Consider the following 144,179-nt stretch of genomic DNA (forward strand, 5'->3'; position numbering starts at 1 on the left):
AATTTCTTTTACTTAACTTAAAAAAAAAAAAAAGGAAAATTAACAGCAGAAACAAGTTAGAAAATTAACAGCAGCTTAACAAGAAAAGGGCAATCTTCTCTCCATAAATTTGGAAAGTGGCAAGCTAAGAGAGAGAGAGTAGACAGAGGGAGGAATCCTTCCAGAATATATCATTCCTTTATGCAGAACCCTCCGATGGCTTCCCATCCTCCTCAAAGTAAAAGTGCAAGTGTCTTCCTGGGCTCCCACCACCTATCTGACCTCACAGCTTACCAGTCACCTTGTCAGGATTGCCATGCCCTCCTTCAGGGGATCTTCCCAACGCAGGGATCGAACCCAGTTCTCTCGTGTTGCAGGAGGATTCTTTACCATCTGAGCCACCAGGGAAGCCCTTGTTCTCCTCACTGTGACTCAGATATGCCAGTCGCCTTCCCAGTCCCCGGCTTTTGCATTTAGACTTTTTCTGCCTGGAGAATTTTTCCGCTCATAGCTACCTGGCTCACTTACTCACTTTCTTCTGGTTCATGCTCTGTCACCATATCAGAGGTTCTTTTTGACCACCCTATCCAAAACAGCAAGACTTATAACTATTATGCTTCATTATATTAAATCACATTTATTACCTGATTTATGTATATTTTGTTATTTATTCATTGTTATCTCATTCCCACCAGAAAGTAATCTTCATGAGGCAGAAACTTTGTCTATTTTTTAAAAAATTACTTATTTTAATTGGAGGATAATTGCTTTTCAATGTTGTGATGGTTTTTGAATCAGCCACAGGTTTACATGTGTCCCCTCATCCTGAACAGCACCTCCCACCTCCTTCCCTCCTTCCTTCAGTTTGATTATGAAATACTGAAAACTCATACCAAAATACCCTATCCCTCTAGATTGTCCCAGAGCACTGGCTTTGTGTGCCCCGTTTCATGCATCAAACTTGCATTGGTTATCTATGGTAATATGCATGTTTCAGTGCCATTATCTCAAATCATCCTACCCTCATCTTCTCCTACTGAGTCCAAAAGTCTGTTCTTTACATCTGTGTCCTTTGCTGCCCTGAATGTAGTATCGTTATCATCTTTCTAAATTCCGTATATATGCGTTAGTATACAATATTTGTCTTTCTCTTTCTGAGTTACTTCACTCGTATAGTAGGCTCCAGTTTCATCCACTTCATTAGGACTGACTCAAATGCATTTCTTTTGTATAACTGAGTAATATTCCATTGTGTATATGTACCACAACTTCCTTATCCACTCATCTGCCGATGGACATCTATGTTGCTTCCATGTCCTAGCTATTGTAAACAGTGCTGCAATGAACATTGGGGTACATGTGTCTCTTTCAATTCTGGTTTCATTGGGGTGTATGCCTGGCAGTGGGATTGCTGAGTTGTATGGCAGTTCTATTCCTAGTTTTTTGAGGAATCTCCACACTGTTCTCCATAGTCGCTGTACCGGTTTGCATTCCCACCAACAGTGGAAGAGGGTTCCCTTTTCTCTACGTCCTCTCCACTATTATTGTTTGTAGACTCTTTGAAGATGGCCATTCTGACCAGCATGAGATGATACATCATTGTGGTTTTGATTTGCATTTCTCTAACAAAGAGTGATGTGGGAGAAAACAATAGCAAACGAAACAACTGACAAAGAATCGTCAAAATATACAAGCAGCCAGTGCAGCTCAATACCAGAAAAATGAACAACCCAATCAAAAAGTGGGCAAAAGAACTAAACAGACATTTCTTCAAAGAAGACATACAGAAGGCTAATAAACAGGTCTATTTTTTTCCCACTGATGTAAACCTAGAATGGTGCTCATCACAGAGTTGACACAGAAAAATATGTGTTGAATATAGCAGTGAATTCTGATGTGGCACTCTGTTTCTATTTGGCAGAAACAACACTGTTAATGTTGTGCATTCCACAACATTATGACATTCTCACCAACATCGTCCATAAGGAGGGAAGTGGATTGAGGAGGCATCCTTGGAAAGTCAGGAGAGAAATACAGGAAACACTTGAGTGCATGAGCTCTCACTGTAGGAACTCAGCAAGGGCAAAAAGTTGTGCATTTCCAGGAATGTGTACTAAGTGGATAGAGCAGGAGAAGGTTGCAGAAGTGAATGTATCCCTGGCTGGGTGCAGGGGTCCTGCTAAAATGTATTTAGTAACAGTGTTTCAGAAGGAAAACCATGTTTGTGACTTCATTTAAGCATTTCTCCCTTGGTAGCTTCAGTATACAGGAAATAGAACAAGAGATTTAAAAATCTCAAAATTCAGATCTTTAAATGTCATACCAAGAGATGAGGAGAGACTATCAAGCAGATGTTACCATACAGTGTCCACAGTCATATTATAAAAGAATGAGATGTAAAAGTGTGATCCATCAATCAATAGTTGGATAATTAGATGAGAAATATGGTATGTGAAAGATAAAATGATGAACTTGGTCTGGAGGAAAATACCAAAGAATGGAAGACAATTTATGTGAGTGCCTTGAGTTTATTTAAAAAACAAAACAAAACAAAACTTAAAATTATGAAATCAAAAATAAATATGTAAGATGGCATTAAAGTAATAAAAAAGTAAGATGACATTAAGAGGGAGATTATTATGCTAAGTAAGCAAACTGGAACACTACTGGAGTAAAATGGCAAAAGCAATATATATAACTGGACATCTTAATTCTTGTACAGTGAAAAACCATATTTTATTTATTTATTTGTTTTAAGCAGCTTCAGTTTGATTATGAAATACTGAAAACTCATGAAACTTGCATTCATTGAAGAAGAATGGTGACACAAACCAAAATCTTATAGTAAAACAAAGGGATATAATGAAGTAGAAAACAAAAGCCAATAGGGAAGATGTGTAATTATTCAAAGATTCTTGAAATTAATATTTATAAAACCCCCATTATGTTCCAGAAATCTCATTAATTGCTCAACATATCATACATTATTTTTGTAACAGATTAATTTCTTTCTTGGAGGAGAAGAGATTTGGACCTGATGGTGGGATCATTGGGACATAATTTTTAATTGTGTTTGTATATGGTGTTTAAAAGTCCCCAACTGACAGAGGGTGCTGTTTTAGTCCAGAGTGAGTTTGTCAGTGAATGTTGAGGTTCGCTCTGTGACTGAAAGGTTTCTTGAAGTCTTCGTGTCGGCACGGTTTCTTCTTTCTGTGGATCTTCAGGTGAGTGTGCAGGGTGGAGTAGTGGGTAAATCCCTTAGTGCAGAGTTCATAATGGTATGGCTTCTTGCCTGCCTGGATTTGCTGGTGAGCTTGGAGATCTGAAGACTGCATGAAAACTTTGGGGCAGATATTGCATTTAAAGAATCTCTCTCCTGTGTGTGTGTTCTGGCAAACTGAGGTTTATAGTGAAAGCTTTTCTTCGCATACTCTACTTTCATTCAGTGTCTGTGACTTCTTTTCCAGTAGGATGACCTACAGTGTTCAGTGAAGGAATTGAATTTGGCCCATGTTGTCCCGAGCAGCTCAGGACAAATATCTGGCTCCTTCTTGAGGTACTTCTTGGGAAATGGAACTGTTGTCCCATTTTTCTTTTGGAACTCCTTTGAGAGCCTCTTTTGTGTCCACTCTGAGTCAAAACTTCCCTTTCACGACCCGGAAATTTAAGTATTCTTCCTTCTGCCCCATCTTCCATCAGGCCCTTCTTCAATTTCTTGTTGAGTCTCAGACCCTCCAGTGTACCCTTTTTTCAGGAATGGTCTCTGACAGGAGAATATTCTGTTCCTTCTGTCATCTGATGTATCTCACTCCTAGAGGGTTTGGGCTTCCTGAATAAGTTTCTCCCATTACGCATGTCACTGACCTCAACTTCTACCATCTGAATGTTCAAATTTGCAGAAGAAATTTTTCTCCTTGTAAGGTGACTGTGGTCTATTTACTGGGTTTCTTTTCATTTCTTAGCACGTCCTTTGGGTCTTTGCAATTTTCCAAACCACTTTCCTTGACTAAGACCTGGGACTCCTGAAATGTGGAGATGCTAAACTGCTCCATCACCAACTTATCTACAATCTTCTTGTTGGTTTGTGAACCTGGCCTCAGCCACAGATGACAGAGCTCAGAGAGTCTTCTCAGATCCTTGAAGGGATTGAATTCCAATAAGGTGGTAAAAGTTCTGAATCTAACATGCCAAGTCTCAAAGTTGTAGTCTTGCTTTTCAATGTGTTCCTTGGGATAGTACAGACACTGGCGACCCTGATCCAGGTCTGTCTTGGGTTTCTCTATGACCCCATGAAAATGTCTGGTCTGTGGCTATATTTACTGGAGAATTTTCCAATATGACTCTGAGCAAAGTCTTCCAGAATTCGTGCCTAATTGAGATCTATCAAAAGGGATTTACCCTGGTTTTCCTTAGTAATAGATTCACTATTTATTCAGGAATCTCCTTCAAAGTCCTCTTGCTTTCAGGCTCCTTGTGTCTGAGGCTGGATCTTAAACTGTGCCTTGAGTTGAAATGTCTTTATTTATATAGAGCTGTTAAAGTTCCTAGTCTCTCTTCCAATGATTGGGCACAACCCTATCAGCCCAGTGGTTTATTTAATGCCATGGAAGGAACCATTTTAGATGATCTGAGTGGATTAAATTTCCCACTGAAACTCCACCAAAAGAAAAAATAATTTGTTAAACAGTATACTTCATTATATTTTTTATTGTAGATTTTTATTGATTGTACTGAGTGGTTACAAGATTGGTTTTTCTGGTCTAGTGAATTTTTTATCATATGTCTGCAGTGTTCAAAGCAGTTAAGGAATATAAACCAAACCAAAAAAGATTTTGTTTAAAACCATCTGACAAGGCAAAGCATGAGAAGAACATATTACTGAGTAGGCATTTAGAAAAATAGAAATTGTGTACCATAAAGAAAAAGAATAACATATAATTTAGAAATTCTTATTTTTCCTAAATGCCTAAGGCAGCATATGTTAATAAGTAAAGAACATGTAAGAAGTTGGTGGGCTGATATCAAATCAATGATTTAATATAGCTGGAACAAAATTTTAATATAGTGATTCTAAGATTTTGAAGAATAAAGTTTAAAACATCATTAAGATTCCTCATGTAACATTAATTGCTTTTCATTTTTCAATAAAATGTGTGTATAAACCACATCTTCTTTATCCACTTATCTATCAATGGACATTTTTATTGTTTTGCTTTTACTAACTTTGTTTGGGTAACTTTTTATTGTTTTATATTTTTTAATTGGGGTATAGATGATTTTTAGTATTAGTTTCAGTACAACATAGTGATTCAAAATTTTTATAGATTATACTTCATTTAAAGTTATTATATTTGCCATATTCCCTGTATTATACAATATATCCTTGCAGCTTATTTATTTTGTACATAATAGTTTGTACCTGTTAATCCCCTGCCCCTATCCTGCCCCTTCCTCCTCCCTTCCCTCTGCCCACTGGTAACCATTAGTTTTTTCTCTAAATGAGTCTCTGTTTTGTAATATTCACTCATTTGTTTTTTAGATTCCATATATAAGTGATAGCGTTCAGTATTTGTCTTTCTCTGTCTGAGCTACTTCATTAAGCATAATATCCTCCAGGCCCATCCATGTTGTTGCAAATGGCAAAATTTCATCCTTCTTTATTTCTGAGCACTGTTTCACTGTATATATATATATGTACCACATCTTTATCCATTCATCTGTTGATGGACACTAATGTTGCCTCCATATCTTGGCTCCTCTATATATGTTGCTGCTATAAACATTGGGATACATGTACATTTTCAAATTAATGTTTTGTTTTCTTTGGATATATATACCCAGGAGTGGAATTGCTGCATCATATTGTAGTTCTGTTTCTAGAGAAACCTCCATTGGTTTCCACAGTGGCTGCACCAATATATATTACCATCAACAATGTACAAGGATTCCCTTTCTCCATATCTTTGTCAGCATTTGTTATCTGTGGTCCTTTTGGTATTAGTCATTCTGACAGGTGTGAAGAAATATCTCCTTGTGGTTTTGATTTGCATTTTTCTGATAATTAATAATGTTGAGCATATTTTCATCTGATTGTTGGCCATCTGTATGTCTTCTTTGGAAAATGTCTGTTTAGGTGTCTTGCCCATTTTTTTAAAATCAAGTAGTTTTTTTTTAATTTGGATATTGAATGGCATGAGCTGTTTATATATTTTGGCTATTAACACCTTATTGGTCATATCATTTGCAAAAATTTTCTCCCATTCAGTAAGCTGTCTAAAAGCTTTTGTGTTTAATGAGGTCCCATTTGTTTGTTTTTGTTTTCTTTGCCTTTGGAGACAGATCAAAAAAAAAAAAATTGCTGTGATTTATGTCAGAATATTCTGTTCTGCCTGCTTTTTTCTAGGAGTTTTGTGCTTTCAGGTTTCACATTTAGGTCTTTAATCCATTTTGAGTTTATTTTTTTTTAACATATAGCTGTCTAGTTCCCAGCACCATGTATTGAGGAGACTGTCTTTTCCCTATTGTATATTCTTGCCATCTTGAATTGACCATAAGTATGTGGGTTTATTTGTGGGCTTCTTATTCTGTGTCTGTTTTTTGAAACAGGACTATACCATTTGGATGACTGTAGCTTTGGAGTATAGTTTAAAGTCAGGGAGCATGATACCTCCAGCTCTGCTCTTTCTCAAAATTGTTTTGGCTATTTGGGATCTTTTGTATTTCCATAAAAATTTAAATGTATTTGTTCTAGTTCTGTGAAAATGCCTTTGGTGTTTTGATAGGAATCACATTGAATCTGTAGATTCCCTTGAGTATTATTGTCATTTTAAGGATCTCAATTCTTCCTACCCATGAACACAGTATATCTTTCTATCTGTTTATGTAGTCTTCAATTTATTTTATCAGTGTTTTGTAGTTTTCTGAATATAGGTCTTCTACCTCCATAGTTAGATTTATCCCTAGATGTTTTATTATTTTTGATGTGATTGTAAATGGGATTGTTTCCTTAATGGTTCTTCCTGATAGTTCATTGTTAGGGTATAGGTTTGCAACAGATTTCTGTATATTAAGTTTGTAGCCTGCAACTTTGCTGAATTCATTGATGAGCTCTAGTAGTTTTTGATGGCATCTTAATTAGCAATTGCTATTTTGGAGCATCCACATGATTCTTTAATTACTGGAATAATGGCCCTAGAAGCAAACTTTAACACATTATATTAATCATTTCATTCTAATTCAGAACTACTTTACTCTCAATTTTTAAGGAACAGAAAGCAAAACTGAGCATCTAAATCCCAGTTTAGCACCAGGGTTCAGTTTTCTATAGCAAACTTGGTTAGGCAGATCTTCAGAGGATAAGATCACCATAGAATTGGCCACAGTGAGAACCGAATCCCTAGCAATAAGGACAGAGGTGGGGGATGGCTCCTCTGTTGTGGGGAGTCTTGCCATTATACAAGGAGAGCCTCAGAGGAAGAGTTCACTGAGGCGTCGAGGTGCTCCAGGATCAAGGACAAGCCAGAACAAAGTTACATTCTATGAGTCATATTGAGTCAGAATTTTCAGCCAGTCAGAAAGCTATGCATAGAATGTTTATGGTATGAGAGAAAGTCTTATTGGATCATCTAATAAAAATCTGTTCATTTTACTGATGAGGAAAATGAAGACCAGACATAAAAAGCTACTCACACGTGGTGCAAACTAGATAAGTGTCCAGGATTCTGGTCTCCAAATCTAATCAGTTGTCACCACCTCATGCCCTAGCTTCCTATTTGCACACAAATGCATCTTCCATTTGCTCCTAGTAGTCAAGGTTTTTTGTTGTCCCCCCCCCCCCCCCGCCCACCTTTTTAAATTGGTTTCTTCATCTGTTGATTCGTTAGTTATGGAATCCTAAACCCCATCCACTGAGAAGTCAACTACATTGAATAAAAATATGGCCATAGGGACTCAGCAGGGGAAGAGGGTGGGAGAAAATGAGAAAGAAGCAATGATACATATACATTACCATATGTAAAACGATACCAAATAGCTGCTACTGCTGCTGCTGCTAAGTCGCTTCAGTCGTGTCCGACTCTGTGTGACCCTAGAGACGGCAGGCCACCAGGCTCCCCCGTCCTTGGGATTCTCCAGGCAAGAACTCTGGAGTGGGTTGCCATTTCCTTCTCCAATGTATGAAAGTGAAAAGTGAAAGTGAAGTCGCTCAGTCGTGTCCCACCCTCAGTGAGCCCATGGACTGCAGCCCACCAGGCTCCTCCGTCCATGGGATTTTCCAGGCAAGAGTACTTGGGAGGTTATTGTATACACTGGGAGCTCAACTTGTTACTCTGTAACAACCCAGAGGGGTGGGATAGGGGGAAGTAAGGGAGGAGATTCAGGAGTGAGGGGATGTATGTGTACTTATGATTGATTTGTGTTGTTGTAAGGCAGAAACCAACACAACATTGTAAAGCAATCATCCTCCAATTAAAAATAAGTTTAAAAAGTGCATTGCACATATATATGTATATATATAGCCATGGACTGCTTGACCAACTCTGCTCTTACCCAAGCTCCCAAGGTGAATGACCTTGCTGGTTTACTCCCACTTTTTTCCAGGGAGAGCAGCATCACCTCAGCTACTTCAAAGCACATCTAACATTCCAGCTCAGGGAATGACTGTTTCTTCTGGGCGTGTTTCTGTGTGGACTGCTTGTTCTTTTCAGCGACCTCCCCCTGAGTTTCTTGAGTATGAAGACAGCTTTCTTCTGAATAAACCACTGGCCTACATATTTCTATTTAAAAGCGGGGGAGGGGCACTGCTGCATCAAACAACATAAAGTCCCAGACAATTTCCTAGTTATCTTTCTCCTGTACTTGATTTTCCTATCTAAAAAGGGTGGTGCAATTTGTGAGCCAGGAAAATAAATTGAAGAAATTAACAAATAAGTACATAAAAGAATAGGCATTAAATTATAAACTCAATGCTTCGGTAATGGGCTCCTTTCTGCCATATAACTTTCTTCAAAAACATTCTTTTTTTTAACTACTTGTACTTCTGCATTTCTAACACTCACACCTCCTCTTAAACACAGTCACACCCTGTTCTTTCTCTCCTTCCCCTCCTTCTCCCCATTGCCCACACTTTCTTCTTTAACCATTCAAATGAAAGAGCAATTTTAATCATTGAATCATACTGGTAGTGGGTTGCTATTAGTTAACAAGCCGTAAGCAACATTTAGGTCTAAATTTTATTTTGACTTTTTGTGTAAATTTACTCATGGTGGTAGATTTTTGCAATATTCAGAGTAAATGTGGAAAATAATGGGTATGTGTATATATTTGTGAGAGAGAGAATCAGAAAAGCACAGGGAGACAGAGAGACATCGACAGAAAGGGGCAGAAACAGAGAGGTTTCAGATGAATGTTATTTTACATTATTTGGCTATATTAAAAACAAAATAAAGCATAAAGGACATTAGCAAGATCAAAGCTGTGAAATACTTACATGGAATTTGAAGAAAATAGCAAAAGATAATGAAAATAAATTTTAAAATCATATAACTGCTCTATATAATAAGGATTTTTGTTTGTACTGACCTTCCTAGTTGCATTTTAATGTGAATAAATAAGTGATTTCTGTAAATTTATTCCTACCCCATACTCAGTTTCTGTTTTGTAAAGTCTTGTTTCCTCATGTGCTAGAAAGAGAGGTAGAAGAGTCAGGATGGTTTCAGAGTGACATGCGCCATTCCCACTCCCACCCATCTGTTATAATTGGTCATGTGGCCCCGCTGGAACTCTAAGAGAGGCTGGGGGATGGAGGAGCTGTCAGCAGCTTCTGCCACCCTTGAGCTAGTTGAAAACTTACGGGTCTTGGAGTCCAGAAAATCTGGATTCCAGTCTACCTCAAAGTCAACAGAGGAGAGAGACTCTTCTTTGATCAAAAGTCATACTCTGCTGCTGCTGCTAAGTCGCTTCAGTCGTGTCCAACTCTGTGTGACCCCATAGACGGCAGCCCACCAGGCTCCTCCATCCATGAGATTTTCCAGGCAAGAGTACTGAAGTGGGGTGCCATTGCCTTCTCCGAAAGCATGTTCTACTTCTCCATATTTCCAATCACATGTATAGTCATGCTGCTACACTGTTGTTTTTTACTTGCTGAGTTGTATCAGACTCTTTGGGGATCCCATGATCTGTAGCCTGCCATGTTCCTCTGTCCATGGGATTGCCCAGACAAGAATACTGGAGTGGATTACCTTTTCCTTCTCCAGGGGATCTTCTCAACTCAGGGATCAGACTGCGTCTCCTGCATTGCCAGGTGGATTCTTTACTAATGAGCCATGAGGGAAGGCTCACCTGGCCTTTAAATAGACACTTGTTACTGAAGAACATATACGTCCTTGGTTTATTGTTTTTCTTTTCATTGAGAGCAATGGCATTATATTCCAATGAATAACATTTCCACCAAAAAATAAGTAAATAGAAATGAGAGTCAGAAATAAAGTTAGGAGAAACATTTATTTTACAGTTTACAATTTGTTGCAGTAAGCACATTGCAGGAGGTTTAACAGCATGTGTAGCCTCTATAGTCAAGGCTATGGTTTTTCCAGTAGTCACTACAGATGTGAATTAGACCATAAAGAAGGCTGAGTGCCAAAGAATTGATGCTTTCGAACTGTGGTGCTGAAGAAGACTCTTGAGAGTCCCTTGGACTGCAAGGAGATCAAACCAGTCCATCCTAAAGGAAATCAGTCCTGAATATTCATTGGAAGGACTGGATGCTAAAGCTGAAGCTCCAATACTTTGGCCACCTAATGTGAAGAACCAACTCATTGGAAAAACCCTGATGCTGTGAAAGACTGAAGGCAAAAGAAGTAGCGGGCAGCAGAGGCTGACATAGTTGGATGGCATCACTGACTCAATGGCCATGAATTTGAGGAAACTTTGGGAGATAGTGGAGGACAGAGGAGCCTGGTATGCCGCAGTCTATCAGGTCACAAAGAGTTGAACATGACTTAGTGACTAAACAACAACAACAATGATGATCAAACCTTTGATAATCGTCATTGATGAGACACTTTTTTTTGCATACATGATAAATTAAAACCATTAAAATATTCAAACTTAAAATTATATTTGAAAATTCTAGCAACCTCTTCCTTGTCTCTCATGACAATTATAACATTGAAATTTCCTTTGTTAATGAGTCCAATAGATTTTTTTTCAGATCATGTGTCTTGAGATAATAGCAAAGCTCTATTTTGGGACAGGTCTTCTTCACATCAAAATAGCTACTGTGCAGCCAGCACATCAACTGAAAACAATTAAAAAAAAAATCAATTTATGGGAAGCCAGAAATGTGGGGCAACTGGTTCAGAGCTTCTTCTTGTTGTTCAGTCACTAAGTCATGTCCTGACCCTTTACCATGTGTACAAAGGCTAACTCCAATCTAACTTGGTGTACAAATGCTAACTCCAATCCAAATGGATCCAATGTGGATCCAATCTAACCCACATTGGATCCAAATGTAGATTCAATACTAACTCCTCCAGTAGCCTTCATGGGCTCCATGGTAGGTTGAATGGTGGCCCACAGAAAGATATATTTGTTTCCTAATTCCTGGAAACTAGAACCTTATTCAGAAAAAGTGATCTTTACAGATGTAGTTTCATTAAGAATCTTGAGATGAAGAGATCATCCTGGAATATCCATATAGTCTACTAAAGCCAATGTCACACATCTCTGTAGGAAATACACAGGGGAGATTTGACAGACAGAAGAGGAGGAGGTGATACGACCACAGAGGCAGATATGGGAGTGATGCAGCCTTAAGGCCACAAGTCAAGGAATGCTAGCAGCAGGGTCAAAGAACAGAAGCGACAAAGGAAAATTTTCCCCTAGAGCTGCCAGAAGAAATGTAAACGCGTCACCTTGATTTCAGACTTCTGGCCTGCAGAACCTCAACAGAATAGTTTTCTGTTGTTTTAAGCCACCACGTTTGTGGTACTATGTACCTCAGCCACAGGAAACTAAAGCAGGGCCCTTGCTCCCTGTAGGCAGTAGGCACTTGGTAGCTGGCTGTTGAAGTGAAGTTCACTGACTGCCATATCCTATCTGTGCTAGTGGCAAGAATACCTGTTGCACTTGCACCCCTGCATGGACCACAGCAAAACTTGAGCTGCCTTCCGAGGTGCTCTAGATGAGCCATGCTAGCCACCCTTGGAGCTGCCCCAGATATCAGGACTCAGGTAGGCAGGATATTGTGGCATGCCCACTCAGCCCTTCTTGACACACTGTCCTAGGGGCTGTCACACCAGGTTGCTAACTCATTTAACTCATCCTCTGGTTATGATGTGGTATCTTCTCACTCAGGTTACTGACTCTCTGCAGTGGAAAAGCAAATTATCTTCTACCAAAAATATTCATAATTTTAGGAGGAAAAAATACGAGGTTATGGTTAACCAGTATCAGGAAAACAACCCATCAGAAAACATTTCCAGTTTTTATTGTGATTTTCATTAAGGCATTCCTTGAGCATGACGCAATGGACACGGACAGACTGGTAGACAGTGGTAGGAATGCTTTGCTGCCTTCTATACTGGGGTTTACAATCATCTTAAGTTCATGTGTTCATCTATTTGCACTTCATTTTTATTAACTCTCAAGGGAAAAATGCTTTGAGAAATTTTCTTTAACTCACTTCAGGTCACAATTTTCTCTTTTTAGTTCCTGTACCTAGACCTTTAGTCTGCCCTTCGCCTCTTCCAATGGCCTTTGTGTTGTCTCTCCTGAACATTGCACTGGGATAAGGATATTTTCCCAGGATAGCCTATAAGTTCAATTTATTGAAGAATTTTATTCTTAAAAAAAAAAAAAGAAAACACCAGAATAGTGTGCTAGATAATTTAAAATTAGTGATTGGTTAGTTTTTGGAATTTTTAAACAGCAGTGATAGGCTGATAGAATTAGACTTCTTGGGGCAGAGAGGTAAAGAGGGAAGTTGGTTTCTCTTCTAGATCAGAGTATAGTAATGTTCAACAAACACAGACAGAGCATGAGCAGTACCCACAGCCACTTCTAGAAGCATCTTCAGATCAGGACAGGAGTGACAGCAGTCACAACAGCAGCACAGAGGGCATTTGTTTCTGGAATTGCCGTCATATAAATAGTGTTGGTGCAGTCCTCATATCCCAAGAAAACTGTCTAAATTGTAGTTGAGAAATACTGAGACTCCCCCCTTTGGACGTAAGTGAGCACCTCTGTAGCTTCTTGATGATGCTAGGGATGAGACCCTAGAGGAAGCTGGCACCTCTATTCATCTAGGTTGGTTTTCGTTTGTTGTTTAGTCCCTAAGTCATGTCCAACTCTTTGTGACCCCTTAGACTGTAGCCTACCAGGCTCCTCTATCCCTGGGATTTCCCACACAAACATATTAGAGTGGGTAGCCATTTTCTTCTCCATGGAACCTTCCCAACCCAGGGATTGAACCCACCTCTCCTGCTCTGCAGATAGATGATTTACCGCTGAGGCACCATGGAAGCCCTTTTCATCTAGGTGTGTATGTGTGTGTGTGTGTTAGTCACTCAGTCATGTCTGACTCTTTGCAACCCCATGGACGGTAGCTTGCCAGGCTCCTCTGTCCATGGAATTCCACAGGCAAGAATACTGGAGTGGGTTGTTATTCCCTTGTCCAGGGGATCTTCCCAGCCTAGGGATCAAACCCAGGTCTCAAGCTTTGCGGGAAGATTCTTTACCATCTGAACCACCAGGAAGCCCATTCATCTAGGTAGGTGGGATTAATTTTACTTTGGCTCATTTAAATGACATATACTATGACCAGGGCTTTGCAGATGGCTCTGGTAAAGAATCCACCTGCTAATGCAGGAGACATAGATTCAACTCCTGGGTTGGGAAAATCCCCTTGAGAAGGAAATGACAACCCAGTCCAGTATTCTAATATAGGAAATTCCATGGATGAGGAACCTGGCAGGAAACAGTCCATGGGGTCGCAAAAGAGTCAGACACAACTCAGCTGCTAAACAACAACAGCAACAATACTGTCACCAAATCTCTAAGTACTGCCATTGCTCCATTTAATAGATGGAAAAACAAGGCACAAAGAGATTCAACATCCTGTTCAAGATGACAGTTAATAGAGGCAAAGACAGAATTAAGCCCAGGCAGTCTGGCTAGATGTTCTGTCTGATATGCTTTAAACAGCACTTACATCTAGTAAAGAGAGTGGAAGGATTACTCTGTTGCTATTCAAATAATTGTTCCAAGAGACAGAAGGAAATATTGCATGAGCTATTTACATGTTTGGGTGAGTTGGTGTCCCAGTGTGACAGGTAGATATTTCTGGCATTTTACAACAGGCAAGAGTCATCAAGGATATCTTGCATTTAGTCCCGGAAAAGTTGAAACTGCCTCATGTATACAAAATTGAGATAACATTTATTTTGGTAAAATACTTTGAGCCTGTTCACTTTTATACCCCGAGGTTTGGAAAAGCTGACATTGTCTTAGCCTGGCCAGTTTAATCTACATTAGCATTAGTTTTCCCAATTTCTAATGAAGTTAGAGGTTTAGGTTAGAAGGAAGTCTTTATTAAAGTAAATGTTTTCACTGTAATGTTTAACTTAACCAAACCAATATCCAAGTTGCTTCTGAAACACAAGATCTGTAGATCATGAAGGTTCAGTTCAGTTCAGTTCAGTTCAGTCCCTCAGTCATGTCCGACTCTTTGTGACCCCATGAATCACAGCACACCAGGCCTCCCTGTCCATCACCAACTCCCGGAGTTCACTCAAACTCATGTCCATCAAGTCGGTGATTCTGTCCAGCCATCTCATCCTCTGTTGTCCCCTTTTCCTCCTGCCCCCAGTCCCTCCCAGCATCAGGGTCTTTTCCAATGAGTCAATTCTTTGCATGAGGTGGCCAAAGTACTGGAGTTTCAGCTTCAGCATCAGTCCTTCCAATGAACACCCAGGACTGATCTTCTTTAGGATGGACTGGTTGGATCTCCTTACAGTCCAAGGGACTCTCAAGAGTCTTCTCCAACACCACAGTTCAAAAGCATCAATTCTTCAGTGCTCAGCTTTCTTCACAGTCCAACTCTCACATCCATACATAACCACTGGAAAAACCATAGCCTTGACTAGTCGGACCTTTGTTGGCAAAGTAATGTCTCTGCTTTTGAATATGCTCTCTAGGTTGGTCAGAACTTTCCTTCTAAGGACTAAGCGTCTTTTAATTTCATGGCTGCAGTCACCATCTGCAGTGATTTTGGAGCCCCCAAAAATAAAGTCTGACACTGTTTCCCCATCTATTTCCCATGAAGTGATGGGACAGGATGCCATGATCTTTGTTTTCTAATGTTGAGCTTTAAGCCAACTTTTTCACTCTCCCCTTTCACTTTCATCAAGAGGCTTTTTAATTCCTCGTCACTTTCTGCCATAAGGGTGGTGTCCTCTGCATATCTGAGGTTATTGAGATTTCTCCTGGCAATCTTGATTCCAGTTTGTGCTTCTTCCAGCCCAGCGTTTCTCATGATGTACTCTGCATAGAAGTTAAATAAGCAGGGTGACAATATACAGCCTTGACGTACTCCTTTTTCTAATTGGAACCAGTCTGTTGTTCCATGTCCAATTCTAACTGTTGCCTCCTAACCTGCATATAGGTTTCTCAAGAGGCAGGTCAGGTGGTCTGGTATTCCTATCTCTTTTAGAATTTTCCACAGTTGTGGAAAATTGTGATCCACACAGTCAAAGGCTTTTTCATAGTCAATAAAGCAGAAACAGATGTTTTTCTGGAACTCTCTTGCTTTTTTGATGATCCAGAGGATGTTGGCAATTTGATCTCTGGTTCCTCTGCCTTTTCTAAAACATTTGGAACATCTGGAAGTTCACAGTTCACGTATTGCTGAAGCCTGGCTTGGAGAATTTTGAGCATTACTTCACTAGTGTGTGATATGAGTGCAATTGTGTGGTAGTTTGAACATTCTTTGGCATTGCCTTTCTTTGAGATTGGAATGAAAATTGACCTTTTCCAGTCCTGTGGCCACTACTGAGTTTTCCAAGTTTGCTGGCATATTGAGTGCAGCACTTTCACAGCATCATCTTTCAGGATTTGAAATAGCTCAACTGGAATTCCATCACCTCCACTAGATTTGTTTGTAGTGATGCTTTCTAAGGCCCACTTGACTTCACATTCCAGGATGTCTGGCTCTAGTTTAGGAAGATTAAAAACACGTGACTGGTATTTTTGAGTCAACTGAACTCAATCTCAACTAATATGTTATTATATTTTCAATCAACTTTTTGAGAACATGAACAAAATCTTAATTGCTGTTAATGTCTAGGAAGCCAGGGTGTGGCTATTGATCCCTAACACCCATTGAGAATCAATTATTTAATATAATATAATTTTAATTATAACCAAGTCATTTATGTCAGTATCTTTTTGGGGAGAGTCTGGCTTATCAAAAAGGTGGTAAAATTTCACATGTCATATTTAGGGACTAAAGATTAAGCCCAAATTAAAGTTGCAAATTTGCTCTGGCTCAACTAAAAGTTGTTTGAATGAAAAGAGAAACTGTCATTTAATTTAAAATATCTGCAGGTGAAGACCATCATATATAATGATGTCTTCAAAATTTTTGACTCATGTGCGCTAATTCCAGAACTTCAGGCACACCTTACCAGCCATGTTTCCCTGGACATGATATTGTCTTTTTAACGAAACATGCCCCAAACAGAACTCCACCTTCCTCTCTCTGTCCTACTCCTCCCTAGCCTGTATGGTCCATTCATCACTGATGCTAGAAACTGCAAAAACGTCATTGACTCATATTTTGCACCTCTTGGCATTGCAAGTGAAATGGCTGAATTACTTTTTTTTTTTTTTTAATGTTTTAGTTTGAAATAGTTTTAAATTTACACACAAGTTTCCAAAAAGAACTAAAAATTTCCAAATGCCCTTCACCTAGATTGGTCACCAGTTTTTTTTAACATTTTTTCATATTCTCTCTCCCTCTCCATATATCTATATGCATGCATATATTCATATAACTTTTTCTGTTCTTTTTGAGAGTGAATTACAGACCTCATGTACCCCACTCCAAATATTTCACTGTTGTTTTCTAAAAATAAGAATATTCTCCTAATAATCACAGTAAAAGTTTTCAGAATCAAAAATTAACTGCTACAATGCTATTATCTGATCCGCAGGACCTACTCAAGTCACTCCAGTTGCCTTTTTAATGTCTTTTATAGCATATTTTTTTGCTGGTCCAGGTTTTAGTCTCCCTTGATTTGATAAGGTTCTTCAGCTTTTCTTTGTCTTTTGTGATATTGACATTTTTAGAGAGATCAGTCCATTGATTTTATGTCTGTCAGCTTGGGTTATCTGATATTTTTCAAGATTAGTTTTAGGGACTTGCCTAGAGGTTCAGTGGTTAAGACTTTTGGATCCCTGGGCAGGGAGCTAAAATGCCTTGTGGCTAAAACACAAAACATAGAACAGAAGCAATATAGTAACAAATTCAATAAAGACTTAAGAAAATTATTTTCAGGTTATATATTATTTGGAATATAGTGTAGATGATACTGTATCCTCCTTAACATATTTTATCAGTAAGAATATGGTGTCAGTCTGTCTCATTATGGATGATGTTACCTTGGACTACTTGGTTAAGTTATTAGTTATTTTTCCCTTCTCATTCGCTTCTTTACTCTCCATGTCCAATTAGTCCTTTGGTGCTGTCAATTCTGAAAATTTCCCCAATTCAGACTTTTCCCTTCTTTTTCATGGCCTTTGCTTAGATTTTTCTCTTAGCTTCCTCACTCATCTTCCAACTCTGCCTCACTCCCAATCCATTTCCCCTAATCTTGCCAAAGTTGCATTTCTGAAATGCAGATTTGGCCACAAAACTCTCTGACCTTTAACAGTTAAGACTTTCAATTCCACTCAACTCTTTATAGTATCATTTCCTAATTACCTTATGTGGAACACTGGTTTTTCAAAGTAACCTGTGCAAAATAAGGTTTTTTGGTCAAATAAATGTGGGAAATTCTCTTTTCTACCCTTTTTTGTATAGCCATATGGATTAGCATACTGAAGACTCTGAGAACTGCAAAAAAGAAATCCAGCATTCCTCAAACTTACTTGAATAAGAAGCTTTCAGTTTACTATAAATAACCCAAGAAACAAGTGGTCTATGAAATTAATAGCTCATAAAACACCTTTTGGAAAATATTGCTGTGTAGTCCATATTCCTTCAGTTCAGTTCAGTCACTCAGTCATCTCTGACTCTTTGTGACCCCATGGACTGCAGCACACCAGGCCTCCCAGTTCATCACCAACTCCCAGATCTTGCCATATTCCTTTGCAACCCTTGCAGTAAGACTCACACCTTGCCTTTCTTCTTTGCCAGCCTGAAGTCTGTCAGTGTCTCCACCAATATTCCCTCTCTTTATAATCAAAAATTACTACAACCTCATTTCATCCCATACTCATGTCTTGTTCCTGCACAATGTCTTTTTAAAAAAAAGTTATTGTAGTACAGTTGATTTGCAACATTGTGTTAATTTCAGGTGAAGAGCAAAGTGAATCAGTTATACATATACATATATTCACTCTTTTTCAGATTCTTTTCCCATATAAGCCATTACAGAGTGGAGTTCCCTGTGCTATACAGTAGGTCCTTCTTAGTTATTATTGTATATATATAATAGTATACATATGTCAATATCAATCTCCCAATTTATCCCTCTCCCCCTTATCTCCTGGTAACCATAAGTTTGTTTTCTACATCTGTAAGTCTATTTATGTTTTATAGGTAAGTTCATTTTTACTATTTTTTAAAATTTAGATTTCACATGTAAGCAATATCATGACATTTGTCTTTCTTTGTCTGACTTCATTCAGTTTGACAGTCTCTAGGTCCACCATGTTGCTGCAAATGGCATTATATGAATTGCCCTTTACTGCTCCATCTCTCTTCTGAAAAAAAAAAAAAGAAAAAAAGACCACATTCCTGTGTGTTCCTTTTCCTGCTCACAGAGAACACTTCAGTGTCCAGATCTGTGTTTCCTTGCAATCACACTGCACTACTTTACTTCTGGCATTTCTGATCACTAAATATGTGGTACTTTTCCCACACCAGACAATTTTGTGACAGCGATTGGGTATTCTACAGTTTAACTTAATTCTGATACTATCTACCTGGAGATGGCATCAGATCCCACAAGTTAAGGGCCCAGACCCACAAAACTGCTTCCCCTTTACTTCAGATGCCGGTCACAAGTCCAGGTTTTTACCTGGGATCTGACCACTGGCTGTAAGTTGGGGGTCCCTAGAGCCTACTCCTTGGGTCAATTAATTTGCTAGGGAGGCTCATAAAACTTGGGAACATAGTTTACTTACAAGAACACCAGTTTATTATAAAAGGTATAACTCAAGAACAGCCAGATGTATGGAAGAATGGTTCCATCTATTGATGGTTTAACATGCAGTATACTAATTACTTGTTGGCATGTCTGCTTCTTCCCCTATGGTGAGCTTCTTGAGGTTATATACCTCTTTCACACCTTGTAAACATCACAAAATTTGGTAAGCCTTGAGAGGTTGATTGTTGAATAATTGAGTTAACACACGCTTGTTATTTTCTACATACTTATGAGATTGCTAACATCAGCCATATCCAGTGACTGTATCAGATGATTGATATGAAGGGAATTTTGCATCAAGTCATGGTATCCAAGAAAGGATTACTTATTATTAATTCCTCTTTTCTCACATTGTTCACCTTTACCAGGAAATACATGTTGCAAGGAATATAAGGAACATAACTTGACTTATTTCTCTGAATATTAATCAAAGATTCATGAACAAAGAAGGTATAATCATTTTATTGCCTAGTAGTCAACATGATTTATCCTCTATAGTTTGAGAGAATATGTGAGCTTGATACAAGCTTTTAGGGCAAATTCTAAGCTTGTAGCCACATATTTCCCAATTTTTCTGTTCATTCAAAATGCCTTTGTTGTTGTTGTTCAGTTGCTAAGCTGTGTCTGACTCTTTGCAACTCCATGGACTACCTCATGCCAGGCCTGCCTGTCCCTCACTATCTCCTGGAGTTGGTTCAAGTTCTTATCCACTGAATCAGTGGTGCTACCCAACCATTTCATCCTCTGCCTCCCTCTTCTCCTTTTGCCTTCAATCTTTCCTAGCATCAGGGTCTTTTCCATTAAGTCGGCTCATCACATCTGGTGGCCAAAGTATTGTAGATTCAGTATCAATCCTTCTGATGAGTATTCAGGGTACTTTTACTAGGTTTTTTTTTTTTTTTTTTTTTCCATTTAAGATATTTGAGTGATTAATACAGTCTAAGAAGAAAAGAAGATTTGGTTCTTACAGTTCTCCAGGCAAGAATACTGGAGTGGGTTGCCATTTCCTTCTCCAGGGGATCTTCCCAACCCAGGGATTGAACCCGGGTTTCCCACATTGGAGGCAGATGCTTTAACCTCTGAGCCACCAGGGAAGCCTTACAGTGTATCTAGTTTCTTTAAAATGAAATTTAGAACTTGATAGCTAGTTGCAATTCATTTTGCCAGATAATGTGCATATTGCTGATAAGTAAATCCATTTTCTTTATGTAATATAAACAGGTGATGACAAGTGGTGGGAAAGTGTTCCCACATCTATTCTGACTTTTATAAACATACCTATCTTACAATATTCTTAGTCTTCTTGCAGTTAATGATGTGAGCCATCAGACTTCACATTTGTTCAATAGGTCTGATGAAAACTATTATTTATGGCAACTCAGTTTTCTCAAATACATGCCTTTCCACTTCAGCACACCAAAGGATGGGATAAAAGCACATTAACTGATGAGGAAAGCTGGGTCATCTAAAAGGGTCAAGAAATAGACTCCTTCCTAATCAGAGCTCAGAGCCCAAAAGTGTGCAACTTAGTTCCTGTCCCTTTGGAGACAATGTTAATGGGAATAAACTTTTCCAAAGCAGTAGAGACACAGTGCTTTTTCCATATTGCACTCCAGTTTTTTTTTTTTTTTTTTGATAGTGTGCTTGAAGTCAGATGTTGAACTAAACTCTAGATTTGTCTTCTATTTCAAATGCATTCCATACAGATTATGGCACAAATGAGGGGTATACCACTCAGTCTCCCCACGCACTATGATTCATAAGGAAACCCCTTTTACTGACTGCCAACAAATCAAGAGCTTGGGAGAGCAGGCTTTGAGAGTGCTCAGATTCAGAGTGAGCTGGGGCTGGGCAGGAACACAGTGTGCATTCCAGGTTGGCAAAAGTGTGCAGTTTACAATTACAAGACAAGGCGGAGCTGCTGGTGCTGAAGAAGTCAAAGAAGCTAATAAAATGAACAGTTCTCTCTCTCTTTATTTCTCTCTCATTTCTTCAATGTTTTCAAAACTGAGACATTAATTATAAATTTTCCAAAGTCCGTTATTCATTGTTAATGGGCAAACCACTGTGTTATACTAAGCAATCTCTGCAGCTACACACTGATCATTCCTTAAAACTACAGCTAAGTTTATAATGCTGAGCAATGTGGTGGTTTGAATCAGTGTTACCATACAAGGCAGCTTTGAATTCCTCATGGTAATCTTTTGTTACTCTTTTCAAGTTTTCCCTAGCACTGCCAAATATCTTGAACTTTGTGGAATGAATATAAACTCTATAAACAAAACCTTTGATTCCACTTTGAAATCTGTTAAAGAATGCCAAAATTATATTAACAATGCACATTTAAAAACCAAAGACCTAGATTATTTTGGTTACTTTAACCCTTGAAAACATCTGTTGTTATCATTGGACAATAGATAACTGGGCATTGCAACAGCTGTTTTCAGAAAGAAGATTATAGAAGCAATGCTTGGGCTGCAAAGCTGGCCTGTTTCTGGGGTTGTTTGCAAATGTCTCAGATATTTAGAAAGCTGTCCCTTTAAAATCTCCAAAACATTTGTTAGAAACAGTTCATAACGTAAGTATGTTTCCCTTGGCACCTCAGCAGGGCAGTTCTTGTTTTCAGCTCAAAATATGAGGGATTTGGTTGAGAAACAGAAAGGATTTTGTCTTTAGCAGGCTGACACAGGGCTGCTGCTGGCTGCATGGCCCATGATCAGTGTGATGTGGAGAAACTCCATGAGGAGAGAAAAACTTCCTCTAAAGGATGAGCTAAATCTTTTGGAAGATGCAGAGGTGCATATAAGAAATCCCTGTGCAAAGGCAAAAAAGTAAAAAAAAAGATTTTTATGTGGTCTTGACATAGTTTATATGAAAGGGAAGTTACATATACTCGCTATGGCAGTATAGTGAGGTGAATAAGATTGCAGACTTTTGGGCCAGATTGCCAGAATATGAATTTCAGTTCTTCCCCTTCCTAGGTCTGAGACTTGGGCCAAATTACATAATTCCACTGTCCTCAGTTTTCTTATCTGTCAAAAGATTTAATAAAAATACCTACCTGAAAGTGTTGTTATAAGGATTGAGTGAGTGTATATGCATGAAACATTTAGAACAGTGACTAATTCAGTTGTTCAAAAGACTCTAAAGGGAATTTTAAAAAGGGGAGAGTGACTAAGAATGAATTTTGTTTAAAGAAAATGTTTCAGTCCAAATTTTCTCTCGTTTAATAATGCTTGTCCCAACACACAAATAAGAAAGATGATTCTAAGGCTGTTAACTCTTCCTTTGGTAAAATCCACATTAAGTACTTTGAAAAAGGCTTTGTGATTATCCCCCAAAGATTTTTTTGGCTGGAGATAAGTCATGGAAATTCATATGTTCATTTTATAAGTGAAGAAGCAAGAAATATTCTCAGCCTTCGATAGGATTGAGGAACTCTCCCTCTGGGATGAAACCCTTTATGTCAACAGCTTTGCCTGTAGTGTTTGCTCTCTCTATATAAAAGCATAAATATATATTTAATATATATATTATATATAAATTTTATATAATTTTTGCCTAAATATAAAATATAAATTTATATAAATATAAAATCCTATATTTATAAAAATAAAATTTTGTAGTATCTGTAGCAAATTTACATATTTTACAGGAATGCTTTATGTATAAAGTATAATGTGTATATATTATAATACATACATATGTGTGTATATATATGTATTATGCATAGTAATGCAGAAGATTCCTGTAAAACACGTATGTAATAATTCTGTTCAATAGGTGTTATAGATATCATGACTGCATAGAAGATTACCCCAAATTTTGTGGCACTAAGTAACCATTCATTATGCTCATGGATTCTATGGTTCCAGAAGTTGGACAGGACACATAGGTTTAGCTTGTCTCTGCCAATCTCAGGGTTTCAGGTTGAAGAGTCATTCACTCACGTTTCTGGCAGTTGATGTTGGTATTGGACTGGGAGCCTTAGTTTCTCTCCACATGGACTAAGTGGGCTATTTTTGTCTTCCTTACAGTATGGTGACTAGGTACAATCCTTGAGGCAGAGATATCACTTGTTATGACCTAGCCTAGGAAGGCATGCCTGTCACATTCTCTTTATCCAGGTAGTTACAAAGTCCTGCTCAGGTTCAAGGCGAGGGAAGACAGACTCCAGATGGTGAGTGGCAAGGTTCTGGAAGAGGATATAGGACCAGAACTATTACCACAGCTATTTTTCAAAATGCAATCTGCCACATAGGGATTGATGTTTGTATTTTATAGATGAGAAACTGAAACACAGAAAGGTTATGGTTGTTCAGAGCTTGCAGTGTATATTGTGGAAGTACCAAAACTGTTAGTATACTTCCCATTTTCTCAAAAAAGAGGAAATAGACTAACCTTGTCTTTAATTATATCCAGGAAATGTAATATGAAAATCATTTCAAGAGTATTTTTGACATATTGTCACATTTCATAAGAAAACTTGGGCCCCTTTTTGTAAGTTAATATGAGATACTAATATAACTTTTATCCATTGGTTTCTTTATCTATATCTGCAGCCAGAGGTTTTTCTTGAGCATCAGATTTCAGGTTCTAAACTCATCTTTCCACTTGCCTCAAACTCAGTGTGTTCCAAAGCAAGCTCATCATTTTTTCTCTCAACATAGCTCCCCCATTAAGCAGCTTTCCCATTTATCTGGATTTCACTGTCATCCTTTCAATTGGCAGGGCTGGGGCTTCAGAGTTGTCCTTGACTCTTTCCTGTCCTTCAGTCCCACTGTGATAGGTCTTTTAAGACTATGTTTTTGCAGTGTTTCTTCTATTTATCCATCCACTCACCTAAGAAAATTAAATATAACCTCTGCTTTTAGAGAAGACATTTCAGTATCACAGTCACCCTGGGATCATTTTCATTGTCTTCTCTAGGGGACAGGTCTTCACTATTTTAATTTCCAATTTACCCGTCTCCTACATGAGACTATGGAGAAGAGAGCAAGAGAAGAATGCAAGAACAGGAGCCTTGCCTTGTTCACCCCCAATTCCCCAGCATCCCAGTATAACACATGACCAAGTCAAGGGATGTTTGCAGAATGAGAAAAAGGTCTGCTTTATTTATCGGTATTAGTTAGGAAAGGTTAATTCCTATGACAAACAAACCTAATCTCAGTGCTTACAACAGTAAAAGTTTGTTTCTGGCTCACATATGTTCCAAAGTGAAACAGTTTATTTCTTGGCTCCACCATCTTCTGGGGGATTCTGATTTTTTTAAGGCCAAGCCTAGAAGGAAACTACTTATTTTTGTTCATATTCTATTGAACAAAATCACAAAGCCCTACACAACTGTAATGGATGCTGGGAAATATAGTCCCACTGGAAACAGGCAGTGTTTATCACACTGTTGGGCTTCCCTCATGGCTCAGTGGTAAAGAATCCGTCTGCCAATGCAGAACGTGTGGGTTCAGTCTCTGGGTCAGGAAGATCCCCTGGAGAAGGAAATGGCAACCCACTCCACTATTCTTACCTGGGAAATCCAGTTGACAGAGGAGCCTGGTACATGGGGTTGCAAAGAATCAGACACAACTTAGTGACTAAACAACAACATCACACTATCATTCTAACTATCTACATGTTTGTAATTACAAGAGTCATCTTGAGGAATATCTGCTCACAATGACTCCCTAAATAGCTGACCCTACCCCCCCCACCCCCCCCCCACCCCCTTATTCTCACTGTTTCTCCCTCAAATTTCATTCAGGCACATTTTTAACTGTTTACTTACATTGCATGAGTCTACCCTCTGGAATTAAACTATTTTGTCCAGTATGAAACAACTAGTATTAATTAGATTTTCTTTGGGGGAAATTTGGAATCAGAACCTAGAGACAGCCCATCAGTCTCTCATTGTGACTGAACCCAGAAATGTTAGGGCAGCCCTCTTTCACTGGACTGAGGACTGGAGAGAATGTGTCTACAGCAAAGAGAAAAATGGAGCAGATGTGCATGGGAGACCTGGAATGAGAGAAAGATGGGAAGAGATCTGATGGCTGCCCAGACTATTTCTGTTCTTTCTTTAGGCCAATGACTTCCTGCCTGTACCTTTATGATGAATAATCTTTTTGGCCATTTGGAAAAGAAACAAAAATAATGCTAACCAAAAAGATATGCTACCTAGTTCCACAAATAATCTGAAGCAGGTCAAAGGGGGAACTCATATAATCATACAGTCTGGAAAAATAATAGCGATATTTGAGTTAAAGTTGCTATGTTAGTGGAGGGTCAGATTTTGTTCAAAATTTCCTGGAAGTAAAATTAAAGGGAAATTACAGTTTTTTTTTCCACTCTCAATTTCAGAAATGTGGAAATGAATGCCTTCTTTTGGAGAGTGAAGCTCTATTAGTACTGACATCTAATAGTAATTTTCTTAGGCCGTGGGGTAAATAATCCATGTGAGAGAGTTCACAGCCTTCCCTCAGTCCACTCAGAGTGTCAAAGAGGTTCCCAATCCTCACTTGTAAAGATAAAGGGCAATGCTTAGACTCATAGAGTAATGTGGACTTCCATTTGTAGCTACTAGGTAGGTCCTTATTCTTTAATATTTTAATGGCTTTGACCTCCATTTGTTATTTGTATATATTCTGATTTTGAATCTTATTTTCCCCAGTTGGCCACATTTCCTTTTTTTGTGTTAGAATTCTTTACTTCTCTCTAGAACATAAAGCACCGTAACAGCAGGGATCTTGTCTCATTTACTACATTGCAAACTGTGGCCATTCCAGACATATAGCAGATGCTCAATTAACATTAATTGAGTGAGTGAGTGAATGGATGAGGCACTGGAGAGAAATGGAAATGGCAGAGGTCAAGAGAGGAGAAGTTGGACAAGATTGGGGTTTGGGGGACTTGTGGACAGAGCAGATGGAGGTCTGAGGAAAACAGGCAGGACAGAAGAGGGAATTTTTAAAATAAGTATTGCTGGAGCAATGTACTTTGATTTTGTAGCAATATATTTTTAAAATATTTAAGTAAACCTTGATTTTTTTTTAGCTTACAGCTCCTGAGCTGTTTCTTCTAATGTTGTATTTTTCAGAAATGACCAAATGAATTCCATCAAACTTAGTAAAATTCTCACTTAATTTTCATGGCTTATAGAGATCTCACTTAATTCATTTTGTTATTTACCATTTTAAGGCACAAATTAGATAGACAGAATGAGATGGTGGTGGTGGTGAGGCAAGCCAAGCAAAATATGGTAATGTCATCCTAAGGATTTCACAGTTTCTCTTGCTCTGCCTCCACATAAGAAAGATGCTCCCAAATGATGCCCCTGTCTCATCTCACAGGCCAACAGAAACCCCAACTTTCATAAACAATTGCCTGGCTAAAAGACTCTGAGTTCTAAATGACTATTCATTTATGTGGTCTTTGCCATTCAACAAATCAATGGTCATTTCTTTTCTTCCTATATCAGAACACTGATTTTGCTCTGGATGGTCATGTGTCCAGTACTCAGAGTATGAATTATGATCAGATAAGTCAACTCTAGCTACTGTTTTTTTCTTCTCATGTGAAGGAGCATGTGAATTAGTTCTAGCTAATGAAATGGAAGGGTAGGTAGGTCTGCTGGGGCCTCTGGGGAAAGATTTTTCTCCTTATTAAGAAAGTAAAATAACCTTTTGCCCTCTCTCTGCTCTGTATCTTGGATGCTATTATGTGAAGGAGGGGTGCTTGAATGGAAGGACAAACCTGAGAATGGAATGCAACACAGAGAGGATAGCAGAGCATAGAGATTACAAACAGCTTGTTTTGAGCCAAATTTGGACTAGCCTATGTCCGGTCTTAAAGTTAATCTTAGTTGTGTTTTTAGTTATTTACAGCCAAAAGCTCATCCTTCACTAGCAATCTAAACTTGGTATGCCCCTCAGTCCTGTTTACCCCAGACATCTAGATTTTTCTGGCCTCATTTGGAAACTTGATATCCATTCTTCTTTGTGAATTTCCTAATTTGGCTCTTTTCCTTCCTACACTCCTTAACTTTACCTCTGGGCTCTCTAAAATCCAGCTTCTATGAACTGCAAACTACCTTGTACTCTCAAGAGCTTCATCTTGCTCCAGCTGATGCCTGGTTATCCCTCAAAGTCTTTCAAGCAGAGGCCAACTACTTTTTCTCCCATATGGGAGTTCTGCAATGCCAGTGGAATAGGTATCCTCCTCATTCCTCATTGTTATTTCTGATGCCAAAAGCTCAGCCTCTCTGTACACCAATGCAAAACTGAATCTCAGAGATAGAGTTTGGGGTAAAGAACAGCTTTATTGTTTGGCCATGCAAAGGGGGACAAGTGAGCTCTTGCCTTCGAAAGCTAGGTTTCACAACCTTGGGGAATCTGATGGAGTTTTATAGCAAAAATGGGGTTTATATGGGGTTGCCAGGAGTTGGGGAGCCTGGTGGGCTGCTGTCTATGGGGTCGCACAGAGTCTGACACGACTGAAGTGACTTAGCAGCAGCAGCTGACAAGATTAGGGTATCTGCAGGGCCTCAGATGGTTGGTCTCCGATCTTTAAGAGCTTCTCTGGTCCCTTTAACATTGCCTCACGTGATTTCTTGGCTGCTTCTCCTCTGATTAGCAACTGTCCGAATCTGCCTTTTGGAATTCAGAGAAGACTGAAGTCTTGCCTACAACAAATGGGGCATAAGAAGACTTCCGTGCCCAGGAGCCCCTCAAGATCCTTCTTGGTTTCATGTCAATTCCTTTTTGTTTCCTCAGTCACAGCTCTTTAAAATGTATCTAGTACATGGCTACAGACTTTACCATCTATTTCTATCCTTAGATGCCATGTTCTATCAAATCCAGCACACTCCTTCATTTTTTAACATGACTTTAGCCTCTGGCTCATTCTTCTCTCTGCTAATTTCCCTACTGTTATTCTCAGTGGTGGTGGTGTTTAGTTGCTAAGGCTTGTCTGACTCTTTGAATCCCATGGACGGCAGCATGCCAGGCTTCCTGTCCTTCACTATTTCCCAGTTTACTCAAACTCATGCCCATTGAGTTGGTGATGCCATCTTCTGTTGCCCCCTTCTCCTCCTGCCCTCAATCTTTCCCAGCAACAGGGTCTTTTCCAGTGAGTCGGCTCTTCACATCTGGCCAAACTACTGGAGTTTCAGCTTCACCATCAGTCCTTCCAATGAATATTCTGGGTTGATTTCCTTTAGGATGGACTGGTTTGATCTCCTTGCAGTCCAAGGGACTCTCAAGAGTCTTCTCCAACACTACAGTTCCAAAGTATCAGTTCTTTGGTTTGCAGCCTTCTCTATGGTCCAACTCTCACATTTGTACATGACTACTGGAAAAACCATGCTAAGTCGCTTCAGTTGTGTCTGACTCTTTGCAACCCTATGGACTGCCAGGCTCCTCTGTCCACGGGATTCTCCAGGCAAGAATACTGGAATGGGTTGCCATTTCCTCCTCCACCATCTTCCCAACCCAGGGACTGAACCTGCATCTCCTGCTACCCTTGCATTGCAGGCAGATTTTTACCACTGAGCCACCAGGGGAAGCCCATACCTTTAAGTATGTGGACCTTTGTCAGCAAAGTGATGGCTCTGCTTTTTACTATGCTCTCTAGGTTTATCATTGCTTTTCTTCCAAGGAGCAAGTGTCTTTTAATTTCATAGCTGCAGCCACCATCCACAGTGACTTTAGAGCCCAAGAAAATAAAACCTGCCACTGTTTCTACTTTTCCCCCATCTATTTGCCATGAAGTGATGGGACCAGATGCCATTCAAATGTTTTTTGAATGTTGTTTTAAGCCAGCTTTTTCACTTTCCTCTTTCACCCTATCAAGAGGCTGTTTAGTTCCTCTTCATTTTCTGCTATTAGGGTGATATCATTTCCATGTCTGAGTTTGTTCTCTCTCCCAGCGATCTTGATTCCAGCTTGTAATTCATCCAGCCTGGCATTTCACATGATGTACTCTGCATGTAAGTTAAAAAAAGAGAGTGACAATATACAGCCTTGACGTACTCCTTTCCCAATTTTGAAGTTGCCATTCTTGGTGACTTCAATATATTTGTAGATGTCCAACCCACACTCAGGCCTGTTATTTCCTAGACTCCTCAAATCCAACAATCTTTCCTCTGTTCTATTCACTGTAACTGTGAGAGAGAGGATCAGTGGGACTTAGCCAGGTCTCTAGACTCCTAACCCCAGCCCTCCTTTGAACTATGCCATGATGCTTTCAAAGTTAGTCACTACTTGGGAATGTCAATTCAAATGTTTCTGCATTCAATGGCTGGCTCTAGTAAAGATACTTGGGTACAAGTTGTTTGTGTTATTGTTTGAAGGTCAAGATATCCTGGGGAAAAGTATCACTGAAGAAAAATCAATAGTCTCCTTTAAAAATGTCAGCATAAAATGGCATTCAAAACAATATGAAAGGTTAATGATGTCTTGAGGGTTTCAAAATACATTATCAGATTAAATAGAAGCTACAGTGACATGTTGTTAGCCCATGAAGAGGCAAAATACTTAGTTAAAGCTATTTAAACATCTAGTAAATATATGAAAAAAAATCTCATTAATCAAGCAAGAATGTGTTTTAGGTTGTTTGCTCAAAACACACCCATGTACCCCAGTGAGTCCTTTCATGTATATGAATATCTAGTTCAATGTTAAGAGTTCTCACTGAGCACTCAAATTGGGAGAAGTCAGGGCAGGGCAGGACATATCTAACAAGAATGTGTGGTAAAGTGCTATTTTATGGAGGCACTGATAGAGTCATAAGTTTTCTGAGGAATTAAGTGAACAGCCAGAAGACAAGTTCAGATGTGCCAGGGCATCTTAAGACAAAGGCTTAATGCTCATCTTGGGCTGTGGTGTCTCTCTGGTAACCATGGTGAAGTTGGATGAGCTTAAACACTGCGTGTTGAAAATTCCTTAAGAATGAGTCAGTAATGAATCTCTTGACTTTGGTGAAATTGGGCTGAAATACTTCAAAGTCAGATTTGGAAATCTGTGCTTGAAGACTTCAGAGTCACAGAAGCTTCAGCTAGAGTTGATTAAAGGAAAAACAACCTTCAGCCCCTCATTAAAAAAAAAAAAAATTAAATAAAAAAGACACTATACTGTAAAGTATGATGACTAGTTTCTTGAGCAACTTGTATTTCTTAAAGGGACTGGATAACAAAAATGCACTGATTTCTTAAAATTACAACTGTATTCAAAAGTTAAGAGCAAAATCCTTCTGTTTAGAGATGAATACATGTGTGCTCAGTCGTGTCCAACCCTTGGAAACAATCTGGACTGCAGCCCGCCAGGCTCCTCTGTCCATGGGATTCTCCAGGCAAGATTATGGGAGTGGGTTGTCATTTCCTACTCCAGGGAATCTTCTCAACCCAGGGATCAAACTTGCATCTCCCGCATTGGTAGGAGGATTCTTTACCACTGAGCCACCTGGGAAGCCCTTAAAAGATGAATAGGATATGCAAATTCTGTGGATGAGTTCATGATTAGTCATTCTAATATGTCTGATTCTTCCAATAAGGATGCTAAATATATTACTTCAATATACTCCACCAACTGATGTGTCAAAATCTTCTTTCGAACTTCATGGGTCTCAGGAAAGAAATATCTCCCTTCTCTTTCTGCATCTAACATTGCTGTTCTCAAGTACTCACTGCTGAACAGGTGAATAAGAGGGGAAAGGCATTTATTTTCTTACTGTCTGTGGTACCTTTATTGTGTGGTTCATATTCCAGTATCCTGTTCCTCCTATCTAGTCCCTCTCAGGCTAAGGGTCTCTCAACTGCTAATTATCAATACACAGACATGTTAGTCAAATGCCTGCTATACTGAGTACAAAAAAGGGATAAGCTATATATTTGAAAAATATAACTTAAATGGGATTTGGATGATAGAAATTTCCATTTATTGACCCCATAGGAAGTTAAGTAGGCCAAAAGGTTATTCTTCATATCTATTTTTGAAGGAAAAAATGTACACATTCAGATAGAAATATTACTTTCTTATCTTTTCCCCATTGCAAGGGAAGGATTTAACGCTGGCACCTGTATCAAGTAAGCCATTATTTAGAATTGAAGTCAATGCAGAATATAAAGTGATGACTATATAAAGTGGGGTGACCATATCCTAAGTGCTAGAGGAAAAGAAAATCTTATAAATCTAGTAACCATCTTACTCTCTTGTTAAGTGCTTAAAGGGCAAAGTATTTGAAAACCCTTTAAAAAAAAAAAAGTGATAAACAATGAAAATGGTGCACATTCTCTTGCATTACATTTCATTACAGTTCATTCTATTGTATTACAAGGCCAAAGTAAAACTAAGTCAGGGTAATGAATCAAAACAAAGATTCTGTATTCCTCAGGCAAAGTAGTTTCTTCTTCCAGGAAATCATGCAATCAGTATCTCAGGTAGCGAGAGATGGATTTAACCAAATTTCTTGAGCTTCTCCATCTCCAAAACAGCCTGCTTCAATCTCAGCTCCAGGAGAGGAGAGGCTGCGCAGGCAGACCTGTGAAGAGTAGTTCTGTTAACAGCAGAGAAACTGTTTCAGTTTATTCTCACTTAGCCATGTTTGGGAAAATTAAGCTGTTAAAGTTCACAGAAAAAATGCAATGGAAATATATCTTTTGCCATTTGAGACAAAGGTAAACTAGAGAAAGCATAAAGTGATACTTATAGACAATGATGGATATCTGTGACATTAGCATTCAAAATTATATGTAGGATTAGCTTACTTCTTGGATAAGGCGACGTGTTCAACTCACTTCTTCATGGCTAAGGAAAGCATAATGCAGAGAGGGAAGAGATGTGGAATGCTGGTATGTTAGTGAGTGTGGAATTGGGATGGGTGGGGGTGTGGGGTATAGAATTTAGGAGAAACACTATTAGCCAAACAAATATGAGCTCAAAAATAATCAAATTATCCTGGGTATGTGTCAGAGAAAAGTGCTACTTCTACTGTGACAAATACTTTAGACTGAGGGGAAAAAAAAACACACCACCTCATAACCTGCTAATATTAGGAAGAACAAAGCTACAACTATTCCACGTTTGCTTCCTTTTTCACAATAGGCTGCTCTGAAAAAATTCATAGAAATCCAGAGTTGCAATTTGAGTATAAGAGTTAATACTTGTTAGACTTACCTGAAAAGAACGTAGCTTTCCCGACTTCAATTAAAATGACACTTTCTTTTTTCTGAAAGAAAAAACTCATGCGTGACTTGAAAACCAACTATTTAAATGCTTTCACTTATTATGAAGTTTCATAAAACTTAGCCCTTCAGCATAATGAAAAGTCTAGTTTCTGTTTTGTTTTGTCAGGAAGTAGCCCTTATTTGTCAGGTTATTTTTTATCCTTGGAAACACTGCCCCCTGCTGTAACAAATACTTAATTGCAGAAGGACTTTTTGGCTCTCAAACGAAAAAGATACAAGAAATAGTTATAATTATTAAAGTGAAAGAGACTTTATTTTGAATAATAATACATATTCATTCCATTTAATTTTCATAGTGCATAGCTTTGTATGGAAGTAGAAAAGGAAAAATAAACATTAGAAATACCTAAGGAAGGAAGTATACAGGCAAAGAAGACATTTGTTATATATTCACAAACAGGCATCATATCATAGGACAGTATCCATTAGAAAAGAATGGAAACCGTGCAAAAAGTCTATTCAAACCACACAGCCAAGTGCAAAGAGTACGAGTTATAGCTTCTTGGATACAAAAAAGTATTCATGTTCTTTGGATTGAAAATATAAATGAGTGGCTTGCCAAAAATCATCTATAGAAGTAAAAAGTGTGGAAGCCACACGTGACAATAAAATATTCAAGGCCACAAATGGAGATCATCAGCTTACAAAGAGAATATTGAGAGGTAGAGCAGATTAAAAAAAAATAGACATATGCAGTAAAGCCATCTCTGCCTAAGTTAGGAAATAGCAAATGCATAGACATTAAAATGATAATGGTTCTTTATACTATGCTGCATTTCTATTTTCTCTGTCAAAAGAATTCACTGTGTATCACTATAAAATTCAGCGAATAAGATGAGGCAATAAACGTACAGCCTTGGCATTAGGGCAAGTTTAATTTCCTTTTCATTTTTATACAAGAAGGGAAAAAGAATATAGAACATGAAATGCTCATCTTTCCATTCAAACACTAACTTTTAAGTGTTTCATATATACTGTGTTTGGCACAAAGAAGGTAGGAATATGAAGACATTAAACTCAAGCTTCCAACTCAAAAGATTTTACATCTGGAAAGCCAAAGAAAGGTAAAACTCTTTACCATTTTAAAAATTAAATGCTTAAAGCAGGTTTTAAAAATTGAGATGCAAAAATTTGGTTAGGAAAAACATCAAAGAAAGATACTGAACAAAATTTCCTGGTTTCCTTTATAGTTTCTTTTTTTTTCCTTTTATTTTTCCAAATTGCATTTTACAGTAGAAATGCAGACCACTCTGGATAGCTAGGGCTCGATATTGCTTGGTGCTCTCCTCTTAAGACATCATCTTCTTACACTCCACCGAGCAGAAAACCATCCCTTCTACGGGCATGAACTTCTGCCCAATGAGACACTTGCTGCAGCAGGAGCACAGAAAGCACTCTGTGGATGCGTGCCAGCTAAAGTTGTTATAGGTCACCCGCTGCACTTCAGGATCAATAGCATTGTGGCATCCTTGACATACCTGTTAAGGCAGTTATACAAAGAAGAGAAGAGGATGAGAGATCAAACTGTGATGGTAACATTTTCACATTAGAACAAACAGTGCATTTCTTTAGACGGCAAAATAAACCAAGAATGACAACCTCAAAGATACACAACTGAGAATGACCTTTTAGTTAACCTCCATAGTTATATGCGGAGCATGTGGGAAATAACAGGTGAAGTCCAAACAGCACTTGATGCTTCTAAGATAAGCCATAGGCGTGCAAGCCAGAAAGTCTTGAAGTTCCAAAGCAGTGTGTTCGGTTCCAGTGTATCTATTAGATTGTATATCAGCAGTTATATTTTTTTTAAGTTTTATGATTTTTCCTATATCACAAATGCTGGCAAGAACAAGAGAAACTCTTACTCACTGCTGGTGGGAATGCAAAATGTTTCAACTCATGGGAAAGACAGTTGGCAGTTTCTTATAATAAAACTAAGCATACTTTAATTATATACTCCAGCAGTCATGTTCTTTGGTATTTATCTAAATGACTTGAAAACTTATGTCCACAAAGAAACCTGCACATGATGCTTTAATTGTAATTGCCAAAATCTGGAAGCAACCAGGATGTCCATCAGTGGGTAAATGGATAAAGAAACTAATATATTCATACTCAAGTGAAGTCGCTCAGTCATGTCCGACTCTTTGCGACCCCATGAACTGTAGCCTGCCAGGCTCCTCTGTCCATGGGATTCTCCAGGCAAGAATACTGGAGTGGGTTGCCATTTCCTTCTCCAGGGGATCTTCCCAACCCAGGGATTGAACCCGGGTCTCCTGCATTGTAGGCAGATGCTTTCACCGTCTGAGCCACCAGGGAAGTCTCCACATTCATACTACTCAGAGCTAAAAAGACATGAGCTATCAAGCCATGGAGGAAACTTAAATGCACATTACTAAGTGAAAGAAGCTAATCTGGAAAAGCTATACGCTGTATGGTTCCTTATATGACATTCTAGCAAAGGCAAAACTGGGGAGAAAAAAAAGATCATTGGTTGCTAGGGGTATGGAGTAGGAGACAGGCAGGATGAAGAGATGAACAGGCAGAGCACAGAGGGCTTATAGGCCAGTAAAAATATTCTGCATGATATTACAATGATGGATATATGCCATTTGTCCAAACCAGAGAATACACAACGTCAAGAGTGAACTCTAAGCTAAACTGTGGACTTTGGGTGATTAGGATATGTCCATGTAGATTCACCCTTGTTTAAAAATGTGGCACTCTAGCGAGTGATGCTGATGATGCACAAGACAATGCATGTGTGGGAGTAGGGACTATACGGGAACATCTCTGTATTTCCCTCTTAACTTTGTTATAAAGCTAACACTGCTCTAAAAAAGTCTTTTTCAAAAAGATTTCTTCCTCATTCACTAAAGCTCTGAAGTGATAATTTTACCAGTCTTACCTATGACACGTGAGGTGATTAACACTACTAAATTCTAGACAGCGGTAAGTTAAAATCTGGAGAAGGCGACTGAAGTGACTTAGCACACACAAGTGAAAACTATGTGCAAAGTAATTCAGGACTCAATCAAAAATACTGATAGTGTTTGAGAATAATTAGTGTGCACTAAAAATATCTCTTCTGTCATGTCATAATTTATGTAAAATCAAATATCATGGAATATTAGCACTTATATTCCATATGCCATTCAGTATATATGTATGTCATATACAGATAAATATGAGATATACCGGAGAAGGCAATGGCACCCCACTCCAGTATTCCTGCCTCGAAAATCCCATGGGCGGAGGAGCCTGGTGGGCTGCAGTCCATGGGGTCGCTGAGGGTCGGACAGGACTGAGCGACTTCACTTTCACTTTTATGCATTGGAGAAGGAAATGGCCACCCACTCCAGTGTTCTTGCCTGGAGAATCCCAGGGACAGGGGAGCCTGGTGGGCTGCCGTCTATGGGGTCGCACAGAGTCGGACACAACTGAAGCGACTTAGCAGTAGCAGCAGCATGAGAGATACACATCCACACCCACAAACACACATAATTTTCTTCTTTAGCTGAACATGTTTAGCAAGAAAATAAATGAATAACTGGCATTATTACAGCAGAAGACAAAACTACCCAACTGAGAGCTGTAAAACATTAGATAGTTCATATGCCTTCTTGTTTATATGTTATGACTGAAACTGCCTAATATTTTTCTTTTAAATATTTTATAACAAATGAAGAAACCAGTAAGATTGTCCAGCATTACATAAAGGTGGCTAATCTTCTGCACTCTTGGTCTCTTACTGTGATTGTCAGGAATTTCTGTGTGATGAAGGTGGATGGGTTGAGGAGGGCCACAGGTGTATGACTGCCACTCACTGGGTGAACTGATTTAGCATGTGGTGTGAGGCCTTGGTATAGATATCCATTTCAGACCTGTAATATAGTAATACTTTCTATATTTTTAGATAACTACAAGGTTTCTAATTACAGAGACTGTAACTCCTTATCTCACAGTTTATGTCAACCCAGTCTTCCCTGAGAAGTAGGGGAGATCTTTGCATGATTGATCCTGACTACAACAAAAATGACTGTTTTGATTACAATGACTCCTAATCTGAAGCTGCACCATACAAGCAATTGCTTTTGTATAAATTCATTTTTATAGCTTTGTAATTCATTTAGAATGTAGCCCTTTGTTGTTTTCACACTCAATTTTTTATTCCTCTGATTTTAGATCATGATCTACCCTCTGTATCTCAGCCCTTTAATAATATTTTTAGATCATTTTATAATCTTTCAAAACTCATGTTTTCACTGCAATTTTTAAAAAGTAATAACTACTGTTCTATGTACAATTAAGGAAACTGTTTTGGTAAAAAAATTTAACATATAAATAGCAGTAACAGGCAAATTTGGCCTTGGAGTACAGAATGAAACAGGGCAAAGGTTAATAGAGTTCTGCCAAGAGAATGCACTGGTCATAGCAAACACCCTCTTCCAACAACACAAGAGAAGACTCTACACATGGACATCACCAGATGGTCAACACCGAAATCAAATGGATTCTATTCTTTGCAGCCAAAGATGAAGAAGCTCTATGCTGCTGCTGCTCTGCTGCTAAGTCGCTTCAGTTGTGTCTGACTCTGTGCGACCCCAGAGACGGCAGCCCACCAGGCTCCCCAGTCCCTGGGATTCTCCAGGCAAGAACACTGGAGTGGGTTGCCATTTCCTTCTCCAATGCATGAAAGTGAAAAGTGAAAGTGAAGTCGCTCAGTTGTGTCCGACTCCTAGCGACCCCATGGACTGCAGCCTACCAGGCTCCTCTGTCCATGGGATTTTCCAGGCAAGAGTACGGGAGTAGGGTGCCATTGCCTTCTCCAGAAGAAGCTCTATACAGTCAGCAAAAACAAGACTGGGAACTGACTGTGGCTCAGATCATGAACTCCTTATTGCCAAATTCAGACTTAAATTGAATAAAGTGGGGAAAACCACTAGACCATTCAGGTATGACCTAAATTAAATCCCTTATGACTATACAGTGGAAGTGAGAAATAGATTTAACAGACTAGATCTGATAGACAGAGTGCCTGATGAACTATGGACGGAGATTCGTGACACTGTTCAGGAGACAGGAATCAAGACCATCCTCAAGTAAAAGAAGTGCAAAAAAGCAAAATGGCTGTCTGAGGAGGCCGTACAAATAGCTGTGAAAAGAAGAGAAGCAAAAAGCAAAGGCAAAAAGGGAAGATATACCCATTTGAATGCAGAGTTCCAAAGAATAGCAAGGAGAGATAAGAAAGCCTTCCTCAGTGATCAATGCAAAGAAATAGAGGAAAAGAAGAGAATGGGAAAGAATAGAGATCTCTTCAAGAAAATCAGAGATACCAAGGGAACATTTCATGCAAAGTGAAAGTGAAGTAGCTCAGTCATGTCCTACTCTTTGTGACCCCATGGACTACACAGCCTACCACGCTCCTCCGTCCATGGGATTTTCCAGCCAAGAGTACTGGAGTGGGTTGCCATTTCCTTCTCCAGAGGATCTTCCCAACCCAGGGATCAAACCTGGGTCTCCCACATTGTAGGCAGATGCTTTACCATTTGAACCACCAGGGAAGCCTGCAAAGATGGTTTCAATAAAGGACAGAAAAGGTATGGACCTAGCAGAAGCAGAAGATATTAAGAAGAGGTGGCAAAAATACACAGAAGAACTGTACAAAAAAGATCTTATGACCCAGATAATCATGATGGTATGATCACTCACACTCAATTAGAGCCAGATTTCCTGGAATGTGAAGTCAAGTGGGCCTTAGGAAGCATCACTATGAACAAAGCTAGTGGAGGTGATGGAATTTCAGTTGAGCTATTTCAAATTCTAAAAGATGATGCTGTGAAAGTGCTGCACTCAATATGCCAGCAAATTTGGAAAACTCAGCAGTGGCCACAGCACTGGAAAAGGTCAGTTTCCATTCCAATTCCAAAGAAAGGCAATGCCAAAGAATGCTCAAACTACCGCACAACTGCACTCATCTCACACGCTAGTAAAGTAATGCTCAAAATTCTCCAAGCCAGGCTTCAGCAGTACATGAACTGTGAACTTCCAGATGTTCAAGCTGGTTTTAGAAAAGGCAGAGGAACCAGAGATCAAATTGCCAACATCCGCTGGATCATCGAAAAAGCAAGAGAGTTCCAGAGAAACATCTATTTCTGCTTTATTGACTATGCCAAAGCCTTTGACTGTGTGGATCACAATAAACTGTAGAAAATTCTGAAAGAGATGGGAATACCAGACCACCTGACCTGCCTCTTGAGAAACCTATATGCAGGTCAGGAAGCAACAGTTAGAACTGGACATGGAACAACAGACTGGTTCCAACCAGGAAAAGGAGTACATCAAGGCTGTATATTGTCACCCTGCTTATTTAACTTATATGCAGAGTACATCATGAGAAACGCTGGGCTGGAAGAAGCACAAGCTGGAATCAAGATTGCCAGGAGAAATCTCAATAACCTCAGATATGCAGAGGATACCACCCTTATGGCAGAAATTGAAGAGGAACTAAAAAGCTTCTTGATGAAAGTGAAAGAGGAGAGTGAAAGAGCTGGCTTAAAGCTCAACATTCAGAAAACGAAGATCATGGCATCCTGTCCCATCATTTCATGGGAAATAGATGGGGAAACAGTGGAAACAGTGTCTGACTTTATTTTTGGGGGCTCCAAAATCACTGCAGATGGTGATTGCAGCCATGAAATTAAAAGATGCTTACTCCTTGGAAGGAAAGTTATCACCAACCTAGAGAGCATATTCAAAAGCAGATTAGTTGTCAGTTGCTTCATTTGCTATTATTTTCTCCTATTCAGAAGGCTGTCTTTTCACCTTGCTTATATTTTCCTTTTTTGTGCAGAAGCTTTTAATTTTAATTAGATCCCACTTGTTTATTTTTGCTTTTGTTTCCAGTATTCTGGGAGGTGGATCATAGAGGATCCTGCTGTGATTTATGTCGGAGAGTGTTTTGCCTATGTTCTCCTCTAAGAGTTTTATAGTTTCTGGTCTTACATTTAGATCTTTTATCCATTTTGAGTTTATTTTTGTGTGTGGTGTTAGAAAGTGATCTAGTTTCATTCTTTTACAAGTGGTTGACCAGTTTTCCCAGCACCACTTGTTAAAGAGATTGTCTTTACTCCATTGTATATTCTTGCCTCCTTTGTCAAAGATAAGGTGTCCATATGTGTGTGGATTTATCTCTGGGCTTTCTGTTTTGTTCCATTGATCTATATTTCTGTCTTTGTGCCAGTATGGGGTGGGAGGTGGGAGGGGGGTTCATGTTTGGGAACTCATGTACACCCGTGGTGGATTCATGTCAATGTATGGCAAAACCAATACAGTATTGTAAAGTAAAATAAAGTAAAAATAAAAATTAAAAAAACAAAAAACAAACAAAAAAACAATAAGAGAAAAGGAGGCCATTTTGAACATTTAAATTATGATGAAATTTACTAATATTTTACTCTGTGACTCTACTAAATGAAGCTGAAATCTATAAAAAATAAATTAAAAACTTTAGAAAAGTAAAAAAAAAAAAAGCAGAGACATTACTTTGCCAACAAAAGTCCGTCTAGTCAAGGCTATGGTTTTTCCAGTAGTCATGTATGGATGTGAGAGTTGGACTGTGAAGAAAGCTGAATGCCAAAGTACTGATGCTTTTGAACTGTGGTGTTGGAGAAGACTCTTGAGAGTCCCTTGGACTGCAAGGAGATCCAACCAGTCCATCCTAAAGGAGATCAGTCCTGGGTGTTCATTGGAAGGACTGATGTTGAAGTTGAAACTCCAATACGTTGGCCACCTGATGCGAAGAGCTGACTCAATTGAAAAGATCCTGATGCTGGGAAAGATTGAAGGCAGGAGGAGAAGGGGATAATAGAGGATGAGATGGTTGGATGGCATCACTGACTCAATGGACATGAGTTTGAGTGAACTCTGGGAGTTGGTGATGGACAGGGAGGCCTGGCGTGCTGCAGTTCATGGGGTTGCAAAGAGTCGGACATGACTGAGCGACTGAACTGAACTGAAATAGCATAGAATGTAGGGTTTATGGGCTTCAGAAAATTTAGGTTTATTAATAATTTGATTGCCATTCATCCCCAAATCTGACATGTCCCCAGGTAAAACTACTGATCCCTATCCCTGCTGCTGCTGCTAAGTTGCTTCAGTCATGTCCAACTCTCTGTGACCCCACAGACAGCAGCCCACCAGGCTCCCCCATCCCTGGGATTCTCCAGGCAAGAACACTGGAGTGGGTTGCCATTTCCTTCTCCAATGCATGAAGATGAAAAGTGAGAGCAAGTTGCTCAGTGGTGTTCGCCTCTTTGCAACCCCATGGACTGCAGCCTACCAAGCTCCTCCGTCCATGAGATCTTCCAGGCAAGAATACTGGAGTGGGTTGCCATTGCCTTCTCCAGATCCCTATCCCTAATTCTTCATAAATCTGAAAGCTACCCAGGACTCAACTAAGGGTCTGGAGACTCCAGGACCAGTAAGGGAGTTTATGGACTTCATTCACCACTTTATGCTTGATATTTGATTATCCTGAATTCTTAATTAAACTGCTAATAATCTGTTATTATTTCCTTCAATTCCTCCTACTTCTTTTATTTATTTGTATATGCATTATAAAATTAAAAAGTTGATGATGACATTTGCTCTCTAGCAGGAGGGTCCTGTGAAATCTCAGAGATGTGAAATCTTGGGGTAGCCATTTGACACTGGAATTCCAGAGACCATGCAGAGACAAACTAATGTATTTCCCACTTTCCTCCTTCCAGGTTAATTTTTTCTTCAGAAAAGTCCTTTTTTGAGTTGAGGTTTTAGCTTCAGGTCTAAAAATAATTTATATTCTCACTCCTTTTTTTTTTTCTTTTTAAAATTAAAAGATCTAAGCAGATCAATGCCCAGAACTAGACAATCTTCCAATTTTTATATCCTTTAGCATGTGGCTATCACCTAAGTTTTGTTCAGGTGATGAATATTCATTTTAGTATTAAGCACATGGCAATAGTGTATCTTACTGAGAAAGTACACCTTCTAAAATAAATCATGCTATATTATAAAGCTAAATAACTTCGGGTCTCTTGCATTCTCTCTGTAGTTATTCCTCTCCAATAACTACTGCAACACAATGGAGAGAAGCTTGTATTAATAACAAAGTAGCTTCATCTGCTAAAAGCTTTATTCTATAAATATGAGTGCCTACTCTGTTGTTCTAGTGCTGAAAATAGAACCGAAAAGAAGCAGACAAAATCCCTGCCCTCATGGAGTTTACATTGTACTCCTTGAGGCCAAGGTAACACACCATACAGTGAATGCTTATTATGATAATCCTCTTCCGTAGAGAAACTGTTGCAACTACATTCAAAGAAGCATTTTTTTTAAGCTAAATGATCTATTAGACTGCATAGTGATTCAACATCTTATCCTCAGTTATAAGGAGGGTCCATGCTGACCCTCACAGAAAATGAGAAATGTTAAAACACAAGTCAGTCACTCAAACATTTCCTAAGTGCAGACATTGAGGGTATGGAAATAGAGGGAAGCTCTATGCGCCAGCTATTTACAGTCTGGTGGAAGAGACAGAGGAGTGATATTGACAATCACACATGTGGGTAAGTACACAAAGAGGCCCAAGGGAACAGAGACACCCTGCCTAGCCAGAGAGAAAGGGGTGGAACATGGGTAGGGAATCGGGAAAGGTGTTCTGAAAAAGTTAAGCTTAAACTGAGTCTGGAGGAGTGTGCAGGCATAATCAGGTAAAACAGGCAGGGGCTCCTCCGGCAACCCAGTGCTTAGGACCTGGTGATTTTACTGCCAGGGGCCTGGTCGGAGAACTAAGATCCCACAAGCTACGTGGCACAGCCAAAAATAAATAAATAAATAAAAACAGAACAGGATGCTATACCAGACAAAGGAATGAGTGTTAGCAGAAGACAAAGAACAGTATAAACTATGAAATGAAGATAACTTGGGAAATGGTATGATTTGGGTTAGATAACTAGTAGGGAAGCCTGGCCTGCTGCAGTCCGCAGGATCACAAAGAGCTGGACTCGACTGAACAACAACTAGTAAAAGTGGCCGGATAGGCAAGAAGGGGCTCGATCTATTAAGTAAAGGCTTAATGATCAAGTTTTCATTTTAGAAAGACTACCTTCCATCATTATGGAAGGTAGCTTTGAACAAGAAGAATGGAAGTGGGGAGGCCAAATTTGAGGTCGCTATAATAATCAAAATGACAAAAAACAAAGCTCTGGAGTGGAATAGTTGTAACTGTGAGAACCTGCGATACACTGATGAGGCAGAGTTGATAGAAAATGATAGCTGATAGATTATATCTGAGGGCAATGGGTAAACGCTGAAAATTGGCACTGACATCAAAACTTCTTAACCTTATTTTCATATTAATAATAACATACTTTTGGAACTATATAAATATGTCATTATATTCCTCAGCCAGGAGTCTCCACTAGTTGATAGTTCAGGGAGATCTTTAGTACTTATTTACCTGCATATAAAGTAAACATCTATCCTTTTAATATTCCTGGATTATAAGTTTTACCATATATGGTCAACTCTTTATCTATCTCTGGGCCATCATGCAACAGAAGCTCTGTGTAAGCATGGTAGATTTTATACATATACATATATGTGTGTATCTCTGTGTGTGTATACACACACATATATATACTTTCACATTAAATATTTGAATGCTTGGCTTATGCAAATAAACATGCAAGTCAAATTTTGTTCTGAAATTTTGTTTCACATATATATTAATTCAGTGAGGGTTTAAGAAAGGGCACTGTACAATCTCCAGGTAGCAAACACAAAGCCACAGTGCGTGATCTGGTAACATGAACAGAAATTTATAAATATTCAAATAGAGCTAAGGCATATGAACAGTCTCTAAAAACCTTAATTTAAGTGAAAGCTGATCTGTATGATGAGACTCAATCAATCTTACTCCCATTAAGGAATTTTTTTGGTGGAGATTTGGTTATCAAATAGCACTTTATATTATAAACTGCATACACAGAATCTTGAGGTGGGTCATCCTAGTCAACACATGTACTGTTTTTGAATTACCTGGATTTTAACGCCCTATGGTAGAGTTCACCTGTTTCCTATTTGAGAGTAGTACTTTCTGTTTCTCCTTTGTAAGAGACCTAAATAAAGCAGGTCAAGGCTACTGAATCCCAAGGTGTCTCTTACCACAGCGTGGTTCTTCACATAACAGGGTTTGCACACAGGCTTGTCATTGACCATCACGTATATTTCCCCAGCTAGGATGTTGTCACAGTCGAAGCAGCAGAAGTGTTTCAGATGCCAGTTTTGGTTTTCTGCCTGGGTATACTCGTTACTGAATATCAGCTAGGAAGAGGATAAAAATAAGATCAATCATGTTTTTTCCTTTTTGCTTCAAATGACCAAGCTAGTTCTTTAGACAACAGATTTAGATCCACAAGGAACATCAGTCTACTTTTGGGGGTTTGAAGCCTGAAGATAACCTAAAGCTTGAACCTGGATGATTACTTGGTTTAGTTCAAATTAATGTTTCAGGTATCTGGACAGTCTTCATTTGTCAACACTATTAACATGGGCATTCAGAATGACTGAAATGTTTTTTTCATTCAACTTCTTTGGATGTAAATAAAGCACACGATACTGGCTTAATTCATTCTGCTTTCTCGCTAAGGGAGGCCTGGTTAGCATGGTGAGGGAACCATAGGAAGATGCAAAAGGGAGCCTGCATGTGGGTGGCCCTAGGGAACATACCTCATCACAGCCAGCACACCGGGGCTTCTCACTGTCACAGTAATGTCTGCCACAATACAGCTTGCCATTCTTCCAGAAATAAATCATGTCGACCAGGAGTTCATGGCAGGTACTGCAGACGAAACAAGCTGGGTGCCACAGTTTATCGTATCCGGCCCTTTCAGCATAGATGGCTGGGTCTCCCTCCTTCATACTCAGTTTGCAGCAGTAGCAGGACTGAAAGGGAAACCAGCCAAAACAAGCTAGTCATCCAAGACTGGTGCTTCTCATCAACAGTTCCAGCAGGAATTCAGAGAAACCACTTCCAAGAGAAATAATTTCTACTGAAATTAGTAATTTGTCCATATAGGAGTATGGTGTTAGTATTTGTGAAAAGGAATCTCTTGGCTTTCTCCAGGTTCTCCAAATGTAATTCTTGCACCCAATGTGTAACAGAGCACTGTTTACTGAATCAAAGTTGCTTATGGAAAAAGGCTAATAGTAATTTGCACTTCAGTTTTAAGTAGTTCTCTCAAAAATGATTACCTTAAAACTTATTCTACATTTTTTTTTCTGTTTTGTTTTAATACAGGACTAAGCCTGGTTGGTTGATGTGCTAACAGGATCTATGAGAAATACCTAACAGTAAGTTTAGTTCTTATTTTTGGTTCATCTGTGTCACAATTTTCTTCTACTTTCAAGGCATAAAAATGACTTCAATTCCCCTGTCTCAGGAGACTTGTATGATTGACTATATCCACATGTTTAAGTTTGAATGTTATGCATGTTCTCACGAGCAAAACTGAATTAACCTAAGCATATATTATTCTTCTTTATCGGGAGAGAGAAACAATTAACAGCAAAATTATGTTTAGAAACAGATTCTAGATTGTATGTTTTATTCCAGCATGACACCATGTTAACTGCTGTGTACACATAACACTTGTAATTATCTTTGGCAACAGATAATCAGAAAACTTGGCTTTAGACCAAGGTTTCAAACATGATAATTCTCTAAAATAAGCCTAAACTGAAATTATAATTCAATTTACTTCCCTCATCTACTCCCTTCTGGAAACAGAGGAATGCAACTTCCCCCACCAGCCTCCCACAGTTCAAAGAAACGGAATGAACCTGTAAAATATACCAAATGGGCTAACATCATGACTGCTTTACTTACATACTGAGTTCTTTTGTGTTCCGCTGATTTGTCCTCCATGGCCCCTACCGCTGTCGTGGTGCTTCTGTCCCCTCCAGGAATGTACATTTTGTTGGGGCCTTGAGTGTTCATGTCACGGGGGAGTTTGACATCTCCTACGCCCAGAGCCTCGCTCTTGTATTTCTTCACAAACTGCTCCATCTCCTTCACCTCTTTGGGAGATAACTCATGGCATTTTGAAGGGTCCTGGTCATGGGCAGGGAGTTGCTTTGCCAACTGCTTCTTCCGGTACTGTGCCCCCTCTGAGCCTGCCACTGGCTGCTTCTCTTTGGGCAGCATTTGCATGTACTGCCTGGCCTAGACCACAAAGGAGACCAGTGTTAACTGGGAGATGCCTTGGCCATCAGACAAATGATACTATATAACACTCATTAGAATCAAATTACTGAAGAATTCAGTTTTATCCATTAATAACAATTGATCTTCATAATACAAGTTATCTTGAGATGTTAATATATTAAAAACACAGTAAAAATGGTGCAATAAATAGATTTAGCAAGTAAAAATGAACACATTTTTTCCTTCATGCAAGTAAAGCTTTTTTTTCAGTTTGTAAAGACTTGGGTTACTAATGTTTACTTGTGCTAAAATTACTTTGCTATACATCTGAAACTAACACAACACTGTAAATCAACTATACTCCAATAAAATTAATAAAAAAGACAAAGCCCCCCAAACAAACAAAAATACAACTGTATAACTGCAAAAGAAAACAATTTTTTAAGCCACATGTTCAGAATGGCCTAAGGATCATCAGTATTGTATAAGAAAATGATATCACAAGATTCATTTTCATGATTTAACTAACCATCTTAAAAGATTTCCAAATGTCTCATCTAGTTATTATATTAGTGGAAGGAGCTTGACACAAAATTGCTTTTTTTTGCCTTATATATAAAAGAAATATAGTGTTGACCACCTTTTGAGTTACAAAAAATTGACAGAAATTCTATTCTTTATATTTTTTTTAACCATCTTAAGAAAAATCTTCCCAAAAGTAACAAAGAAGTTACTAGCTTTATACAAAACATGTTTTTCATTTAATTACTGAAAGTGTCACGCCATTTCTTTGAAAAGGTCAACACCGATTATCTATGTAGTGAGAAAAATTCTATGGGATATCTAATCTTACTTCCAAAAGTCCAACAGGAGTTGGAAGTCAAGGTAATGGGAACCCCCCAAAATAAAAGACCTGAGGTCAATTAGATCACTAAAGGAACTGCCCTAAATAAGTAGCCTAGGAACGTTAATAAAGGGCCTTCCCTCCCCCTTATTATTTACCAGTGCCTGATTCTGGACAGGAGGAGCCCATTCGTAGGTAACTGTATTGATGGAGACATTCTTCTTGGCAGCAACTGGATTGGTCAGTATCATAACATTGCGTTTATACATGGGAATTCCATCTGATTTTAGCTTTGCAATCAGGGTGGTGTACTTGGTGTCTTCAAAAAGTTTCCCTACTTTTCTATCCTCTTCATTGCTCAAGAGGACATCATGCTCTTCTTGGCCACACTTGCAGTTACGACATATTTTTCTATAATTTTGGAGATAAGCAGGCAATGATTAATTATACTTAATCAATCACACATATATAGTTTATAATATATTTTTACAAATATTCCTTATAATGGTATGCAAAGTCAAGACTTATGACAGGTGGGGGTGAGGGGATTACAAGTAGCTATACATAAGTTTAAGTAAGGAAACATAAAAATGCATCTTTGCTTTATAAGACTTTGAAAAAGGTTTTGATTAGAAAGTGCATGTTCAAGGGAGTATGGCTGAGAGTAACCCCATGTGATAGTCCTCATTCTCTCAACCAGATATGCAAATAAAACAAAATCACCAAAAACTATCACAGCAAGCATTTTCATATTTTATTGCATGATAGCAGCCATTACCTATTTTTTTTCCCTAAGTGAGAGATAAAGAAGTTGTTATAACTTTTCTCCTCAAGGATGGTAACCCAAGATTTATGTTTAGTTTTTTTCATTTTCTTTCCTGTCCCCTTTCCAATTTCCTTTTCTCTCTTTTCTCATGTTCCATTTCCTTTCTCTTCCTTTCCCTTTCCTCTTCTTTTATTTCTTCAAAACATTTAGTGACCACCTAACCTGTGCTCCCTTATGTATAAAAGACACAATCTCCCTTCCCCAGTCTGGTGTGGTATGTAATCTTTCATTTATGCAACATATATGCGTGTCCACATGCCAAGCAATGTACCTGATACTAGGACATAATGATGAAAATAATTAGGCCCAGTCTCTGACAGTCTAGATTGTATGCTTACCACCTGGTGAGGAGACAGACATTAAACAAATATACACACAGACACACACACAGACACACACACACACATATACCTATAAATGCATTTGTGATAATCACAGACTACTTTGAGAGGATATCATTTTGACTTGAAACTGGTGAGCAAAGGACTCCATAAGAACATTAATCCTAAGAAAGTGACATTTAGGTTGAAATCTGAAGGATGTGTAAAATGAATGTGAACTGTGTGTATGTGTTTGAGAAGAGGTAAAGACAGGAGAAGAAAAGCCTCCAGACATTTTGGGTAGAAAGAGTATGTGTGGTCGTCCTGTATTAGGAGACTGCGTCCTTAGGCCCTATGATCAGAGAAGTCTGGTATGTATGACTACAGTGAGCTAAGTAACTTGGGTAGTGACAAGGCTGGAAAGGTAGGCAAGCCTGAGATCATGCAGGGACTACTTGTAAGGCATATTAAGAAGTCTGGCTTTCATTGTATGAGCAATCAGGAGGCTCTGAAGGCTTTTAAGTCATGGAATAACATGATTAGATCTATCACTTTCAAAAGCTGTAATACCTGCCATATGGAGGACTTAGGGATAGATGTAACTTAAAGCAGGAAGACCAGTTAACATGTCAATGGTGCATCCAGTCTGCAAGGTCCTAAGGAACAGGGATTCTACTGCTATTTCAAACCTGGAATTTACATCTTGGATGGTTACTGTTTTGGCCTGGGTAAGATGTGCAATAGCTTGCACTGAAGTATCTGATAGTGGAGATAAAAAGAAAGGAACAAATTTAAGATATCCTTAATGTGAAACTGGTCTTCCCTTGTGGCTCAGTGGTAAAACAATCTGCCTGCAATGCAGGTGACTCTCAGGAAACCTGAATTGGATCTCTGGTCATGAAGATCCCCTGGAGAAGGAAATGACAACCAACTCCAGTATTCTTGCCTGGGAAACTCATGGACAGAGGAACCTGGCAGGCTACAGTCCATGGGGTGCAACGAGTTGGACAAGACTGAGTGACTAAACAAATAATGTGAAATGAATTAAGCCTTGTGAATTCAGTGATGAAAGGAAGACAGAATCAGTTAAAAAATGAACCCAGGTTTCTGGGATGAGTAAGACTGTAAAAGGAATGTAATTTATTAGATCATAAAAGCAAAATAAGAATAGTACTGAGGTATGGGATGAAAATGTTGGTGAAATCTATCCAAACTGAAATAATAAGTTTGAAATGCCTATAAAACAGGGTAAAGATATCAAGTAGATTATAGGATATATAGATCTATTATTAGAAACTGTAGCCTGGTGGAAAATATAAATTCAGAAGTCAGGGAATAAGTTGAATAGAGCACTTTCACCTCCTGGGGGAAGAGCAGAGGGAGATGAGGCCGCAGGAGGGAGCCTGGTACAGGAGCACAAGCTGGCAAAGATGACAGAGGAAAACAGAGAGTAGAAAGAATCTGTGGGATTAAAAATATAAGCTGGAACTAAAATACCGCACAATGATAGCATATAAGTTAGAGGGAGAAATCTGAGAGCTAAAAAAAACATTTTAATATCCTTACACTGTTCAGGAAGACACTGAAGATATAGATTAACATTGGACGTTGTTAACTATATATGTTAAAATATCTAGATAACTAAAGAAAGAAATGTAATTTCTAACTATGATAAAAAGGGATGAAAATATGAAAATGTAATTAGTCAAACAAGATCGGAGAAAAATAAACTTGGGAACTTAGGAGATGTAGAAAGCACAAATTAGATGGTTGATATAACCTAAGCATATCAACAGTCACAATAAATGGACTCATTTCTCCAGTTAAAAGATAAAGGCTTTCAGAAGGATAATATAACAAAGTAGTTAAACTATATGCTGTTTAAGAAACACTTAAATTTTAACCACACAGAAAGGATGAAAAGTATGATGATGCAAAAAGATAAATCTGGCAAATACCAGCAAAACGTTGTTACATATATTGAAAGTGAAAGTCGCTCAGTTGTGTCCAGCTCTTTGTGACCCCATGGACTAAGTCCATGGAATTCTCCAGGCCAGAATACTGGAGTGGGTAGCCTTTCCCTTCTATAGGGGCTCATCCAACCCAGGGATCGAACTCAGGTCTCCCACATTGCAGGCGGATTCTAGACCAACTGAGTCATGATATTAGGGAATACAATTAAGGCTTTTTCCCTCAATGAGTATCAGAGTCACTTCACAGTAACAAATACTTAAAACCACTTCTCTGCTATAACAATTAACTGAATACCACCTAATAACCTAACTTCAACATATACAAGCAAAAGTAACAGAACTATAAGAAGCAAATGGACAAAGCCATCATTATGGTGAGATTTAAAAAAATTAGAGATAAAGATTTGAATAACACAGGTATTAAGCCTGACCTAAGAGACACATGAAAGCATTATATCCAGTGACTGGAGAATATATATTCTTTTTACAACTATTTGAAACACTTTGAAAAACCAAACATCTACTAGGCCATAGAGCAAGTCTCAAGGACAGATCATCAACCAGATAAGCTGAACAGAATGCAGTTATGTTAAAAATCATGAACAAAAACATTACAGAGTACTTTTAAAAAAAGACTCTTAAAAAATTAAATGTTGAAAGAAAAGAATTACAATATAAATTAAAACAAAAAACATTTTAGGAAAAAAGAAAGCAAAACTATCACTTCCTGAAACTTGTAAAATACAACTAAAGAGATGCTGAGGAGGAAAATTATAGTTAAGGTTTGCTCAAATTAGAAAGAAGAATAAAAATTAATAAGCTAATTAATTAATTAATTAATAAGGAGGTTAGGAAATATTCAGACAAAACCTAAAGTAAAAAGGAAAATAAAGACAATAACAGAAACTGATAAAGGTTTGCTTCTCATTGGATACAGAAAACATTCAATACATATCAACATTTCTTCTGATTACATTTAAAGTAATTTTAGTTGTAGAAAGGAATTAGGACTTTAGAAAGGGTTTCTGGGGAAAAAAGTCGGCAAGCACTCAGCATCCGTCATACTTAGTGCATTCATTTTAGGATCTGAAGCAAGAAAGCAACCTTGCCATTGCCACTTCATTCATTTTTCCTTGGGTACTAATCAGAGCAATAAGAAAGTTCAAAGAAATACAAGTGGTAAGGATTCATCAGAAAGGGAGAAACTAAACTGTTAATTACACATGCTTGAATCGATCATATAAAGATGTATTAGCATGATGAAAAGTTAATAAGTCTTACATATTCAAAATTAATATAAATCATTGGATTTCTCTACATCAGAAAATTACCAAAAAAAAAAACAAAACCCCTAAACACTTTGTCAAATAACAAATTATTAAATAATTATTTACTTTTATGTTCTGTTTTTCTTAAGGTGAGGTATGCAAACTGAAAATATTACATTGGACTTATACAGTCCCAGAAAGAGAGAGAAAGAGTGTGTCAAGAGATGTAGGGTAGGGAGGCAAAGTACTTCCCTTGTGTACACATCGGTCAGAATTCTTTATTTGGTAATAACTTGCTGAATAGTTTGCATATTCTAGTTCAGCTATAAAAGACTTACATCTGGTTATCTCATACTTTCATCTACTGGAAAGGAGCATACTCTCCTACTACAGTATGTTCTTCACTCTTGTTCTTCAGTTAACGAAAACAATATAATTATTCATAAAACTATCACAGTGCTTCTGGATCAAGTTTAAAATGACACCTTCCTGAGGGGAAAGAGGTGGGCTGGGAATTTAGTTCTTATATAAATAACTAGTTCCTTATATGGCTGTGAACTATGGCATGCATCCTGGCATTAGCAAAGTGACTGACTAAAGAAGGAAGGAATCATGTTACAAGGATAGTGATAAATATTGGAGTTCCTTCAAAAATGTTTATTATCCAGGTGTACACCAGTATAACATGTATGCCACGAAATACAGAGTAAGACTCTAAAATCTGAAGGATTAATAGTAAAAGAGTAAGTGAAACAAAGCCTGTGGACTTTCTAAAGCATGAACTATACTATGACAAGCTGTAGCATGGTTAAATAGATTGTATTTACTATGAACATGATATATAAAAAAGTATATTAACCAATGACATACTAGCCGTCTCTATACTTCTTCTTATTAATCTTGGTGATTCTTTGAAGATTTACATTCTGAGAAAATCTATATTCCCTGCCTACCCGTTAACCTATCCAACATAACTTTATTAAGCAAGTAAATTCAGGTTAAGACACCACACTGATAGCGCAGTGATGAGGGAAGAAGTAGTAGCTAAAGGAGTCAGCCTATGCCTGATGAACAGTTTCCTAAGTGGGGAAAAGCTATGATTGATTCATGATCATTTTTAAAATCCCAATATACTATAAGCCTCATCTGCATCCTTACTCCAAAACTGTGACCTGCAATAACAGAACTGGCAAGAATGTGACTCAAGAAGGGAAGGATGGTTCTTTTAGCCAGAGAGTTGTCATCAATGTAGTAGCTGGAATGACCACATTCGTCCCAGACTCCGAAAACCAGAGCTCCGTTTCTGCAATAAAAAGGGACAGCTACAAACCACTAGGCAAGAAAGAAACCCATAAAATCTGGGCCAGCTGCCAAGAGCTATCCTTGTGGAAATGTGCACTATCCACTACTTATCTAGGTTTTAAAACATATTTTTGGGGGGTTTTAGTCTACAGTGTTTTATATTCTAATCTCCCATATTTAAATTATTATTTTTTAATTTTTAGAAATATCTCCCAGGAAATTTCAAGTCATTTGGAAAATAGTCAATAAATTTATTAAACGGAAAATTTTGTTGAGAAATTAGGGAAGAGAGAGATACCGTTATTTTTTATCTAAGAGAAAGTCTGAGGATGAGTAGGACATTTAAGAAAACACCGAACTTTAAAAAATTTGTTTTAGACCAACCTGAAATAAAATGAAAACGGCATAGGTGAGCAGAGTATCCATGTGCAAGGGGCTATGTTTATAAGGTGTGTACAGTATGTTTCTTCAGATGATTCACATGTAACTTTTGATGATAGGTGTAAGGCTTAAAAAGTTTATTTTTATTAAATTTATCTGAGCTATTCGTTTGAGGGGAGTATTTAAATCAGCTCCCATACTTACACAGCCGTCACATCTCTAAATCTTCTAAACTGCCCTATAGCATTTCTGCCCAAATTTTCCATGGGAGGTTAAAGTTGTGTGAAGGGGAAATGTAGGGGAGACTCTGAATTAAGTTAGTTTAAAACAGTCTTTTTTATATGACTTTCTAAAAAAGATTTGAGGGTAGACTGGTAGATTGGGAAGCTCTATGATGTAGGGTGAGGAGAGCTATTTGTCCTAAAAAGTTTAAAGCTGTTAACACATACACATGCAAAGATTAATATGCATGACAAATGAGAACTGTATACTCACAATTTTATATTACAACTTCAGAGTTCTTGAGTTAAGTTCAGGAGAGTACAAAACTTACCAAAAGCACTGCTCAGAAAAGTAGATAGATTTATAGTTGCAAGCTGAAAGCAGTCAAGAAACTATCCCTCACAGCTTCTCAAAAGAGAAGTTATTTTTGTAGCACTATTTGTAAAAATTATTATTTTTCCAAGGCAAGTAGTAGCAACTGGAGTGCTCTGACATACCGCCAGCAGTCACAGTGATTTAACGGAATGGTCATGACACTGCTATAAACGAATAATTTAAAAGGGTTGGAAGCTGCCCTTTTACAACAGGGATATACATATATGGACTTAAGAGTGGGCCTCTGTTATAGAATTCAACACAGGCGTTAATCCATTTATGGTGGGGAATTTTCAGTTTTCAGCCAGCTCTAACCCAATCAGAAATTCTCTGGACAGATGTATGCTATATTCATCCAAATAACACTTTTCTTGTAAAATGCAACTGTTTTATTGAAATGATTTATCGAGGATTAAATAAAATAATAATTTTATTACTTATTCTATTACTTATATAATAAATGATCTATGGTTCCAATGATATTACTTTCAATATGAAATAATTGGCTATAAACTTCATATCCTGGGTTTCTGTCTCGCATTTCATAAATATTTGTTATTTCTAAATATTACTTAAAAGTGTGCCCAGAAGATAGTAGTTTTTTCATGATAAGTATTAATATCAGGTATCCTCAATCTTTTATTTTCCACTAGCTTTGTAATTACTGGTACACTGAAAAAAAGGAGAGCTCACAGTTAAAATATTTTTGTCCACAACCATGTCTATGCTGCAAAAGCGCCATACTGGGAGGGCACACAGCTGGTGCAGTCCACAGTTCACTGGGCAGAAGAGTGTGAATGTGGGTTCAAGTTTTTGTTCTGTCCTGTAGAAAAGTGGTGATAAGGAAGGTTTTGGTAGGCTTTGGGTCCAAATTCCAGCTCTACCATCTATAAGCCATGCCTTAATAAATTATTTAACTTTCCTTAAGTCCTTGACTTCTCAAATATAAAATAGGAATACTACCACTTATCTCAAAAGGTATTATGAGGATGAGGTACAATCAAGTAAATAAAGTGCTGTGATAAACAGAATTTTAAGACAGTCCCTATGACCTTCACCTTGGTATTACTCCTATTATGTTACTTTATATGGAAAAGGAGAGGTTATTCAGGTGTGCCAAATCTTATCACAAGAGCCCTTAAAATATAATAAGTTCTCTGGCTGGGAGTGTAAGAGGAATTTGAAGAGATCAGAGGTGCAGAAAGGATTCTAAGCCAACTATGTTGGCTTGGAGGCTGCCATGTGAGTGGCTTCCAGAGGCTGAGAGTAGCCCCTGGCTAACAGCCAGCAAGGAAACAGGGACCTCAGATCTACAATCACAGAGAAATAAATTCTACCTTCCTAAGGAGTGAGCCTGGAGGCAGATTCTTAGAGCTCAACCTGGCCAACTCCCTGATTTCAGCCTTTTAGGAGCCTAAGCAGAGAATCCAGCTAAGCAGCCCAGACTTCTGACCTAAAGCACAAATGGAGGTTGAGTTAATTAACATCCAGTTATTGTTTTAACCTGCTAAATTTATAGTAATTTGTTATGGAGCAACAGACAAGTGTTTATTGGTGTGCGACAAAGAAGATGTTCATGTATTTCTTACTAAGAACCAACAGGCTCAAATAAGTCTTTTCTTAAAAACTCCATTGGGTTTTAAGTTCAATCTGTGAAATGAGCTTTGGCTAGCTAACTTATGAATCCCACTCTAGACGTTTGTATGTCTAAGAGTTTGTTTTCAGCTTTTTACAACCTTTGGGACACACTTTGAACAGGCAGTCATACCTGTTGGATCTCTCCCATTCACTTTCTAGACCCACTCTGCACAGTACCCTGTGCAGTGCCTTAGCAGGCAGACACTTAAGGACTGTGGCAATGGGCCACCTTGCCCCACCAATGGAAAGCACCAGCAGGAGGTCTGAATGATGAAGAAAATGAAATTTGAGCATTTACTTCCTAGATTTCTACAAGTGTACAAGGTGCTAAAGGGGAAAATGATTTACTTTACTTGGGTGTGTGTGGACCAGGAAAAGAAGGTGCTATGGAATGAACAGGGTCCCTCCCCCAATTCATATCTTGAAGCTCTAACCCCCGATGTGACTGTACTGGGAGAGCTTTTAGGAGATAAAATTTAAATGAGATCATAAGGGTGGAGTTCTAATCTGAGAAGATTGGTGCCATATAATAAGAGGAGAGAGACCTTCTCTCTCTGCATGTACACACAGAGAGAAGGGCACATGAGGATACGGCCAGGAGGTGGCCATCTACAAATGAGGAAGTGGCTCCTCACAGGAACCCAACCATGCTCATGTTTTAGTCTTGGGCTTCTGGCCTCCACAAGTATAAGACAATACATTTCTGCTATTAAGAAACCAGTCTGTGGTATTTTACAACAGAAGCTGAGCTGACTCATATAGGGAGCAAAGACAACTTCTCAGAGACATCGCCTGGGCCAAGACTTGAAGAGAACAGGAAGGACTTTTTGTTTCCATGTGGTGAGATTTCTTTTTAGTTTGACCATATAGGGTCTTTCTAGGCAAAGGGAACATGAGATAAGGCACAGAAATTTCAGGAAACAGCATGTGTCTAAGTAACTGAAGCACAGGGTACTTGAAATGGAAGGAAGGTTGGAAGAGTAAGCAGAGGACAGATATTGAGGTTTAACATTAAAGGCCAAAGACTTTGTTCAAAGGATCAAGTCCAGTGGGAAAGCATTACGATTCTTCAGCTATTGGTAAGTACACAATAGTATCCATTTTCAAAAGACCATTCTTGTGGCTGCATAGAAGGTCAGACTGATAAAAGTGAAGAATAACTAGGCTCTGATTTTCACAATGTGCTCCAAGAAGCCCTAAGGGTCTTAGAAGTCAAGGGTCACCATGAAGATGGAGGAGGAGGTTAAGTGGGCAGGAACCTGAGACCGCATGTCTACTTCAATCACAGCAGTTCTATGGCCTCGAACCAAATCTGGAATCTTTGTTACACTCAGGACAACCAGCCTTAGAAAGTCTGTAAAAGTCTTCAAAGACTGTACCGAAAATGGCTCATCTGGAGGTCAAAGGGACTTACCCTCAAGCTTTCCAGCTGTGGTGAAAAGGTCAAGGAATTATCAAAAATTCTGAGAAATGTGTCTGGACTGATGCCAGGAAGAAGACAGAACTACTAAATAACACCATTTGTACAGAAGATATAAATCCAAGTTAGACTGGAAGCTGTGGCAAAGCCCTAGTCTTTTATGAATATGTGTGAACATGTTCAGTTGTATCTGACTCTGTGACCCCATGGACTGTAGCCCACCAGGCTCCTCTGTCCATGGGATTCTCCAGGCGAGAATGCTGGAGTGGGTTGCCATTTTCTACTCCAGGAGCTTCCCGACTCAGAGATTGGACCCTGTCTCTTGTGTCTCCTGGATTGGTAGGTGGATTCTTTACCACTGAGCCGGCTGGGAAGCCCTAGAACAATGTGTATCAGGAAGGAAAGAAACATGGTACATTAATACAGAGCAACAACAGAATGAATCCACATAAATGGGGAAATAAGAGAAAACAAAAAACCTATCTGAAGAGGTAACATTTAAGCCATGATCTGAGGGTTGAGCAGTTACCCAACAGGATAAAGAGGCCAGTATCATTTGTGCAGACTAAGGGAAAATGTAGGGGAAAAAAACTGGATTATGGGGGATAAATAACTTCTCAAATACTCTAGGGAACACAGAGAAACTAGTAAATCATAGGAATATCTACACTTTGGGTGAGATCAGGGACTTTTATCTTTCTTCAGTTCAGTTCAGTTCAGTTCACTCAGTCGTGTCTGACTCTTTGCGACCCCATGAACCGCAGCACGCCAGGACTCCCTGTCCATCACCGACTCCCAGAGTCCACCCAAACCGATGTCCATTGAGTCAGTGACGCCATCCAACCATCTCATCCTCTGTCGTCCCCTTCTCCTCCTGCCCTCAATCTCTCCCAGCATCAAGGTCCTTTCAAATGAGTCAGCTCTTTGCATCAGGTGGCCAAAGTATTGGAGTTAGCACATGGCAAAATATCTAAATCATAACAGATGCTTGGTGAATGTGTGTGGAACAGCAAATAACTCAGCCTGAGTTCTGAGACCCTGGGAGATCAGGCAGCAACATGCTAATGAAAATACTACTAGGTAGTAATCAGAGTTTGTTTCTTTTTACTTGCATATGGTTTCTCATAAGCAACCTGAGGCAATCAGAAACACAAGACGTTTGCAGGTCCCTAGGGTAAAATTATTCAACAACTACCACCTCTAGGAAGAGTTTCAACTGATCCGACTTTTGTCAAGTGCTCATAAATGGACCAATCAGTGTGAACAAGGAAATGACGAACCATGACTGGGTCAGCTTACATCACATACCCAACACTGTGGTTATTAACCAGAAGAAAAGCGAAAGTGAAGTCGCTCATGTCCGACTCTTTGTGACTCCATGGACTGTAGCCCACCAGGCCTCTCCATCCATGGGGTTTTCCAGGCAAGAATACTGGAGTGGGTTGCCATTTCCTTCTCCAGGGGATCTTCCCCACCCAGGGGATCAAACCCAGGTCTCTCGCATTGTAGGCAGATGCTTTATACTCTGAGCCACCAGGGAAGCCCAACCAGAAGATGTAGTCTTTTATGATTCTTAACAGATTCTCAGAAAATACTGAGGGTAAGGAGATGAGACTACATGGAAAAATGATAATAAATAAAGTGATTTTTATGTCACTGCTCTTATGTGACATTTTTATGTGAAAATATCAGATGATCATTATCTACAATACAAAAATAATACAGAGCAAATAAGCACTACTTTAAACTAACCTGCTTTAAATAAAAATCTCATTAGCAGTTTTGGCAAATGCATAGTCAAACTAAAAGGAGCATGATGTGAGACTGCAAAGCAAGAACTGTGCCCAGCAGAGGGCAGAGCAGCTCTCCACAAAATCCACTGAGTACAGAGAGCTGTGTTCTCAGGAGCTGAAATATTCTAATGCATGACAACTATTTTGTGTTTGGTGACTTTACCTTTCCAAAATATTACAGACATATTCACAAACTGCTATGTCCCTTGAAGAGGCGGCACAAAGAAGAGCCAGTAAAATCTTGTAATTTTAAAATTCCCTGGGCCATTTTAGCTCCTTACACATAAAGAACTGTATTATCATTTGGGGGAGGACTAAGGTTTCCTTTGCCTTCACTATTTAAAACAACTGTCCTTGTTTCCTAAAACTTACTATGTAAACGAGCTTTTAAAGAAACTTAATACCCTAAATTTTATTTTACATTCTTCTTTAACTTATACTGTATACAACCCTATAGCTGATTACATTTTTTATTCTATAGTGTTTCCTACGGAAACATGCAATGTAAGAGTGGTCCTCAAATGAGATTCATTCTAACAGTCAGCTGCCATCCTAATGATGTATGGTTGATCACTTTAATTTTTTCTTCTAGCAATAATATGCTAATTCTAACTTGGAAGAAAAGTTATGACCAACCTAGACAGCATATTCAAAAGCAGAGACATTACTTTGCCAACTAAGTTCCGTCTAGTCAATGGCACCCCACTCCAGTATTCTTGCCTGGAAAATCCCACGGGCGGAGGAGCCTGGAAGGCTGCAGTCCATGGGGTCGCTGAGGGTCGGACACGACTGAGCGACTTCACTTTCACTTTTCACTTTCAAGCATTGGAGAAGGAAATGGCAACCCACTCCAGTGTTCTTGCCTGGAGAATCCCAGGGACGGTGGAGCCTCGTGTGCTGCCGTCTATGGGGTCACACAGAGTCGGACACGACTGAAGTGCCTTAGCAGCAGCAGTCAAGGCTATGGTTTTTCCATTAGTCATGTATGGATGTGAGAGTTGGACTGTGAAGAAAGCTGAGTGCCGAAGAATTGATGCTTTTGAACTGTGGTGGTGGAGAAGACTCTTGAGATTCCCTTGGACTGCAAGGAGATCCAACCAGTCCATTCTGAAGGAGATCAACCCTGGCATCTCTTTGGAAGGAATGATGCTAAAGCTGAAACTCCAGTACTTTGGCCACCTCATGTGAAGAGTTGACTCACTGGAAAAGACTTTGATGCTGGGAGGGATTGAGGGCAGGAGGAGAAGGGGATGACTGAGGATGAGATGGCTGGATGGCATCACTGACTCGATGGATGCAAATCTGAGTGAACTCCGGGAGTTGGTGATGGACAGGGAGGCCTGGCATGCTGCAATTCATGGGGTCGCAAAGACTCGGGCACGACTGAGCGACTGAAATGAACTGAACTGAACTGAACTTTGAACACTTATAAACTATCATTATGGTCTTGGCAGCCACTGATGAACGACATTTATGTTCTTTAAAAGAATGGATTTAAAATACCGATTTTAGGTTTATATGACATAGAATAACAATTTTAAAAAAACATGCAAATAAGAGCTATAAAAAATTCACATTTTTGATCCACTAACATTTGTCTTCCATAGGTAGGCACTTGATTCAAATCAAGACAATGGCAACGGATTATCATTTTTTTTAACTCAAGCTTTTCAAAGGTTTTTAGTAGTAAATTTACAGCTGAAAATTTTTGGGGAAAAAAAACTAGATTCAAGTCCATTTCCTGACAACTAGGACATGAATGCTCAATTCATTGTATTTATTGTTTAATCACAAATATACAGATGAGATGTGCATAGTTGTCCATTTTAATAAAAGAATATAGTTGTCCATTCTTAATAAAAGAATAACAACTAATAAATAGTCCTTCAGGATTACCATAAACTTATTTGCCACTCAGAGAAGAGACATATTCAATATTTTAGTCTCACAGGAAAACTGAAAACCAGCAAATAAATCAAGCAAATAAATACAGTCACTATAGCTCAATAAGCTCAACTAATGATAACAAGTCAGAATAGCTTTATTTCTTATTTCTTAGAAAAGAATACACTAGATCACAACTTATCAACCATGCTGGATAACTTGTAAGCAGTCTCCACTGTCTGAGGAAGCAGTGCCAAAAAGCAGAAATTACTAATGTGGCTTTAGTTTTCAAAACATTACCTCCAGAAGTGCAGTTCGAATCCCTCACATTTTTCTTTGCATTTTAAACAAGGGGCTCCAAATCCTTGCTCATGACCTAGACCCATCTGTTAAAGAGAAAACAACATGGATTTATTATGTTTTTAAAAAATCTTTAAAAAATCAATAGACCACAACTTTAATTCAATTTACTACTCCTCTTGATATAACTTTCAAACAGATCTTTCGTGAGTATCACATTGTTTAGTCAGTGATGACCCCCAGGTATGCTCTATGGTGATTCCAAGTGCATACACAACATACCCTGTATTCTTATTGCTTTTTTCATGAATAAAAAAGCATTAGAATACAACTATATAGAAGACTAAACAGATTGCAAAAGTCACAAAAAGTCATGAATTTATCTTTTTGGCCACTACATGCCCTGTATATAATAGGTACAGGGAACAGTCAGAGGAGCCAGAGCTTGGAAAGCAAGCCTGGCCCCAAATGACATATTTTTTGGCAAACAAGGAATATGCAAACGATTTGGGGAAATATTGTTTTAATTATTTAATTAAAATTGATTTAATATTATTATTTTATTTTTGATAAGTATAACAATAATAGCAACGACAAACATACTGAATGACAGGGATAGAGATGAGCACTTATCTCACTGAAATTTTACAGAACCTCATAATATACTTATAAAGTAGGCAATTCTATTCTCCATCTTAAGAGATGACAACTGAAACTCTGAGAGGCCACAGAGCTTACTTAAGATCAACGTGTTAATAAATGGTGTACAAGAGATCTGACTCCAAGTCTGATTTCAAGGTCTGTGCTCTTATGCCCTAGATAGGGGTGCAGGGATTGCACTACTGCCCTTATATAGCAAACCATTTTTTTCCTTCTACCATATTAACAGTAATTCTCAGGAACTGCTGAGACATGACTTAATAAGCAAAAGAGGAGGGGTGCAGATGAGGGAAGGACACCAGAAGGCAATGTAAGCTCTGTAACCCAGCTATTGGTATTAGAGTGAAAAAGATCAACTAGCTTTGCTTCAGCACATCAACAAATCACCAGTGCTTCCATTATTCATATCACTGACTGCTGACAGATTTGTTACTGTTTAGTGTCTGGAGTGAGTGTTACAAGTCAGACAAGAGACTTTTTTCAATGGCTCCCTTTTAGAGCTTTATCAAGTTGTGTTTGTCACTGCAATCAAAACCACGAAATTCTGTAAAGCAACTATCCTTCGATTAAAAAATTTAAAACAAAACACATTGTAACTTGTTCCATGAAAAATCAGCTTGATCAGCCCATGAAGTTTAAATGAAGCCCTTCCTTTTTTCTTAAGAATTTTACCACATCCTTTTACATAACTAAGGGCATATTCAAAACCAGCTGGTCTACCCAGCTGCTTAGGAGAACCTACGATTTTTAAAGTTAGACCATTTCAAGAATATTTGCTAAACGTGATAAAAACCTGTCCAGCATTAACTACACTTTATTACCTTTGCCATATCTCCATTACCATTTTCAAAAGATTAAAAATTCTCTAAATTGTATACTTTAACACTAGCCACTTTTTTTTTTTGAAAGAATCAAATTATTTTCTTGTCACTTATCATTATAGTTCGCAGTACAGAAATAAAATGGGTTACCAAAACACAGATTCTAGCTATTTTAGTTTACTGGTCTTTTGCGATGAACATATTTAAAGAGTTTTTCTCTCCACTACAATACCCATAGTAAAATGAACAGCAAATCTAAAAAGGTCAATTATTTTTCCAGCCCTTCCTCATTTTCCATTACAGGAGAGGTGATGATCCTGAGTCTGTCTGGTATATGGATTTGCCTCATACTATGTTCCATGTATCCCCTGCTAAACTGAATCTCAGATGAAAATTAAGATTATATTATTAAGGCTTAATCACATAGCTCAGCTTAAATCAGCTGTTTCTAAACTCACAGTAAGAAATACATTTTGAGGCGGTCCTAAGATGGCGGAGGAATAGGATGGGGAGACCACTTTCTCCCCCACAAATTCATCGAAAAAACATTTGAATGCTGAGTAAATTCCACAAAACAACTTCTGAATGCCGGCAGAGGACATCAGGCACCCAGAAAAGCAGCCCATTGTCTTCGAAAAGATGTAGGAAAAAATATAAAAGATAAAAAGAGAGACAAAAGAGGTAGGGACAGAGATCTGTCTGGGGAAGGGAGTCTTGAAAAAGAGAGAAGTTTTCAAACACCAGGAAACACTCTCACTGGCGAGTCTGTGGCGAGCCTTGGAACCTCAGAGGGCAACATAACGGGGAAAAAACATAAATAAATAATTAAAACCCACAGATTACGTGCCCAACGGTAACTCCCAGTGGAGAAGCAGCCTCAGACACCCGCAGATGCTCGCAGATGCCTGCACCCGACACTAGGAAGCGGGGGCTGGGCAGGGAGGTGCGGGCTGCATTGCTTACAGTAAGGACCAGGCCTGAATGCCCCAAGGGCAATCTGAGGGAACTAACTTGAGATAGCAAACCAGTCTGTGGGATAGCTATCCCAAGAAAAGCCCTAACCTAAGACATCGACAGGCCCGCTCACAGAACAAAGGACTGAGCAGAGCTAGCCAGCTGCGGACTGGACCACCCCCTGCCAGAGAGGCAGGCGACGGCAGCCAGAGCTGGAAGGGGGCAATTGCAGCCCCAGAGAGGCATCATCTACCAAACTGCAAGCAGGCTTCGTTGCTAACCAAGACTTCTTGGGATTCTGGATGATCAACATCTGCTGGGAGGGTTGCAGCCAGAGATCAGATCCCCAGAAGAGACACACGGCACACCTGAGAAGGTGCTCCGTTGTACACCCAGAAAACCAAGTGGCAGGGACGGGGGGAGGCCATAAGTCGCAGTGACCATTCTCGCCAAGCACCTGGTCACTTGAGTTGCTCAGATCTGGGAAGGGCACAAAACACAGGCCCAACCGAGTCTGCGCCTCTGTGGAGTATCCGAGTACCTGAACCTGAGCGGCTAAGACCTGGGAAGTGCATGCAACCCAGGGCCGGCCTCAGACAGTTCCCGGCAGAGCAACCTAGAGCCTAAGCAGTGTAGACAGGGAAAGCACACACGCCATTCAGTTCAGTTCAGTTCAGTCGCTCAGTCGTGTCCGACTCTTTGCGACCCCATGAATCGCAGCATGCCAGGCCTCCCTGTCCATCACCAACTCCCGGAGTTCACTCAGACTCACGTCCATCGAGTCAGTGATGCCATCCAGCCATCTCATCCTCTGTCGTCCCCTTTTCCTCCTGCTCCCAAATCCCTCCCAGCATCAGAGTCTTTTCCAATGAGCCAACTCTTTGCATGAGGTGGCCAAAATATTGGAGTTTCAGCTTTAGCATCATTTCTTCCAAAGAATACCCAGGGCTGATTTCCTTTAGAATGGACTGGTTGGATCTCCTTGCAGTCCAAGGGACTCTCAAGAGTCTTCTCCAACACCACAGTTCAAAAGCATCAATTCTTTGGCACTCAGCTTTCTTCACAGTCCAACTCTCACATCCATATATGACCACTGGAAAAACCATAGCATGGACTAGACGGACCTTTGTTGTCAAAGTAATGTTTCTGCTTTTCAATATGTTATCTAGGTTGGTCATAACTTTCCTTCCAAGGAGTAAGCGTCTTTTAATTTCATGGCTGCAATCACCATCTGCAGTGATTTTGGAAGCCAAAAAATAAAGTCTGACACTGTTTCAACTGTTTCCCCATCTATTTGCCATGAAGTGATGGGACCAGATGCCATGATCTTAGTTTTCTGAATGTTGAGCTTTAAGCCAACTTTTTCACTCTCCTCTTTGACTTTCATCAAGAGGCTTTTTAGTTCCTCTTCACTTTCTTCCATAAGGCTGTGAGCGGGGGCAAACCCAGTGTGGCTAAGACACTGCGAGCACACACCAGTGTTATTTGTTTGCAGCATTCCTCCCTCCCCACAGCACAACTGAACAAGTGAGCCTAAAAAAGTGCCCACCACCCCCCCCTTGTGTCAGGGTGGAAATTAGACACTGAAGAGACCAGCAAACAGAAGAAGCTAAAACAGAGGGAACCGCCTTGGAAGAGACAGGTGCAATAGAATAAAACCCTGTAGTTAGCACCGACTACACAGGAAGGGGCCTATAGATCTTGAGAGGTATAAGCCGGATCAAGGAACTATGGGAGAATGAACTGACCCCACACTGTCCACAATACCAGAGAAAGTCCAAGATATATTTTTACTATTATCATTTTTTAATTAAAAATTTTTTTAAGTTCTCTGTTATTCCTTCACTTTTCATTACCTACTATTACTTTGCAAAAAAAAGACTCTAATTTTTAAAGCAAACTTCATATATATATATTTTATAATTTTTGCGACTTTGTTTTTTCTTTAATATTGTATTTTTGAGAGTCCAACTTCTACAATAGATTTTTAATTTTTGCTTTTTAGTATTTGTTATCAACTTTGTACCTTTAAGAACCTGATCTTCAGTATTCATTTTTATGAGGGAGCAAGATCACTGGCCAGACTACTCTCTCCCCCTTTTGACTCTCCTTTTTCTCCACCAGGTCGCCTCTATCTCCCCCTCCATTTTTCTTCTCTACCCAGCTCTGTGAATCTCTTTGTGTGTTCCAGATGGTGGAGAACACTTAGGGGACTGATTACTGGCTGGATCTGTCTCTCTTCTTTTGATTCCCCTCTTTATCCTCTTGGCCACCTCTGTCTCCTTCCTCCCTCTTCTCTTCTGTGTGTAACTCCATGAACATCTCTGAGCGGTCCAGACTGTGGAGCACACATAAGGAAGTGATTACTGGCTAGTTTGCTCTCTCCTCTTTTGGTTCCCCCTCTTCTCCTCCTGGTCACCTCTATCTCCCTCCTCCCTCTTCTCTTCTTCATGTAACTCTGTGAACTTTTCTGGGTGTTCCTCACTGTGGAGAAACCTTTCATCTTTAACCTAGATGTTTTATCACTGGTGCTGTACAGATGGACAAGTCTTGAGGCTACTGTAAGAATAAGACTGAAAACCAGAGGCAGGAGGCTCAAGTCCAAATCCTGAGAACACCAGAGAACTCCTGACTCCAGGGAACATTAATCAATAGGAGCTCATCAAACGTCTCCATACCTACACTGAAACCAAGCACCACCCAAGGGCCAATAAGTTCCAGAGCAAGATATACCATGCAAATTCTCCAGCAACACAGGAACACAGCCCTGAGCTTCTATATACAGGCTGCCCAAAGTTACTCCAAAACCACTGACATCTCATAACACATTACTGGACACTTCACTGCACTCCAGAGAGAAGAAATCCAGCTCCACCAACCAGAACACAGACACAAGCTTCCCTAAACAGAAAACCTTGACAAGCCACCCATCCAACCCCACCCACAGCAAGGAAACTCTACAATAAAGAGAACTCCACAAACTGCCAGAATATGGAAAGGTCACCCCAAACACAGCAATATAAACAAGATAAAAAGGCAGAGACATACCCAGCAGGTAAAGGAACAGGATAAATGCCCACCAAACCAAACAAAAGAGGAAGAGATAGGGAATCTACCTGATAAAGAATTCTGAATAATGATAGCGAAAATGATCCAAAATCTTGAAAACAAAATGGAATTACAGATAAATAGCCTGGATACAAGGATTGAGAAGATCCAAGGAAAGTTTAACAAGGACCTAGAAGAAATAAAAGAGAGTCAATATATAATGAATAATGAAATAAATGAGATCAAAAACACTCTGGAGGGAACCAACAGTAGAATAATGGAGGCAGAAGATAGGAAAAGTGAGGTAGAAGATAGAATGGAACAGAGAGGAAAAAAGAAAAAAAAATTAAAAGAAATGAGGACAATCTCAGAGATCTCTGGGACAATGTTAAATGCGCCAACATTCGAATCATAGGAGTCCCAGAAGAAGAAGACAAAGAGAAAGACCATGAGAAAATATTTGAGGAGATGATAGTTGAAAACTTCCCTAAAATGGGGAAGGAAATAATCACCCAAGTCCAAGAAACCCAGAGAGTCCCAAACAGGATAAACCCAAGGTGAAACACCTCAAGACACATATTAATCAAATCAACAAAGATCAAACACAAAGAACAAATATTAAAAACAGCAAGGGAAAAACAACAAATAACACACAAGGGGATTCCCATAAGGATAACAGCTGATCTTTCAATAGAAACTCTTCAGGCCAGGAGGGAATGGCAGGACATACATAAAGTGATGAAAAAAACCCTACAGCCCAGATTACTGTACCCAGCAAGGATCTCATTCAAATATGAAGGAGAAATCAAAAGCTTTGCAGACAAGCAAAAGCTGAAAAAATTAAGCACCACCAAACCAGCTCTCCAACAAATGCTAAAGGATCTTCTCTAGACAGGAAACACAGAAAGGGTATATAAACTCGAACCCAAAACAATAAAGTAAATGGCAATGGGATCATACATATCAATAATTACCTTAAATGTAAATGGGTTGAATGCCCCAACCAAAAGACAAAGACTGGCTGAACGGATATAAAACCAAGACACCTATATATGCTGTCTACAAGAGACCCACCTCGAAACAAGGGACACATACAGACTGAAAGTGAAGGGCTTGAAAAAGATATTCCACTCAAACAGAGACCAAAAGAAAGCAGGAGTAGCAATACTCATATCAGATAGAATAGACTTTAAAACAAAGGCTGTGAAAAGAGACACAGATGGACACTACATAATGATCAAAGGATCAATACCATAAGAAGATATAACAATTATATGAATTTCACCTTTTTCTCAAGTGCACACGGAACCTTCTCCAGGATAGATCACATCCTGGGCCATAAATCTAGCCTTGGTAAATTCATAACAATTGAAATTATTCCAAACATCTTTTCTGACCACAATGCAGTAAGATTAGATCTCAGTTACAGGAGAAAAACTATTAAAAATTCCAACATATGGAGGCTGAACAACATGCTGCTGAATAACCAACAAATCATAGAAGAAATCAAAAAAGAAATCAAAATATGCATAGAAATGAATGAAAATGAAAACACAACAACCCAAAACCTGTGGGACACTGTAAAAGCAGTGTTAAGGGAAAGGTTCATAGCAATACAGGCTTACCTCAAGAAACAAGAAAAAAGTCAAATAACCTAACTCTACACCTAAAGCAACTAGAGAAGGAAGAAATAAAGAACCCCAGGGTTAGTAGAAGGAAAGAAATCTTAAAAATTAGGGCAGAAATAAATGCAAAAGAAACAAAAGAGAACATAGCAAAAATCAACAAAGCCAAAAGCTGGTTCTTTGAGAAGATAAATAAAACTGACAAACCATTAGCCAGAATCATCAAGAAACAAAGGGAGAAAAATCAAATCAATAAAATTAGAAATGAAAATGGAGAGATCACAACAGACAACACAGAAATACAAAGGATCATAAGAGACTACTATCAGCAACTATATGCCAATAAAATGGACAACTTGGAAGAAATGGACAAATTCTTAAAAAAGCACAACTTTCCAAAACTGAACCAGGAAGAAATAGAAAACCTTAACAGACCCATCCCAAGCATGGAAATTGAAATTGAAATCAGAAATCTTCCAGCAAACAAAAGCCCAGGAATAGATGGCTTCCCAGCTGAATTCTGCCAAAAATTTAGAGAAGAGCTAACACCTATCCTACTCAAACTCTTCCAGAAAATTGCAGAGGTAGGTAAACTTCCAAACTCATTCTATGAGGCCACCATCACCCTAATACCAAAATCTGACAAAGATGCCACAAAAAAAGAAAATTACAGGCCAATATCACTGATGAACATAGATGCAAAAATCCTTAACAAAATTCTAGCAAACAGAATCCAACAACACGTTAAAAAGATGACCAACTGGGCTTTATTCCAGGGATGCAAGGATTCTTCAATATCTGCAAATCAATGTAATACACCACATTAACAAATTGAAAAATAAAAGCCATATGATTATCTCAATGGATGCAGAGAAAGCCTCTGACAAAATTCAACATCCATTTATGATAAAAACTCTCCAGAAAGCAGGAATAGAAGCAACATACCTCAATATAATAAAAGCTATATATGACAAACCAACAGCAAACATTATCCTCAATGGTAAAAAATTGAAAGCATTTTCCCTCAAGTCAGGAATAAGACAAAGGTGCCCACTCTCACCACTACTATTCAACACAGTTTTGGAAGTTTTGGCCACAGCGGTCAGAGCAGAAAAAGAAATAAAAGGAATCCAAATTGGAAAAGAACAAGTAAAACTCTCACTGTTTGCAGATGACATGATCCTCTACATAGAAAACCCTAAAGACTCCATCAGAAAATTACTAGAGCTAATCAATGAATATAGTAAAGTTGCAGGATATAAAATTAACACAGAGAAATGCATTCCTATACACTAATAATGAGAAAATAGAGAAATTAAGGACACAATTCCATTCACCACTGCAATGAAAAGAATAAAATACTTAGAAATATATCTACCTAAAGAAACAAAAAACCTATATATAGAAAACTACAAAACACTGGTGAAAGAAATCAAAGAGGACACTAATAGATGGAGAAATATACCATGTTCATGGATCGGAAGAATCAATATAGTGAAAATGAGTATACTACCCAAAGCAATCTACAGATTCAATGCAATCCCTATCAAGCTACCAATGGTATTTTTCACAGAGCTGGAAGAAATAATTTCACAATTTGTATGGAAATACAAAAAACCTCGAATAGCCAAAGCAATCTTGAGAAAGAAGAATGGAACCGGAGGAATCAACCTGCCTGACTTCAGGCTCTACTACAAAGCCACAGTCATCAAGACAATATGGTACTGGCACAAAGACAGAAATATAGGTCAATGGAACAAAATAGAAAGCCCAGAGATAAATCTACACACCTATGGATACCTTATCTTTGACAAAGGTGGCAAGAATCTACAATGGATTAAAGACAATCTCTTTAACAAGTGGTGCTGGGGAAACTGGTCAACCACTTGTAAAAGAATGAAACTAGATCACTTTCTAACACCATACACAAAAATAAACTCAAAATGGATTAAAGATCTAAATGTAAGACCAGAACTATAAAACTCCTAGAGGAGAACATAGGCAAAGCCCTCTCTGACATAAATCACAGCAGGATCCTCTATGATCCACCTCCCAGAATACTGGAAATAAAAGCAAAAATAAACAAATGGGATCTAATTAAAATTAAAAGCTTCTGCACAACAAAGGAAACTATAAGCAAGGTGAAAAGACAGCCTTCAAAATGGAGAAAATAATAGCAAATGAAGCCACTGACAAAGAATTAATCTCAAAAATAGACAAGCAACTCCTGCAGCTCAATTCCAGATAAATAAATGACCCAATCAAAAAATGGGCCAAAAAAATAAACAGACATTTCTCCAAAGACAACATACAGATGGCTAACAAACACATGAAAAGATGCTCAACATCACTCATTATCAGAGAAATGCAAATCAAGACCACAAAGAGATACCATTTCACACCAGTCAGAATGGCTGCTATCCAAAAGTCTACAAGCAATAAATGCTGGAGAGGGTGTGGAGAAAAGGGAACCCTCTTTCACTGTCAGTGGGAATGCAAACTAGTACAGCCACTATGGAGAAAAGTATGGAGATTCCTTAAAAAACTGGAAATAGAACTGCCATATGACCTAGCAATCCCACTGCTGGGCATACACACCTAGAAAACCAGAATTGAAAGAGACACGTGTATATAATAAACACGTGCACTGTTTATAACAGCCAGGACATGGAAGCAACCTAGATGTCCACCAGCAGACGAATGGATAAGAAAGCTGTGGTACATATACACAATGGAGTATTACTCAGCCATTAAAAAGAATACATTTGAATCAGTTCTAATGAGGTGGATGAAACTGGATCCTATTATACAGAATGAAGTAAGCCAGAAAGAAAAACAATGCAGTATAATAATGCATATATATGGAATTTAGAAAGATAGTAATGATACCTCTGTATGCGAGACAGCAAAAGAGACACAGATGTATACATCAGTCTTTTGGACTCTGTGGGAGAGGGCGAGGGTGGGATGATTTGGGAGAATGGCATTGAAACATGTATATTATCATATGTGAAACTAAGTGCCAGTCCAGGTTTGATGCATGAGATGGTGCTCGGGGCTGGTGCACTGGGATGACCCAGAGGGATGGGATGGGGAGGGAGGTGGGAGGGAGGTTCAGGATGGGGAACACCTGTACACCTGTGGCAGATTCATGTCAATGTATGGCAAAACCTATACAATATTGCAAAGTAATTAGCCTCCAATTAAATAAATTTAAAAAAAAAAGAAATATATTTTATCTCCTGAAAGAGAACATGCACACACATACAAACATATGTTTGTGGGTGTGTATAAAATCCTGAAACAAAGGTTTATTGGCTAATATAATATGGGGAACTAAGTATGATTCTGCCTCTAAGTTAAATGGCCACCTAAACAAATTCTTGCCTGCCTTCAAATCTGAATCATCTGGTTTGAGCAATACTGGCCTAAAATACCGGAAACATACTAGACCAATACCACCTCATTCTGTATTTCTGAATGAAACTTGGAAGCTCAGCTAATATAACTAGAAGCTCAATCAGTTAGCAGAGGTTTTATACTAAGAACTCAGTGTAGCTCATTGCTGATTTACAAAGTCAGCCTTCAGTCAGTTCAGTCGCTCAGTCCTGTCCAGCTCCTTTTCACAGTTCCAGATATTTAAAATTACTCAAGTAATTTAAGTTTGGAAATTACAATTACCATTTTAAATTTTACCTTTACTCACTGCATCATGACTAACTACTATACTCCTCCTGTGAATTCCTGGAAAAACTTCTGCAGCACTTACTTTCCCTGCAGTATTAACTAGCATGTAACAGGTATGCTTATGTTTATGTACTTGTATAATTTGTTGATTGTAAATTTCAGAGTATTGACCATATAGGAGGGTTTCTCCTAAGTGTCTCACAGGGCTTGATACTTTACGTAGTTTTTTGAATAAACGTGGCTGATATTTGGATGCTAGGAGAATTCAGTGCCAGTCTGGAAAGGACATTAGATTGCAAGTGCCTTGAAGGCATCAGTTCAGTTCAGTTGCTCAGTCATGTCCCACTCTTTGCAATCCCATGGACTGCAGCACGCCAGGCTTCCTTGTCCATCACCAATTCCTGGAGTCTACTCAAACTCATGTCCATCGTGTCAGTGATGCCATCCAATCATCTCATCCTCTGCTGTCCCCTTCTCCTCCCGCCTTCAATCTTTCCCACCATCAGGGTCTTTTCAAATGAGCCAGTTCTTTGCATCAGGTGGACAAAATATTGGAGTTTCAGCTTCAGCATCAGTCCTTCCAATGAACATTCAGATTGATTTCCTTTAAGATAACCTGGTTGTATCTCCTTGTAATCCAAGGGACTCTCAAGAGTCTTCTCCAACACCACAGTTCAAAAGCATCAATTCTTCAGTGTTCAGCTTTCTTTACAGTCCAACTCACACATCCATACATAACTACTGGAAAAACCAAAGCTTTGACTAAAAGGACCTGTGTTGGTCAAGTAATGTCTCTGCTTTTTAATATGCTGTCTAGGTTGGTCACAGTTTTTCTTCCAAGGAGCAAGTGTCCTTTAATTTCGTGGCTGCAGTCACCATCTGCAGTGATTTTGGAGACCCCCAAAATAAAGTCTGTCACTGTTTCCAGTGTTTCCCCATCTGTTTGCCATGAAGTGATGGGACCGGATGCCATGATCTTTGTTATTGAATGTTGAGTTTTAAGCCAAGTTTTTCACTGTCCTTTTTCACCTTCATCAAGAGGCTCTTTAGTTCTTCTTCGCTTTCTGCCATAAGGGTTGTGTCATCTGTGTATCTGAGGGTATTGGTATTTCTCCCGGCAGTCTTGATTCCAGCTTGAGCGTCATCCAGTCCAGCATTTCTCATGAGGTACTCTGCATATAAGTTAAATAAGCAGGGTGACAATATGTAGCCTTGACATACTCCTTTTCCAATTTGAAACCTGTCTTTTGTTCCATGTCCAGTTCTAACTGTTGCTTCTTGACTTGCACACAGATTTCTCAGGAGGCAGGTAAGATGGTCTGGTATTTCCATCTCTTGACGAATTTTCCACAGGTTGTGGTGATCCACACCGTCAAAGACTTTGGCATAGTCAATGAAGCAGAAGTAGATGTTTTTCTGGAATGCTTTCGCTTTTTTGATGATCCAATGGAAGTTGGCAATTTGATCTCTGGTTCCTCTGCCTTTTCTAAATCCAGCTGAACATCTGGGAGCTCATGGTTCACGTACTGCTGAAGCCTGGCTTGGAGAATTTTGAGCATTACTTTGCTAGCATGTGAGATGAGTGCAACTGTGTGGTAGTTTGAACATTCTTTGGCATTGCCTTTCTTGGGGACTGGAATGAAAACTGACCTTTTGCAGTACTGTGGCTACTGCTGAGTTTTCCAAATTTGCTGGCGTATTGAGTGCAGCACTTTCACAGAATCATCTTTAAGGATTTGAAACAGCTCACCTGGAATTCCATCACCTCCTGTAATTTTGTTCATAGTGATGCTTTCTAAGGCCCACTTGACTTTGCATTCCAGAATATCTGGCTCTAGGTGAACGATTGCACCATCGTGGTTTCTGGGTCATGAAGATCTTTTTTGTATAATTCTTCTGTGTATTCTTGCCACTTCTTAATAGCTTCTGCTCTGTTAGGTCCATACCATTTCTGTCCTTTATTGTGCTCATCTTTACATGAAATGTTCCCTTGGTATCTCTAATTTTCTTGAAGAGATAGATCTCTATACTTTCCCATTCTATTGTTTTCCTCTATTTCTTTGCACTGATTGCTAAGGAAGGCTTTCTTATCTCTCCTTGCTATTCTTTGGAACTCTTCACTGAAATGGGCATATCTTTCCTTTTCTCCTTTGCCTTTAGCTTCTCTTCTTTTCTCAGCTATTTGTAAGGCCTCGTCAGACAACCATTTTGCCTTTTTGCATTTCTTTTTCTTGAGGATGTCAGCCTTGGAAAGGGGCAATCCATTTCTTTCCTACCTGCGTTTTAATATTCTTAAAATTGTTATCTATTTATTCATGAGAGCTATTAGAACTGGTGGTGTTCCACGAACATCTACTCTTTTAAAGTGCCCTACATATTCTTCGTGCTGGACAAGCCTAGACATCCTCCTGATATAAGAAATCAGGAAACCAAAATTTAGAGGAGATGATTTGCTGCTGGTTACACGGCCAGTCAACAGCAAACTAACCTAAAACCCAGTGTCTGACTTGTGCTCTACTGTGCTGCTGGGGCAGACTCTGTAGGGTGTCCAGTTTCCAAAGAGATTCCCTGGCTCATTTCTGCTTCAAGGAAAAGGACTACAAGCCCCAAGCCTCCTGCTTTGCCTTTCAATGGAGATGACTTTGAACCCTATATAAAGAGACACCATGAATCACGCAGGGAAGATGGGAAAGATCTTTTGAACAAGTGGTACATGAAATAAGCTGGAAATGATGAACATCTAACTCAGTAAAGAGGAGGAGGAAGTACATTCAAGGCAGAAGGGACACCATATTTGAAGCCAGTGACAGAAGGATGGTTAGAGTCGAGGAACTCTTAGAGAACATGAGAAGAGATAGGGCCAGCCTTGTAGTGGCCATGTGGGGCTTTCTATCCTTTTTCTTTACTTTTCCTGAGGAACAAATAAATCTCCTGAAGCATCTGGCACCATGTCTTAGGTTACCAGGTTTAAAAAAGAAGACATCCCCAGAGAGAAGATGAGACTCTATGGAGGACAGTCCTAGAGAGAAGGCATGCAGGTACAGGGTGGGATGGGGAACGGGGAAGCAAGAGCCCCTCTTAAGTTCTGCTGGCCAAACCTCAGGAAGACCCTTAGGGAGACTAGGAGACCTAACTCTGAGAGAAGCAGTAATTTGAGAAAACAGTTCTGCAGTCTGCCCTGGAAAGCTCAGAAAGCACTGCTCCAGTGTTATTCTACTCCTGCTGGCCTGCCTGGAAGAGCAACTTCATCTTCTTTCCTGCAGTTTGGGTTTGTGTCCACCTGAAGAATGTGTCCCTTCCCACCTTCCCAAACACACACACATTCCTCTTCCCCTGGGGTCCATAAGGAGTGAGGAGACTCTCAAAATATCAAAGAGACAAGTAAATGAAAGAGAGCGGAATGAGGTCACAGCAATATGATACACAAACTCTCCTGTTACAACCCAATGTTTCTAATTAAAAAACAACACACAAGAGAAAAAAAGCACCTAGGTTTCAAAACCATTTTAGCAGCTAAAGTGATCAGAGTTTCAGACTGACAATAAACTTACTTTCTTTAGAGTAATTTCATTAAGAGAAATTTTATAGATGTAAATGAAGCTATGAACTCAACCTCCTTAACTCCCAGCACTGAAGATCTCTAACTTATGCCACTTACTGGGACGGGAACTTCTTCCATAATCTCACCCTCTTTATCAAACTCTGTTAGGATACAAAAGCACAAACTCTGTATCATACTCAAACAACAAAGATCTGTGGAAAACAGTGTTTTATAGATTGCCTACTTTCAGATTAAGTAATAATCCAGAGTACAATGTGTTCTCTAATCCTGTTCAACCCAATTTAGGTGATAAAATTGCACCCCAGCAGACATATCTCTACTGGTATGAGGTAACTTCCTTCTGCTTTTGTTCCTGCCCCAATTTAGGCATCTGCCATTCTCCCTTTAACAAGTTAAACATATAAAATGAGGTTAAATGTTCTAAGTCTACTTTGTAGTAAAATGAATTTCTGAGCCAGAGCTTCCCCAGGAACATTCTCAAGACCTATTCCAAGACTCTTTTGGGCAGAGGTCACAGGAGCTTGGAGTCTCTAACGTTTCTTAGTCTCAGTTTGCGGGTCTGGAATGCCGTCTGTTCTAACGGCTCAGCCAACTCCTCTTCCTCCTTAGTGTTCAGGAGCCCCTAAGTCCAGGACCAGAATCCTCTCTATATCCCGTGTAAGGGCTCAGCCAACTTCTCTTCCTCCTTAGTGTTCAGGAGCCCCTAAGTCCAGGACCAGAATCCTCCTCTCTATACCCCGTGCCCCCCTTTACCCACAGCACAGACTGCACTCTTTGGTCAGTCAGGGTCCTTCTCCTTTCCTCAAGAGTTATGGCCACTACTCTTAGACATCCAGATCTTATAGGTTAGATTCTGCCCAGGTTTCTGGGCTGGAGAATTTTTGGTGAGTGATGAGAACAAGGAAGTTGTTATTTAATGATACCCACGGTGTGTGGGAGGGGATGGTAGAGGAAGTATTAGTTCCTCACCTAAGGCAGCCTGGCTGTTTAGAACAGGAAGGTCATATATATTGGTGTTTTATATATGTGCTTATAATATATGTGCTTATATGTAATATGGATGAGAATTCACTATACCAGGCATTAATGATCAAGAATTACACAACTAAATGGTGAAAATGTAGAAAGAGCACTGGAAGAGAGTCAGGAAAACTGTCATGTGGTCCTAAGGAATTATGACCAAGTCCAGTGATTTTAGAGGTTACTCTTCTTCTCCAGGTTTCATCTAGGTAATGAAGGAATTGAACTACATCAATTCTAAGACACTTTTCAATTCTAAAATTATGGCTGAAAATTGTGTTTCAGATTAACTTCATCTCAGTTGCTATTCAGCATGGTCACCTGCTTAACATTTAAATACTAAATAGAAAATAATTATTTGAGAAAGCTAATGTATTATTGGCTCTAACAGGTCAGAATCATCTGGAATTCAGCTTGGAAGAGTAGTTTAGAAACTACATAGGAAACACAAAATTTAAGTTCTGAGGGATAAGACACAGTTCTGTTATACATAATTATTTCAGCAGCAAATGGGATGTAGTATTCCCTGCAGAGTCAACACTTGGTGCCTGAAAACACGTGTTTTTCATAAGCACACAAGTCCAAAAGTTGTCTACTTCATATAATTTTAGTAACATATTCTGGCCAGCATCAATACAAGGATATGACAGATTAATTTTTCTTCTTCAGTGTCCAAGAAAACAGGTCCTTTGGATTGACTATATTTGGAAAAACTACAGTCATGCTTTAGGAATACCTATCTAGGTCCTTTGAAAAAATAAAAATGACTGTATAATATTTATCCTGAAATACCAGTCATAGACAAATAAGACTTTTTAAATATCCTTAACTACAGGATCCAGATACTGAACATATAGCACTGTGATCCGTGCCTAAAATATCCCTCATCTCCTGCTTATTTCAGAGAGAGAAATGAGAATGGGATCAGTTTCTCCATATTTATAATTTCAGGCAACCACATAGCTTGGCAGTATTTCAGACGACCTTTCTGACCCAGGAAAGGGTATTACATATCAGATACTTTAAAGAAAAAGGAAAGTAGGGAACATCTGGTATTTCTAATACAGTCTGACTTGATTTGGATACAATTTAGGTCTGGAAGATATTATTCAGTATTCATAGTGAGATCATCTGATTCATGCTGTTTTCATAACCAAATTTCCCTCTGGAGCAAAAAATCATATGTGGTTACTAAACACACAAGTGTTACTAAGAATTCTTTAATCATCTTGGAATGAAGCTGACCAAGGTAGATTATATGAAATACATATATATTCTCTCTCTGTACATGTACACATCTATTCATCCACATATATATATGTATACACACATATATTCATATTACACTCAGGTATTTTAGATCTTGTTCACACAAGTGAATATTCTGGACAAAGGAATTAAATTTCTAAATAAATAATTCTTCTCAGCACATGGCTCTTCTAGAAACCTGATATAATCTTTGAAGTTTCCCCTCAACCCAACTTCAAATTGGTATGTTTTCATTAATATCTAACATAAGATTTTAAACTGTTTTAGTTTTTTAGCTCAATGCCTGTTTCCCAATATCTACTAAGATTCTCAGTGACCACCCACCACCAAAAAAAGAAAAAAAAAAAGGTCAGGTTACAGAGAAAACCAGACTTAAACACAAAGAGAGGCACCTTCAACTTTCATATAGTTTGTCAAGTTTTTTAGGTGGGAATACAAAGAAGTAAACATTGTGATTAAGAGGTGTGATTAATCATTTCTAGTAAAATTGCTGTTATTTTTTGCTTTGCTCATAAGAACAAAAGCTTCCCATCTCTCACTTAATTCTGAAATACATGCGAAGAAGAATGAAGAAAAAGTCATTACACTTATCTAGTTACCCAAACTTGGGCATGAGGGCCTCTTTATCCTTGTCAAAGTCATGTTTTTAATGTCCAAGTTTTGTTAAAAACTACACTTTGCTCTTTCATCTCCACTTCCCTGTTCATGTCCAAATTTCTATCACATCAACCTGGGATCACACTCTCCAAACTGATCACTCCCTTCATGTAATGTCATAGTGCTGCTCCCAAAATTATTTTAATAAAACCCAAAGGTGATCGTAATATTACCCTTGTTAGATACTTTTAGTGAGCTCAATGAATTCCACATGTCTTAGCCTGGCAGAGAAAGGCCTTTCAACTTGGCACCACCCTGGCTCCTACAACTCCCTGCCTCGCAGCCCTCCCCTCCAGCCATGCTCTGCTTCTAGAGGAGCTTTTCCCTTGCCTGGATCTCATTTCTCTTCTCCTCCATCTGTACATACCCAATTCAAACAGCAGTTACTCTGTATCCTTCTTGAACCATCCTCAGCAGAGTTCTTCCGAATTCCATTGGTCTTAGTTCAAGTTCCATTATTCAGTCCTTTTTTTCTATACTATGATACTCATTTACCCCACTGGACTGAGTTTCTATATTTGAATTCCTGATGCCTGCTGCAGAGCCTGAGATTTGTAGAAATGCCAGAAAGTGTTATCTACTTATTTAATACTTGCTTTAATTTAATCAAATCATTTATGATATAGCACCAAGGAATTCCCATTGCTTTTCACAAAAAATAAATAAAGATTTTAAAAGGGCTCTGGCAGGGGTGGTGGTGATAATAACTGCAATGGCAAATAGTTATTGAGCAATTATATTGTCAGGAATGGCTATAAATTTTCACTTGGGCCATCTCATTTTATACTCATAGCAATGCTATGAAACCTGTTAATTATTATGTGCATTTTCATCCAGGTGAAGAAACTAAAGCAGAAAACTGTTGACAGGTCTAAGGTCAGCTACACTGTAGATGCCTGTGTTTAACCACTAGTGCCTAAGCACAGATCATGAACATGCAAAGAGCTCGGCTCAGATAAATATGTAATATATTAATTCTTTTTAAATAGAAATGTTAATTTTAATTTCAGATCAAAATATTATACCAAGAATAAAATAATCAAGTAAGGGTCTTTAGTTGTCAGGACCACTTATTCAGAAGAAAGTGGGAATAAAACTCTTCATAGCAGATTCTAGAATTCATTTTCACATCCTTTCAGCTTTTCAGCGCATGAAGTACAAAGGCAGAGCCCCTCGTGAAACTATATCATAAAATCCACTGTGAGACAAATGAACTGACACTTTTTTGTTCACACATAGTAGTAAATCATCACTGTGATAGGAAGGAAAAGAAAACAAGTGATCTTTCAGTCTAAATAGTTCATAATAAATTCTCTTCTGGAGGTACTGGGTCAATCTTCCTGGAACTTTAACAAATTAAATAGATAACTCCCATTCAGTCTTTCCCTACATTCCTTAAGGCAGTACCAGTATTAGGTAAGTGATACAAGGACTGTAACCAAGGCAATTTGTCTACTTTGATCTGGGATATAATCAAATCGTAAATTACTTAAAACATCTACACAACCTCAATAAATATAGTAACAGTTTTGATGAAGACCAGAAGTAGATCCTGCTGCTTTTTTCTAGGAAACAATAATGAATTGTAGTTTTGTTAGGGTACCTTAAAGCAATTCTAATTATGCTTTTTCTTAATGACCACTGGTAGTTGTGGAGGTGGAAGTGGTAATAAAAATACCTCAATTACTGTTTGTTAGGGGCTTTCCTGGTAGCTCAGCTGGTAAAACACCTGCCTGTAGTACAGGAACCTGGGTTCGAGTCCTGGGTCAAGAAGATCCTCTGGAGTAGGAAATGGAAACCCACACCAGTATTCTTGCCTGGAGAATCCCATGGACAGAGGAGCCTCTTGGGCTAAAGGTCCATAGGGTCACAAAGAGTCAGACACAACTCAAGCGACTTAGTATGCACATGCACCATTTGTTAAGACGTTAATACTTACCAAGTACGATACATACATCACCTGATTGAATTTTCAAGACAACTGATGGGAAAGTGTTATTACTCCTATTTCACAAATAAAGACACTGAGACTTGGAGAGATTAAGTAATTTGTCTTGTGGGCAATCTGCCAAAAGCCGACAGAGCTGATTTGAATCTTGACCTTTCTAATTCCAAATCCTGAGCTTAACTACAAAATCACTATTTTTTCCTCTAAAATGAGACTCTGAAGATAAGTAATAATTTAAATGAGTCATACTCCTCATCTGTAACTTCTGTAGAACAATAGATATTCATCTGAAAGACTGTCTATTTGTCACCAGCCAGGAATTCCTCCTTCCTAGACAAACCTGAGACTGATTATAAGAAACCTGAGTGTCTGCAAACCACCTGCACTACACAGAAAGTCCTGAGGTGATCATTCACACATACAAGAGGACCCTCAAAAGTATGGGGCATAAGTCAAGGAAATATCCAGGGTCCTAATGCAAAATAGGTCTCTTACAATATTTTAAGAAGAGGAAAAAAATGTTTTAAAAGAAACAAATGAAATGCAAATGAACAAGTTAATTCTCAAAGTTGAAAGATCTTTATTCAAAACAAGTAGGTTTATCACTAGTACTGAAAATTATTAACTATATTATATAGAAGATTCCATATATTTATGCAGTGTCCAGAGGTAATATAATAAAGCAAAAACTGCAATAATTCTTTTTTTTTTCAAATCACTAAATTCCTAGATTCCTAGTGGAAAACCTGTGTATTACTTTCAAATTACTCCAAAATTTGGGGGCTGAAAATAACAAACATTTATCATCTTATAGCTTTCTATGGGTCAGGCAGGTGGGAGTGGCTTATCTAGGTGGGCTGGCTCAGAGCCTCTTGCAAGGTTGCAATCAGGGGTCAACTAGGGCTGTAGTCACTCAAGGCTCAACTGGGGAAGATCCACTGTTAAGCTGTCTCACACTGGCACCTATGACATGGCAGCAAGTTTTTCCCAGGCCAAGCGAACCACAGAGAGTGAGCGTACCCAAGATGGAAGCTGAAGTCTTTAATCTTCGAAGTACCATCACATCTGCCATGTCACATCCCTTGGCGGCTATTGACCAGGACCAGCCCACACTCAAGGGAAGGGACTTTGAATTCTAGGAGGTGGGATCAATGGGGGCCATCCTGACAGCCTCTATTCTGTTTTGATTTTAAAAGCTAAGACTAAGTGATCTGTAATGACAGACTTTACAAAGGGAGGGGATATAAATGTGCTTATCTACCACCCTTGCCTTTATTTTTTTTCCACTTCAAATATTTAAGTCTCTATTCACCCCAATGGGCAGAGTAAACAAAACTTTGTCTTTCCTTATAAATGCTCTCATTTTATTCCCCTCAGTTTAACTGTTCACTCAGTCAAGATCAGGGAACAGTCTTTCAGAAGACAGAGTAGAATGATTTTGTCTCTCATCTTATTCTCTAACCATCTCAACATACATACACACTTGTGTACACACATACATACATACTTGTTTTAGAACACAGTCACAAACCAGAATACAAACTATCAGGTTTGACTAGCAAGAAATTTCTAGAAATACATTTAAAAGAAAAATTTCACAGTTTTTATAATATGTCATAGTCCTCCTTAATGAACAGAGGATAAAACTGGAAAAAGACTGATATAAACCTTATTTTATAACTTTTCTGATGATGAAAAGGAAAAAATATATAGTACTTCTTTGTGATATCAGAATGTAAATTACTTGATTCAAATTAGGTATATTTATAGGCAGCAGTTCATAACTAACTTTTCAGTACTGTATACTTATTCAAAACCTAATGTATCCTCACAGTATTATTGGAGACAAAATAATTTAGGTTTTTTTTTAAAGATTGCACTTATTTTAGTAAGTAAATTATAAAAAGAAATGCACTGCATCTGTTCAGTTTATGCTGGTTCCTTATAAACATTTTTCAAATTGACTACTATTAAATTATTTCTAAACTCTTAAGTAAAGGCAGTCACCTGAGCTGTTCACCAATTCTCTTCTGTGAATTCTGTTCAAAAAGAGCCTCCTCCTAACTCTGTTACTTTGAGAAAGACAATGCAGGCTATAAAAGTGTCACAGGCTACAGCTGCTGATGAAATGATTTCTTAATTAGGATTGGCTGAGCTGTGGCTCAGTGGAAAGACTTTGTAATGCATGTGCTTTTATACACAGGCCTCAGAAACTCCCAATTATCAGCTATAAAAGGTTATTTTTAAAATGTGATTCCAAAAGGCATCTGTAAGAGTCTCCTAAAAGAATTTAGATCATGACAAACAATTCTAATTTGGTCTTGTGTCACTAACTCCACAGCTTGCTCAAAGAGTGGATTCCACAGATATCGCTGTTTATTGAGAAGCCTTTTTAAAGACTGTACATACCAAAACTTGAATATTGCCATCATTTTTTACCAGGCTTAAGGGCTACAGTATTTCTTTAGGAGTATAACTGAGGAGTAAGGATGACTATACATTGCCATTGCCTGTGTACCTAATCAGAGCACATGAAGAAAAGAGAACAGTACAGGCGTGTTTTCAGAGACAGAATGAAGGGAAAGCCCTGTGGCACTGGCTTGAAAGAGCTGTTAAAGCAGGCTGCCCAGGCAAGCACAAGCATCCAAGGGAATCTGGAGAGGAAAAGCCCAATGAGGAGAAGACACAGAAAATCTGGGGTACAAGGTGTCAAAAGGCGATCTTCTTATTTTCCACTTTGCCCAGGATTGGCATTCAGGTGTATTTAGAGCAAAAGTAAAGTTTTAAAGCACCGGTAGAGGTGTTAGAAACTTTGAAAGGAAGGGAGAGATGCAGGAACCCTACTGCCAGATGCCTTACGCTTATGTACTTTTTGTCTAAACTTTTCACACCATCCATTGCTCTGGAAAAATAGAATTATGTTTATATGATGTGCTATGTAAACTTCAGTGCTTTAATTAATTTTTGACCCATCGTTTGGTTTTTGATTTATCAGAGAAGTGGTGTGGATTCACATGCTTTTTGTTCTATATTTAAACTACAGCCCAAGGACTTCCTCACTACAAAAGGTACTGGGGTTCAGGGGAAATAGGCAACTTTCAAAACATACATACACCACCTTTTTACAACTAGAATCAAATTTCAATTGCAGAGTAATTTAATTTTCCTTTATATTGATGAAACAATAAGCAAATATATCAAAATTAGATTTGACTCGGTTAGAAAGCGGGCCATTCTCCAGTGATCAGTGATGTCAGGGAAGCTACAGCGCCCAGATTCTTTCTTATGTACAGAGGGCTAGGAGGGTAATTCAGAATGAGAAAAGTCTTCTCTCAGACCTTTTCCATAGCTTTCACTGTGGGAGGCCAAGAAGACTTACATCCTAGCAATAGAGGGGAGTATAAGTTACGATCTGTTGCCTAACCAACCACCACTAAACAGAGTGGCTTAAAATAGCAACCATTTAGTGTGCAGTTTCTGATCATGATATTCTGCTCATGCTTCTGCAGTTTAGCACCTTGGGCTGGGTTCAGCTGATGACTCTTCTGGTCTGAGCTGGGCTCACTGCATTGGTAGTCACCTTTCAGGTAAGCTAGGGACAACTAGTTCAGGGGAGGCTCATCTGGGATGTTTCATCTTTTCTATGTAGTCTCATTCTCCAGTGGGCTGAGCTAGGCTAACTCACATGGTGGTAACAGGGTTCCAAAAAAAGAGATGCAAACAAGCCCTGTGAAGTCCCTGGTCACAGCACACACAACACCACTTCTAACACTGTCTGCCAGCAGCCTAGATTCAAAGCGTAGGAAAATAGACTCCATTTCTTGATGAGAGGTGCTAAAAAGAACTGTATCCATTTTTGCAACTTACCAAAAACTCTAAGGAAGACTACATTCAGGAAAACATAACTGTTTGCTATACTGGACCAGAGTACCTGGCAATGTTACATCAAGTGGCCCCACTAGAGACCCAATAACATAGCTCTGAAATCTTTCCCACAGTGACTAGCATACAGCATGTACTCAACCAACTGCTAGCAACAGTTACTTATAAATTTTTATTTTTATCATAAAAAACTTGCAAATTTTAAAAAAGGAAAAAATGAAATCCAGTAATTTAATAATTCCATTTATTGAATTTTAATTATTTCTTTTTGTCCAACAAAGCATCAAGTATCAATAATTTTTCTGAAAGTGTTAAGTCATAAAATCCTTGATGATATATTCAGGTACCTGTTAAATGGTTTTAAAATCTATGCAGGATTTTCTTCTGTCTAAACTGGATTTCTTGATAATAATTATAATACACCTATTTTTCATATGTGCAGGTACCATACTTTGTGCTTTAAAATGTTCATGTTAATTATTCTTTATATCCCTGTGAGATAGATGGTTGTAATGCATTTTCAGATAAAGACCCTGAGGATTAAAGGTTTAAGTAATTTTGCCAAATTCACACAGCCAGTAAGTGTCAGGGCTAAGAATTCAACTCAGAATTCTAAAGCTGATGAACTTTCTGCAATTCTGGATCTCCAAATATTTACTTATTGATACTAAGGTCTAGATAACTAAATAAAACTCATCAGAGAACATGAATAATAACACTGATCAAGTACTTGCTACATGTGAGGCACTGTTCTAAGTGTTTACATGTATAATTTTATGTAGTCTCACAATAACCCAATAAGGAGGTATTATCCATGTTTTACAAATAAGTTTCCTAAAGCCAAGGAGGCTAAGAAACTTGTCTAAATTTCTAGGGGAGTGTCAACCAGGATTCAAACCTATGTAAGTTCTGTTCTGCATCCTCTAAACTCCCTGTTCCAGAGAAGTGGGCAGCAGTGGTCCTCTGGATGATTTCCATTCCCCAGCTTGATTTCATCTGGTCCATGAGAAAAGTGTCAACAAATAGCATCTCAATTATTTTTACCTGTGACATCATAAAAAAAATATGGATACTGAGCCACTCATCTGTCTTGCCTCTCTCTACTGCTAATCTGCCTATTTCTCTTGGGAAAATTTTCTATTTTGCTACCAATGGCAGAGTATAACACACAGCATCATTTGAATATTTGTATAATCTACTTTCAATTTATTGCAGTATTTAAAAGGTTAGATTTTGTAATTCCTCTTAAAAACCTTTGGCAATTTGATCTTTTCCAGAGAAATGAGTTCTACATTTCTTCACATGGAGATCATATGACCTAGCTGGGATGAATCTAGAGAGGTCTGTTAGTCTCAAAACTAACAGAAAAGAGACTAGATCACTCTAAAAATCAAGTAAAGGATATTTCAAGATTTTTTCAGAGCTTTTTCAGAAAGGTCAAAGACTGTCCTGCTTTGAAGTATCAGTTGTCTATGAAACTGTGCAGAATATCTTCTCGGAACAGACTTGTTACAGGAAAGAACTTTAGAAAAGTATACTTCAACCCCCAAATTAAAAAAAAAAAAAATTAATCCCACTATAGAATAGTCTGAAGTAATGATCCAAATTCTTTATTCCCAGGTAGTAGTATTAAACATCCACACCCTTGCCTCGTAGTCATTAGACTAGAACTTTCCTCCCCTTGAGTTTGAACTTGGACATGTGACTGCGGTGACACAAGCAGAGGCTTAAAATGTGCTCCTGCAGTTGGACACGCCCACTATTCTCCAAATGTCTGCTTAAGATATCCAGTGATCTAAGGAAGATGAGAGATATGGAGAGCCAGTGTAGTCCCAACCCACAGCTTGCAGCCAAGCCCAGACTACCCCAGCTAGACTCCAGTGTGATGTTTTCTCCTCTAAGTCAAGAGATGACATTAAATAAGAATCATGATTAGGAGAGAGATATAGATCCTCAGCAGTAGATTATGTTCCCGTACAAGCTCAGTGGCACACTTAGAAATTCAAACCTATAACCTAGGAAAATCACAAATCATATACCTTAGCTTTATTCTAAAAGAGTCAATGTAAAAATGTTAATGGTGAGAATGTGAAGGGTTTACTGACGTTTTGCAGCCATGTTTCTTTAGTTCAGATTATCTATTCTTCCTGGAAATCCTTCTTTGTCTACTTATCCTACAGGAGTTAGTTTGACTGATGTTTCCTCCATAATGTTGTTCTCAATCCACCCAATTATATTGCTTCTGCTTCTGAAACCTCATAATACAGTAGCTGCCCTTTATCCACACTTGTGCTTTCTGCAGTTTCATTTATTTATGGTTAACTATGATCCAAAAATATTAAATGGAAACTTTCAGAAGTAAACAATTCCTAAATTTTAACTGCATTCTGAGTAGTGTGATGAAATCTGGAGTCTGCTCTGTCCTGCCTTTAGTTACAAATCATCCTTTGTCCAGTTTATTCAGCTGGTTAGTCACTTAGTAGCTAATTTCATTACCAGACTGATTGTTACAGTATCACTGTAGTGCTTGCATTCCAAATAACCCTTATTTTTACTTAATAATGGCTCCAAACTGCAGAAATAGTGATGCTGGCAATTCAGATATGACAAAGAGAAAACTTAAAGTGATTCCTTTAAGTGAAAGATGGAATTTCTCCACTTAACAACATTAAAAATTATATGCTGATGCTACTAAGATCTATGGTAGGAAGAAATCTTCTATCCATGAAATTGTGATGAAGGAAAAACAAATTCTTTCTAGTGTTGCTGTTGCACCTCAAACTGCAGAAATTATAGCCACACAGTGCATGCTAATTGCCTAGTTAAGATGGAAAAGGCATTAAAGTCATGGGTGGGAGACATAAGCAGAAACATATTCTAGTTGGTGGTAACATGTGGCACCAGAAAACATGAAGCCCACATGAAGACTTCAGCAAGGGATCCCCTAAAATGACTTATACCACTTAGTGCTTCCCAGGTGGCGCTAGTGGTAAAGAACCTGCATGCCACTGCAGGAGGCAAAAGAGACATGGGTTTGATCCCTGAGTCAGGAAGCTCCTCTGAAGAAGGACATGGCAACCTACTCCAGTATTTTTGCGTGGAGAATCCCATGGACAGAGGAGCCTGGCAGCCTACAGTCCATAGGGTTGCAAAGAGTCGGATACGACTGAAGCAACTTAGCAAGCACGCATGCAAGGGATGGTTACAAATATTCGGGAATGGGTTTGGACAGAAAAATATAAAAATTACTGCAGAGACTGGGTCTGCCATTGAATAAGCCACTGCTCCATTTTGGGTAGGAATGAAGAAGTTAATTAAGGAGAGAAACCACATCAACTAAACTTTTACTATAGTATATAGTTATGATTTTTCTATTTTTAGTTCTTGTTGTTAATCTCTTACTGTGCCTAATTTATAAATTAAATTTCATCATCAGTTCAGTTCAGTCACTCAGTTGTGTCCAACTCTTTGCAACCCCATGAATCGCAGCACGCCAGGCCTCCCTGTCCATCACCAACTCCAGGAGTTTACCCAAACTCATGTCCATCGAGTTGGTGATGCCATCCAGCCATCTCACCCTCTGTCGTCCCCTTCTCCTCCTGCCCCCAATCCCTCCCAGCATCAGGGTCTTTTCTAATGAGTCAACTCTGCGCATGAGGTGGCCAAAGTATTGGAGTTTAAGCTTCAACATCAGTCCTTCCAAAGAACACCCAGGACTGATCTCCTTTAGGGTGGACTGGTTGGATCTCCTTGCAGTCCAAGGGACTCGCAGGAGTCTTCTCCAACACCACAGTTCAAAAGAATCAATTCTTCGGCGCTCAGCCTTCTTCACAGTCCAACTCTCACATCCATACATGACCACTGGAAAAACCATAGCACTGACTAGACGGACCTTTGTTGGCAAAGTAATGTCTCTGCTTTTGAATATGCTATCTAGGTCGGTCATAACTTTCCTTCCAAGGAGTAAGCGTCTTTTAATTTCATGGCTGCACTCACCATCTGCAGTGATTTTGGAGCCCCCAAAAATAAAGTCTGACACTGTTTCCATTGTTTCCTCATCTATTTCCCATGAAGTGATAGGATCAGATGCCATGATCTTCGTTTTCTGAATGTTGAGCTTTAAGCCAACTTTTTCACTCTCCTCTTTCACTTTCATCAAGAGGCTTTTTAGCTCCTCTTCACTTTCTGCCATAAGGGTGGTGTCATCTGCATATCTGAGGTTATTGATATATCTCCCGGCAATCTTGATTCCAGCTTGTGCTTCTTCCAGCCCAGCGTTTCTCATGATGTACTCTGCGAAGAAGTTAAATAAGCAGGGTGACAATATACAGCCTTGACGTACTCCTTTTCCTATTTGGAACCAGTCTGTTGTTTCGTATCCAGTTCTAACTTGCTTCCTGACCTGCATACAGGTTTTTCAAGAGGCAGGTCAGGTGGTCTGGTATTCCCTTCTCTTTCAGAATTTTCCACAGTTTATTGTGATAGGCATGTGTGTATAGGAAAAAACCATATATATAACGGTTTGGTACTATCTTCAGTTTCAGGCATCCACTGGGGGTCTTGGAACATCATCTCCACTGATAAGGGTAGAGAATGGTAGTCATAATGGTCTGTATTCCTATTATTGCAGTGCTACAAAGTGTGCAGCCTGCAAACTGTTGGTTACCAGTTTGTTATGAAACATACAAAGAAACTGAAAGAAATTAGGAATTGTTAAGCACTTTGACAGTAGGTCTGGTATATTTCTTAAATTGGCCTCATTTTTGTCTTTTTCTTTTAGTAATTCATTTTTATTGTGTTTTTTAAAGTATTTTGCCTGGGACAGATTCGGAGTTTTGAAAAAATGGTTCCTCAACACAGACATTTTGAGCAACACTGTATTACAACACTTATGTGATTTATCCAGCACTGTAGTTAATTCACATCTTGCCCACTAGCTAGCCTGCCTACATTCCTTCTTTGATCCACCAGAGATGACATCATGGAATTTTGGGGGATATAAGCTCAGGTGATACTGATAGAAAAGGAATTAAGATACTGTAGTTTTACATCTAAATTGAAATTTTAATATCCTCTATGAAAAATAAATGGTGACTTTGTTTTGTCTAACCCTCAATTATTTGTATTGTATGCCAGTATTCCATAATGAAAATATATTCTTTACCTTTACTTTGTGACTCATTCTATGAAGACTCCCATGATATTACACTCATAAAAAGAAAAATACACCTAATATTTGCATTGTCATTTTGCAATGAAACACGATATCACTTTATCTTTAAACAAAACAGGGGTAATAAGTTCATGGTGGCAACAGACATTAACGGACTCAGCACCAAGGCATCTGTGCTAGGATTTCAGTCTCTTTTTTTGCTAGGAGCACTGTTCAGATACGAAGCTATGTAACCAACAGATGCCCTGAAACCCCTTTTTAAAATCTGTATGGTGGTCAGAATGTCACTGTAATAAAGACAGACTGAAGCATAGGTGATGTGAGGATGATCCGGCCTCATCCTGAGTTTAATTATATTTACACAGTGGTAGCCTGGCTGTTGCTTGGCAGATGTGCTCTCAGCAGTCCTCAAACTGCCTGGCTTCTCCTACAGTCCCTCCCTCAAGCCATACTCAAACCCAAGCAGTCCTACATTCTTGACTAGCCAAGGATAAGAGAAACTGGCAGTCCTAAACTATGCTTTTCTCCTTTGTTGAACATGACCAAAATAAAAGCAGTGATACCTACAATCAACCAATTTTTATAGCTAAATACTACAGAAACATGCAATACTTCCATAGCAGTCCCCAGATTATACCTAGTGAGTTTCTTTAGGTAGGTTCTTTCTTCTATCACCTTCTGTTCTTTCTTATAGTTTTTGTAAATGGCAATGAACAGTGATTATAAAAGTTGAGAAGAAAAAAGAAAGAAAAAGAGTTAAAAAGTCATTTTAGAATCACAGCTTGAACTTGCATTAGAAAATTATAGTCATGCATATTAATTCTTCTAATTTCCTATTATTTAAGTAGGGAGTTAGGTAAATCAGGTACTTGAAAACAAAAATAAGTGAAACTATTTAAAATATGACCGGAGCTTTTTTATAAAGAGTCAAAGACTGGAGGTAGATAGCTGAAAAACATAACCTCTAAATTTAATCCTCTAATAACAGTGCTTAAGGCACATTTTAATCCATGGATTTTACTCAAAGATCAAATACAAATTTATCAATTATCAAATTAATTTTTCCTTAAAATCTTGAAAGTTTGAGGTTCTAAAACTCATTTTCAATTTGGTTAGTCTTTTCTCTATTTTCTTATCATTGAAGAAGTTATTTCATAATTCATAATTTATATAATAATCCCTAACATCACTACTTTGTAAAAAGCAAAATAATTTCCTTTATGTATTGTATATCAATGATCTAATAAATGGATTTTAAAAAAGTCATTCTTTCAGGTACCATGACAGTAGTTACCAAACAAAAATTAGTAATGATTGTAAACAGGAAATGCAACACAGGAATGACCCTTGCAGCACATTTGTAATCAGGAAAAAGACAGTTTGTGTATCTATAGGTGTAACACTGTAAATGTTTTAGCTTTATCTGATTATGAGCTTCTTCACATTCTACTACATAGAAGCTGCTTTCTCATTTCTTTTTCATTTGATATTACTTAAGACAAATAATCACTCCTAATTACAAAGCTTGCAAAGCCAGGAACAAATGCCAAGAATCACCATTAAATTAGGACATTCTGTGTTACAAATCTAGTGTAGTCTTGTCCTGTAAAGAGTTCACTAAGGGATATAATCCCATTTGTACTTACTTTTATCATTTATTTTGTCTTTTTTTTTCTCTATCATTTCTCTCAATAGTGTAAGTTCTATAATACAAGGTATCTTGTCTTTTTGTTCATACTATACCCCCAGGATTTAGAAAAATGTTTTGCACATGAACTACTCACATAGTTTTTAAATGAATCATCTTATTTTGGGAGAGATAACTTTTAAAGACAATAAAAGCTCCATTATTTTTCATTTTCCTGTAATTAAGTACCATAAAGAGTGATATACATCATAACTAGGCTTATTTGCCTCATGCTAAGAAAGCAATTTATATGCCTTTGAAGCTGTAAACTAAAGAGTTAAATGAATTAAACTTAATGTTTTCAAATACGCCACAAATATGTAATAGGCAAACTAAGTAAAAACAAGTTGAAAAAGCAGCTAAGATCTATTAAAAAATTTTTCATTTTCTCATGGACTCCATACGAATATATAACATTTATATACAGGCCATTTCATTGAAAATCATTTATATTTATATATTCTTGGCTTGTATGATTTTTAAGCACTGTGGAATATTATTATATTTGGTAAACTACTGATAATATTTTCCAAAGTCAAAAAGAGTAACTGGGTTTGAAGAAGTCTTAGAAATCACTTGGCTCCCCTATTGATTTTTATGGATATGGAAACTGAGATCCAGAGTGGCGAAGATCACAAAGACTACAGTGGACCCAGACCTGCTAATTCTCAGCCCAGACTGAATTTAAAACATCATACTGATAAACAGACGTGAGAAAGCTAATATACCATAGAAGATCTTTCTGTATACTACTGCGCTTTACCTATACTGGGTACTTACTGATCTTTTCAATTTCTGAATACATGGTAGTGATTTGGCGTGTAAAAAACATATTCAAATTAGCATGGGGCAAACTATATCCCTACTTCTGGCTTTCAGAAAAAGAATATAGGAAGTAGTACTCTTTTACCAATTTATTGTTCTTTCTACTGAACAGACCCTTTAGACTAGACTAACTCTATGGTCCATGATGTTAATTCCAGGCTCACAAGACTGGTACCCTACTGGAGTTCAGTGAGTGCCTTGTTAAATAGTTCATTTTGGTGTTTCCTACTGCTTCTCAATAGGTCTTCTTGTATGAACTATTCTCCTAACATTAAACTTTTTGTTTTTAACTGCTCTATTCTGATCTGCCATTCCAGCAGCACTTACAGTACTTTGTTGCTAGGAGAAAAAGAGGTTTAGCCTACCATGTTACGTGTAAGGCTTACTATCAACTCTGGGGTTCAGCAGGTAGAACAGATTCTTCTACAGGCCAACCATGAGTACCTGTATACAATTCCAGATGTCACTAGTTGAAAGACAAAGAGCCAAAAGCAGGGTTGCTATTGTTCAGAACCATATTAGGTAGCTGGAAGGCAGCATTATCACTGCTCCCAACAAAACCTGGGAATCCTAGAAGATACAGTCCAGAATATTATTGGAGCTTATGGAATTTCTTTGACTGTAAAATCTCCCAGAAGTTACTTTTCATGATATTTGTACTTATTTAGACTTTGTTTCCATGCAAAAAATGTCAAAGGCAACTTACACTAAAGGCATACATATGATCATGGGTAAAGTATAAACTATAGAAAACCAGTAGAGTAGTAATTTTATTGGGATAGAAACCATTTCTCCAATATAATTCCTTTAAACAAATAAAAATGTTGAAATGCATCTTAGGTTTTTTCTATTAGGGAACTTCATTCAACATATATGCAATGATCAAAGCAAGGGTATCAGAGGACTCAGACTAGGTGATGTGATGGAAGTCACATGGATTATGAAGACTATGGTGCAAGATCATAGTTACTTTCTGCCAGTTTCAGATCAACCTATCTAAGCCTTAATTTTCTTATCCTTAAAATGAAGCTAGTCTGCTTCGTAAATTGCTTTGAACAGAAAACAAAATAACTATACAAGTATAAATAGGATATGAATTTCCCTCAAGAAGCTTGCAATCTAAGTAAGAGAAAGACTATAATCTAGAGGGAGAAAGTAAAAAGTTTGCTAAGAGTTATGATAACATGCTTTGGGAATATAGAAGAAAGAGATTTTCCATCTAGCTGTTAACAAGAAGAATGATTACCTGGAGGGTGATGTGTATGTTGGGGGGAAAGGGGGGCAAGTAGGGTGAGGAGTGTGTCTTGGATTAGTAATATTTAGTATTATTGAAGGTGAGCTAGCAAAGTCAAGGAGAGAGGTGATGGTACACAGCTTGATAGCCAGTAGAGACATAAACCCCTAATTCAACTTCATAGGATAGGATTAAGGAACAAATCAACAGAAAATCTACTACAGTTCTATTCAAACCAATATTCAAAGCAAGTTAGAAAAAGTGACTTTTCATGTCTAATTAATGTAATGACTCACACTATGGCTTAAAAGAGATAAAAGCCCTGCTGAGGAACACTTTATTCTGTACTTGTTCTGAGAGAGTAACTGCCTCTAAGGTAAAGCCCTGGAAGCCCTCTCATTACCCCAAGTCTTGCCAATGATTCTCAGCAAGAATGGCTTCAAGCAGAGAATTCGACTGTAGAGCTGAACCTCCAGGTCACCGTTTACTTGCCTTTTCCACTTCAGTCAGGGGGCACCCTAAGAGAAAAGGTTCATTCTAATTTCTAACGGAGACAGTCTTTGTGGTGCAGTTATCTTTCCAACTGCAATCACATGGTGTCACTTTGATTTTTCGGCAAATGACAGAAGCTTTCCGAACATGTTTGGATGCTGAGAAAGGAGATGTTTTAGTGACTGTGTAATCTTTAAAATCTCATCTTTTTAAAATGAAAGAAACAAAGAAAAGGATCTTACAGAAAAAATACGCAAGACATCAGGAAGGATCAAAAGATGGAGGTTAGAAAGGAGGCAAACAATGAATAAGGAGTAAAATTAAAAGTTCTATATCAATTCCAGGCAGCATAAGGGAAATTACTATAGTTCTCTTTCTCTCTGGTATGTTTTTAAAGGGAAAAAAGTGTTTCTCAGGGGAGAGTAACACAGAAAGGAAAGAGGAAAATAGCTGGCTGTGGGCCATGATTTAGCATTCATCACAAAATGAGACTCTGTTTCTGTTTCTCAAAGGTCATTGTTTTCTCCAAGCAGACACAGGCTCTACTTACATGAAGTTAATTATAATGAAGAAACACAAGACATAAGGAAGAGATCTAGACCAGAAACTCCAAAGAAACAGCAAAGATGTAAAACTCAAATTCTACTCTAAAATATTATTAAAACAAAACTCTGTATAACCAAACTAGCTCTTACTTCCTAGCAACAGCTCACTCATCGCAAACAAAAGACAATATAGTAAAATCTAGTTATAAAAATTCCTTGCCTTTTTGATGGTGTATTTTAACTGGTAATTAATCCAAATTTATGCCCATGATAGACACCCAAGTTCTCCTCTTAAAAACAAAAAATCTTATAATAACATTATCCACCTAGGTGGATGTGAAATAAAGATAACCCTCTAATTCTTTTTACATGAAATGTTAATGGGAAAGTAACATTTGTCATCTGCCTGGAGAAAATTTCTTATGAAAACAACAGTAAAAAGGTTTTAAAAGGAAAAAAATGCCATGCATCTTAAAACAGAAGTTAAATTTAGTTTTAGTTAAATGGCTGTGTCTTTATTTCAACTTTCAGCTATGATTTTTAAAAGGTATAGTAAAACTATCAGTTTTCTTGTATATCCAAGTGAAAAAGAAGGGAGACATGAAAAGTATCTAGATACCAAAATAGGGTAAGAAGGCTCATAAGATCAAAGATGATCTTGTAATGTTTCCTTCCTCTCATGTGTTAGAAAACAATTTCTAAAGGGAATGCAAGTTTCTTTTTGAAATTATGAAATGTATTCCTGGGACCTCTAAATTCTTTGTACTGGGAAACACTCTGTCAAATACACAGAACATTAATCTGTCAAGGATCCTACCTAGACACACAGAGGGTATGTTGGCAATCAGACTGGATATCTTTGGGATCTTTTACTTTCCAATTTACTAGTTGAGGACTTTGCCCTGAGAATCACCAGTGATGACAAGGTAGTGAAACAAGGATTTGTTACTGTCATGGTATTGTCTGTACAAGTTTTAAATTTATGGAATCCTTTTTCTTGGTGCGGGGGTGGGGAGGGGAGGAGGAAGATGAGAGAGAAGGATAAGATTCTCGGTTGAAAAGATAACCTTTTAAAGTAAAGGGAAGATGCAGGAGAAAAATTACACCATATATCAAGACCATTATTTATGATAATCCACATTCTGAAACTAAGGAAACTGTATAAATAATGTCTGGATTTTTCCCTTGCTAGCACATATAATTCTTAACTCTGGACTTTCTCCCTCAGAACTACTTCTTGTCTCAAATAATTTCAAAATCACTTTTGAATGTTACTTGTTGTTTTTCTTTTTCCTCCTTTTAAATAGAGGGGTTTTTGTTTGTTTTTTTTGTTTGTTTTTTTTTTTCCGGAGCAGTCTTAGGTTCACAGCAAAATTTAGCAGAAGATACAGCATTCCCATATATCTTCTATCCCTTTTCAGATCACCCCCCACCTCCATTATCAATATCCCACATCAAAGTGGTACATTTGCTATAACTGATGAACTTCCACTGGCACATCATCATCCCCCAAAGTCCATAGTTTATTTTAGGGTCCACTCTTGGTGTTTTTTCTGTGGGTTTTGACAAATATATAATGACAGGTATTCACAATTACAGTAGCATACAGAATGGTTTCAGCCATTCATCCCTCTTTCCCAAAGGATCTGGGCATTTAAAAAGTCTTTTTTGAAGCACTATGTTTAAGCATAGACAAGATCCCCCCCAAAAATTTTTAGACAAGTACTAAATTACCCACTTCTTTCCCACATGAAAAACAAAATAAGCAGCGTTCATCAACAGATGGCTAATTAAGGGGCAAACAAAATGCAAGCAAGATTAGCAAAAAATGTGCTGCTGCTGCTGCTGCTAAGTCGCTTCAGTCGTGTCCGACTCTGTGCGACCCCAGAGATGGCAGCCTACCAGGCTCTTCTGTCCCTGGGATTCTCCAGGCAAGAACACGGGAGTGGTTGCCATTTCCTTCTCCAATGCATGAGAGTGAAAAGTGAAAGTGAAGTGAGTGTCATCTAAAAGCAAAGAAAACAATTAGAAACCAAACTAGAAGACAATAGAATTCAATCACTGTACTCTCAGAATTTACGTTTTCCTGTTCTTGAATTCCCTTTTGGAAGCTGAGTCTAGTCACAAAGGGCAAACATGTTTTTTTTACCCCACTGCAGGCTTTTTATTTTTCAACAGCCTCCTAACCTAACCTAATATTTTGCACTTGCATATATTTTCAAAAATCCAACTCTGGGCATGAAACAGAACTAATGCTTAGGTTAGAAACCTTGTCTTTAGAAGATGAAGTAATGGCAATGTTGATAACCCACAACGAGCAAGAGAAGAAAATTAGGTTCTCTACTTTCCCCTCCTTTACTCTCAGCAGAACTTCCTTCCTTATTTGATAAGGAGTAACATTTCCTTCTCCAAGGAGCAAGTAGCTTAATCAATTCCCTGGAATGAGACGACCTTTCACACAGAACGTTACACTGGAATGTGACATCAGCATTCCCTCTGAGTCACAGTCTAGTCCCACCCTTTTCTCCCAGGAAACGCGAGTCACCTAATATCACAGAGCGGCTCAGGTAGGGCCGTGGGTCCTGACGCCCGGAGGGCAGCCAGTCAGGAAACGTCTCCTGGAGCTAGACCACCGCTGACAATCGTCCATTGGGACTAGTTGCCAAAGAAGGAGAACATTTTCTTTGGAAGACGAAGGCAGTGCTTTGGAAGTCAAGTAATGAATGACCAGAGACCAAAAAAAAAAAAAAAAAAAAAACGTTCACCTTAGCATGCCATCACCAGCCGCTGCTGGGAAGGAAGCACATTAAATCAACGCTCACTCTAGACAGCCTCTTGACTGCCAAGCTGGGAAGGGAGGAGGTCTGAGCTGTCAAAAGTCTCATCAGTGACCCCAAACCACAAAGGCTTAATAAAGTTCAGCTTCCTGAGACAGGAAGAAGTAGTGTCACGGTTTCGCCCGAACTCGCCCTAAGCTCATCCTTTTCTTCTTGGGAGGCACAAGCCCAGCCAAAACATCTTAAGGAAAAGTTTCAAACACCTCCAACCGTTGGACTTGGTTAGACAGGGAGAAATGTCCCGCGCCCGCCCTCGCGCGCGACTCTCAGTCTCTCCTGGGTTTCAGGAGTTAGTAGGGCCAGCGGACACCCCCTCTACCCGAAGGACCGGGTACTGGGGCCCCGGGCGCCGGCGATCCCGACACCGCTCGTGCCTGACGGCCCTTGCGCCCCACCAGCCACTGGTAGCCAGGGGGCGGCGCCCCGCGCAGGTGAAGCGGCTGCTGCCAGCCACCCTACCTTCTTCACTTTGGCCTCCAGGTCCATGTCTATGTGTCAGAGGGGGTTTCTCCTCCTGTCGGGGATATCACGCCCAGGATCGCCTGGCGTCTGGCACCGTTGCGGGTACTGGAGGAGATGTACCGGGACACCGGCGCCACCGCCGCAGCCACTTGCCCGGCACGGTCAAACTTCCGCTGCCCAGTCGGCTGCAGCCGGCCTGCGGCGGGGACCGGGAACAAAGAGGCCCAAGCAGCCAATGGCAGCCGGGCCCCTCCAGGCAGCCGCCAATCACTGAGCGCCGCACGCACCTTCGCTGCCGAGCGCGGCGCCAGCAAGGTGAGGGGCGGGGCCGCGTTCGGGGCGGTACCCTGCGGAGCTCAATCCTGTAGCCCCGAGTTGGCCTCTGAGGCTCCGCTGGGCGTCCTGACTACCTGCTCCCAAACAATTGGAGCCCAGGCTGCCTCCAGCTGAAATGAGGAAGAGCCTTTTCCATTCAGTCAGCTTGAACCTGTTTTCCTTGGGACTTTAAATATGAATTCAGAGCGAAGAAAAAGAGAAGTTGTGGGGATTGTTAGGGATCTTCGTGATGGAAATGCACTCTATAATTTCACTGTTGAGTTGTGGAAAAGGCGCTTGGCTAAATACTTTTCTGCAATATCCCAAGCACTGGCTGGAAACCTTATCTCAGACAGCCAATGACGAGGGTTATATGGGTTTTCTGAGCATTTGATAGTTCAAAAATGAGGATAGTGTTGAACCACTAAAGGGATAACTTACACCATTCCTTTGGAAGGAGAGACTTGTCCTTTGCCCCTGTTGTGTGAAATGATGTGAGGCTGCTCATGTGCCTCATGCTTAGATGAAGCAGTATCATAGGCATAACAAGCAGCGCTGCAGCTCTAGATTTGGATCCATATTATGGCCTCATTCAGGAGCAATTGCAATGAATACTGTTGCCTTGGTGGACCTGAAAGGAATTCTAGGGATTATTGAGTACAACTTTCTCATTTTGCAGGGAACTGAGGACCCCAGAAGTATAGGGACCTGCCCAATTTCTTAGTTTCTTGGGGACAGAGCTAAAGCTCATGAGTCTTTAAGCAGTGTCTTCAGCTTGTTCCAGATGGAAAAAAACAACCTTTTGACTTTTTTTCCTCTGTTCATGGTAATGATAGAAAATTATAATGATTAGATAGCAAGTGACCACCTAATCTGCATCTGCTTTTAAAAGGGAAAAAGTCCCAAATCGTATGGCTATTTAGGTCCACATTTCTCTCCCCTTTGGTGGTGGTGGTGGTGGTGGTGGTGGTGGTGGTTTAGTCTCTCAGTCATGTCTGATTCTTGCAACCCCATGGACTGTAGCCTGCCAGGCTCCTCTGTCCATGGGATTCTCCAGGCAAGAATACTGGAGGGGGTTGCCCTTTCTTTCTCCAGAGGATCTTCTCAACCCAGGAATCGAACCCAGGTTTTCTGCACTGCAGGCAGATTCTTTACCAACTGAGCTACAAGGGAAGCCCTCTCTCCCCTTTACCTTTTGAAATATGGTAACTTAAAAAAACCCAAATTCATTTTAGCTAACATTTTCAACCCTTAGGATCTTCCCCTGGACAGACCCCTGGTGTCCCCTGCCTTTTGTTTGTAGAAAAACATTAACTTCCTAGGCTTTTCCCAGGTTCCCAAAAGCAAATTTAATCGGTTAAATGAGAAATTGCAAAAACAAAGGAAAACAGTCAAATGAAACTAAATAATAATAGTTTGGCTGTAAAGTAAAGCCAAGGGCCTTTAGTTTCTTCCTTCAGTGCTATAGATAGTATCCTGAGCCATATCCTTGTACTGGTTTTATAGAAACCAGGCCCCACTCCAACCAGATGAACCACCAACATGTAGGCCCCAGACCAGTTGGAATTAAGAAGGTTGATGATTGGGATTCCTGAAATTGCGTGCTGTTACTTCACTACCGACAAGTCAGAGAATTGTGCACAAGCTGGTCAGGCACCCTACAACCCATACCCCAAATGCTGCCTTTAAAAATCCTCCCGTAAAAACCATTGGGGAGTTTTAGTGTTTTGAGCTTTAGTTGCTTGTCCTCCTTGCTTGATGCCTTCACAATAAACACTACAGTTTGCTTCACCACAACCTGGTGTCAGTAGCTTAGCTTTGTCTCATATTGGATGAGCAGACCCAAATTTAGTTCAGTAACAAACAGAGCACTGATTTATGATGTGATGTTTTTCTTATTCTATTAATAAACTAAAAATGAAATGACCAAGATGGTCATGAATTTTTCTTCTCACTCAGTTTAATTAAAACTTTTCCAAGCCATTTTTCCCAAACCATGCTACAATGTTTGGGCTCCTGCAAAGTTTACCCAATGTAAACTCCAATGAACATGAGGTTTAGTTATGACAAGGCAATTTGGTCTCTTTCAAGGAGCTTAACAGATGGAAAATGTCCAGTGAAACAGTTTAAATAAGGAATCAAACGATGTTGTAACATAAATTTTGGGCTTATTTTGTGAAATTTGAGAGACAAACACTAAAGAAAATATCTGGAAACATTTTTTAGCATTGTATTTTGCCCTTCTCTCTCTCTTTCCTCCCAAACCTTCTAGCATCACTTTGTGTATCATTTGCTAATTGAAATTTTTATCTACCTGGAAACATTACTGTGCCAATTATATACAAATTAACATGGAGGTAGATAAGTTTTAGGTTAGGAGGATTAGATTCCAATTTCTTATTAGCTGTTCAAGTGTTATGCTAAAGAGATACTAAGGAATTAGAACTGGCATTGTTTGATGACAAGATGTAATTGATGACAGAGAAATGAGTAGAAGATAATACACATGTTGCTGGCGTGCTCATTTTTGTAGGTGGTTCTGGAAAAAGGAAAATATAGGCTGTGTTTAGTTGTGTTTTCCTGGGAGTGGGATGAGGACAAAGGGTACAGTTTTTAATTCATTAGATTTGAGGCTGGGATACTGAAGTATCCAAATATTAATCTTAGAGATGAGAACTGGAGTGGAATGGTGATTTAAGTGTCAGTATCTTACATAGATAAACAATTGAAAGCCATGGATGGAAAAGATCAGCATGGAATATAACAAAATAAGAGAGACTATCAATGACCTCAATTGAGCACAGTTGAGCAAGAAAAGCACAGAACGGAAATAAAGGTTAGTTAGTTAAAAAAAAAAAAAAATTAGAGTTCCCAACAACCTCTTAAGAGAAGAAATTCAAGAAGGAATTCATCAACAATGTCCAGCTATAGAAAAGGGTCAAATTCTCATTGAATTTAACAGAAAGTAAACTTGGGGAGTAAAAGCTGTATCCCATGTCAAATAGGCTATGGGACAAACTGAGGCAGCAACATAGAGAGTTAAAGGAATAACCAATGATTTTAAGGCAGTAGAAAATGTTGGAATTGAGTGATTGACTTGAAGGGAGGAGGGATGAGCAGTCCTAAGAGTCACTCTTAGGAATCTAATTTGGTGACTTGTACGGTGGCTGTAGATCTCTCCTTTCCCACCTTAAGATGAGTTTCATTTGCATGTAATGATTTTGCAAGGCTGATTGGATCTGAGTTTGGCAGTCAAAAGAGACATCTGGGATGGAGATGCAGATGGCTGGTTATAAATACACAGGCACAAACATCTACATATACACATGTACATATAAACACACACACACTCAGCATACCAAAACACTAGGAAAAGAAAACACCAGTAGGAAAGTTTTCTACACCAGGTAAGGTAAATTTCCAAGATAAAGATGACTGTACCTGTCTCCTCAATTATTAATGTAGCCCCAGGTGGCCTCTTTAGCAAATGTTCATAATTTATTACCACCTGTTAGAGGAACTCCTGTGCTACTGACTTAGCTATTATTGCTCATTAGCAGCTTGTATGGATTACACATTGTTCTATGGGGAGACAAACATTTTTTCAGAGCAAATTATTACCTGTAAAAAATTTTTTTAGTTGACCAAACACTGGTGTTTGGCTAGGGAAATAATGAATGATTCACATGATAAGTTTATATTAATTTTTTCTAACAGTAAACAATCATAATGTTATAGGAACAAAATAGAAAATAGAATGGTATATAGATTATGCTCACAACTGTGCAAAAATATCATGCACAGAAAAGAAACATGAGGAAAATTCATAAAATGTTAGCAGTGGTTTGTCTCTGATTGATAGGTCCATGGGGATTCCTTCTTTCCTTTAAAAAATATTCCATGATCATGGCATATTTCTTAATGGAAAAACCTTATCTAAAAATATATTATTCAAAGCATTTTAGGAAGATGGGGCAGTGGCAGTATAATTTTTCAATCTGCCTGAAAAATCTACATTAAAAAAAAAAAACTGATCAATTGGTTAGCAAAACCAAAAGCCATGGACAGCCTTCATAATAAAACTGGCAAGGTATCTCCATAAATCCAAAAACACGACAGATAAGGACAAGCCAACAAGAGCCACAAGACACGCATGTATAAAAAATTCTGTCAGGGGAGGGAGAGAAGCAATAAGTTGGTGTCTGATGGACACCAGGAAAATTCAAGATGTTCTCCTCCAGATATCCATTTTAAAACACTGCAGGCCAAATTTCAAACAGCAGCGGAAACAGTGAAATGTGACTGAAGGGGCTGAATTAATCTCACCCTGTGATATCTCATGACTCACGCACTAGGACTTCTTTCTAGGAGAGGGTCCCACAATAAGAAACTTTGTCAAGGGAAATAAGAATAAGTAGGTTGGGGCAGAAGAGACAGTGGAAAGTGAAAGGCTAGAGGAGCTCTCTCCAATGTAGTAGCCAGTAACCACATGTAGTTATTTAAAATTTAATTAATTAGGTTAACTAAAATCCATTAAAACTTAAAATTTGACTTCTCAGTCATACTAGCCATATTTCAAGTGCTCAACAGCCAGAAAGGGAAATGGAGTCAGGAAATCTCCAAAATCTTGTTGTATTTGTTAGCGCTTCATAAAAACAAGGGAGGATGGAGCTCTTTGAAGTTGGACACAATTTTCTAAACTCTGTATCATTGTAGAAGTTTAGGAAGATTAATGTCACATAATAATGGGTAACAGTAAGTTATTAAGGTCAAATCCAATACAAACTTATAAGAAAAGAGAGCAAACAGAGCAGAATAACTTCCCTACAGTACAGCAGAAAGATGTGTCCACAAAACAGAGCAAAAGTGTATTACTTGAAAACAAATTAAAGACATCAAAAAGTTAATGCATGTCATAAAAGGATCACACAAATTAGAATTAGAAAAACTCGTAACTGAGGTAATAGAATTCAGGAAAGAATTAGAAATGAAGAAAATAATATTACATAGATGAAGGCTAAACTAAAAAGAATACTATGGCAAAAAACTGATAATGCCTACAAACAATGGATAGTAAAAATTCTTCTTTCTAAAAAATTGAAAAGTAATGACATATGTTTACCTATGGCTGATTCATGCTGATGTGTGGGAAAAACCAAAACAATATTGTAAAGCAATTATCCTTCAATTAAAAATAAATAAAAATTTTAAAAAGTAATGACAAATATAAAGTATTCCAGAGAAAGTAGCAAATATTAAAAAGATGATGAGATCAAGTACATGGATGATAGAAGTCTCTGAAGATGGAAACCAAAGGAACAAACACTGAAAAATGGTGACTCAAGAAAACTTTCTGAAATTAAAAAAAATGATATGAAACTAGATATTGAAAGATCATATTGCTTACCTGAGAATATATTGACTCAAAATAACCAACACAAGACATATTCTAGTAAAGTTACTGGACTTCGAAGAATAGGAAAGAAAATCCTTTGGGTATTCAGCTTTAGGAAGGGATGTGACTTAAAAGGGGAAGACAATTGTATTAGCATTGCACTTTTGCTTTAGCAATTCTCTAGATCAGAAAAGGATAGAGTAACATTTTAAGCTATTCAAGAAAGACAACGTAAACCAAGGATTTTATATGAAGTAAGTTTCAAGTTAAAGGGCAAAGACTTTCATAAACATAGAATTTAGGAAATACAGTTCTCATGAGCCCTTCCTGAAGGATCTTCACTTGGCTGTTTTCTCTGTACCTCTGTCTAAATCTCTCACTTCTCTCTCATGAAGACACCAGTCGTTGGATTTAAGGCCAATCCTAATGAGGTATGGGGTTTCCCAGGTGGCACTAGTGGTAAAGAACCCACCTGCCAGTGCAGGAGGCTTAAGAGACGTGGGTTTGATCCCTGGGTTGGGAAAATCCCCCTGGAGGAGGGCATGGCAACTCACTCCAGTATTCTTTCCTGGAAAATCCCATAAGCAGAGGAGCCTGGTGGGCTATAGTCCATATAGGATGGCAAAGAGTTGGCCACAACTGAAGCAACTTAGCATGCACATCTGATATGACTTCATCTTAACTAATTATGTCTATTAAAAACTCTATTTCCAAATAAGGTTATATTCTGAGGTTCTGGGTGGATATGAATTTTTTTTGGGGGGGAGGGGACATAATATAACCCATTACAGTGGGAGAACAAAAGCAACATAGTCACAGTAAAACTGTTACTAGGAAAAAGCAGAAGCAGTCAGTGGCCTTTATTCCACACTCAACAATATATCTTGCAGAATTGAGAATATAAGCACTAAATTTACCGTCAGTGGTGTTAGTTCCTTTGTCTTCTACTTTAGAGGCACTGGATTATTACTTCTGGAAAACACTTCCTTATCCATTGTTCCCTAAAATGAATTCTAAAAAGGCATTGATTGAGGATTTCCTTCTGGAAAGCTGTGCTACCATAAGAGCAGCTTTTTGGAGGACTGAGATATTATTTGGGATAAAACAACACCTTTTGCCAGGCTTGAGACTTAAGAATATGCCTGTCATTTTTATTTCAGGGGAACTTTAAATCAGCATCTCTCAACCATTAGACCAATGACATTTCACGTGTGTGCTAAGTTGCTTCAGTTGTGTCCGACTCTTTGTGACTCTATGGACTATAGCCTGCCAGGCTCTTCAGTCCATGGGATTCTCCAGGCAAGAATACTGGAGTAGATTGCCATGCCTTCCTCCAGGGGATTTTCCTGACCCAAGGATTGAACCCCAGTCTCCTGTGTCTCTTGCGTTGGCAGACAGTTTCTTTACCACTAGTGCCACCTGGGAAACCCAAATAAATTCCAGTTGATGGCTTTCAGAAGGTCGGCCTGTGATGAAAGAAGATTGAGAAGACTTCATGTCTCAGGTACTATGTGCTAAGAAAAGTTGAAAGTGCTGGTTATGTCTGACTGTCTCGCAACCATGAGACCAATGACATTTTGAGCCAGGTAATTATTTGTGGCAGGGGGCTGTCCTGTGTATTATAGAATGTTAAATACCATTCCTGGCTTTCACCCACTAGACGCGAGTGGCATCCCTCCCCAGTTGTGACAACGAAAAATATCTCCAGACATTGTCAGATGTGTTCTGTGGAGCAAAATTATCCCCAGTTAAGAACCACTCAGCTTTAAAAGATTCCAGAGGTCTATTATCTATCTTTGTGTAACAAACCACCCTAAAACTTAATAGCTTTAAACAACAAGAACAACAATTTTATTTTGCTCACAAATCTGCAGTTTGAGCAGGAAAGGCCAGAATCCCCTGTCTCCACTGCATGCACTATCAGCTGAGATGCCTGAATACTACATGACATACTGCGAGATGGCTTTACACAACAGGCACGTTAGTGCTGGCTCTCAGCTTGGACCTCAGTGATGTTTGTGGGTGGGGGAGGGCCTCAGTTCCTCTCCAGCTAGGGCCTCTATGAGCTGCTTGGGCTTCTTTACAGCTTGGGGGCTGGGTTTCAAAAGCAAGTGTTCCAAGAGAGTTAAGTAGAATTCATGGCATTTTTTAATGTTCTGGCTATGGAAGTCATATAGTAGTACCACTTCTATCATGCTCTGTTGTTTGAGATAATCATAAACATCTGCTCAGTTTTAAGGGGAGGAGACATAGACCCCACCTTGATGAGAAGAGTATAAAAATCACAATTTAAGAAGAGTATATAAAATAGGAGATATTGTTGCAATCTTCTTTGGAAAATATAATCTACCATCTACCCTTTGTCACAAAAACTCACCTTCCTTCACATGCCAAATATAACTATGTCATTCTCTCAGAGCTGCAGGTCTCCTTAGTGCAAAGTCTAGTCTCTGTCATCCACATCAAGGCCAGATGTGGATGATACTCCTCAAGTGTAACTGGTTACAGCTCCTTGAGGACAATTCCTCTTGATCTGAAAAACTCTGAACTAAACAAACAAGATATCTGTGCCTCATGCATATTTAGTGTATAGAGAGCGAGTCCTGGAATACCTGCTGTAGACAATCCCCTTCAATAATGTGTAAAACAGGAGGCATGTAACAGCCACTGCTCCATAGCAGTTCCGAAACCTGGCCAGGACCACACTGTGACTTCCTTGATTGGCACTCATTTCTGTTCCTTGGCAATTGTTCTTCACGGATCTTGACTCCACTCTGGAATCTTGGCTTTGCTTTCTGACGCATTCTTTTTCTACCAAGAGCACATCATGTTTGTATTCAAGTCATTTTCTCAACCTGCTTGCTGAGTGCAAAAATAGGAGTCCAAAGGCCTTTTAGCATTTTGTACTGATTTTTTTTCCTTTCAGTTCAAGCTTTTATAATTATTTGAAAAACCATTTGTGTTTCTTATGTGCCAATGTGTAATATATTCTGTTAAGCTAAAGCCACATCCACAGACTTCTCTGATAGTATCCTTTCTTTATCTTGTCCTTCCAGTGTGAAATTTCCATGAGACATTATATTTAGTATTCTTAGAAACACTTTAAAATGCAGATGATATCTGAGGCACACCCTTAAGAACCTCAGGCGGCCTTCCATCTGTCTGAAAAACTATGTATGAGTCAATCTGTTAAATTTCTCTGATGTCTTAACAAAGACTGTTATACACCACCCCGGGTTTGATATTTACCAAGAAGCCATTTCTCAATACTTAATTTAAAAATTGTTAGACCTATGGAAATGTTGGTTATGTGAAACAGTTTTACTTTTGAACCCAGAAAGTACCAGTCCCTTTTTTATTTAACAATGCATTTCATTCTTTAGTTCATCTCTCTTCTCACATTTTATCATAGAGAGTAAAAAGAAGTCAAGTGGCGCTTTCAATATTCTCCAGTTACCCAGTTCTAGCTGTTTTCTGTTTTATACATTACCACAGACAACAGTCTTGGCAAATTTTCTACTGCTACGTTAACAACTGCTTTCTTTCCTCCAGTTTCTAGTAACATTTTCATACTTTCCTTTAAAAACTCACTGACAGCCTTCTTTAGCTTTAGATAACTGCTGCCTGGAATCTCTTTAGACTTTCAGATAGTATACTTAGGCCCTTGAATTTCTTCTCACTTCTTCCTAAAGCCAGTGTAAGATGTTTTAGATTTTTTTGTGTGTGAGGCAGGGCGGAGAAGGAGGCAGGACCTTACTTCCAGTGCTTGAAGTCGGCTGCCTAAAACAGCCATTTTAGTAGGGTTAGAAACTATGTGGATCAAGAATTTGGAGAGAGCATAGTGGGAAAGTCTTGTTCCATGATCTCTGGGACTTCAGCTGGAAGTCTTAAAGGCTAAGGATGACAAGACATTTGGGGAACAAAATTCTCTGGAGATGTCTTCTCATGTATGATTAATGATAGATATTGACCAGCACTACCCGCAAGAACATCTGAATATGGCCTCTCTATGATTTCTTTTTTTTTTTGGCCTGGGTTAGTTTGAACTTCCTTACGGCATGGTAGCTGAATTCCAAGGTCCCAGAGAGCAAGATGGAAGTGCTGGGCATCTTTCTGAACTAGCCTCATGCTCAGTAGAGGGGTAACTCAATGGATATCAGTTGTTCAAACCCTGCAAATTCCAAAAATAAAATTGGCTTTAATTGTCACCTAGGAGATAACCTCTAAACTTTTGGAGTATCCTGCCTCAGAAACATGCATTTATATATCTGGAGACTTAAGAGGTACTAGATGGTTTAAAAATGTGACTCATGGGCTGTGCTGTATCAGTTTGACCTCTTGGGGGCTATAGACTGAGTTACAAAGGCCAGTCACACAGACAGCCCATGCCTATGTAGAACAGTGGACACCAAGGCTCAGGTGAGTTTCTCTGGCTGGAAACATTTCCTGAATATTGTCACACGTCATTACTGGGAGAATTAAGTGCTGTCCTTGTAACTCCACTGAAAGAAGAGAACTAGAAACTCATGTCTCTCCTGGATTCTGCCCTGTGTGTCTTTTTCCTTTGCTGAAATTAATCTATCTTTTCACTGTAATGAATCATACATGAGTTTAACAGTTTTTCTTAGTTCTGTGAGTCTTTCTACTCACAGAATCATTGAACCTGAGAGTGGTCTTGGGGACCACACACATAGGAAAGGCTTGTTTGCTGAAAGACTTGAAACCTGGGGTTGTCTCAGTGGTTAGAGTTAGGATAATCTGAAGGTGCTTCACGTGTCTAGTTGATGATGGTTGGTGATTAGGATTATCAGCAAAAACATTTACAAATGGTCTCTCCATGTGTTCTTTCAGCATAGGCTAATTTGAACTTCTTCACATGTGTCAGCTGCATTCCAAGAATAAACATCCCAAGAGAGTAAGGTGGAAGTGATTGACATTTTTTTCTAAACTAGCCTCATAAGTCTCATGGTATCAATTTCACTAAGTTCTGTTGATCAATGTAGTTACAAAGGTCCCCTCAAGATCATGGTGTCATAGACTTTATTGTGCAATAGGAAGGATGTAAATATCACACAGTTAAGAATGTGGTATGGAAAATATTTTTATGGTCATCTTTGGATACAATCTGCCACCCTTTTCAAGTGAAATCTTTGCATCTCTAGCCTTAAGCCATAGATCTGATCTCTGAGCAACAAGTTTGGTTTTCTGTCTACCTCTCTAACCTCAATTTAATTGCCTGCTCTAAGCCACTATCCTCAAACAGCCAGAGATAATAGAAAGCTTCACCTTGCCACAGGACTTATTCCAGGTTACTGCATCTTGAAATGAGGCTTTTGGAGAGTAGCCTAACAGCGAGGACACAGGAGATCATTTGGTGAGTCATGTGGGATAAAATCTTCCATTTCTCTGATTCCTCCTGAAAGCACCTCTCTAAGCCAACACACTACGTTCAGTATGAGACAGAGTGTTTCATCTTCATATGAGCAGAACATGTGCTTTTTTGACTTTCTGCTGTTTTGGATTTCTGGCCACAGGTAGAAAGTACTTATCTTAACAACACTGACACTGTTGGTTGATACCACGGGATCCTTTCTTCCTTCTGATGATCCAGCTTATCTCTGTCTTGTAGTTTATGAAGACTGTAAGATGTCCCCCTCACCCTCCAATACCTTGACATTTGTTTTGGAATTCTTTTAAGTAACAGCCTTGGTGTGCATGGCCTGTGTCCTAATAGAAAACTGGAAAGAAATTTAACTAACTTTCTTAATATCATTTTCAATGGATTGTATCTCACCATTGTCTCCCTTCACCAATAGAATCACATATTAAGGCCTTTCCTTTGCAATACCCCATCTTCCAGATAGTAATTTCTCAATGTCTTGCCATTGTCTAGGTAGCATAGGACAGAAACATAATTTGAACTAGTTTAACCCAATTGGGTTTATTGACTTCATTAGAATTATTTCTCTTCCTTGCAGTATTTCAGATTCATTCCCTTACAAAGCTTCTTCATGTTACCAGTGACAAGGCAACAGATAATTTCGGTTCACATCTTTCATAACTAAGTGAAATAAGACTCTTCTTTACAAGTTTAATTTTGAAAAATTCTGGAAATGATCTATGGCCAGTTTTTTTTTTCTTATTAAACTAAGGAGTCACAAGGTGTTATTATCTATTTAAGTCCCTTATAATCTTAAGGAAATGCTGGCATAATCATTTTCCTATTCTAGGGAAAATTTTGTTTTCTTTTGTTTTGATAGCAAGAACTCCATCACTATTTCACCACAATTTAGTAAGATTTACTTTTAACCTAAACCTAGAGCATTGAGTAATCCCTCTTGAATTGCTGGATGAATTTAGAAATGATGTAAAAAGCAGAACGCAAAGCTATTATGTGTTTCTTCCACAAGTCAGTGTTAAACATGAATAATAATGCTAAATGCTCACTACTTTCCTAGGCAAACAAGGAAAATGTGATGTAAAAGATAGGGTTGTAAAATAAAAGCATGAGACATTAGAGCTTTGGAGTTTATTGTAGTCATTGGCTAGGAATCCTTGTGTTTCTTGCAATGGAGAATTTTACATCATTTTTAGAATAAATATTCCCTTGTGGGCATATGCAATGAGGGCTGAATGGTATTTGTGGAATTATTGTCTATGGCAGCATGTTCCCTGGATAGAATGATAGCTTTTAGAAATAAGTACTGAGGGCTTTTTGAAGTTTTGCTCATTGGCAGGAACAAAAAACCATGTGCACTGCCATAGACTAAATGCTTGCATCTCCCCTAAATTCATGTTGAAATCTAACCCCTAATGCAGCAATAGTAAGAGGTGGGACCTTTGGGAAGTGATTAGGTCATGATGGTAGAACTCTCATAAATGGGATTAATGTCCTTATAAAAGAGGGTTTCTCAAATGACAGTGGTAAAGAATCTGCCTGCCAATGCAAGAGAGGAAGGAGACACGGGTTCGATCTCTGGGTCAGGAAGAGCCCCTGGACGAGAAAATGGCAACCCGCTCCAGTATTCTTGCCTGGGAAATGCTATGGACAGAAGGGCCTGGCAGGGTAATGGGGTCGCAAAGAGTTGGACATGACTGAGTGCACACTCATTATAGAAGAGGCCCAAGGGAGCTCCCTTGCCCTTGAGCAATGTGAGGACACAGGGAGAAGCAGGTTCTCACCAGACACCTAATCTGCCTAGTGCCTTGATCCTGATTTTCCCAGCCTCCAGAACTGTGAGAAATAAATATGTGCTGTGTAAGCCACCAAGTTATGATATTTTTGTTATACCACCCCCAAAAGACTAAGACAAGTATCACAAAAAATTAAACAAAAGTATTGTCTTACATTTTTCTAACTATTGTAGCAGTTTATTTCCTAAATAATGTAATTATAGTTTTTCTAGAACAGTGTTTTAGTACAGAAAATGACAAAGTGGCTTGTATGTCAGACAGTACTATGTGCAATTGCTATATGGCTCAAAGCTCACAGACATTTTAATTCTATTAATACTTAAACTATAACACAACACCTTGCCTTAATGGAATATTATCACTTAATAGTAAAATCATGATTTTGCTTTATAGAAAAGCATCTTTCTATCTGTTATATTGTCATTTAATAAATTTTCTTACCTTAAGAATGTACATAGATCTGATTTTTAAAACACTGCTTTTCCTTGGGTATGCCATTTCCTGAGAGCTCAATATGTTATTGCTAATGGAAATGTACTTTTAAGATTGCCTCTTAACTGTAGTATAAATATGAGCCTCTGGTAAGCCTCAGTGTGAACACAAGATATTAATTTATTTTTCATAAGTTTAATCAGTCCTAAAAAGGGATGACTCCAGCTTATTGGTGAGTATTTTAGTGTAGCACTTGCAGTAATAGCTGGGTAAGGAGGAAAATCAATTACAGTTCTGAAAGAGATGTAGATTTTGTTCACTTAAAACTCAGACTTTTAATCCCTGGGCAAAAACCTAGCCTGGAATGCATTCTAAAAGGCATTTGCTTCTACCATAAGAGGATGTAGGAACTCCTAGACGCCTATCATTTAAACAAAAGGATTAGTCAAAAGTGATGTGAGAGATAACACCAAATAAGGTCAATGTGTTATTTTTGAATGCGTGAAAAGGAAACTCTGCAGTAACATTTCCATTTCTCATTTCTCATCTGTTTTTGATAGGTCATAAAAGGCCTTCCCTGGTGGCTCAGACAGTAAAGAATCCACCTGCAATGCAGGAGACCTGGGTTCAATCCCTGGGTAGGGAAGATCCCCTGGAGAAGGGCATGGCAACCCACTCTGGTATTCCTGCCTGGAAAATCCCCATGGACAGAGGAAGCTGGCAGGCTACAGTCCATGGTGTTGCAGAGTCAGACACGACTGAGCAATTAAGCACAGCACACACAGAATCTGTATCAATATTCATATGCACATGAAAAATTCCAAGAGTATCAAAGGTGAATGAATTAATCGACTGGACGAACAAGGTGGCTAAGTGGTAAAGAACCACCTGCTAATGCAGGAGACGTGGATTTGATCCCTGGGTCGGAAAGATACCCTGGATAAGAAAATGACAATCCACTCTAGTATTCTTGCCTGGGGAATCTCATATCCAGAGGAGTCTGGTGGGCTGTAGTCCATGGGGTCACAGACGAGTCAGAAATGACTTAGTGACTAAACAATAACAACAGGCTTCTCGTTAAGATTCATGTTCTCTGTAACCTTAAAAAATAAACAGCTATATATATTCAAAATATGTATGCAGTTAATTTTATCCTGTTGCTTCTGCTTTTGTTGAATAACAGGAAGTAATGTTACATTTCACTGCCTATAGCAGGCTACTGATTCTATTCAGTTTAATTCAACTCAATTCATTTACTACTGAGAGCTCATCTCTCTTCTAGTCAGGGGAAAAGATGTAAGATTACTGTCTTCTTTTTCTCAAGTCCTAGGGTGAAAAGAGTGAATAAGTAATAGGAAATAGTTAAATATCAATTCATTTATCCAATTAATGCAAGTTATATGTGATAGACAGTAAGTGCTCTAGACTTTAGAAATAAGATGTTATAAGCACATTTACAAAGCTCTGCTTATAATTGCAAAATTTTGGAAATAACCAAGATCGCTGGATTGCTGGAGAAAATAAATAAGTTGTTCATATTTACACAATGGAATTCAATATGTAGAATGAATGAATGAACAGTAGCATCAACACTGGTGAATCTTATACATGATGTTGGGGTGGAGCAACTAGGTAAACTCCACTTAGGAAAAGATACAGTTAGAGCCAGTCCTCAAACTCTACATGGATATAAACTCAAACATTTAAATAAAATCATGTAAGTACTAGATGAAAACATTGAAGAATATCTTGACAAAATTAAATTAGGAATGCACTCTTTACCTTTGATTAAAAACCCAGAGCTATTTTAAAACAGACAAAACTAACTACCATTTATAAAAATTTCTTTGTGGCAAAACTATAATACACAAAGTGAAAGATAAAAAATCAGAGAATAAGTTGTTATTCATATAATTCTAAGAATTGATATGCTAGGAATTAATTTGAAACAGTATCAAAAATCTAAAAGAAAAATGTACCAAAGACATGAAAAGCTAGCTCATAGAAAAGATAGACAAATGGTCTTAAAAATAAGAAAATATACACAATTTAAAATCCAATAGATGAATTTTTCACCTATTAGATTAGCAAAAATCTAAGGTTAACGAAACAGAGGGAAAACAGGAACATATCGTTGGATAAGTATAAAATACGCACTTTTTCTGAAGGGCAGTTTGGTAATGCCTGTCAAAATTATAAATATATTTTCCCCTTCCATCCAGGAGTCCTACTCATGGGAATTTATCCTACAGAAATACATGCACACAGAAGAAAATGGCATATGTTGTTATCTGCAACATCGTATTAGTAAAAGATTAGAGAGTATCCAAGAGTCCATTAAAGAGGCTAGTTATGAAACTACGGCAGATGCATATTATAAAAAAATAAGAAAGTTCTCTGTAAATTTATATGAAAAGATTTATACATGATGTTAACCCCTTTTTTAATTGAAAAGGTGGGGTGGGGATAAGAATACAGTGGTGTTTGCTTTCACTGGAAACATTCAATAGAAGCATAGGAAGAAGGTAGAGGGAGACAGAGGTTACGGCGGAGAGGGGGAGGGTGGAGTAAGGCTAATCAGTATTTTGTATTGTGTTGCTTTGCTTTCTGAACCTTGTATATAATTCCTACTCAAGTTAACTGACAGACCCATGATGATAAAAAGGAGCAAAGTACAGAAGAACAAATATGTTATAATTGCTTTTATGTGAAGTTAAAAAAGACAAAATGTAGCAGTGTTTTATTTCAGGAAATACACATGAATGATAAATTCTGTGAAATAAACCAGGAAATAATAAATACAGAGTTCAAAATAATTTTTACCAGGTGTGTGGGGGATAGAGGTATAGAAGAAGGAGAATACAGTTTTAGAAGGAAAATAGGAAGGAAGGAAAGAAGGAAGGAAGAAAGGGAGAGAGGAAAATCTAGAAAATAAAAAGAAATAAGAGATCAATGAGGACTATAGGAGTTTAGTAAGATTCTTGGAAGAAGAGGAAATTTAACTGGTTCTTGAAGGATGTGAATGCAAGTAAACGTAGTTTACATCAATGTATTCTAGTTTACACAACATTGCATATACATAATGTCTTATTGGGGCTTCCCTGGTAGCTCAGCTGGTAAAGAATCTGCCTGCAATGCGGCAGACCTGGGTTCAATCCCTGGGTTGGGAAGATCCCCAGGAGGAGGGCATGGCAACCCACTCTAGTATTCTTGCCTGGAGAATCCCCAGGGACAGAGGAGCCTGACAGGATGTAGCCCATGGGGTTGCAAAGAGTTGGACACAACTGAGTGTCTAAGCACAGCACAGCACACAGCACAATGTCATATGGAGTGTCATACCTCAGCAGAGAGATGAGAGCAGGCATTCAGTAGTACAGCTAAGGCACAGAGGATGTGAAGGCTCCTTGAGTTACAAAACCCTGAGGGATTAATCTAGCTGGGCAGTTGAATTGGCAGTAACGAACAATAGTTTAATAGATTAGTTTGATTATAAATGGGATTGGGAGCTTATCTCAGAAGCCATTAAATGTATGTTTGCTTATAGACAAAGACAGATCCAAGAAATAAAATTAGAGAGTTGAACACAACAGTGCTCCTTAGGCCCTACCTAACATTGATTTTAGCCTTAAGGCTTAGCACAATCTTCTATAGCACTAACATCTCCCAATCCAGCTGCCCAGCCAGGTAGATCTATTGATTATTTAGGAGTATGTTGTTAAACTTTTACATGTTTGTGAAATTTTCAAATTTCCATCCATCATTTTATTGTGATTTTCTAACTTCATTCCATTGAAGTTGGAGAACACATTTTGTAAGATTTTGATTCTTTTAAGTTTGAGACATGTTGTTATGACATAATATATGATCTCTTCTGGAGAAGGTTCCATGTGCATTTGAAAAGAATATATATTGTGATATTGGGGGAGTGTTTTATAGATGTTCTTTGTCTGTTGCTATGTTTATAATTTGATCAAGTTTTTATTTCCTTGTTGATCTCTCTAGTTGTTAATTCCATTATTGAAAATAGGATTATGAAGTGTCCAACAATTATTGTTATGGTCTATTTACCCCTTTAATTCTGTCGGTTTTTGTTTCATGCATTTTGGAGCTCTGTTTTTAGGTGCATACATATTATCATTGTTTTATCTTCTTAATGAAATGATCCTTTTTACCATTATGAAATGCCCTTTTTGTCTCTAGTAACAGTTCTTATTTTAAAGTTCATTTTGTCTGACAATAGTAACAGATACTCCAGCTCTTTCTAGTTACTGTTGGCATTTGTCTTTTGGGACATAGTAGTGTATAGGAAAGAGGAGGAAATTAATATTTATAAAGTTTCTAAAACTTCCTGAACTATGCAAGAAAATTCCCATATAAGCAATATTTTTTAACTGATGATGATAATGCTTTCCAAGAATGAATACTTTCTGGCTTGCCTCCATATTGTTACTATATAATAAAGTCCTAAGTTTTGATAGAGTAGGAGTAGAGTATTTGAAAACCAGAAAAATCTCATTCTATGACATGAAAATTAGTAAAAATCATTCAGTTGCATAACTACTTAAATACTGATGGGCCATGGTTATAGTTCAACATAATAGACCAGGTACAGCCTTTAGGAACACATGATTTGGAATATGACTGATGTAGAAAATGTGTACACACTTTCACTCACATCCCTCAATAAATAATTGATGTAGGTATGACCTTGACTTACAATTGTTTAACTTATGATTTTCAGCTTTATGATGGCATGAAAATGATATGCATTTCAAACCATACTTTGAATCTTGCATTTTCATCTTTTCCCTGGTTAGTGACATGCATTTGATCTTCTCTTGAAATGCTGGGCAGTGGCACTCTGTGGCTTCCAGTCAGCCTTGCAATCACAAGAGTAAACAATCAGTACATTTATAACTATTCTGTATCCATACAACCATTCTGTTTGTTACTTTCAACATAGTATTCAACAATTACTTGAGACATTCAACACTTTCTCATAAAATTGGCTTTGTGTTAGATGATTTTCCCAACTGCAGGTTAATGTTAGTGTTGTGAGCATGTTTAAGGTAGGCTGGGCTATGATGTTCAGAAGGTTTGGTGTATTAAGTGTATTTTTGACTTAATCATATTTTCAAGCCATGATGGATTTACTGGGTTGTAACCCAGAATCCCAGGGACGGGGGAGCCTGGTGGGCTGCCGTCTCTGGGGTCACACAGAGTCGGACACGACTGAAGTGACTTAGCAGCAGCAGCAGCAGCAGCAACCCCATTATAAGTTGAAGATCTGCATTAGTTTCTATTGCTGCTATAACAAATTATCACAGATTTAGTGACTTAAAAAAGTACAAATATATAAGGCTTCCTTGATGGCTCAGTGGTAAAGGATCTGCCTTCCAATGCAGGAGACGCAAGTTCTATCCCAGATCTGAGAAGATCCCACATTCCGTGGAGCAGCTAAGCCCATGTGCCATAACTAGCGAGCCTGTGCTCCAGAGCCGGGAGCTACAGCTACACAGCCCATGTGCCACAACTACTGAAACCTGTGTGCCCTAGAGCCCGTGTTCCCAACAAGAGCAGCCATCGCAACGAGAAGCCCTAGCACCACAACTAGAAAGTAGCCCTCCCTCACAGCAACTAGAGAGAAGCCCTTGCAGCAAAGAAGATCCAGCACCACCAGAAATAACCAATAAATAGCATTAAAATACAAATGTATTGTTTTACAATTCTGTACGTTGGAAGTCCTAGAGGGTTCTCACTGGACTGAAAAGATGTCAGCATGGTGTGCTCCATCCTGGAAGATCTAGGGGAGGATTTGCTTCTCTGCCTTTTCCATTTCCTAGAGGCTGCCTGAGTTCCTTGACTCGAGAATCCCTTACTCCACCTCCAGAGCCAGCAACTTAGCATCTCTCTGACCCTGCTTCATCATTATATCACTTTATCTGAATACCTGTGGAAAAGGTTCTCTGCTCCACTTGGAAAAGTGATTAGATTGGACTCAGCTCAATATTCCTGCATATTCTCCTGTTTCAAGGTCCTTGACTTTAATCACACCTGAAACTTCTTTGTTTCTTGTAAGGTAACATATTCATAGGTTCTGGGGACTATGACATGAACATCTTTGAGGGATTTATTGCACATGTCACAGTAGGGAAAGTTAATGAATTCTAAAACCAGTAAGTAAATGGTTGATGGGGAATGCAGATTATATGTAGGTCTCAAAGGAAAATAACTTAATTTTACAACCAAGAGATTAGCTCATAGCCTTTAATCCAGTAATCACATTTACTGTCACTAACAGTGGGACATCAGACATGACAGGGACACACTGCCAGTGCCTTTCAGTGTGATGCACAATGTTCACAGTATCACTTAAGAAGAATTCCTGTTAAGAATTTAACCTTGAACATAATTCAGGAGGCCCAGTTTTAACCTCCAGTATGTAGGAAATATAGGAGCTAGAGGATTAAAGGACAGAGACATTACTTTGCCAACTAAGGTCCATCTAGTCAAGGCTATGGTTTTTCCTGTGGTCATGTATGGATGTGAGAATTGGACTATGAAGAAGGGTGAGTGCTGAAGAATTGATGCTTTTGAACTGTGGCGTTGGAGAAGACTCTTGAAAGTCCCTTGGACTGCAAGGAGATCCAACCAGTCCATTCTGAAGAAGATCAACCCTGGGATTTCTTTGGAAGGAATGATGCTAAAGCTGAAGCTCCAGTACTTTTGCCACCTGATGTGAAGAGTTGACTCATTGGAAAAGACTCTGATGCTGGGAGGGATTGGGGGCAGGAGGAGAAGGGGACGACCGAGGATGAGATGGCTGGATGGCATCACTGACTCTATGGACGTGAGTCTGAGTGAACTCTGGGAGATGGTGATGGACAGGGAGGCCTGGCGTGCTGCGATTCATGGGGTGGCAAAGAGTCAGACATGACTGAGCAACTGAACTGAACTGTTTGTGTGTTTGTGAGTCACTCAGTTGTGTCTGACTCTTTGCAACTTCATGGACTGCAGCCTGCCAGGCTCCTCCATCCATGGAATTCTCCAGGGGATCTTCCTGACCCAGAGACTGAACCCAGGTCTCCTGCATTGCAGGCAGATTCTCTACTGTCTGAGCCACTAGCTAGCTAAGTCACTTCAGTCATGTCAGACTCTTTGCGATGCTACGGATTGTGTCATGCCAGGCTCCTCAGTCCATAGGATTCTCCAGGCAAGAATACTGGGGTGGGTTACCATTTCCTCCTCCAGGTCTGAGCCACTAGGAAAGCCCAATTTAAAGGATACGACAAGGAAATAGAGAAATCAAGGATATGGGATATTTTGCAAGACAGTTTGTCTTATCTCAAGTCTGTATTGTAGTGGAAAAAGGAAGAAGGAATTGTAATTGTTTTAGATTAAGGAAGACAAAGCAACTAAAGACAATGCATGGTTCTTGATTAGCTCTTGGTTTGAAAGTAAAGAGCTATACAATGTGTTTTGGAAAGAGGTGACAATATTTAAATACAGACTGGGAAATAGGTGACATTAAGATGTTTTCCAAATTTACTAGATGTGATTACTGTACTGTCAGGCTGCCCGGGGGGGCTAGTGGTAAAGAAGCTACCTGCCAATGCAGGACATGTTAGAGACACAGGTTCAATCCCTGGGTCAGGAAGACTCCCCTGGAGGAGGGCATGGCAATCCACTCCAGTATTCTTGCCTGGAGAGTCCCACGGACAGAGGAGCCTGGTGGGCTACAGTCCATAGGGTCACACAGAGTCAGACATGACTGAAGCAACTTAGCACGCATACGTGCACAGTACTGTCAATAGCTGGGAGAATGTTCTTATTTTCCTATAAATGCATGCTAAAGCAGTTAGGTTGAAGCATCAGAATATTTATAATTTATTTTATAAGGGTTCAAGAGAAAAGACATACATACAAATATGGCAAAGTGTTAGTGATATAGGACATCTCTAGTTGATATTTTGCTATTTCTACTTTTCTGTATTAACAAACATCTTCACGTTAGTAAAACTTTAAATATCCAATATAAAAGTTCATATGCACATAACTTAATTGCATTATAACCTGTTGGAGATACTGATGTTGTCATTACAGAAATAGTGTCATCTGTAGGAATAATTAGAAAAAGGGAAAAGTTTAGAAATAAACACTTGTCAGCTTTATCTAGTCTCACCTTTTCTCATCATTCTAGGCGACAGATCTATTTTTCTTCTCATCTTTTTTTTTAAGAAAGAAAATTATTTTCTAGAGTTACTATAACATGATGAATTTTTTTTAGAAAAATTAGGTTTTAGAAAAAATTAGGTTTTTCTTTTTTTCCAGTATGCTTAGAGGTTTCACCAGACCTTATGCAATCTGTATATTGGGCACTAGTGTGTCCAGGCAGATAATCAGTCCAGTTCTGAAATGGGAAAAGTATGTTTCATTCATTTATCATGTGATAAAACTGCCAATACAAGTGACTACAGGGAAGTCAATAGACCACAGACCAATGGATCACTTGAATGACTCATCTAACTTTACTTCAATCAAGAGTATCAGGCATCCAATAAACTTACTGTTGTGAGGCACCTGATGTGTGGATGGCACAGCTGGAAAAGCCCTCTTCTTAGCCACGTTTATGCTCAGTTGTTCGTGGAGTGGATTGTCATTTCCTTCTCCGGGGAATCTTTTCAGCACAGGGATTGAACTCACATCTCCTGCGTCTCCTGCATTGGCAGGCAGATTCTTTACCCCTGAGCCACCAATCCTAAAAGATGATGCTGTGAAAGTGCTACACTCAGAAAACTCAGCAGTGCCTACAGGACTGGAAAAGGTCAGTTTTTATTCCAATCCCAAAGAAAAGCATTGCCAAAGAATGCTCAAACTATCGCACAGTTTCACTCATCTCACATGCTAGCAAATTAATGATCAAAATTCTCCAAGCCAGGCTTCAACAGTACATGAGCCATGAACTTCCAGATGTTCAAGTTGGATTTAGAAAAGGCAGAGGAACCAGAGATCAAATTGCCAACTTCCATTTGATCATCGAGAAAGCGAGAGAGTTCCAGAAAAACATCTACTTCTGCTTTATTGACTATGCCAAAGCCTTTGACTGTGTGGATCACCACAAACTGTGGGAAATTCTTCAAGAGATGGGAATACCAGACCACCCGACCTGCTTCCTGAGCAATCCGTATGCAGGTCAGGAAGCAACAGTTAGAACTGGACATGGAACAACAGTCTGGTTCCAAATTGGAAAAGGAGTACATCTAAGCTGTATATTGTCACCCTGCTTATTTAACTTATTTGCAGAATACATCATGAGAAGTGCTGGACTGGATGAAGCACAAGCTAGAATCAAGATTGCTGGGAGAGATAACAATAACCTCAGATATGCGGATGACATGACCCTTATGGCAGAAAACGAAGAATAACTAAAGAGCCCCTTGATGAAGGTGAAAGAGGAGAGTGAAAAACTTGGCTTAAAACTCAACATTCAAAAACAAAGATCATGGCATCCAGTCCCATCACTTCAGGGCAAACAGACGGGGAAATATCGGAAACAGTGAGAGACTTTATTTTGGGGGCTCCAAAATCACTGCAGATGGTGACTGCAGCCATGAAATTAAAAAACGCTTGCTTCTTGGAAGAAAAGTTATGACCAACCTAGATAGCATATTAAAAATCAGAGACATCACTTTGCCAGCAAAGGTCCGTCTAGTCAAAGCTATGGTTTTTCCAGTTGTCATGTATGGATGTGAGAGTTGGACAACTGAATGCCAAAAAATTGATGCTTTTGAACTGTGGTGTTGGAGAAGACTCTTGAGAGTCCCTTGGACTGCAAGGAGACACAACCAGTCCATCCTAAAGGAAATCAGTCCTGAATATTCATTGGAAGGACTGATGCTGAAGCTGAAACTCCAATACTTTAGCCACCTGATGTGAAGAACTGACTAATCTGAAAAGACTCTGATGCTGGGAAAGATTGAAGGCAGGAGGAGAAGGGAATGACAGAGGATGAGATGGTTGGAAGGCATCACCGACTCCTTGGACCTGAATTTGAGTAGGCTCTGGGAGCTGGTGATGGACAGGGAGACCTGGCGTGCTGCAGTCCACGGGGATGCAAAAAGTCAGACACGACTGATCGACTGAACTGAACTGAACTGAGAGGGTGCTTGTTGAGGGCTCCCCTAACAGATACTGCAGAGGTTACTAGAGACCCCTGGTGGCAACATAAAGGGAAAACAGCTCACCTCAAACTCCAGATTCCAGTTTGGAAATTAGAGTAAATGCAAACTGAAACCACCTTCTTTAAGTCTCATTTACATCTCTAACCTTTCCATTTAATTTTTGTTCTTCCCACTCTTTCAAATTTTGTCATTGTTTAAAGGCCTTTTTCATGCCTCTCTTCTCGTTTTTATATTCTCACTAAATGATAACACCCATTCAGCAAATGCTGAGCTTGTGCTCACACTTCCTACTCCGTGCTTTGTTGTTGTTGTTCAGTTGCTAAGTCACGTTCAACTCTGTTGGACTGCGGCACTCCAGGCTTCCCTGTCCTTCACTATCTCCCGAAGTTCGCTCAAATTCATTGAGTTGGAGATGCTATCTAACCATCGCATTCTCTGCTGCCCGCTTCTTTCTCCTCTTGCCTTCAATCTTTCTCTCATCAAGTCTTTTCTGATGAGTTGGTTGTTCGCATCAGGTGGCCAAAGTATTGGAGCTTCAGCTTCAACATCAGTCCTTCCAATGAATATTTAGTGTTGATTTCCTTTGAGATTAACAGGTTTGATCTTCTTGCAGTCGAAGGAATCCTCAGGAGTCTTCTCTAGTACCACATTTCAAAAGCATCAATTCTTTGGCACTCAGCCTTCTTTATCATACAGCTTTCATGTCCATACATGACTATTGGAGAAACCATAGCTTTCTCTATACAGACCTTTATGGCAAAGTGATTTCTCTGCTTTTTAATATGCTGTCTACATTTGTCTAACTTTTCTTCCAAGGAGCAAGTGTCTTTTAATTTTGTGGCTGCAGTCACCATCCACAGTGATTTTGGAGCCCAAGAAAATAAAATCTGTCACTGTCCACTTTTCCCCCTTCTATTTGCCATGAAGTTGTGGGACCAGATGCCATGATCTTAGTGTTTTTAATGCTGAGTTTTAGGGCAGCCTTTTCACTCTCCTCTTTCACCTTCATCAAGAGGCTCTCTAGTTCCTCTTCACTTTCTGCCATTAGGGTGGTACCATTTGCATATCTAAGGTTTGTCCTACTCCTTCCCAATTTTGAACCAGTCAGTTGTTCCTTGTCTGGTTCTAATTGTTGCTTCTTGACCTGCACACAGGTTTCTCAGGAGATGGGTAAGGTGGTCTGGTATTCCCATCTCTTTAAGAACTTCCCATAGATAGCTCTTAAACTCAGCATACAAAAGAAAGCTCCTTTGGCAAACTTGCTAATGCTATATTTCCTATTTCAAGAAATGCTGTCATAATACAGCCAAGCCAGAAGGCTTATACTTCAATAAAGCAAAGAAATACAAAGAGTCTTGCACACTTGCCATGTCCCTAGAACAGGGATAAGTGCTGGAATGAAGAAAATAAAAACATATCTTAGAGTGGAGTGAAAAAAAAAAAAAAAAAAAAACAGACCCTTTCATGTGATAGAGGAATGTATATCCTGCTTTGGGAGTTCCAAGGAAAGAAACCTAACCCAGCCTGAGATGGAAAGAATCAAGATGAAGGATTCCTTAAAGAAATTACTAGCAAGCTATATATTGTACACAGTAAGAATTTCTATTATGGGCTGAATTTTGTTCCCCACTACCCCAAAGTGAAGTCTTAACCTCCAGTACTTCAGAATGTGATTATATTTGAAGACTGAGTCTTTAAAGAGATAATTGAGCTAAAATGAGATTATTAGGGTGACCCTGATCCAATATGACTTCAGTTCAGTTCAGTTAAGTTCAGTCGCTCAGTCGTGTCTGACTCTTTGCAACTCCATGAATCCCAGCATGCCAGGGCTCCCTGTCCATCACCATCTTCCAGAGTTCACTCAAAGTCATGTCCATCGAGTCGGTGATGCCATCCAGCCATCTCATCCTCTGTCGTCCCCTTTTCCTCCTGCCCCCAATCCCTCCCAACATCAAAGTCTTTTCCAATGAGTCAACTCTTCGCAAGAGGTGGCCAAAATACTGGAGTTTCAGCTTTAGCATCAGTCCTTCTAAAGAACACCCAAGGCTGATCTCCTTCAGAATAGACTGGTTGGATCTCCTTGCAGTCCAAGGGACTCTGAAGAGTCTTCTCCAAAACCACAGTTCAAAAGCATCAATTCTTTGGCGCTTGGCTATCTTCACAGTCCAACTCTCACATACATACATGACCACTGGAAAAACCATAGCCTTGACTAGACGGACCTTTGTTGGCCAAGTAATATCTCTGCTTTCCAATATGCTGTCTAGGTTGGTCATAACTTTTCTTCCAAGGAGTAAGCGTCTTTTAATTTCATGGCTGCAGTCACCATCTGCAGTGATTTTGGAGCCCCCCAAAATAAAGTCTGACACTGTTTCCACTGTTTCCCCATCTATTTCCTATGAAGTGATGGGACCGGATGCCATAATCTTCATTTTCTGAATGTCGAGCTTTAAGCCAACTTTTTCACTCTCCTCTTAGACTTTCATCAAGTGGCTTTTTAGTTCCTCTTCACTTTCTGCCATAAGGGTGGTGTCATCAGCATATCTGAGGTTATTGAGATTTCTCCCGGCAATCTGGATTTCAGCTTGTGCTTCTTCCAGTCCAGCGTTTCTCATGATGTACTCTGCATATAAATTAAATAAGCAGGGTGACAATATACAGCCTTGATGTACTCCTTTTCCTGTTTGGAACCAGTCAGTTGTTCCATGTCCAGTTCTAACTGTTGCTTCCTGACCTGCATACAGATTTCTCAAGAGGCAGATCAGGTGGTCTGGTATTCCCATCTCTTGAAGAATTTTCCACAGTTTGTGGTGATCCACACAGTCAAAGGCTTTGGCATAGTCAATAAAGCAGAAATAGATGTTTTTCTGGAACTCTCTTGCTTTTTCCATGATCCGGTGGATGTTGGCAATTTGATCTCTGGTTCCTCTACCTTTTCTAAAACCAGCTTGCACATCAGAAAGTTCACGGTTCACGTATTGCTGAAGCCTGGCTTGGAGAAATTTGAGCATTACTTTACTAGCATGTGAGATGAGTGCAATTGTGCAGTAGTTTGAGCATTCTTTGGCTTTGCCTTTCTTTGGGATTGGAATGAAAACTGACTTTTTCCAGTCCTGTGGCCACTGCTGAGTTTTCCAAATTTGCTGGCATATTGAGTACAGCACTTTCACAGCATCATCTTTCAGGATTTGAAATAGGTCAACTGGAATTCCATCACCTCCAATAGCTTTGTTCATAGTAATGCTTTCTAAGGCCCACTTGACTTCACATTCCAGGATGTATGGCTCTAGATGAGTGATCACACCATCATGATTATCCAGGTCATGAAGATCTTTTTTGCACAGTTCTTCTGTGTATTCTTGCCACCTCTTCTTAATATCTTCTGCTTCTGTTATGTCCATACCATTTCTGTCCTTTATCGAGCCCATCTTTGCATGAAATGTACCCTTGGTATCTCTAATTTTCTTGAAGCGATCTCTAGTCTTTCCCATTCTGTTCTTTTCCTCTATTTCTTTGCATTGATCGCTGAGGAAGGCTTTCTTATCTCTTCTTGCTATTCTTGGGAACTCTGCAATCAGATGCTTATATCTTTCCTTTTCTCCTGTGCTTTTCGCTTCTCTTCATTTCACAGCTGTTTGTAAGGCCTCCCCAGACAGCCATTTTGCTTTTTTGCATTTCTTTTCCATGGTGATGGTCTTGATCCCTGTCTCCTGTACAATGTCACGGACCTCCGTCCATAGTTCATCAGGCACTCTATCTATCAGATCTAGGCCCTTAAATCTATTACTCACTTCCACTGTATAATCATAAGGTATTTGATTTAGGTCAAATTGATTTAGGTCATTTGAATGGTCTAGTGGTTTTCCCTACTTTCTTCAATTTAAGTCTGAATTTGGCAATAAGGAGCTCATGATCTGAGCCATAGTCTGCTCCCAGTCTTGTTTTTGCTGACTGTATAGAGCTTCTCCATCTTTGGCTGCAAAGAATATAATCAATCTGATTTTGGTGTTGACCATCTGGTGATGTCCATGTGTAGAGTCTTCTCTTGTGTTGTTGGAAGAGGGTGTTTGCTATGACCAGTGCGTTCTCTTGGCAAAACTCTGTTATCCTCTGCCCTGCTTCATTCTGTACTCCAAGGCCAAATTTGCCTATTACTCCAGGTGTTTCTTGACTTCCTACTTTTGCATTCCAGTCCCCTATAATGAAAAGGACATCCTTTTTGGGTGTTAGTTCTAAAAGGCCTCATAGGTCTTCATAGAACTGTTCAACTTCAGCTTGATGTTACTTGTTGGGCCAGGGTCTTGGATTATTGTGATATTGAATGGTTTGCCTTGGAAATGAACAGAGATCATTTTGTCATTTTTGAGATTGCATCCAAGTACTGCATTTCAGACTCTTTTGTTGACCATGATGGCTACTCCATTTCTTCTAAGGGATTCCTGTCTGCAGTAGTAGATATAATGGTCATCTGAGTTAAATTCACCCATTCTAGTCCATTTTAATTCGCTAATTCCTAGAATGTTGACGTTCACTCTTGCCATCTCCTGTTTGACCACTTCTAATTTGTCTTGATTCATGGACCAACATTCCAGGTTCCTATGCAATATTGCTCTTTACAACATTGGACCTTGCTTCTATCACCAGCCACATCCACAACTGGGTATTGTTTTTGCTTTGGCTCCATCCCTTCATTCTTTCTGGAGTTATTTCTCCACTGATCTCCAGTAGCATATTCGGCACCTACTGACCTGGGGAGTTTCTCTTTCAGTATCCTATCATTTTGCATTTTCATACTGTTCATAGGGTTCTCAAGGCAAGAATACTGAAGTGGTTTGCCATTCCCTTCTCCAGTGGACCACATTCTGTCAGACCTCTCCACCATGACCCGCCCATTTTGGGTGGCCCCACAGGGTATGGCTTAGTTTCATTGAGTTAGACAAGACTGTGGTCCTAGTGTGATTAGATTGACTAGTTTTCTGTGAGTATGGTTTCAGTGTTTCTGCCCTCTGATGCCCTCTTGCAACACCTACCATCTTACTTGGGTTTCTCTTACCTTGGGCGTGGGGTATCTCTTCATGGCTGCTCCAGCAAAGCACAGCTGCTGCTCCTTACCTTCAATGAGGGGTATCTCCTCACCACCACCCCTCATGATCTTGAATGTGGAGTCGCTCCTCTAGGTCCTCCTTATGTCCTTATAAAAAGAGGAAATTTGGACACAGATGGAAGAACAGTGTGGGGCTTCCCAGGTGGTGCTAGTGGTAAAGAACCTGCCTGCCAAAGTAGGAGACATCAGAGATGCAGGTTCTATTTCTGGGTTGTGAAGATCCCATGGCGGAGGGCATGGCAACCCACTCCAGTGTTCTTGCCTGGGAAAATCCCATGGTCAGAGGAACCTGGAAGGCTACTATCCATGGAATCACAAAAGAGTCCGACTTGTCTCAGTGACTAAATCAACAACCACCTCAACAAAAAAAACTAGTTTACCCACTGTCGTCTATCAACAAATCCTGATAATACAGTTATTAAATTAGAGTAATTTAGAATCCCCCGGTTTTAGAAAATTGGCAGAGGAACCAGAGATCAAATTGCCAACATCTGCAGGATCATCAAAAAAGCAAGAGAGTTCCAGAAAAACAACTATTTCTGCTTTGTTGACTATGCCAAAGCCTTTGACTGTGTGGATCACAATAAACTGTGGAAAATTCTGAAAGAGAAGGGAATACCTGACCAGCTGACCTACCTCTTGAAAAACCTATATGCAGGTTAGGAAGCAAAAGTTAGAACTGGACATGGAATAACAGACTGGTTCCAAATAGGAAAAGGAGTATGTCAAGGCTGTATATTGTCACCTTGCTTATTTAACTTCTATGCAGAGTACATCATGAAAAATGCTGGGCTGGAAGAAGCACAAGCTGGAATCAAGATTGCCGGGAGAAATCTCAATAACCTCAGATATGCAGATGATACCACCCTTATGGCAGAAAGTGAAGAGGAACTAAAAAGCCTCTTGATGAGAGTCTAAGAAGAGAGTGAAAAAGTTGGCTTAAAGTTCAACATTCAGAAAACTAAGCATCTGGTCCCAGATGGCATCTGGTCCCATCACTTCATGGGAAATAGATGGGGAAACAGTGAAAACAGTGAGAGACTTTATTTTGGGGGGCTCCAAAATCACTGCAGATGGTGATTGCAGCCATGTAACTTAAAGATGCTTATTCCTTGGGAGGAACGTTATGACCAACCCAGATAGCATATTCAAAAGCAGAGACATTACTTTGCCAACAAAGGTCCGTCTAGTCAAGGCTAACGTTTTTCCAGTAGTCATGTATGAATGTGAGATTCAGATGGTAAAGAAAGCTGAGTGCCAAAGAATTGATGCTTTTGAACTGTGGTCCTGGAGAAGACTCTTGAGGATTCCTTCGACTGCAAGAAGATCAAACCTGTTAATCTCAAAGGAAATCAACGCTAAGTATTCATTGGAAGGACTGATGTTGAAGCTGAAACTCCAATACTTTGGCCACCTGATGCGAAGAGCTGACTTATTTGAAAAGACACCGATGCTAGGAAAGATTGAGGGCAGGAGGAGAAGGGAACGAAAGAGGATGAGATCGTTGGATGCCATCACCGATTCAATGGACGTGAGTTTGGGTTGGCTCCAGGAATCCGTGTTGGACAGGGAGGCCTGGCATACTGCAGCTCATGGGGTCTCAATGAGTCAGACACGACTGAGCAACTGAACTGAACTGAGAATCCCCTGAATTGTCATTATACATATGTGCTAGTCCCTACCCACACCAAATACTGATTTGGGAGGAGGAGATAGAGGGTTCTAGGCATAAGTACTGTACAGGGAAAAGGCTACCAATATTATTTTGATATACATTACTAACTGGTAAAGACAGAGGTCTTACTGCTTTCATCTCAGGTAAATTCTTCCTGACCTGGGTTCCAGGATGAGGAAATCTGTTAGGCAGTGAATGAAATATTTTGGAGAAGGGTTTTTGCTCACCGTTTCTCAACACATTCTTTAGCTGTTTGTATTATTTATAAGGTTGGTTTCCATTGAGATCAATGTCCTGTATAGTCTTCCTGTATTATTGTAAAAGTAGTCTTTTAAAAATAGTCTTATTGTAAAAAATAGTGGCTCTGGAAATATGGGAAGCACAACAGACTTAGAATCAGGATTTTATGGCTAGCTTTTGCACTTAGGTTTGAAATCTCAAGCAAAATAGTTAGATCTCTGAGCTTCAATCTCCCCATTTGTAAAAAGTCGGTAATAATATCTACAGTTGACCTTTGAACAACATGAGGGTTAGGAACACCAACCCTCAAGGAGTCACTATTCCCCCCATATAATTTATAGTCAGCCCTCCACATATGTGACCTTTGTGGCATCTGGGTGTTCAGTAGCACAGTTGCGTCCAGCTCTTTTGCGACCCCATGGACTATAGCCTGCCAGGCTCCTCTGTCCGTGGGATTTTCCCCAGGAAGAATACTGGAGTGGGTTGCCATTTCTTCCTCCAGAGACTCTTCCTGACCCAGGGATTGAACCCGTGCCTCTTGTGTCTCCTGCACTGGCAGGTGGATTCTTTACCATTCACCCACCTGGAAAGCCCTGTATATGCACATCACAAACAAGGCTCCTCTTCATCCCCAGTTCTGCATCTGTGGATTCAACCAAGTGCTGATTGTATAGTTCTGAAGTATTTAATACTGAAGAAAAAAAAATTCATATAAATGGACTCACATAGTTCATACCTGTTTTGTTCAAGGGTCAAATGTATTTAAAAAATAAGTAAATATCAGCATTTGAGAAATGAATTGTTTTGATTAACTTTTATACTTGAAGCGTACTGCTTGCCACTCTGAACCTTAAGGTATGTGCTTTGCTTTAAAGATGTAAACCAAGAGCTATTTATGCGGGGGCGGGGCGGGGGTGGGGAAGAGGTGTGACGTTCTTAATAACAGACTTCCAAAGTCAGCTGTCCTCCTAACTAAAATTACTGCTAACTGACTTCTCCTCCTATAACACAAATCAAGGACACAGTTGCAATGGCTTTTGGCAATGCTTTTCCAAACTGTCTGTTTAAGACATGGCAAATATCTCTATTACATTTTTTAAAGCCTTCATATTAGCTAGGTGGTGGCTTTTCATCACTGGAGGTTTTTGCCTTGTGTCTTTCTAAGGGAACTTTCCATTCTAATTAACTGAAATCATGTAGGTTAATTTGTTTTAAACATGAAGAAACAATAGAGAGTACAAAAATACCATAGGGTCCAAGGACAAGAGGTGCTCTTGGGCCTCATGTGAATCTTACATCAAGAACTGGAAAGTTACAGGAGCTGAGGAATACCATAAAACATCAATATTCTACATGTTTTCCTGTACTTTGCAATGGTATCTTCTGTTTAAAATAGGGACTATGGTGAAAGGACACAGAATTTGATGCATAAAAAGCAAGGAGCACATATAAAGTCATGAATATTTGACTATCAAGCAATAAGTACTGATATGCTTTTCATACTGATATGATAAGATTTACTTTGAATTTGTTATTTATTTTAAAATTAATATGCATACTTTACCCAAATACTGGAAGATGGGAAAAGATAAGTACAATCCCCCATATTCCTGTCATGCTAGCACAATAACAGTTTGTCTTTTGAAGTATGTCTACTTTTGCATTTTCCCCGCATGGTTACAAACTTGAAGGTAGGTGACCTTGGTCAGAAGTTGGAGTCAGGGCACCCACAGGAAATCCTTTCTTTGTGACATTTAAGGGAAGCTATTAGAATTTAAATTTGTAATCTCTTTCTGAGATTGCTCTGATTGCCAGTGAACCAGCCATTCAAATTTGGCTGATGTATTGTGAATTCTTATGAAGGGTAAAGGGAATGGCCCTTCCGGACCCAGACTGGAAAGAGTGTCAGCCTGTTGGGACCCTGCTCCAGGATCCCAGATGGCACTGGGAAGTGCCAGTGAGTGTCCACAGGGTAGCTGACAGTGGAGTTTCCCAGGGCCTTTTGAAACATGCAGGGGAAACAGCATAATCATTAGCTATTGAAGAGACATGGAGTAAACTCTTTGGAAAGATATTTGTGTAAAATATGAGAGAGGAAAAAGTGAGATATAAAGGGTAAACCCAGCAGGCCCAGTATATGATGGAAGTCCTATAAAAAAGAAGAGATATGGCAGGAAGAAAATTACCAAAGACATAAAAGAAAACATTTAAAATTAGAAGAAAAAAAAAGGTATGGAGAAAGATCACACAGAATTCAAAACAGAATATAAGAAAAAAATGACTCATACCTACACATATTCCTGTAGGATTTAGTTAATCTCAGCGAAAAAATTCAATAGTTTTTTTTTTTTTTAATATAGTTCTGTAATACCGGGGCAATTCAAATCACAAAAAATTTGATTAATAGATAAAACAAAATTAAGGGATATTTTACCAAATCTTTAAATCTTATTTTGTGTGGTTAAAAAAAAAAGTGTATGCTTGCTTCTCTATAGCATAATAGATGAATCTCTGCTTTTTGTCTGCCTTTCCTAAAACCAGTAGTAAGTGAGGTGGGGTGGGGAGGTGGGAGATGGGGTGCTTTTAATTTTCTATAATTGAAAAAAAATAGACCCTTACAATCAAAATTGAAAATAAGTAAGATTTCATTGAAAACAAATAAACAAACCTTTTTAATTGATATTTCTCTCTTAGAGCTCTAGATCTTTCTTCACACTATCTTACAAAAAAAAAAAAACAAAAAACTAATTAATTAAGAGTCCAGTAAAGAGAAGGGAATCTTCTTGGCCGAGAAGTTCCCCAAAATATTTTGATACTTTCTTGGTTTTTATTCCCTTCCCAAGTGGGTAGTCCCATTTTCAAGTTCCAATTAAGGTAGTCTTTAATAGGTCATGTTCTTCTGTTTCTCACAGCTTATCTCTCTCAGATACAAGATCAGAATGATATTTATGATACCCATGAGTCACACTCCTGATGCCTCAGATAATTGCGGTAGGAATCTTTCCCTCACAGGCTTAATGTGAGACTCAAATGAGGTTAAATATTTAATAGGACCTTCAAAATATACTTTTTTGTTATTTTTAAAATATGTAGGCAATTATGTCTTTATTTATATACGCGAGATGTGAGTTTGATCCCTGGGTTGGGAAGAACCTCTGGAAGCAAAAATGGCAACGCATTCAGTATCCAGTATTCCATGGACAAAGGAGCCTGATGGGCTACAGTCCATGGGGTCGTTAAAGATTTGGACATGTCTTCATCTCACACGCTAGTAAAGTAATGCTCAAAATTCTCCAAGCCAGGCTTCAGCAATACGTGAACCGTGAACTTCCAGATGTGCAAGCTGGTTTAGAAAAGGCAGAGGAACCAGAGATCAAATTGCCAACATCTGCAGGATCATTGAAAAAGCAAGAGAGTTCCAGAAAAACATCTACTTCTGCTTTATTGACTATGCCAAAGCCTTTGACTGTGTGGATCACAATAAACTGTGGAAAATTCTGAAAGAGAAGGGAATACCTGACCAGCTGACCTACCTCTTGAAAAACCTATATGCAGGTTAGGAAGCAAAAGTTAGAACTGGACATGGAACAACAGACTGGTTCCAAATAGGAAAAGGAGTATGTCAAGGCTGTATATTGTCACCTTGCTTATTTAACTTCTATGCAGAGTACATCATGAAAAATGCTGGGCTGGAAGAAGCACAAGCTGGAATCAAGATTGCCGGGAGAAATCTCAATAACCTCAGATATGCAGATGACACCACCCTTATGGCAGAAAGTGAAGAGGAACTAAAAAGCCTCTTGTTGAAAGTGAAAGAGGAGAGTGAAAAAGTTGGCTTAAAGCTCAACATTCAGAAAACTAAGCATCTGGTCCCAGATGGCATCTGGTCCCATCACTTCATGGGAAACAGATGGGAAAACAGTTGAAACAGTGTCAGACTTTATTTTTCTGGGCTCCCAAATCACTGCAGATGGTGACTGCAGCCATGAAATTAAAAGACGCTTACTCCTTGGAAGGAAAGTTATGACCAACCTAGATAGCATATTCAAAAGAAGGGACATTACTTTGCAAACAAAAGTCCATCTAGTCAAGGCTACGGTTTTTCCAGTAGTCATGTATGGATGTGAGAAATGGATTGTGAAGAAAGCTGAGCGCCGAAGAATTGAGGCTTTTGAACTGTGGTTTTGGAGAAGACTCTTGCGAGTCCCTTGGGCTGCAAGGAGATCCAACCAGTGCATTTTAAAGGAGATCAGCCCTGGGATTTCTTTGGAAGGAATGATGCTAAAGCTGAAACTCCAGTACTTTGGCCACCTCATGCGAAGAGTTGACTCATTGGAAAAGACTCTGATGCTGGGAGGGACTGGGGGCAGGAGGAGAAGGGGACAACAGAGGATGAGATGGCTGGATGGCATCACCGACTGGATGGATGTGAGTCTGGGCGAACTCCGGGAGTTCATGATGGACAGGGAGGCCTGGCATGCTGTGGTTCATGGGGTCGCAAAGAGTCGGACACGACTGAGTGACTGAACTGAACTAGCAACTAAACAGCAACAATAGTACTTTACTTATAAACACATTAGTGACATATAAAGATGGAATTTTGACCACAGAAGATGGATTATCTTTCAAACCTCAAATTATCCTTATACTGTAACAGTTTTACATTTAATAGTAGTATGTGGCAGTTTTCTAATAGAGAGGTGTACTGACTAGGCATATAATAGATTTTAACTGAGCTATTTTTATTTGTGATATTTTAAAATGATAAATATTTATACCCAAAGGCATCTAAAATAAAATTCTAGTCATTTCTATAAATCTAATTTGTTCAAAAAATTTTTGTGTATATTGGCATACAGGTTATTTTCTGGGAAAGTGAATTTATGAGTAGCCTTCTAACCAGTTTCAATTACTCTGTTGATGCAGACCATCACAAGAGCTTCTAAATATACTCTGAGTAGATTTGCATGGCCTTAAAAAGAAATTTGGGGGATATCAGCAAAATGGCAGAGCTGTAGCTCCAAGTTCCTATCTCTCTGCAGAGACACGGAAAAGAAGCAGAAACTGGCAGAATCAACTTTGTTAGAATTCTGGAAAACACAAAGGTTTACAGCAGCCAGGTGGATGCTGAATCAAAAACAGAAGGCAACTTAACAATGATAGGAAAGCGCTGTGGCATTTTTACTTCCTCTTGCCCAAACCCCTCCCCAGCTTTGTGGTGCTCTTGAAGATGGCAGCCCACCTACCCAGTGTAAGAGTGCGACTCCCTGGTCCATAGGGAGCAGAGTAGATCCAACTGACAAAATATTATGGTTGTTTAGTCTAAGCTCTCTGGGAGCTGCGTGAGACACTAGCAAGTTCTCTGCTTTGCCTAACTTGGAGCTCACTCAGGGTAGAAAACTGGCCAGCATTACCGTGAAACATTGTAAGGTGACAAACACCCCATAGCTACCTGGGGCTAAACATTTTGGCTGAGATGCAACAGACTGTCCCAAGGCTGGAAAGAAAAGCTGGGAAGAATTTTTTTTTTGAAAAGCCAGAGCTTGGAAAAGCATCCGCATATATTTGGGAATTTAGAAACCCAAATATTTGTCCAAGGAAGGTCAGATACTCAGAAAAGACCATAGAATGCTCTAAGCTTTTTACCTCTGGCTGACCTCTAGTCTCAGTGCAAGAAGGAAGTGAAGTCTAATTCAGAGTTGTAAACAGCTTGGCTAAGTGTTGAGAGAGTGACTCATCACGGAGTCAATCTCTAAAAACTGGGAGGGTTTGTGTGTGTGTGTGTGTGTGTGTGTGTGTGTGTGTTTTAGCTCCTAGTGAACAAGGAAATTGCTGTCAAAATACTAGCTGAACACAAGATAAAAGAACAAAGACTTAAGTCTCAACACATTGAAATGGTATACTTTATATTCATTTGGAATCATAAGGGGCCCTGAATAGCCAAAACAATCTCAAAAAAGAGAGTAAAGTTGAACAACTCACATTTCCCAATTTTAAAACTTCAACAGAGCTATAGTAATCAAAACAGTGTGGTATTAGCATAAGCCTAGAAGTATAGACAGATGGAGTAGAATTGAGTGTTTAAAAATTAAACCCATACATCTATGGCCAATAGATTTTCAACAATGTGCCAAAGCTCAGTGGGTGAAGACTCATCTTTTTAATATATGATGTCTGCATATCCACATTCATAAAATGAAGTTGGATTCCTACCTTGCACTATAAATACAAATTAATTCAGCATGGATCAGTGACCTAAATATAAGAACTAAAAATCATAAAACTATGAGAGGTAATCATAGGGGTAAATTTTTTTGACTTTGGACTTATCAATGGATTCTTAGGTATGACACCAAAAGAAAGAGTAAGAGAAGAAAAAACATAGGTAAATTGGAATCATCTCAATTAAAAACTTTTGTGTGTCAAAGGATATTATTCAAAGAAATGAAAATATAATCCACAGAATGAGAGAAAATATTTGCAAATAATATATTTGACAAGGGACTAGTATCCAGAATATATAAAGAACTGTTGCAACTCCAGAATAAAAAGACAAACAACTGAATTAAAACATAAGCAATGGACATAAATAGATTCTCCAAAGAAGATATACAGATGGCCGAAAAGCACATGAAAAATGCTCAACATCATTAGTCATCAGGGGAATATAATCCAAAACCACAATGAGGTTCTACTTCACATCTCCTGGGGCTATCATAATAATAATAAATGGAAACTAAGTGTTGGCAAGGAAGAACTGGAACTTGCCTACGTTGCTGGCAGGAATGCAAAATGGTTCCGCCATTATGGAAACCAGTTTGGAAATTCTCAAAAAGTTAAACATAGGCTTACCTTATGACCCAGCAATTGAACTCCTAGGTATACACCTAAAAAAACCCCCCAAAAACGGAATATAGGTACTAAAATAAGTTCTTGGATACATATGCTCATAGCAGCACTATTCGTAGTAGTCAAAATGTGGAAACAGTCCAAATATTCATCAACAGATAAGTGGATAAACAAATTATGATTAAAAAAATATATTTCAAGAACTTCCCTGCTGGTCCAGTGACTAAGATTTCACACTTCCATTGTGGGGGTGCAAGTTCAGTCCCTCTTTGGGAAGCTAAGATCCCATGTGCCACGCATCACAGCTGAAAAATAAAAGTGTCCTGTCACTTTTAAGAATATGTGTATATATATGTATGTATATATATATTTCGGCCATGAAAAGGATGGAAGTACTTATACATACCACAGTGGATGTATGTGGTGAACCTTGAAAACATTATTCTAAGTGAAAGAAGTCAGCTATGAAAAGTCAAATATTATATGATTCTATTTACATGAAATATCCAGAATGGATAAAGCCATAGAGAATTCAGATGTCCAGGGGCTAGGGAGGGGTGAAAAAGGGAAGAAATGGTTTAATGGATATAGGGTTTTACTCTGGAGTGATGGAACTGTCATAGAACTAGACTAAAGAGGTGATTGCATAACACTGTGAATGTGTTAGATATGTCACCAAATTATCACTTCAATGCTTAAGTTTATGTTACATGAATTTTATTTCAATAAATTATTAAGAAAATAAATAAATCCAGGAAACACTTGAGACTGGCTTGAGGCTAATTTTCTTGCCTCCAGAAGCTATATCTCATCAGACAATTTCACAGGAACATCTAATCTACTCTTGCCTGAAATTTCATGATAATAAAACTTATTTCTCCTGGAACAAATGCATCACCTGTTCCAATCATTTTTACACCATACATGGTCTCCAGCAATGGCACAGGAAGTATGAGGTAAGACGTTAATGAGGTGATTGTTGATCCAGAGTTGCTGAAGTGAGTTTAAAAACATCAAAGATAAGAAGAGAGCCTAGAATGAAATGCTTCCAGAAAAGCTTCACCATACAGTCAATCCCTTTCCATGACACCATGATTCTGTAACTGGTCAGTGAGAACACATGGTGGAGATGTTTTGAGGGGTAGGTGAATAAGCTTTAGAAGCTACAGGGCACATCCTTCCTAAATGTGTGCTTCATAGCATACATTTACAAAATAGAAATGGAAGGAACGAGTTTTTCTAAATTGATCATTTTATGGACCTTCTTGTAAACTGATGTAGAGCTGATTTACTCAGGTGGAAACTTACATAACTTTTGCCCGATTTCATATTTTATAACATGGGTAAGTCCTATGCTTAATGACAGGGTCTCAGGATGTAGAAGACCCATTTCAGAAGTGTTTTCTAAGTCCACTACTGAATCTTCCCTGAAACTGCCTGCTCCACCAGGGTCTTCAACCCCTCCCTTGGTCCCAGAATAAAGAGAGGAGAATAATACAAATGAAGGAATTCTGCTTACTAATCAGGTGCCAAAATATTCTGATCGAAACTGATATAACAGGAGGAAAGTAGAAGCTTAAGTATATGTTTTCAAAAGTCTCCCAGTCTGTTTCATATGACATACACTGAAAATGCAGTTTGTATGGCACTTTGAGGGAAGTAGATGAGACCCTTTGATGTGGAAGAAAGCAGCCTGGGTGGTCTGGCTATCCTGGCCCTGGAAACTCCTAGGGCTAGGGAGATAAAGATACATCTGTATATCTGTTATACATAAGTGGTACAACCACCACGCCCCAGCTCACTTATGTAGAAGTTCTTAACAAAGTTATGTGGAGAACTAAGGGGATCCTTAAAAACAGAAACCTCAGGAAGATATCACTTTAAACACATTAGAGTTGGTACAATGGAAATTACTGCCAATATTAATACTAAGTATTGATGAGAATGTAGAATGACCTGAACCCTCACATATTTCTCACTGATGAGAATAATAAATTACTATTTACTATTAGCCAAAACTTTGGAAAGTAATAGTAAAACTTTGGAAAGCAGTTTGGTAAACCTGTAAGGAGTTAAGCCTTTAACTCTATACATACTTTTAGTCCTTGTACTTGGTATATTTCTGTCCCTATTTGGACCTTTTTCTGCTCTACCCCAAGATATTAACGGAGGTGGGGCAAGAACAGCATTCCATACGAGAACTTCAGGGATGGACGTGGGCCCTACAAAACAGGTGAATTTGGGGGTGAAGGAAGTGGATATCTTTGTTTTACTCAGGAAATCTTAACACGCAATTTTGACAATGTGTGTTAAAATGATTTTCAAACTTTTTAGAAAGAGGATGATTTCACTCAGATGACACAAGAGTGGTAATAAAGGAGATGAAGATTACAGCCTAGTATTTTTGACGTTACCGGTATTTATTGGTTTCATGTTTAGTTCTACCTACTGGAGTCAACTTCATAAAAATAGAAAACTCGTAGGTTATTATTAGCATATATAATTAACAAATTCTTTGGACTGGATTGAAAAACAAAGGAAATCTGAATCTTTTTTAATTTGAAAGATAATTTACTCTAACAATCAAGCCTTTAAATTCAATACACTATGAATCTTGATGTTTATGGAGTCCCTTCCACTGAGAGGTAACAATTGAACATTTTTATTTCTCTGTGTGGTATAACCTGTCATTTCAAGACAAAGGATTTGGCAGTGTTTTGCTGCCACCTAATGGAATAAGCGGAATATTTTTTATTTTCCTAAGAGACAATTACCCTTTTACCTCATGGAACATTCATATGAAACTAATAATTATTTTAACAAATATACTTGAACTGCAAATAAGTTTTAAAAATTTATATTAATTTTAACATTATTGCATGCTCATGAGTATGTTATGGTGGTGGTAGTGTGGGTATAGTAGAATGTGAAAATTAGTTTGAGGTTTTAATCTAAGGATCATGATTCGTTTTCTATAATTTTGTTTGAGTTAATTTACTAAAGGCTTAAGGATATAATAGATTGTTTATGAATACTGATCTTATTTTCTCAATGAACTTTAAGCAATTCAGGTAACCTATGAGTGAAATGAAGAGTTAGTCATAATGTGAAAGGACACTGGAGAAATAAACAGGAAAGAGTAAGAGAGAGGGAGAGATATCTGCTTGCTGAGCTTGAAAATATTCAAAGTGGCTATTTTTCTATTTATAACCTAATGTTATATTGTATTTATTTAAAATACTGGCAGGAATTGAGTTTTGCTTTTTTCCTCACTGATGAAGAATGACTGGTACATTCTATATGTTGGAGAAACATTATTTATGTGTATGTAAACTCTAGAAAATAAAGGAAGGAAAGCAAAATCATCTATAATCCCACTCATAACATAAACCTGTATTAGTCACCTAATGACACATAGCCGTGGGACTTGCTGTTCACTAGGCCCCTTCAGTAACCTGTGAGGGCTGCTAGAAGATGCGACTGTAAAATCTGTCATCTACCTGTCCTTCTGGAGTATTTTTCAAATCCCAGGGATTTGCCACTGGGCTCTAGTATTTCTATTTCCACTCTTGGATTCTGAGGTATATTTGCCCCAATATATTAACACTGTTTTTCCATTGGATCCATGGAACCTCTTGGCCATCCCATTTGTTCATACTTCACAAAACCATCACATCCAATTTTCTAAGAGTATATGACATTTTTAGGATAAAGGCAATTTTATAAAGGAGTTACAAGCCTGAGAGAACCAAGGTCAGAGTCTTAGTTAACTTGAAGTTTCTCTTGAATCCCACATATTAGGGAATCTAAATACTTAGGGCTTCACAGGGATGAGGTTTTATGGACGACTTCTGCTCCACCTTCTAAAGATGACCGGCCAGTTGTGTCTCTCTTCTAGCTTCACACCCTTCTTCCTTGACACTCTCCATTCAAAACTCTGCTATCTTTCCTTGGCATAACCACTGCTTTCCATAGAAAGACCCATCATCCCCTGGATCCACCTGGGTCTGACACTCAGGGCTTTAGTCTGAGGGATATTGACATTTATCACTCCCCAGACTCCAGGGAGACTGGCTTCAGTCATAACAGAAAATGAATGCAGGCCCTTCAATTAGAGTTTCCTTTTTTAATCCTTTCACAGCAAGAACAGTGGGGTTTCTGGTCTTTTTATTAGCTGACTTATTACCCAAAGTACCGTTCCTCAAAGTAAGTGACTTGGAGTGGTTATGGCAAGTTAAAATATACGCTTTGCCAGTCAGATACACAAGAAAAAGTAACCTTTATTTTCTCTATATTTATATCACCTTGCTTACAAGGCCTTATTTTTGTTAATGAGAAGTTTGGGGACCTGGCACAAAAATAAATTAAATAGCTCATACTCTTTTGTTTTAAAATGGTCTCTTTTTCTTAAATTTAATGTTTCTTTTATTAAGCCCAGTCTTCCATATATTCTCTTCTACTTTGTTTTACAAAACTCATGTCAGAGCCAAGGAGGAACATTTGCTTTCCCCTTCGTCTCTATCTGTGGCTTTCACGGACCTTGAGTTGGGTTCTTTGGGCATTAAATTTCACTCTCATAATTTAAATCACATTCGTCTATTGTTGACACATAACTAGATAACTTAATGGTTTATAGAACCTTCACTGGGCACTCTGTGTCCACAGCTGCCTCTTCTAATGTGTCTGCAGATGGTGTAACTTGTGTTCTGTTCTCTTAGCATTGATACGGTGTGAAATTGCTCCAGGTAAACTTGATTACCTCTGCCATCTGACCAAATCCTGCCCTGATTCTGTTGGGGAGGAAGAAATTTTCCTCCACTCTTCCAAGTTCTTCTGGCTGTTCTAAGAATTAAATTGACATGAGGTACATTAACAGAAGCAAATCACACATAAGTTTAATAACCAGTATACATAAGAGAGACCCAGAAAATCTAAGTCACCAAACAGGCTGAAATTCTCATCTTAAATATCACCTTCAGCTAAAGACAAATGAGGATGTTGAGGAGAGTGGCTTGGGACTTCAAGGGGAAGAAGTCATTTGACATGGACATGGAAAAATGAATATTTGGTTAACAGATGTTTGCTAGGCCACGCAGAGACACAGAAAAATTTTAACAAACAAACTTTGCTAGGTTCCTTCCCTTCTACACACCTAACTTACATTATAGTTTTCTATGGTAACAGCTCCCTTTCTGGAACAGGTTCCCATCTACATTCTTTAGGCGGTTAGGGGGAAGGTCAGAGTTTCTTCCTGAGTCGTCTGGGCCTTGGTTGTTTGCATCTCAAAGTAATCTGCATGCCAAAGAGACAGGGGTGGCAAATTTTGCTGCAACTCTTTCCCACTATGTTTTCCCCAGAGATCCAGTTATGACTCCGATTTACTCCCTTATATGGGAATTTGGTTTCAAAGCTCTGTGGCATAAGAAAACTTCCTATTCATCCAGACCCCTCAGGTAAGTTCACTTTATCTTTCTACCCCTCATGGGAACTCCTGAATCACACACATATATGTATGTGTGCTGCTGCTGCTGCGAAGTCGCTTCAGTTGTGTCCGACTCTGTGCGACCCCATAGACGGCAGCCCACCAGGCTCCCCCATCCCTGGGATTCTCTAGGCAAGAACACTGGAGTGGGTTGCCATTTCATATATATATATATATGAAAATGAAAGTGAAATGTAGTCACTCAGTCATGTCTGACTCTTTGTGACCCCAAAGAATCCTCTATCAGTGGAATTCTCTAGGCAGGAGTACTGGAGTCGATTGCCATTCCCTTCTCCAGAGAATCTTCCCGACTCAGGGATTGAACCTGGGTTTATAGATATAAAATTTTTATATTTATATTGTTGCACAGCATGTGACTGACCATGGATTGAATCCATGCCCCTGCAGTGGAAACGTGGAGTCTTAACCACGAGGGAAGTCCCTGAATCATTTCTCTGTTACTCAGGAGGTAAGGGGACAATGCAAGAATGTCCAGCCCCATGTACCTAACCTGCTTTCTCCTGGCCTTGCTGTTGCAGGGTTCCGCACAGTGTAAACTGGAGTACCAGCTCAGTTGCTCTCATTCTCAGCTTATTTTGAATTTCTATCAGAATTTCTGTAGACCAGCGGGTAAAGGCTCTTTTCAGAGTCCGTGCAACTTCTTGGACTGTCCTAATCTGAATTTCTCTCCTTACTCCCTGCATTTCTCATCCTACCTCCTATCCTCACCCTCAACATTCTCCTACCTAATTGTTCATTTGAAACTGAAAGGTAGACACAAGCTCTAGGATATGATGTGATATCCTGTATCCTCTCTACTTATACCTTATAAAATATTATATATTCAGACCTCTAAGCTTCACATGCAAAGGCAGACTTTGGATTTTAGAACATTCTTTACTCTCTCAACAAAGCCTGACTCTCAAGAGTATTCTCTTGCTGTGGACTCAAAAATCGAAACTTTGAACTTTAAAGAGAAAAAATTGACCTCTTTGTTCTAGGCTTTTACTACTTTCTTTTTCCAGGCTGTTGAACCCTATGCCTTAGCCTTAGTGGTAGAGGGAACGACTTTTTAAAGTGAGATAATACAAAGGAAAATACAATGTGAAATATTTCAAAATGCTTTTACTTTCAAAAATTTTATTTCTTAGAGCATACTGAGAAAGGAGATGCTCCACATGAGCAAGGCTCTGGTATTATAAGTCCCTACTATTCTCCTGAAGAGATGAACAAAGTCACAAGATTGTTTGCAGTGGTCACTGCTGCTGTTATGTGGGAAATGGCAAGGCCTGGATTGCATTGTTTTGCTTTTGAATCACATTCAGACACACGATGTGGATGGGGGATAAAGGAGATTGGACGTGCAGCCAGTTCTTGCTCCTGCTAAAATCATAGAATAAATACAATTTTAAGTTGGGATGCAGGTAAAATTTAGTGATAGTATAATAACGACAATAATTTTTATTCGCATGTGTGTGTGTGTTAGTCACTCAGTTGTGTCCAACTCTTTGCGGCTGCACAGACTGTAGCCCTCCAGGCTCCTCTGTCGATGGGATTTTCCAGGCAAGAATTTTGGAGTGGGTTGCCACTCCCTTCTCCAGGGGATCTTCCTGACCTAGAGATCAAACCTGGGTCTCCTGCATTACAGTCAAATTCATCGCCGTCTGAGCCACCAGGAAAGCCACAGTATTTGACAAAATATTTTTGTTTCATTATGTCATATAGAACTTTCAAAATATTTGACTTAGAAGTCCTTCTTCAGAAATGAAAGACAGAATCCAGGGGATATTAAGTAACTTCTATTATATGCGGAGAAGGCGATGGCACCCCACTCCAGGACTCTTGCCTGGAAAATTCCATGGACGGAGGAGCCTGGTGGGCTGCGGTCCATGGGGTCGCGAAGAGTCAGACACTACTGAGCGACTTCCCTTTCACTTTTCACTTTCATGCATTGGAGAAGGAAATGGCAACCCACTCCAGTGTTCTTGCCTGGAGAATCCCAGGGACGGGGGAGCCTGTTGGGCTGCCGTCTATGGGGTCACACAGAGTCGGATACGACTGAAGTGACTTAGCAGCAGCAGTTATATGTGTAGATAATCAGTGCCAAGTAACGAATGGTGTTAATCTAAACATAATTGTTGTTGTTTAAATCACACCATAATACCTCTGCTGATAAATTATACAATAATAATAATAAGCTGTATCTCTTTTCTGCACAACAAACCTTCAGCTATTTGAAGGTCTTTATTATGGGTCCCTGTCAGATCTTGATAAGAAAGATGATAAAGAAAACTGGTGGGGAGGAAATAGCCAAAGTACATGGAAGAGTCATTATCAGCAGAAGAATATGAGGAAGAACATGAGTGTGTAGAATCAGGAAACTGGGTGCAGAGGTCTCACTTTGAAGGCATTTATTTTTTTATTTATTTTGGCCATGTGGTGTAGCATGGGGGATACGTTTCCCAAGCAGGGATCAAACCCATGGCCCCTGTGTTGAGAGTGCAGGGTCTTAAGCACTGGACCTCCAGGGAAGACCCTGAAGGCACTTTAACTTTACTTAGAGTCCTCTCTTTTGATTTTCCCCTCTACTAAGCGAAGTCAAATAGAATCTTAGACTCATACGATTGGGAGTAAAATTGCAAATGTCGAACTGTTCAATACTGGAATCTAAAATACCTAGTAGTGTCATGGTAAATGTTTAGCTACCAGGTTTTGGGGGAAAACAAAGACTCTTATTTTCAGTGTTTGCTGATTTTTGTAGTGAAAATACTCCTATGGAGGCCAGTTTCAACATACTGAAATGATGTCAGTGGAGTTTGGAAGAGTTCCTAGCAATTATCTCTTATGAGTTTTGATAGGTTAATTAGAACCCTAAAATGTTACCTAGCTTTAGCTTTGAATTGTCCTGGCACCAAACATTGCCACTCCACTGTTTGATATTAATAGTTTTAATTATTATTGTTCTTTCCCTGGTTGTGCTTCTAAAATTACCTTTGTTCCACTTTGATTCTCTAGCCTTAGTTTTCCCTGCTTATTACCATCTTAAACCTTTCATTTTCTAGGATATATATTCTTTGCTAATTAAATCAACATATATATTATATATACTCAGTCACTCAGTTGTGTCCAACCATTTGTGATCCGTTGAACTGTAGCTCTCCAGGTTCCTCAGTCCACGGGGTTTTCAAGAATACTTGAGTGAGTTGCCATTTTCTTCCCCTATATATTCGTATAATATTTTCTACATGCTGAATCATTCTGATAACCCTGCCTTGGTTATAATTTTTATTGTTAATATTCCTTTACAAATTTAATGATTTTAACTGACCACATAACACAGTTCAGTAGAACTCGTATCTCCCTTTAGATAGATATTTCTGATACAGACTAAGTCTACATTGTTTTTCTTCTCTTTCTAATTAATTAATTTTTAGTACCCACATGACTTAACTGGTTACTTCTGAGCTTGTGATCAACTACCAAAAATCCCCTTGGTCTTTTTCATAAGAAGGGCTGTTTTTACATGTCTTCCTTGTTTCAATCAAACAAACTATAGTATATTATCACAAAATGATCCACTTGTATATTATCTAGCCCAAGCTCCTTATTTTAGAGATGAGGGAATTAGAGATCACAGAAGTAATTAATTGAAATAAGATTACATAACTTGTTGGTGACAAAGTCAAGTCTAGATCAGATGGCTGCTATCATTTCCCTATATTCTACTATTTCCTCTTACTCTTAGAACAGCATTAGATAGGAAAAACAAGTTGTATTAACTCCATTTTAAACATGGTGATATTTACAATAAGAAATACTAAGTGATTTGCTAAGTCCACATGGGAAATAACATCAGATGATTTTTTTTAGCCTAAATGTAAGGCTGTTACAATTTATATTTTTCAGTTATGGCCCCTTACATTAAACTGTGAGATAATTTTTTATTTTGACTCTGTAGCCTAGGATTTTAACCTTCTTAACATCTTCCTGTCTTTCACAAGTGTCATAACCTTAGGTTTCTTGTCACCCAGGATCCTGGCAGAAAGCAGAAGCTAACTCAGATGGTTCGATAGACTTTAATAAAGGTATTGTATTAGTCTCCCAGGATTTCCAAAGCAACTTACCACAAACTCAGTGGCTTAAAACAAAAGTTAAGGAGGTCAGAAGTCAAAAATCAATATGTTGGGAGATTTAGTTGCTTCTAGAGCCTCTAAAAGGGGGGGAAAATGTCCATGCTTTTAACTTCTGCCAGCAATCTTTGGCATTCATTGGCTTCAAAAGGCATCTTCATATAGCCTTCTTTGGGGATTTTTCTTTTCTTTTGCATCCTTTCCTCTTTAGACAAGGGTATCAGTCATTGGACTTAAAGTTCACCCTAAGTCCAGGATGATTTTATCTCAAGGTCTTTAACTACATCTACAGAAACCCTATGACCAAATAAAATTATATTCTCAGGTTCTGGGTAGACATGAATTTTTGAGCAATA

At 38.8% G+C, this 144,179-nt stretch overlaps 1 protein-coding gene across 1 annotated transcript; it reads right to left on the reverse strand.

The window, feature by feature from the left end:
* Positions 1–33,646: 33,646 nt before the first annotated feature.
* On the reverse strand, positions 33,647–96,988 carry TES (testin LIM domain protein). The gene is made up of 7 exons (XM_052638623.1): positions 96,824–96,988; positions 60,439–60,524; positions 46,895–47,147; positions 45,575–45,910; positions 44,416–44,631; positions 43,852–44,010; positions 33,647–34,121 (listed from the first exon to the last, which is right to left on the reverse strand). Exons 1-7 carry the CDS (start codon positions 96,848–96,850, stop codon positions 33,933–33,935), a joined length of 1,266 nt encoding a protein of 421 aa, XP_052494583.1. The 5' UTR covers positions 96,851–96,988; the 3' UTR covers positions 33,647–33,932.
* Positions 96,989–144,179: the final 47,191 nt, after the last annotated feature.

This window comes from Budorcas taxicolor, chromosome 4 (assembly GCF_023091745.1).
Source record: "Budorcas taxicolor isolate Tak-1 chromosome 4, Takin1.1, whole genome shotgun sequence".
Classification (NCBI taxonomy): Eukaryota; Metazoa; Chordata; class Mammalia; order Artiodactyla; family Bovidae; genus Budorcas; species Budorcas taxicolor.

Excerpts from the sequence above, each read along its gene's own strand:
- TES (XM_052638623.1), bottom strand. The coding sequence starts at position 96,850 with ATGGACCTGGAGGCCAAAGTGAAGAAG. Across the intron at positions 45,911-46,894 it reads CTGTCCAGAATCAGGCACTG|GCCAGGCAGTACATGCAAAT; the intron begins GTAAATAATAAG and ends TTTGTGGTCTAG. Across the intron at positions 44,632-45,574 it reads AACACAAAAGAACTCAGTAT|TCCTGCTACTGCTGCAAACT; the intron begins GTAAGTAAAGCA and ends TTTCCCTTTCAG.